The 144,179-nt window shown below is 44.9% G+C and overlaps 1 protein-coding gene across 1 annotated transcript; it reads left to right on the forward strand.

The window, feature by feature from the left end:
• Positions 1-6,771: 6,771 nt before the first annotated feature.
• Positions 6,772-104,673, forward strand: WDR74 (WD repeat domain 74). The gene is made up of 11 exons (XM_044270604.1): positions 6,772-6,883; positions 6,965-7,071; positions 7,532-7,653; positions 12,804-12,867; positions 21,163-21,306; positions 28,167-28,268; positions 28,426-28,526; positions 45,661-45,716; positions 45,794-45,936; positions 68,016-68,072; positions 102,450-104,673. Exons 1-11 carry the CDS (start codon positions 6,826-6,828, stop codon positions 102,636-102,638), a joined length of 1,143 nt encoding a protein of 380 aa, XP_044126539.1. The 5' UTR covers positions 6,772-6,825; the 3' UTR covers positions 102,639-104,673.
• Positions 104,674-144,179: the final 39,506 nt, after the last annotated feature.

A 144,179-nucleotide genomic window follows, 5' to 3' on the forward strand; every position in this document is an offset into this window, starting at 1 on the left:
TTGAGGCCATGAAATCCCCTCTTTCCAGGGAGGCCACTGCGGACCTGAGAGACTCCATCCGGAATCTCTGCAGTCGGAGAAAACGGTTCAGGCGTTTTAGGTCCAAGATCGGACGCACTGAGCCTTCCTTCTTGGGAACCACAAAGAGGTTCGAGTAGAACCCCCTGAACCTTTCCGTCGGAGGCACGGGGGCGACGACACCCTTGTCCATTAGAGAGTGAATGGCCGCGAAGAAGGCGGCCACTCGTACGGGATCTCGCGGAGGACGGGATCGGAAGAAACGGTCTGGCGGAATGGACGCAAATTCGATTTTGTATCCGCAAGATACAATCTCGAGCGCCCATGCGTCTGAGATGTGGGCCCGCCATACGTTCCTGAATAGGAGAAGGCGGCCCCCCACCCGGGTGGGTGGGGGCGCACCTTCAGGCAGAGGGCTGCTGGCCTGTGGGAGCCCGTGCAGGCTGGGACTTGCGCCAGGTAGGTTGCGTCCGAAAAAACGGCTTCTTGCGTCTATCCTGGGCTGGGCCAGAGGAAGAAGAACTGGCCGCGGGTCTAGACCCGGTGGGCTTGCGAAAGGACCGAAAACGGGACGAACCAGCGCGACCACGGGGGGCGCCCATTGGCCTGGACTGGGGGAGGTGAGTACTCTTCCCACCCGTGGCCTCTGATATAAGTTCGTCCAGACGGGTTCCGAACAGGCGGGAACCCGTGAATGGTAGGCCGGCCAAAGAGCGTTTGGAAGCGGCGTCCGCCGCCCAAACCTTCAGCCAGAGTTCCCTCCTGACAGAAACTGCCAGGGCAGAGGAACGGGCAATGAGGGCACCCGCATCAAGGGAGGCCTCACAGACGAATTTTCCGGCCTGAACAATTAGTTGGGCTAAGGAACGGAGGTCCTGAACAGGGACGACCGACCCTAACTCCCGTTCCAGTTGCAAACTCCATTCAGAGACCGCTTTGCCAACCCAGGCGGAGGCAAAGACCGGTCTAAGGGCCGAACCAGAGGCAGTAAATATGGCCTTGGAGAGGGATTCCGTACGACGGTCCTCAACAGACTGGAGGGAAGATCCGTCCTGTACAGGAATAGTAGTGCTTTTGGACAGGCGAGCCACGGGAGGATCAACCTTAGGCGGGATGTCCACGTGGTCACAGAATCCGCTGGAAAGGGATAACAAATGTCCAGCTTTTTGGGTGTAATAAAGCGGACGTTAGGCCGAGTCCAAGCCTTGGATACCACAGAAGAAAAATCAGCGTGTATGGGAAAAACCTTGGAGGCCTGTTTGGGGCGGAGAAAGGACACGCCGGCCTGTTCAGAGCTGGGGGGGTCATCGTGTAGCTGAAAGGTATCACGGATGCTAGTGACAAGATGCCCCACCGCGGACGCCAATTTGGACGGAAGCTCTGAGTCCATGTCCACCTCCGAATCCGCCAGTTCTCCCTCAGAAAGCGTATCCCTTTGAGAGGATAGACTTGACTGAGCTCGCACGCATGGCGGAGAGAGCGAAGCATCTGGAGAAGATGTGCGCTCAACCCTTGAACGTTTCTGAGTATGCCGGGCCCTGGAAGATTCGCTGGGAGGCAGGGAACCAGTGGGGGCGGCAGAAACGGTAGTCCCAGCGGGTGCGACAGGGATTGTGGCAGCCTGCGGGAGAGGCGGTCTATCCACGAGACGGCCCACTACGTGTGTAAGGCTTTCCACCGCCTGAGACAGAGACCTAGCCCAGTCAGGGGGTTCAGAGGCACCGGGGGGCGCAGCGGGAAGCGGGCCCTGCACCGGGGCCTGACATGCAAGGCAATGCGGCTCAGATTGCCCACGCGGAAAAAGTTCCTTACAGGCGGTACAGGCATGGTACCAGGGTTTGGGGGCACCTGTGGGATCTGACATGCTGAAGTGTGGTTGTACTCTAATATAGAGACCACAAAGGGTTATAGCAGCTATGACCAGGAGGGTTAGGAGAGGGTTAACTGTCCTACCAGTGCCTCAGAAGAACGTCAGGAGATGGCCCAGATCAGCAGCAGCAGAGAAGCAATGAACAGCAGTGAGCAGCAGAGAGCAGCAGAGAGCGCCCACAGAAGCCGAGCGATGTACACAGGAGGTTAGAGTCCCCCACCGTGTCCCAGCTTCCTGTCAGGAGTGAGGAAGCGCGGGAAACCTCAGCAGAAAGCGCGGGGAACAAGCTCCGCCCCCTCCAGCGCTTGAAATGTCTCCTGTGAAGGAGAACGTAGCTCCGCCCCCAAAATGACGCGCGCGTAAGCCCCGCCCCCTGCCGGGACCGCTAAGCCCCGCCCCCCGGTCTCGGCGGGAAGGGGGAGAGAGAGAAGAGAAAAAATGGAGTCAGCCCCGAATGAGGGGGGGGGGAGAGAAAGATAGCAGCGTGGGGGGGAACGGCGTGGGGGTGCTGAGGATGCTGCTGTGCTGCATTGTCCTGCAGATGAGCGCTCAGAATGAGCGACCACGGGTGCCCCCCTTACCCAGAGGGGTAGATGCTGCAGATAGGGACGGGGTATGGGCTGGAATAGCCATCTCACCGTCCGACGTCTTCACCCTCAGTCCTTTCCAGCAGGGTCGCCCCTTCAGCCACTGGCACCGCAGTGGCAGGAAGCTGGAAGAGGGGCTTGGCGTGCGGGCGACCCCCTAGCTGGCGGGATGTAGGGGAGCCATTGCTGCCCAGATCCTCCTATTGCTTCTGTGGGGGAGGCAGCAGTGCAGATAAGTTGGCACTGGCGCAGCTCAACCCCGGGAGAGCAGAGAGGTCTAATGCGTCTCTGGTATCCCTAGGAAAAAATAAAATAACAAAATTAGAAGAAAAAGTAAAAATAACAAGGAGAAAACAGCCCTGCAGTAGCAGGGAGTGTCTTGCCTCCTTGGACACTAAGCTAAAACTGGTAGCCTCTATCTCCAGGCTGAGGGTATAGCTGATGGAGGAGGGGCTTAACAGTTTTACTTAGTGTCACGCCTCCTAGGGAGCTGAGCTATACCCAAGGTCTGTGTCCCCCAAGGAAAATGGGCGAGAAATTAAACCTTGAAAAGAACAAAAGACCATCTGGCCTGTCTCGGGTTCAGACGCTTGGCTGACTCCAAGTAGGCCAGATTCTTATGGTCAGTAAACACGGTAATAGGGTGTCTGGCTCCCTCTAGCCAATGGCGCCATTCCTCAAAAGCTAACTTGATGGCCAACAACTCCCTATCTCCCACATCGTAATTTTTCTCTGCGGAGGGGAGTTTCTTCGAGAAAAAGGCACACGGTCGCCATTTGGCAGGAGAGGGACCCTGAGACAAGACCGCACCCACACCCACCTCAGAAGCATCAACCTCTCAACTATGAAGGGTAGAGAAATATCAGGTTGTAGCAAGATGGGAGCGGAAGCAAAACTCTTCTTTATATTAGAAAAGGCCTTACGCCCCTCTACCGACCAGGAGGGAAAATCTACCCCCTTTCTAGTCATATCAGTGAGTGGTTTAACAACAGAGGAATAATTCAAAATAAACTTCCTGTAATAATTGGCAAAACCCAAAAAACGCATCAGCGCCTTCTGATTCTCAGGAAGCTCCCACTCAAGCACAGCGCGGACCTTCTCGAGGGCCAAGCGAAAACCAGAAGCAGAGAGAAGAAACCCCAGAAATTGAATTTCTGGAACCGCAAACACACATTTTTCCAGTTTAGCGTACAATTTATTCTCCCGCAGGATGAGCAAGACCTGACGTAAGTGTTCCTTATGAGTTTTGAAATCAGGAGAAAAAATGTCATCTAGATACACTAATACAAATTTCCCCATTAAATGATAAAAAATGCTGTTCACAAAATGCTGAAAGACGGCTGGAGCATTCATCAAACCAAAAGGCATAACCAAATTCTCAAAATGGCCCTCAGGGGTATTGAAGGCCGTCTTCCATTCGTCTCCTTCTCTGACCCTGACCAGGTTGTATGCCCCTCTTAGATCCAACTTGGAAAAAACTTTAGCCCCAACAATCTGGTTAAACAGGTCCGGGATCAGAGGAAGCGGATAAGGGTCACGAATTGTGATACTGTTCAGCTCCCTGAAATCCAGACATGGTCTTAAAGAACCATCTTTTTTCTTAACAAAGAAAAAACCAGCGGCAACAGGCGACTTCGAGGGCCGTATGTTTCCCTTTCTTAGACTCTCAGAGATATAAGCACGCAGGTTGGGAGAGATTGTATAAACGAGATTTAGGCAACTTGGCGCCTGGGATGAGATTAATAGGGCAATCGTACTCTCTGTGAGGGGGCAATTCCTGAACACCACTCTCAGAAAACACATCCGAAAATTCAGAGATAAAAGATGGTACAGTCTTAGTAGAAACCTCTGAAACAGATGTCGTAAGGCAATTCTCTCGGCAAAAGTCACTCCAACCATTTATTTGCCTCGCTTGCCAATCAATGGTGGGGTTATGTTTAGTGAGCCAGGGTAACCCCAACACTAGAGGAGTAGGCAACCCGCTTAGGACGAAACATGACACATCCTCAACATGAGTATCACTCACAATCAAACGGATATTGTGAACTATGCCCTTTAACGATTTATGAGAAAGTGGAACGGAATCAATAGCAAAAACAGGTATATCCTTTCCCAAAGTGCATACCTGGAAACCATGAGTTATAGCAAATTGATTATCAATGAGATTGACAGCTGCTCCACTATCTACAAAAATCTCACAAAAAATGTTCTTGCTCTCTAGCGCCACCCTGGCAGGTAGGACAAAATGGGAACTACAAGCAAACGGAAAACCTTCAATTTCAGTAACAGATGGAACGTCTTTAGAGGATTTTTTTCTTTTTGTTTCTTTATTACTCTAAAAAAACTGCTCGAATCTCCTAGAGGGACAAACATTTGCCAAATGATTTATACCTCCACAACAGAAACAAACCTTCCTACGAGAGCTGAATCCTCTATTGTCAGAGGCAAGCAAACCCAGCTGCATGGGCTCCTGCTCAGAGGGAATTGAGAGCGACTGAGACCCCTGTGCACTGAATGAGACCGCCGCACTGTCCTTGGACTGAGTATGACAGGAAGGAGTGATTCTCCTCTCTCTCTCTAAGACGCCTGTCAATACGAACGGCCCGAGACATGGCAGAGTCCAAGGAGGTAGGTCTCTCATGAAAGGCAAATGTATCTTTCAATCCCTCTGAAAGACCATGGCAAAATTGACTTCGGAGTGCAGCATCATTCCAACCAGTATCAGCTGCCCATCTCCGAAATTCTGAACAGTATATCTCTGCGGACTGTTTACCCTGGCATAAAAGACGTAGTCTAGACTCAGCCAGAGCAATACGATCTGGGTCATCATATATCTGACCCAGGGCTTAAAAAAGTTCATCCACTGAACAGAGGGGCCGTGCCCCCACCAGCAGCGAAAAGGCCCAGGACTGAGCGTTATCCCTGAGCAGCGAGATGATGATCCCCACCCTCCGTTCCTCATCACCAGAGGAATGGGGAAGAAGGCAAAAATTGAGTTTGCAAGCCTCTCTAAAACTAACAAAATTCTCACTACCCCCAGAGAACGTATCCGGGAGCGAGATCTTAGGCTCAGAACAAACTCCATGAACGCAAGCTGAACCGGTCACCTGAAACTGAGAAACAGTCTTACGGAGATCTGCTACCTCCAATGAAAGACCCTGCATGTGTTCAGTCAAAAGTGAAACCGGATCCATGCTTGAGACGGTTATGGCGGTTTATAATGTCACGGAAGGTGTACAGAAAACTAGAAGACACAAAATGAAGATCCGACTGACTGGATCCAAAACTAAGGAACAAAAGGGAGAGCCCTGAAACAGACCTGGCTCTCTCCCTAACTGATCAGCCTATGCGAAAAAATCTCAATGACAGATGATCGCATATCCTTGTACCTCGACTGTATAACACCTGAACACCACCCTATAATAGTGAGGGGACACGACCACCGGCTCCCTACACTTGATACGGAGGGAGTCAGGGTCACCTGGGATCCAGCAAGCAGAAAAACACAAATGAATGAACAAAACTTATCTGTAGAAGACTCAGTAGTAGCATCAGCATGCATACATCCCAGGAAGTTGTATAAACCGCTAAGTGATGCAGTATGGGAAGAGATGCAATCAGTGCAACTAAATGGCAGCTGAGAAAGGCTAACGAGATGAGAAAATTAAAGCAAAACAAAAGGAACCTCAAGGAGGAGGTTCTGAAGGACGTCTGTCAGAGCTTCTCAGATGTCTGCTGGTGACACTGTAGCGCTGGCCAATCACAGCGCAGAGCTCACAACCTGGGAGGAAAAAAACCTCCCAAGGGATAAGTGCAGTGAGATCCCTGGGCGCCTCTCTCCATGTCAGCATACTTAGTTCACATTGTTTTTACAGGTGAAAGGTCCTCTTTAAGGTGAAAATGAGCCTGGTCCCTAAGGGGTTAAGGGTCCTCTTTTAGGGTTAATGCACATTGATAAAAAGGAGTTGCTTGTTACCTCATAATATTGTTTGGAAAGTGTTAACAGTCCCAAGCTTAACTCTTGCACCAGGGGCCATGAGCCTTTAACTAAGCCCCTGTATATACTACTATTGGATAACCCCTCTAAGCAGTGAACCAGAGTTAATTACAAACTTGTTTGGCCTCGAGTTCAGTGCAATATAAGTTGTTATAATTTATTAATAATATATATATTATGTCAATAAGAAACAGAAAAAAACCTTCAGATTCCTCAAAATACCAATGCAGATTCGCAGTAGATGACCCGTCCTGGACCCCTGGAACAGCACGAACTACATTTCCCATGAGCCTCGTCTGTCAGACAGGAATTGGCTAAGCGGAAGTGTCTTTTCCCGTCGCCGAGTGGTAAACATGGCGACGCCTGCACGGAACCACGTGTGGGTCGGTACCGAAACAGGAATTCTTAAGGGTAAGCAGAAGAGACGAGAGCTTGCGTTACTTACTGAGGTTTATGTGTACGAGGGCTCGTCATGCCGGCTTTCTTTTACAGGTATAAACCTAGTGAAGAAGCAGGCGGCTAACTACACCGAGGTCTCCTCTCTGAACCGGGGCCAGGAGGTCACCGCCATGTGCTTCGGCGACCCCCAGGAATCTGAGGTAACGGGGTCTGTGTACACACTCGCTGTATGTGTTCTGTGGAGACTTCGTGCTGCCTGTCGTCAATTGCTGTACGTTACCAATAAAGTTTGTTGACACGTATGGCGAGTGATCATCAGCCCAGCTTCCACACGATGTACCACCAGTCTTCTGCCGGCAGCAGCACAGTCTCAGGGAATGGCTGAGTGGTGTAAAGTTGGGTGACGGCCTTTATTAGGACTGTTGCTTCCACTATTGGTTGTCATTACCTTTTGGTGACTGTTTGAGGTTTGCTTCACCTCTGAGGGCAGTGGCTCAGTGGTCAGCTCTGGTGCCTTGCAGCATCTGCATGGAGTTTGTGTGGGTGTCCTCCGGGTACTCATACGGTTTCATAGTGACCGGGAGCTTGAATTGTGGACAGTCTGTAAAGCTCTGCAGAATATAGAAGTGCCTAAAATAAATAATAATTATGTCTATTCAGGTGCTGCTGGGGTGCCGGGATGGGACTGTAAGAGTCTTCAACACTGAAAAATCCAAATTTACTGAGTTTCACGAGTGTGGAGGAGGAGAAGGTGTGTTCCGGGGTCTCGGAGTGCTGGACAAGTGAGTGACCTTAACATTAGCCTCGTTACACTCGGTTCTTGCCATTTTTCTTCGTGTTTTGCAACTCCAGATGTTAGCTGAAGGTCTGTGGGAAATAGGTCATGTAAGCATTTTTATTTATTTGCTTGCTCCTGGCGTGTGTGTGTGTGTGTGTGTGTGTGTGTGTTTTTTTTTTTTTTAAATCTTCTTCATTTTACTCTAGGGTTAGCTTTTTCTGGAATTATTTAAGATTTTTTTTAGTGGTTAAAAGAAAAAATAACTGCCAAACTTAAGTGTTAAAGGGGTATTCTGGTAGTTTGAAGTTATCCCCCCTACAGTTGAGACTTCCACCAATAATGAGAATGGGTGCCCCGTCCCCCTGCAGCGCCCCTGAAATGAGTGGAGAGGCTTGTAAGGCATGTGTGCGGCCACTCAGGGGGCAGCAGGAGGTACGTGGCCCCCATTCTTGTGACTGGCGGGATCCCAGAGGAAGGACCCCCACCGATCTAATAGTTATTCCTTATCCTGTAGATGGGGGATAACATCTAACAACCAAAATACCCCTTTGAATTTGTATTCTGGCTCCAAAATTTTAGGTAGCAGGATTTATTTATTTTTTAAATAAAAACACACTTCTCGCCTCTCTGCTCCCCTACAGTGACATGCCTGACTACCCCACGTGATTGCCACAGCCAATCACTGACCTTAGTGGTAACTTGGGGTACTCCTTTAAAATGATCTAACAATCCCAGCTGTTTGATTTAATTTTTTTGGTTCTTTGAAGACTCTATAAAAGAATTGTCCACTCTTTACTATATGGATTGTCAGATCAGCTTTCAGAGTAGTTCTGGAGGTATTATCTTCTGTTTTCTTAGATGGAGGACACACATAGGCCGAATGTACACGGCCGTGTTCCGTGGCAGAGAGCGGTCCGTGGTATGCCGGGCTGGATTCCTGTTCAGAGCAGGAGCGCACGGCGTCATTGGTTGCTGTGACGCCGTGCGGCTTCATGTCGCTGCTGCACTACAGTCATACACTATACGAGTGTATTACTGTAGTGAAGCGGCGGCATGAAGCGCACAGCGTCATAGCAACCAATGACGCCGTGCGCTCCTGCTCTGAACAGGAATCCAGCCCGGCATACCACGGACCGCTCTCTGCCACGGAACACGGCCGTGTGCATTCGGCCTTATCTCCATTCTTTTGGGTTGACTTTTCAGTTATGACACACTATATGATGCAGTAGAATTGTTATCACGTTGCATTATATGTATTTACACTGCAACTCCACTCAGCATTTAGAAATATGAACTATTAAAGGGATTCTGTCACCAGCAACCTCCATATCAAACAGTTTGGATAGACACACAGCTGCAGTTCACCTGATTAACCCCTTCCTATCATCCGCTGTAATAGTATAGCAGATGTCGGGTCTTAAAAGATGGCGTGGAGCAAGCGCCATAGCTGCCAGGTACCTGCTACCCAGGGCCTATGTCTGCAATTGGTGGTAATGTAATCGTGGACGTTTAACCCCTCATATTCCATGGTCAAATGTGACCAAGGCATATGAAAGGCCGGAAGCACATGCTTTTCAGGCAGGAATGCCTCCCACTGGCTGAGATCAGGGAAGACGTTCCATTAAAGGGGTTTTCTGAGATAGAGATATCTCTAATTTTTATTTTTTTAACTGATGAACTAGCCTCTGGATATGTCATCAGTATCTGATTGGTGGGAGTCCAACACCCGGGACCGCCGCCAATCTGCTGTTTGAGAAGGCTGTAGCACTGCGTCCTTCTGTCAGCTTTTACTGGGCCACTGACGACGCGTTCATCGGTTACATGGTCTATGTACTGCTCAACCCATTAGAAATTAATGGGTATGAACAGCTATACCAAGCACAGCCGCTATATAATGTAGAGAAGGCTACTACGCTCACAGGAGTATTAAAACACAAGAAAGATTATACAAATGTGGTATCGCCGTAATCGTACTGACCCAGAGAATAGGTCAGTTTTACCACGCAGTTAAGGCTACTTTCACACTTGCGTTCAGAGCGGATCCGTCTGGTGTCTGCACAGACGGATCCGCACCTATAATGCAAACGCTTAGATCTGTTCAGAACGGATCAGTTTGCATTAACATGAACAAAAAAAAAAAAAACTTTTTTTTTTTTTGTTCATGATAGTGCAAACGGATCCGTTTTGACTTTACATTGAAAGTCAATGGGGGACGGATCCGTTTGAAAATTGAGCCATACTGTGTCAACTTCAAACGGATCCGTCCCCATTGACTTACATTGTAAGTCTGGACGGATCCGTTTGCCTCCGCACGGCCAGGCGGACACCCGAACGCTGCAAGCGAATTTTTTCCAGGTTCCCACTACATCATCTGCAATATTAAATGGTGACATTCTAAAGTACACCTTTTCCCACAAAAAATAAGCCCTCAGCTATGTAAACGGAAAATAAAAAAGTTATGGCTCTGGGAAGGCAGGGAGTAAAAAATGAAAATGCAAAAACAGCAAATCGCCATGTCAGGAAGGGGTTAAAACACACTTTTTCTCTTGTTATGATACGTTTTGCTTAATATGCTAATTAGGCCTTTGGTGCAATGAAGGAGTCACCGTTGCTCTTCTTGCCCCCAAGCTCTACTCCTTTCTGTGACTAGCCCCTCCCTGGCTGCTTTGCCACTGTCTGGCCCTGTCAACCAAAGCAAGCAGCTGAAATAGGGAGATTGCTGCTGACAGATTCCCTTTAAGTAATTAAAAGGAATCGCTGTATACACTGTTTAAATATAAAACTGAAGAGATTTTTTTTAACTTGTACATTATATTGATTTGAATAATGATGTAAACATTAGGACAGCTAAGATCTCCACGGTACCAGGAACACAATTCCCCCATTCTGTTTGGCTGCACATTAAGGCCTCATGCACACGACCGTATTTTGTTTCCGTGTCCATTCTGTTTTTTTTTTGCGGATATGATGCGGACCAATTCATTTCAATGGGTCCGCAAAAAAACGCGGACAGCACACCGTGTGCTGTCCACATCAGTATGTTCGTTCCGTTGCTCCGCAAAAAAAATAGTGCATGTCCTATTTTTTTCTAGTTTGCGGACAAGGATAGGCATTATTACATTATTTCCGTATGGCAAAAAAACGGATGCCATACGGAACGTCATCAGTTTTTTTTTTTTTTTTGCAGATCCGCAAATTTCAGACCGCAAAACACATACGGTCGTGTGCATGTAGCCTAAGTCAGACAGTTGCTATAATCACTTAGTCCACAGGATATGTTATATAGGTATCTGACTCCTGGGAACCCACTGATCACAAGGATGGTGTCCCTGAGTCCCCAGAGTAAATAAAGCGTGGTCACACATGTGCAGTGCTGCTCTCTTCAACTCGTTGGAGCTGCCAAAGGGAAGCAGAGTGCAGCACTTGGTTTTTTTTCTACAATTTCATGGAGATAAATTGAGTGGCAACGTGCATGTGTGACTGTCGCTCCATTCATTCAGAACTTGGAGCCTGTTCTTGTGACTGGTGGTCCTCTCAGTGGGTATACTTATCATCTATCTAGTACAGGGATCAGCAAGCTCTGGCATTCCAGGTGTTCTGGGACTACAACTCCCAGAATGCTCCATTCACTTTTATAGGAATTAGAAGAACAGCTGAGCATGTTTGCATGCTGGGAGTTGTAGCTTCATAGCAGCTGGTGTGCCGAAGTTCTTATGAAACAAATTGTGCTGTGGTTCGGTGCCTCTAACCTACAAAGCTGTTGGTGCTCCCTGTTTCACTGCATGGTGCTGCCATATTGAGTTGGAAGAAGGCTTGAAGTTTCAGTGTTGGATTCATGCAGAGGCTCAGGAGGGCACTGTATTAGGAGTCTACAACTCTGGTCAGTTTTGGTAATGAAGGATGGCAATGGGAACAGTGCCAGCAATAGGTTATATTTAAACAAGAATTAATAAAAAGGATGTTAAAAAACGGCCAAATGGTCTGTTTTTGATGGACATTATTTCACTGATATCTTTCCGAAAATTGGTCCTTCAATTGTATGGGAGCTATTAGGCTTTGAAAAAGGACAAAATATGAAATGTCCTATTTTTTGCCGACTATTATTCATGACCTGTTAAGTATATGGCTGTGTGAATAGAACAATAGTCACACAGCTATTTCAGAGCCATATCAGTCGTCTGTTAAAAAAATAAAAAAAACAGTCATAGCAGTTTTTCACTATTGTGTGCAATTTACTGATGACTAACTTGGGTCATTGCTGATAATTAAAGAAGTATTTTGTCTTCCTTAGGACAGACTGTGAAAGTCAGACCGGTGGCAATCTGTCAGCACCCACATTGATGTTGTTTAATAGCTGTGGTGCTTATGCGATCACTGCAGCCTCTTTAGTGTTTTCCTGCACGTTGTCTATATATTAGTGACAGCACATTATAATTAGTTTTGTTCACTCAAGCAAATGGGAAGAAACTGTAGACAGTGTGCAGGTAAACGTTGAGGCTGCAGACTTTTCAAAGAACGTTATTCTTTTCCGACATTGAGTTCTGTCACAGAGGCTCAATACTGGAGAAAAACGCTTCAATTTTATCCTAATGCATTCTGAATGAAAAGCAACCCGTTCAGTATGCATCAGGATGTCTTCAGTTCAGTCCCTCTTACAGTATCTGGCGGCCAAAATTCTGGAACACTTGCTGGAATGCCGGATCTGATATTAATTTCCATTGAAATGTCTTAATGCCAGATACAGTACTAAGTTTTCCGGCAAAACTGATCCGGCTTCCCGATCTGCGCATGCGGAGACCTTTAAAAATGCGAAAACTAAATGCCGGATGACACCAGAGAGATTGATCCGGTAATTCAATGCATTTGTCAGACTGATCCACATCCGGATCAGTCTACAAATGTTATGTTTGCATACGGATTTCTCACAACTCAAGTGTGAAAGTACCCTTCTATGTATGGCCTATAATGAGGGGAAGCCATCACTATTCTGAAGCCAGAATACCCCTGTAAACCTTTGTTTTAACTGCACTTGCCTACCTACCAAAGTAGCAACAACATATGGCCGATCTACGGAAGCCGTACAAACCTGTTCGATGGTCACTATAGATACTTTGCATTGCTGATCTTATATTTTTTTTTTTTTTTTTTTTTTAGTGCTCTTGTAACTTGTGTGGAGTCGGGGCTTTTGAAGGTGTGGAAAGAAGGCTCAAATGAAAATGTGAGTTGAACGGTGTATAGTATTTAGTACTGTCAGAACTTGGGACACACTTTTTCAAATTTTTATTTTTTTTTCTCAGATTTTCTACATTGTAAATTCACATTAAAAACATAAACAATGAAGGGACACATGCAATTAAGTAGTAAACAAAAAAGTGTTAAACCAAAATATGACTTATATTTTCTTTTTTATATATTCTTCAAAGTAGCCCCCTTTTGCTTGTTAAGGGTCCATTCACACCTCCATAGTGTATTGCGGATCTGTAATACACCCGGCCGACACCCCCATAGAACTGCCTATTCTTGTCTGCAATTGCGGACAAGAATAGACATGTTCTATTTTTCTCGGGAGCAGCGGATCGGAAGGTCGGGGCCTCGCTCTGGAAATGCTGATGTGGGGAGCACACTGTGTGCTGTCTGCGTCTCTTTCGGTCCCATAAAGAATGAATGGGTCCAGATTCGTTCCGCAACATTGCGGAACGTATCCGTACCCATACTACGGATGTGTGAATGGACCCTAAGTCTGCCTTGAATTTTGAAAAATCTGTAGCGTCAACTGCCAAACCTCCCTATTATATCTCCTCCATGCTTCACGGTGAGAACCACACAAGTAGAAACCATCCACTCACCTTTTCTGTATCTCACAATGACATGGCGTTTGGAACCAGAAATCTCAAATTTTGAGTTGTGAACAAAAGTACAGCTGGTGTTTCTTGGCCCAAGCAATTTTCTTCTTGTACCTCAGTAGTGGCTTCTTTGCAGCAGTTCGACCATAAAGTCCTAATTCTCACATTGTTATCTGAACAATTTAAATTTGAAATGTGTCTGGAACTTGATCTCTTTAATGCATTTATGTAGGCTCTAATTTGAGGTGCTGTTAATTGGCCATTTCTGAGACTGATAACTCATTAAATGTATCCTTTGTAGCAGAGGTAAGGCCCCTTTCACACGAGCGAGATTTCCGCACGGGTGCAATGCGTGAGGTGAACGCATTACACCCGCACTGAATCCGGACCCATTCATTTCTATGGGTCTGTGCACGTGAGCGCTGATTTTCACACATCACTTGCGCGTTGTGTGAAAAATCACAGCAGGCTCCTCTTTGTGCATTTTTTACATAACGCAGGCCCCATAGAAATGAATGGGGTTGCGAGAAAATCGCAAGCATCCGCAAGTAAGTGCGGATGCGGTGCGATTTTTCACGCACCGTTGCTAGGTGACTATTGGGATGGAGACCCGATCATTATTATTTTCCCTTATAACATGGTTATAAGGGAAAATAATAGCATTCTGAAAACAGAATGCATAGTACAATAGGGCTGGAGGGGTTAAAAAAAAATTAAAATATTTTAACTCTCCTTAATCCATTTGTTTGCGCAGCCGGCATCTCTTCTGTCTTCTTTCTTCAGGACCTGTGGTGATGTCACTGGGCTCATCACGTGATCCATCACCATGGTGATGGATCATGTGAATGACAATGTGATGAGCGTAGTGACATCATCAGAGGTCCTTTTCCTCACAGATGAAGACGGAAGAGATTCCGGCTGCGCGAACAAGTGGGTTAAGGTGAGTTAAAATATAAATATATATATGTGTGTGTGTGTGTGTGTGTGTATTTATTTTTTTAACCCCCCGAGCCCTATTTTACTATGCATTCTGCATTCAGAATGCTATTATTTTCCCTTATAACCATGTTATAAGGGAAAATAATACAATCTACACAACCTTGAACCCAAACCTGAACTTCTGTGAAACTGACTGTAATTGCGTACCTACTTGCGTGGGTTTGCCGCAATGCACCGTGACGCACCCGGACATGAGACTTGTGCCCTGGCTCCTTTCCAGTCTAAAGGGAAACTGAGAATAGACCTTTATATTTAGTGTTAAAGTGCCATCAAGATCCCTATTTGGCCAAGGAAAGGAATCTACTTAACCACTTGGCGCCGCGCTAACGCCGAAAGGCGTCATTGCGGCGGCTCTCCCAGGCTACGCTAACGCCAATAGGCGTCATCTCGCGTGAGCCGAGATTTTCTGTGAACGCACGCAGGCACGCGCGCTCACAGGAACGGAAGGTAAGCGAGTGGATCTCCAGCCTGCCAGCGGCGATCGCTCGCTGGCAGGCTGGAGATGTGATTTTTTTTAACCCCTAACAGGTATATTAGACGCTGTTTTGATAACAGCGTCTAATATACCTGCTACCTGGTCCTCTGGTGGTCCCTTTTGTTAGGATCGACCACCAGAGGACTCAGGTAGGTCAGTAAAGTAGCACCAAACACCACTACACTACACTACACCCCCCCCCCCCCCCGTCACTTATTAACCCTTTATAAACCACTGATCAGCCCATATAGACTCCCTGATCACCCCCCCTGTCATTGAGCACCCCCCTGTAAGGCTCCATTCAGAGGTCCGTATGATTTTTACGGATCCACGGATACATGGATCGGATCTGCAAAACACATGCGGACGTCTGAATGGAGCCTTACAGGGGGGTGATCAATGACAAGGGGGTGATCACGCATATAGATTTCCTGATCACTTCCCTGTCATTGATCACCCCCCTGTAAGGCTCCATTCAGACGTCCGTATGATTTTTACGGATCCACTGATACATGGATCGGATCCGCAAAACACATGCGGACGTCTGAATGGAGCCTTACAGGGGGGTGATCAATGACAGAGGAGTGATCACCAATATAGACTCCCTGATCACCTCCGTCATTGATCACCCCCCTGTAAGGCTCCATTCAGACGTCCGTATGATTTTTACGGATCCACGGATACATGGATCGGATCAGCAAAACACATACGGACATCTGAATGGAGCCTTACAGGGGGGGAATCAATGACAGGCGGGTGATCACCCATATACACTCCCTGATCACCCCCTGTCATTGATCACCCCACTGTAAGGCTCCATTCAGATGTCCGTATGTGTTTTACGGATCCACGCATCTATGAATCGGATCTGCAAAACACATACGGACATCTGAATGGAGCCTTACAGAGGGGTGATCAGTGACAGGGGGGTGATCACCCCATATAGACTTCCTGATCACCCCCCTGTCATTGATCACCCCCCTGTAAGGCTCCATTCAGACGTCTGCATGTGTTTTACGGATCCACGCATCCATGGATCGGATCCGTAAAACGTATACGGACGTCTGAATGGAGCCTTACAGGGGGGTGATCACCTCATATACACTCCCTGATCACCCCCTGTCATTGATCACCCCCCTGTCATTGATCACCCCCTTGTAAGGCTCCATTCAGACGTCTGCATGTGTTTTACGGATCCACACATCCATGGATCGGATCCGCAAAACGCATACGGACGTCTGAATGTGTTTTACGGATTCACGCATCCATGGATCGGATCCGCAAAACGCATACGGACGTCTGAATGGAGCCTTACAGGGGGGTGATCAATGACAGGGGGGTGATCACCCGATATACACTCCCTGATCACCCCCCTGTCATTGATCACCCCCATGTAAGGCTCCATTCAGACGTCCGTATGTGTTTTGCGGTCCCGATATATGTATCCGTGGATCCGTAAAAAACTTATGGACGTCTGAATGGAGCCTTACAGGGGGGTGATCAATGACAGAGGGGTGATCAGTGACAGGGGGGTGATCACCCCATATACACTCCCTGATCACCCCCCTGTCATTGATCGCCCCCCTGTAAGGCTCCATTCAGACATTTTTTTTTGGCCCAAGTTAGCGGAAATATATATATTTTTTTGTTTGTTTTTTCTTACAAAGTCTCATATTCCACTAACTTGTGTCAAAAAATAAAATCTCACATGAACTCACCATACCCCTCACGGAATCCAAATGCGTAACATTTTTTAGACATTTATATTCCAGACTTCTTCTCACTCTTTAGGGCCCCTAAAAAGCCAGGGCAGTATAAATACCCCACATGTGACCCCATTTCGGAAAGAAGACACCCCAAGGTATTCCGTGAGGGGCATATTGAGTCCATGAAAGATTGACATTTTTGTCCCAAGTTAGCGGAAAGGGAGACTTTGTGAGAAAAAAAAAATATAATAATTTCCGCTAACTTGTGCCCAAAAAAAAAAATTCTATGAACTCGCCATGCCCCTCATTGAATACCTTGGGGTGTCTTCTTTCCAAAATGGGGTCACATGTGGGGTATTTATACTGCCCTGGCATTTTAGGGGCCTGAAACCGTGAGAAGAAGTCTGGGATCCAAATGTCTAAAAAATGCCCCCCTAAAAGGAATTTGGGCCCCTTTGCACATCTAGGCTGCAAAAAAGTGTCACACATCTGGTATCGCCGTACTCAGAAGTTGGGGAATGTGTTTTGGGGTGTCATTTTACATATACCCATGCTGGGTGAGAGAAATATCTTGGTCAAATGCCAACTTTGTATAAAAAAAAAAAGGGAAAAGTTGTCTTTTGCAGAGATATTTCTCTCACCCAGCATGGTTATATGTAAAATGACACCCCAAAACACATTCCCCAACTTCTCCTGAGTACGGCGATACCACATGTGTGACACTTTTTTGCCGCCTAGGTGGGCAAAGGGGCACACATTCCAAAGAGCACCTTTCGGATTTCACAGGTCATTTTTTTACACATTTTGATTTCAAACTACTTCTCACACATTAGGGCCCCTAGAATGCCAGGACAGTATAACTACCCCACAAGTGACCCCATTTTGGAAAGAAGACACCCCATGGTATTCCGTGAGGGGCACGGCGAGTTCCTAGAATTTTTTATTTTTTGTCACAAGTTAGCGGAAAATTATGATTTTTTTTTTTTTTTTTTTTTTTTTCTTACAAAGTCTCATATTCCACTAACTTGTGACAAAAAATTAAAAATTCCAGGAACTGGCCATGCCCCTCACGGAATACCTTGGGGTGTCTTCTTTCCAAAATGGGGTCACTTGTGAGGTAGTTATACTGCCCTGGCAATTTAGGGGCCCAAATGTGTGAGAAGTAGTTTTAAATCAAAATCTGTAAAAAATGGCCGGTGAAATCCTAAAGGTGCATTTTGGAATATGTGCCCCTTTGCCCACCTAGGCTGCAAAAATGTGTGACACATCTGGTATCGCTGTACTCAGGAGAAGTTGGGCAATGTGTTTTGGGGTGTCATTTAACATATACCCATGCTGGGTGAGATAAATATCTTGGTCAAATGCCAACTTTGTATAAAAAAATGGGAAAAGTTGTCTTTTGCCAAGATATTTCTCTCACCCAGCATGGGTATATGTAAAATGACACCCCAAAACACATTCCCCAACTTCTCCTGAGTACGGCGATACCACATGTGTGTCACTTTTTTGCCGCCTAGGTGGGCAAAGGGGCCCACATTCCAAAGTGCACCTTTCGGATTTCACAGGCCATTTTTTACACATTTTGATTGCAAAGTACTTCTCACACATTTGGGCCCCTAAATTGCCAGGGCAGTATAACTTCCCCACAAGTGACCCCATTTTGGAAAGAAGACACCCCAAGGTATTTCGTGATGGGCATGGCGAGTTCATGGAAGTTTTTATTTTTTGTCACAAGTTAGTGGAATATGAGACTTTGTAAGGAAAAAAAATAAAAAAAATCATCATTTTCCGCTAACTTGTGACAAAAAATAAAAAGTTCTATGAACTCACTATGCCCATCAGCGAATACCTTAGGATGTCTACTTTCCGAAATGGGGTCATTTGTGGGGGGTTTCTACTGTCTGGGCATTGTAGAACCTCAGGAAACATGACAGGTGCTCAGAAAGTCAGAGCTGCTTCAAAAAGCGGAAATTCACATTTTTGTACCATAGTTTGTAAACGCTATAACTTTTACCCAAACCATTTTTTTTTTTTTACCCAAACATTTTTTTTTAATCAAAGAGATGTAGAACAATAAATTTTGCGAAAAATTTATATATGGATGTTGTTTTTTTTGCAAAATTTTACAACTGTAAGTGAAAAATGTCATTTTTTTTCAAAAAAATCGTTAAATTTCGATTAATAACAAAAAAAGTAAAAATGTCAGCAGCAATGAAATACCACCAAATGAAAGCTCTATTAGTGAGAAGAAAAGGAGGTCAAATTAATTTGGGTGGTAAGTTGCATGACCGAGCAATAAACCGCTAAAGTTGTGGAGTGCCGATTTGTAAAAAAGGGCCTGGTCACTAGGGGGGTATAAACCTGTGGTCCTTAAGTGGTTAAAGAAACCTGGACGGGAGAGTGTTAACAAGCCTCCTGCTTGGCAGGCGCCTGGACCTCCATGATGCGACCTCCACAGGTTGTCATCAGGGACTTAAATAGGTTTCACCCATTATTATTATTTTTTTCTCTTAACGGTCCGCCTGTCGCCACGTAGCTCCGCCTCATCCTGCTCTTCACGGGGGGACTCATTCCTAGGAAGAGTCACCCCCCCCCCCCATCCATATTATAAGGGAAAATAATAAATATCGGGTCCCCATATCGATTGTCACCTAGCAACCATGCGTGAAAATCGCACCGCATCCGCACTTGCTTGCGGATGCTTGCGATTTTCACACAGCCCCATTCACTTCTATGGGGCCTGCGTTGCGTGAAAAAAAGCACAACAAAACAAGTGATGTGTGAAAATCACTGCACAGCCCCATAGAAATGAATGGGTCCGGATTCAGTGTGAAAGAGGCCTTAGGCTTAGACCACAGTTAAACCTGGTTGGTTGACAGAGGTTCCACACCCACTGATAGCGTTATCGGTTTAACCAAATGCCCGACAGGTGCTCTCTGTGCTTTTCCTTGCTAAGTCAGGTTCATGATGCTGTTCCTTTTTGTCTATTTCGCATAATGTGATATAGTTGTGCTTAGATTATCTTCTCTGTTGGAATTACAGTATTTTTCACCCCCTCCCCAAAAGTGTGGGGGAAATGGCCGTGCGTCTTATAAAGCAGATACTTCGCTGGTCATGCTGTGCAGCATAGCGGCCAGTGAAGTATCTGTGTGGAAGGAGGAGGCGGGGACACTCATGGCAGGGCCCAGTGCAGTGACTCTACTCTAATACACGGCCCCGCATCTGTTAAATACATTCAATCCGATCTATAGCTAAATGTATACCGAACTGTTTGTAATGTAAGTATAGCATTAAGTATAGCATCCCTTGGTCATGCGCCGCCTGCTATACTTGCGGTACTACAGTATACAGACTACATAAGTGTCATCCACAGGGGCTCCCCCCCATAAGTGTCATCCCCCCCTACCAAAATCACACCTTTTTGGTTCAAATTATTTTTTTCTTATTTTCCTCCTCAAAATTCTAGGTGCGTCTTATAAAGCGAAAAATACGGTAGTATTAGTATATTTTTTTTTTTTTTAATGTTAAGGTTAGGGCTTCTACCTTAAAGGGGTTCTGCACCTTCATTTAACTGATGATCTATCCTCTGGATAGATCATCAGCTTCTGATCGGCGGGGGTCCGACACCCGGGACCCCCGCCGATCAGCTGTTTGAGAAGGCAGCGGCGCTCCAGCAGCGCCGCTGCCTTCTCACTGTTTACCGCCGGGCCGCCCGCCCACTGACGTCACGACTTGTATCAACTAGAGTGGGCGCGGCTAAGCTCTGTTCACTTGAGCTTAGCCGCGCCCACTCTAGTTGATACAAGTCGTGACGTCAGTGGGCGGGCGGCCCGGCGGTAAATAGTGAGAAGGCTGCAGCGCTGCTGGAGCACCGCTGCCTTCTCAAACAGCTGATCGGCGGGGGTCCCGGGTGTCGGACCCCCGCCGATCAGAAGCTGATGATCTATCCAGAGGATAGATCATCAGTTAAATAAAAGTGCAGAACCCCTTTAATGAAGCACTCCCATAAAAATGTATTCTATGACTTGTTAAAAAGGTACATGGTGTGAAGGTGAAGGTAATTTTCTTACCAGTGAGTTGTCGTCCTTCTGATCCTCAGCTGTGTCATGTGACCAGCAGTCTGACTTTCCAAATAACACAGCATCTTATGTGCAGACAGGAAGCCATTTTATCTATGCATTTCTGTGGAAGCCTCAGTCTGTCTCATAGGAATGTACCTGACTTTCTGTCCTGTCAGTTGGAAAGTCAAAGTGTTAATCACATGACACAGCTGAGGATCAGAATGGAGGTCATAACTCTTAAACACTGGTAAGAAAATGACCTTCACTAGAGTTAACATCATATACCTTTCTAAAAGGTCAGAGTAAACATTTTGTGGGAGTGCTTCTTCAATAAGTATTCTAAAACCTGGGTTTACAGATATATTTACGGTCCAGTTGCACTTGTCGAAGAGTAAGTGTAATATCTGTGTATTTATGTCTATTTATCAGTTGGAGGTACAAGTTGGTCCGGGAGTAGAAAAAATGCGACTGTGTGAAGCTCAGCGTCATAAAGTGGGAACAGGAGGCAAAGAGAATGACTTAAAAATCTGGGATTTGCAAAAACCAGAGCAACCCATCTTTAGAGCAAAGAATGTAAGTTCTTTTAGACTTTTGGGGCATTTGTGACAAGTTTTGAAAGCAATAATTTGTCAGGAATGGGAAGTTATGGAACAATGTCCCACAAAAATTGGAAATTACAGAAGCAGCTTCAGTATGTCTACTGCTGTGCTTCCAGGTTCATGTTTGCCCTTTGTAGCTGCTTTCATCGGCAACATTGTAACACAATGGGGCAGATGTAGTAATCCTGTTTAAAAGTCTATAGACACCTTCTGGGAGTATATATATTTTTTTTATTGCATTGTACTTTTGAGCTAAAAATCACTTTCAGCCCCTTTCTCTGTGCAGCCTTGAGATTCTGTAGTAGCATGCTGTGTATTTTTGCTGTGTTCCATCAGGCAGCTCAGCTGATGACTCCTTACCTCTGATCTCTGACCTTATAATCGCTCAACATAGCTCAATTCTTATTGTACTGATAAGAATGTGGCTTAAATAAGTGTGTTTCAACTATTAGTACGGTCATTTCGAGAGAGAGAGAGTGTTATTATATGACCGTCAGAAAGGGAATGTAGAAGTCTCACAGCTAAGCAGAAGTTACAGGGGTTGTCTCTCTTCAGCAAGTGACATGTATCATTAAAGAGGACCTTTCACCGATTTTTACACTGTGAACTAAGTATACAGACATGGAGAGCGGCGCCCGGGGATCCCACAGCACTTACTATTATCCCTGGGCGCCGCTCCGTTCTCCTGCTATTCCCTCCGGTATCTCCGCTCACTAAGTTATAGTAGGCAGAGATTTCAGTCCCAAAGTTATGGTAGGCGGAGTCTGCCCTTGTTCTGCTCTAGCGCTGGCCAATCGCAGCGCAGAGCTCACGGCCTGGGAGGTTATTTTCTCCCAGGCTGTGAGCTCTGCAATGCGATTGGCCAGCGCTACAGAAGAACAAGGGCAGACTCCGCCTACCATAACTTTGTGACCGGAGATACCGGAGGGCATAGCGGGAGAATGGAGCGGTGCCCAGGGATAATAGTAAGTGCAGTGAGATCCCCGGCGCCGCTCTCCATGTCTTTATACTTAGTTCACAGTGTCATAATCGGTGAAAGGTCCTCTTTAACCACCTCCGGACCGCCTAACGCAGATGTGCGGTCCGGAGGTGGCAGCCCTGCGCTCAACGACGCATATACGCGTCATCTCGCGAGGGCCGGGATTTCCTGTGAACGCGCGCACACAGGCACGCGCGCTCACAGGAAGGGAAGGTAAGCGAGTGGATCTCCAGCCTGCCAGCGGCGATCGCTCGCTGGCAGGCTGGAGATCCGAATTTTTTAACCCCTAACAGGTATATTAGACGCTGTTTTCATAACAGCGTCTAATATACCTCCTACCTGGTCCTCTGGTGGCCCCTTTTGTTAGGATCGACCACCAGAGGACTCAGGTAGGTCAGTACAGTCGCACCAAACACCACACTACACTACACCCCCCCCCCCCCACACTTATTAACCCCTTAAAAACCCTGATCACCCATGATCACCCCATATAAACTCCCTGATCACCCCCCTGTAAGGCTCCATTCAGACGTCCGCATGATTTTTACGGATCCATGGATACATGGATCGGATCCGCAAAACACATGCGGACGTCTGAATGGAGCCTTACAGGGGGTGATCAATGACAGGCGGGTGATCACCCATATACACTCCCTGATCACCCCCCTGTCATTGATAACCCCCCTGTAAGGCTCCATTCAGACGTCCGCATGCGTTTTGTGGATCCGATCCATGGATCCGTAAAAAATCATGCGGATGTCTGAATGGAGCCTTACAGGGGGGGTGATCAGTGACAGGGGGGTGATCACCCTGATTACCCCCTGTCATTGATAACCCCCCTGTAAGGCTCCATTCAGACGTCCGCATGTGTTTTACAGATCCGATCCATGGATCCGTAAAAATTATACGGACGTCTGAATGGAGCCTTACAGGGGGGTGATCAATGACAGGGGGGTGATCAGGGAGTCTATATGGGTGATCACCCCCCCCCCCTTCCCCTGTCATTGATCACCCCCCCCCCCCCCTGTCATTGATCACCCCCCCCCCTGTCATTGATCACCCCCCCCCCCCCTGTCATTGATCACCCCCCCCCCCCCTGTCATTGATCACCCCCCCCCCCCTGTCATTGATCGCCGCCCCCCCCCCCCCCCCCCCCCCCCCGGTAAGGCTCCATTCAGACATTTTTTTTGGCACAAGTTAGCGGAAATTTTTTGATTTTGATTGCAAGGTACTTCTCACACATTTGGGCCCCTAAATTGCCAGGGCAGTATAACTACGCCACAAGTGACCCCATTTTGGAAAGAAGACACCCCAAGGTATTCCGTGAGGGGCATGGCGAGTTCCTAGAATTTTTTATTTTTTGTCACAAGTTAGCGGAAAATGATGATTTTTCTTTTTTTTTCTTTTTTCCTTACAAAGTCTCATATTCCACTAACTTGCGACAAAAAATAAAAAATTCTAGGAACTCGCCATGCCCCTCACGGAATACCTTGGGGTGTCTTCTTTCCAAAATGGGGTCACTTGTGGCGTAGTTATACTGCCCTGGCAATTTAGGGGCTCAAATGTGTGAGAATAACTTTGCAATCAAAATGTGTAAAAAAATGCCCTGCAAAATCCGAAAGGTGCACTTTGGAATATGTGCCCCTTTGCCCACCTTGGCAGCAAAAAAGTGTGACCCATCTGGTATCGCCGTACTCAGGAGAAGTTGGGCAATGTGTTTTGGGGTGTCATTTTACATATACCTATGCTAGGTGAGAGAAATATCTTGGCAAAAGACAACTTTTCCCATTTTTTTATACAAAGTTGGCATTTGACCAAGATATTTTTCTCACCCAGCATGGGTATATGTAAAATGAGACCCCAAAACACATTCCCCAACTTCTCCTGAGTACGGCGATACCAGATGTGTCACACTTTTTTGCTGCCAAGGTGGGCAAAGGGGCACATATTCCAAAGTGCACCTTTCGGATTTCACCGGTCATTTTTTACACATTTTGATTGCAAAGTTCTTCTCACACATTTGGGCCCCTAAATTGCCAGGGCAGTATAACTACCCCACAAGTGACCCCATTTTGGAAAGAAGACACCCCAAGGTATTCCGTGAGGGGCATGGCAAGTTCCTAGAATTTTTTTATTTTTTGTCGCAAGTTAGTGGAATATGAGACTTTGTAAGAAAAAAATAAAAAAAATAAAATCATCATCATTTTCCGCTAACTTGTGACAAAAAATAAAAAGTTCTATGAACTCACTATGCCCATCAGCGAATACCTTAGGGTGTCTACTTTCCGAAATGGGGTCATTTGTGGGGGTTTTCTACTGTTTGGGCATTGTAGAACCTCAGGAATCATGACAGGCGCTCAGAAAGTCAGAGCTGTTTCAAAAAGCGGAAATTCACATTTTTGTACCATAGTTTGTAAATGCTATAACTTTTACCCAAACCATTTTTTTTTTTTTTTTGCCCAAACATTTTTTTTTTATCAAAGACATGTAGAACAATAAATTTGGTGAAAAATTTATATATGGATGTCGTTTTTTTTTGCAAAATTTTACAGCTGAAAGTGAAAAATGTCATTTTTTTGCAAAAAAAATCGTTACATTTTGATTAATAACAAAAAAAAGTAAAAATGTCAGCAGTAATAAAATACCACCAAATGAAAGCTCTATTAGTGAGAAGAAAAGGAGGTAAAATTCATTTGGGTGGTAAGTTGCATGACCGAGCGATAAACGGTGAAAGGAGTGTAGTGCCGAAGTGTAAAAAGTGCTCTGGTCATGAAGGGGGTTTCACCTAGCGGGGCTGAAGTGGTTAACATTTATCATTGGAGTGAGTTAATACAAGCCACTTACTAATGTATTGTTATTATCCATATTGCTTTGTTTGCTGTTTGGATTCATTTTTTTTTTTTCCATCACATTATACATTACTCGTTTTCATAGTTATAACCAGCCTGCAATCCACCAGTGGTGGTCGTGCTTGTATACTATAGTAAAAAGCGCCAGCCAGGGCAGTTTGAGTCCACATAGGCTAGTGCTTTTGTCTATCAGTGTGATGGAAAAATGAATCAAGCCAACAAAGGAGGCAATATGGAGAATCGCAATACAGTAAGTGCTTTGTATTAACTTCCTCTACGTAATACATGCCATTTGCTGAAGTTAGACAAACCCTTTTAACCCATTATTGCTGAATATTTGTAATAAAGACCAATTGAAAAAATGATCTTAAAGGGACACTGACGGGCCCTATAAACATATTTAGTTATTCCTATGCAGTCATAGATCTATTAAAGTGTATTCCAATGATATAAGAGTACCCCCTGTCTGCATTGTAAACCATGTAAAAAACAACTTTATATTCATGTCAATCACCTTCCTTTATGCCAAAGGGCGTTTTTTCACATTTCTTTATGCCAAAGGGGCGTTTTTCTCATACCTTTGTGCCCAGCCTCGCCTCAACTGTCGATTCCTAGCGCCGCCCAGCTCATTATTATTCACTGCGCAAAGGTATGAGAAAAACGCCCCATGGGCATAAAGAAATGTGATTGACAGATGAATATAAAGTAGTTTTTACATGGTTTACAATGCGGACAGGGGGTACTCTTATGTGATTGGAATACACGTTAATAGATCTATGACTGCATAGGAATAACTAAATATGTTTATATGGCCTGTCAGTGTCCCTTTAAGCCGATGAAGTGCAATCATAGCCTTTAAAGACACTATGTATAGGCATTGTAAACTTAAAGGGGTTATCTAATGTAACTAATGTAAAAAATGAAAATCAGATCATATAGTACATGACTGTCTTTCTAACAAAACTAGAACCCTCCCTGTACCTCACATGGATCCATAGATCTCCCCATTCATTGCTCTGCTAGATTTGTATCAAGTTGACAGTTCAGGAGGCGTGTCCATGCTCCACCTATCACAGCTCAGGAGGCGGTTTTCTGCGCTATTCTGGTGCACTTTAAGCCACAGCTCTTTCTGCGAAGTCACACGCCTTGGTTAAATGAAGCACAAAAAGTGTCTAAAACACCTTTCTCATGAACAATACGGATTGGCTCCGGATGCGTTCAGTGAAACTCAACCATTTTGCAAGCAAGTTCAGTCAGTCTGGTCTGCGATTTTGTTCAGTGTTTTTCACGCGTGATAAAAAAGTGAAGGTATGCAAACAACATCTCTTAGCAACATCATTGAAAAATGCACTTGCTTCCGGATGCAATGCGTTGTTCACTGAAGCCCCATTCACTTATATGGGACCAAGGCAGCGTGATAAACGCAGAATATAACACATGCTTCGTTTTTCACGCAATGCAGAATTGATGTGTGAAAAAAAACAGTCATGTACACAGACCCATTGAAATTAATGGGTCAGGATTCAGTGCGGGTGCTATGCGTTCACGTCGCGCATTGCACCCACACAGAAAACTTGCTCAAGTGAAAGGGGCTTTAATATGGCGACCAGAAGAATTCCTGTTCAATTTGATTGGTAAATTTGCTCCATTGTTGGTAGTGCTGTAATGTACACCCGGATTTTTATACAACCCTTTTAACATTTGACATCCATCTTCAGTCCCTAATGAACGCATAGCACCTGCACTGAATCCTGACTGAATCCTTAAAGGGGTTGTCCGGGATCAGTCTTTTTAACTAACATTAGTATTCACCGTTAAATGTATCTGTAAGGTCCCCCTGAAGGTTCCCATTTTTTTTTTTTTCACTCCTCCGGGTCCCCGAAGCTGCACTCGGTAATGTTTACATTGCAGCGCTCCCTCTGTCATTTCCTGCCGCACTGCCTTATGGGTCCCGCAAGGCAGTGCGACTCTGTAGATTGACGTCTCGATCCCAACCATGGGAGGCGTGTCTACAGGACATGGGAGGCGTGCTTACCGAATTCATGCGGTGTACATGCAGATGAGAGGCATGCACTATGCTAAACAGCAGCGTTCCCTGCCTCCAAATCAACCTCCTTCAGCCCAGAATAACGCCCCTCTGTGCCCGGTGACGTAACAGAGGGGCGTTCTTTAGCAATGCCAGTTCCCTCCTACAAAACAGCCTCCTTGAGCACTCCAGAACGCCTCTCTGTGCCGGTGACGTCACCGGGCTCTCTGCTAATCGGAAGACGAGGCTTAGCACACCAGTAAGGAGTCCGGTACGTCACCAGCTGAACAAAAATAACACTTCCGGTCTGCAAATCCAGTCTGAGGAATGGGGGCATCAGAATAAAGAAATAAAGGTAGAACCCACATATATGTAGGCTGTTAGTGAAAAGCAGCCTATTTACTAATAATCACCGAACCCGGACAACCCCTGTAATTTCAATGGGTCTGTGTACATAAGCGTGTTTTTTTTTTTTTTGTTTTTTTTTTTTTGTTTTTTTTTTCACGCATCAGTTCTGCATTGTGTGAACAACGCAGCATGTTCTACTTTCTGAGTTTTCACGCAGCGCTGTTCCCATAGAAGTGAATGGGGCTTCAGTGAAAAACGCATTGCATCCGCAAGCAGGTGCGTTTTTCACTGATGGTTGCTAAGAGATGTTTGTAAATCTTCACTTTATCACGCTCGTGAAGAAAAGATCAAAACACATTGCACCTTAACGGAAAAAAACTGAATGCAGTCGCAAACAAAACTGACTGAACTTGCTTGCAAAATAGTGCGCGTTTTACTGAACACAGCCTGAATGTATCCGGAGCCAATCCATATTGTTTGTGTGAAAGAGGCCTTAACAGATCACCTGCATGTACCATGCGTATTCAGTTTAGCACTTTTGTAATCTAGATCCTCCGTAAGAATTACTCTTGCGCCTGTGCTGAATTAGCTGGTAATGTGCACATATTTTGTTCATGTCCCTCTTTCTTCAGGTAAGGAATGACTGGCTAGATCTCCGGGTGCCTGTATGGATTCGTGACCTGGACTTTATCCCAGAGTCTGATAAAGTAGTCACATGCACAAGTCATCATCAAGTGAGTAGAAGGTTTTGCTATTAATTTGAAAGTTGTTCACTGCTGGTTAGTACAGAATTATATAAAACCATCTAAAACAATTTTTTCCCTTTAGTGTTATTTCAAAATATATGTATTTTGGAACTGTTAGGTCACACATAACTTCACTCTATGACAGGTTAGAATTTATGATCCCTGCTCCCCACAAAGACGACCAGTTCTGGAGGTTCTGTTTGGTGAGGATCCATTGACAGCTTTAAGCATCACTCCAGATGGCAGGTAATTTATTTTTATTTTAAAGGGGTTTATGGGTATTCAACATTGATGACCTATCCTCAGGATAGGTTGTCAACACCTGATTGGTGGGGGTGCGACTCCCAGCGCTGATAGCAGCTGGTCTTGGTATTGCAGCTCAGTCCCATTTACTTGAATGGGACTGAGATCTGCCCAGGCCATGTGACCGATGAACGTGATGTCACTGGCCTAGGAATAGGCCCAGTGATCCTCTTGCTGATTGGACCCCCACAGATCAGGTGTTGATGGGCCAGGGAGTGTGTTTTTGTAATACACTTTATTAGGGAAATATGACAATTTTTATTAGAAAACTGTATGTAAAGTCTCGCCTTAGCAACATTCCCAGGGCTGCCAAGGAGAATCCATGTTCAAGTTCTACTGAACTCTGAAGAGGCTAGATAATATAATTCAGATGCTTCTCTGCCTCATTATTCCAGCGATGCCTCTCTAAATGTGCAATATTGCTTACTAAAAATGATATGCAATGTTTTCCTGTAGACAGTTAATTGATTGCTATCACTGGCAGCACCACTTCCCTTTACCTTCCCAGTGCCATCTGGTTTGTGCTGGGAAGGTAGTGATAGGAGCAGGGCTGCAGCGTTCAACATCGGCAGTTGGTATATAAGAACTTTGTAGACTTAAAGAGGCACAGCATTCATGAGGCACATTGAGCCTCAGGCAGCGCTGTGCTAGGCCTGAATGGGCGGCAATTTAGCCTTCAGCTTTGCACCCCTGCACAACTCTGCATGCATGTATGTCTTTGAAAATAATTGTACACACTGTTATCCCTACGTCCTATGACAGCACCAGGGGAGAGAGTATCCGCCTCCCAGGACAGGAAACCCACAAGTATAAATTAAAAGGAGCCTCTCCCTCATTCAGTGGTTTCCTGTTCTGGGAGGACAACCTGCATTAAGCTGCATGGGGAGTAGTTTCTCCCTGGGATTAAGGCTGGCTGGGCAGAGGTGTGCGCCAGGTGAGTTCCCCGCTACACACACCTTGAAGACGGAACACTGACACTGCGCAGCAGCTCCCAGCTTCACTTCATGGCGTTTGGTGTCTGACCTCTCCAGATGTCGGGCAAGTAAAGGGAGAAGGGTGCAGCGGTACTCGATGGAGGCGTATCAGATATGCGGTGGATGCCTTGCTTCAGCGGGTGCAATCCTGGCTTCGCCTCGTAGTGTTCAGTGTCCGGCCTCCCCAGCTGACAGGCAAGTAAGGGGGGAGGTGGAGCCTGGAGGAGCGTTTTTTTTTTTTTTTTTTTAACCGCAGGAACGGAACTGCTTGTGTATATAAAGAAGGGGGGCTAATGATGTGATCCTGACATCCCATGCTTCATTCAAGTATCTCTTCAGCCCAGTTCAAGCCTGCCTTAGGATCTTTTCAGGGTTTTTCCGGATCCAAGGCTGCAAGAGGTTTCCCAGCATGGAGAGCTCAGGGGAAAACCCAAGGGACCCAGTTACCCCTGCACCTATGGTATGGATGAGGGTATGGGTCTATTGTCAATGTAAATAGACTTTTTGGATTGTTATTTTATCCTGGCCTTATGTTTTTCTTTTAGGGAATGATCCCTCATTCAGATAAACCTAAAATGACGACTGTTAAAACGCACCATAAAGAATGTGGCCTCTGTAAAAACAAAACTAGATCCCACTTATACTGAACTGTTATGTAGAGCATACATCGAAAATACCATTGCTGACGAATGCTCGGTTATGGTTAGATGCATGACGGAATGATTAGGGAAAAGATCAATAGTACCTTACTATCTTAAAAAGTCATCATAGGCAGAGAAGTTCTAGAGAAAAGTCTGCATTAACCTTGTGAGATTCTGATTTGTTCAGTTCTGAAGAATTCCTAGAAAGTGGGGAAGCGGATACAGCTTCATCATCCTTGGATGACTAAGTTAGCGGTAGACCATTTTTTTCCCATTCAGGATGTAGATTAGCTTGTTAAAGTGGTTAGAGCAACCATGAATTTTAAAGATGCTAAAGAAGTCTGATCTATTCAGGACATTAGGTTTGAAGGGCTACACATTTAAAAAAAAAAGAGCTTTTTTTTTTATCCATAAAAATATCAAGGCCATGATTAGCAGGGAATGGAAAAATCAAGATAAACGCAGTTTCATCCATTCGTCAGTTAAGAGAAAATATCCCTTTGAAGAAGGGGATTGTTCTTTATGGGATAAAGCCCCTAAAATCGATGTCCCCATAGCCAAAGTATCTCGGAGATCCTCACTACCTTTTGATGATCTGAGTCAACTCAAGGAGCCAATGGATAGGAAGGCAGATAGTGTTTTTTTTTTTTAAGAACTTGGGAGTTCTTTGGGGTAGCATTTAAGCCCAATGTCGCTTCTACCTGTACAGCGAGAGCACACATTTTGTGGATTAAACAACTGGAGGCTCAGATAAGGGATGAAACCCCCAGAGATAAATTATTAGAATCCGTTCAGGCCATTTCTAAAGCAGCAGATTTATTGGCTGACGCATTAGCCGATTGCAGTTAGGCTATCTGCCAGGGCTTCATCTTTGGCTAATTCTGCTCGTCAAGCATTATGGCTAAAAAACTGGTCGGGTGATGTGGCCTCTAAAAGTCACCTTTGTAGGATCCCGTGTGAGGGTAAATACCTTTTTGGCTCAACTTTAGACGATATCTTAGAGAAAGCATGAGATAGAAAAAAGGGTTTCCTTCCTTTCCTCATTCCTTTCGTAGACAAATTTTTTTCATTTCAAAAAGGCATATGGGTTAAGGATAGCGAAATAAGCCCGGGGAAAAAGAACGATAAGTGGAAATTTTCCAGATCAAGGTTTTTTTTTTTTTTTTGCTTAGGAATTAGCCCTCAGATCCCGCCAGAAAAGATGATCCACAATGATGCCAGGGTTGGGAGGAAGATTAAAACATTTCCTCCCAGCCTGGTCAAAAATAACAGTGCCTGGATCCTTTGCTCGCTGGTAGAAGGTTTTAGGATAGATTTAAAGTGTTCCCCTCCAGGAATGTTCAGAATAACCCAAGTAGGACGCTGAGTTCAGTCCTCCTTAGAAAAAGAGGTTTTAAAGGGATTCTGTCACCAGAATTAACACACTGGCGATATTTATATGTGCCCATCAGTCTCCTTGCTGTGTTTAAAATGATCCCACGGTTACTGCTCCTGTGTGTTAGATTCTTATAAAAACCAATCTTTATGTAAATTACCTTGGCCAGGAACCAAAGGGGTTGTCCCACATCTGTTGGAGCCCAGCCGCGCCCATCGATCCGGAGCCCAGCACCGCCTACCACTTAATTTTTTCACTCCACTTGCCCTGACGTAATTTCTTCTCAGTGCCGTAGTCTCGCACAGGTGCAGTGGACACTGTAATCTGCGCCTGTGCGGACTGCTGGCACCGGCTTCGAGTCAACTGCGCATGCGCCGGCTCACTTTTCCGGTGCCAGCGTGGTGCGTAGGGAACCGGCGCATGCGCTGTTCACTCGTTGAAGATGGTGCCAGTAGTCCGCACGGGTGCAGAATACAGTGTCCACTGCGCCTGTGCAAGTCTATGGCACTGAGAAGAAATTACATCAGGGCAAGTGGAGTGAATAAATTAAGTGGTAGGCGGTGCTGGGCTCCAGATCGATGGGCGCGGTGATCTGCAGATTTGCGGCTCCAACAGATGTGGGACAACCCCTTGGGTTCCTGACCAAGGTAATTTGCCGTATTTTTTGCCCTATAAGATGCACTGGCCCATAAGACGCAGTTTTTTTAGGAGGAAAATAAGGAAAAAAAATATTAACCAAAAGGTGTGCTTTTGGTGGGTTTTGAACTAATGGTGGTCTGTGCATGACACTACTATGGGGGATCTGTGGGTGGCACTGCTATGGGGGGGGGGGGTGATCTGTGGGTGGCACTGCTATGGGGGGGGGGTGATCTGTGGGTGGCACTGCTATGGAGGGGGTGATCTGTGGGTGGCACTGCTATGGGGGGGGTGATATCTGTGGGTGGCACTGCTATGGGGGGGGTGATATCTGTGGGTGGCACTGCTATGGGGGGGGGGTGATATCTGTGGGTGGCACTGCTATGGGGGGGGGGGGTGATATCTGTGGGTGGCACTGCTATGGGGGGGGGGGTGATATCTGTGGGTGGCACTGCTATGGGGGGGGGGGGTGATATCTGTGGGTGGCACTGCTATGGGGGGGGGGGGTGATATCTGTGGGTGGCACTGCTATGGGGGGGGGGGGTGATATCTGTGGGTGGCACTGCTATGGGGGGGGGGGGTGATATCTGTGGGTGGCACTGCTATGGGGGGGGGGGTGATATCTGTGGGTGGCACTGCTATGGGGGGGGGTGATATCTGTGGGTGGCACTGCTATGGGGGGGGGTGATATCTGTGGGTGGCACTGCTATGGGGGGGGGTGATATCTGTGGGTGGCACTGCTATGGGGGGGGGGTGATATCTGTGGGTGGCACTGCTATGGGGGGGGGTGATATCTGTGGGTGGCACTGCTATGGGGGGGGTGATATCTGTGGGTGGCACTGCTATGGGGGGGGTGATATCTGTGGGTGGCACTGCTATGGGGGGGGGGGTGATATCTGTGGGTGGCACTGCTATGGGGGGGGGGGTGATATCTGTGGGTGGCACTGCTATGGGGGGGGGGTGATATCTGTGGGTGGCACTGCTATGGGGGGGGGGGTGATATCTGTGGGTGGCACTGCTATGGGGGGGGGGTGATATCTGTGGGTGGCACTGCTATGGGGGGGGGTGATATCTGTGGGTGGCACTGCTATGGGGGGGGGTGATATCTGTGGGTGGCACTGCTATGGGGGGGGGTGATATCTGTGGGTGGCACTGCTATGGGGGGGGGGGTGATATCTGTGGGTGGCACTGCTATGGGGGGGGGGGTGATATCTGTGGGTGGCACTGCTATGGGGGGGGGGTGATATCTGTGGGTGGCACTGCTATGGGGGGGGGGTGATATCTGTGGGTGGCACTGCTATGGGGGGGGGTGATATCTGTGGGTGGCACTGTCATGGGGGGGGGGGGTGTTCTGTGGGTGGCACTGTCACCAACAGACCCCCCCCCCCCCATAATAGTGGCATCCACAGATGCCCTAATATACCGCAGCTACGGTAAACCTGTGGGAGGGGCCGGTGCGGTCACTGTACTCCGGCCCCAGTGCTCACTCACTTCCTTATTGCCTAAACATTTTATAATAATAGCTTTCATTGAAGTTCCGATCCCCAGCCCCATCTGTACTGCTTACTAAATGTCCTGTAGCAGGCAGGGCGGGCGGTCGGCCTTTATGAATGAAGTAGGCGGCGCAGGCACGTGATGTCAGTGGGTTACGGCCACCCGCCATGCTCTGCCTGCTACAGGACATTTAGTAAGTAGTACAGATGGGGCTGGGGATCGGATCGGAACTTTAATGAAGGCTATTAAAAAATGTTTAGGCATTAAGGAAGTGAGTGAGCGGTGGGGCCGTGTACAGTGACCACACCGGCCCCGCCGCATTTGCATGACACCGGCAGTCTGCGATGCAAAATGGCAGCATTCGCCCCATGAGACGCAGGGGAATTTTTCCCCCACTTTTGGGGCGGAAAAAGTGTCTTATAGGGCGAAAAATACGGTACATTTCAATAAGATCGGTTTTTATAAGCATCTAACACACGCAGAACGGTAACAGTGGGATCATTTCAAACACAGCAAGGAGACTCATGGGCACATATAAATATTGCTATAGCGTTAATCCTAGTGACAGAATCCCTTTAAAGGGCTTCTGTCACCCCACTAAAGTGATTTTTTCTTTTTTTTTTCTTTGGGCTAGTGAAATTAGTTATATTGCGATATATGACAATATAATTGTGTTACTTACTTTGATCCAGCAGTTTCTGCAAAAACCGAAGTTTTATAATATGTAAATTCGGTCTCTACCAGCAAGTAGGGCGGCTACTTGCTGGTAGCTGCTGCAGAAATCCGCCCCCTCGTCGTGTTGATTGACAGGGCCAGCCGGGATCTCCTCCTCCGGCTGGCCCTGTCGGCATTTCAAAAATCGCGCGCCTGTGTTGATTCGGCGCAGGCGCTCTGAGATGGGGAGGCTCGTCTCCTCAGAACTCCCTCAGTGCGCCTGCGCCGATGACATCACCGAAATAGAAGAAGTCATCGGCGCAGGCGCACTGAGGGAGTGCTGAGGAGAAGAGCCTCCTCATCTCAGAGCGCCTGGGCCGAATCAACACAGGCGCGCGATTTTTGAAATGCCGACAGGGCTGGCCGGAGGAGGAGATCCCGGCTGGCCCTGTCAATCAACACGACGAGGGGGCGGATTTCTGCAGCAGCTACCAGCAAGTAGCCGCCCTACTTGCTGGTAGAGACTGAATTTACATATTATAAGACTTCGTTTTTTGCAGAAACTGCTGGATCAAAGTAAGTAACACAATTATATTGTCATATATCGCAATATAACTAATTTCACTAGCCCAAAAAAAAAAGATCACTTTAGTGGGGTGACAGAAGCCCTTTAAGTCTTATTCAGAAGGGATCGCTTATTCCATGTCCAGAAAGAGAAGAAGGCACGGGATACTATGCCACTCTTTTTGGGCAAAAAGCCAAATGGAGACTACCAAACAATTATAAACCTAAAGTCTCTAAACAAACATCTACAATACAGGTTCAAGATGGAGACAATAAAATCAGTAGTGGAGCTCCTCTACAAGGACTGCTTTATGGTGGTGTTGGACATCAGAGATGCCTATTGCCATCTTTCAATTTTTCTGGAACACCAGAAATGCCTCTGAGTGGTGCTGAGATTTCAGGGGAGATTGAGAAATTTTCAATTCCAGGTGTTACCCTTTGGGATTTCAATGGCACCGAGAATATTCACTAAACTGGTCTGAGATGGCAGCCCATATAAGGGAAACAGACATCCTATTTGTATTGTATCTAGACGACTTCCTGATTATAGCCCCAGCAGGTGACTCAGATCATGTCCACCTTCGGGTGGATCGCAAACTAGGAGAAGTCGAGGCTAGTTCCAGAAAGAAAGCATCAGTTCCTGGGAATAATGCTGAACTTGGTGATTCAGAGATCCTTTTTAACGCCAGAAAAAAAAACAGAAGGTAAGGTCAGTGGTTTACTCCCTGATAGACAACCCTCGAGTTTCTATAAGTAAAGGGATGTCAGTGTTGGGAATCCTGACCGCCTGTATCCCGTCTGTGCAATGGGCCCAGGTACATTGCAGAGCGCTGCAGTGGGAGATTTTAGGGGCTTGGTCAGGCAAGACAACCGACCTAGAGAAGATTTTAATTTCTGCTTAGACATGCGAGGCCCTAGATTGGTGGCTTTCTCTGGACAATCTAATCCAGGGCCAGCCCGCGGGGATGGGGGGCGCATGTGAGAGAGACTTTACTCCAGGGATTATGGGATTGCCCGATCTCAGACATTTCTTCAAATCTGAAAGAGCTCATGGCCGTCCTTCGGTACCTACAAGAAGTTCTTCCCCTGATCAAAGACTGACATGTGAAGATATTATCCGACAATGGTTCCGTTGTAGCATATCTGAACCATCTAGGCGGAACGCGGTCCGAGTCTCTGGGAACTCTGGCGGTTCATATTTTTTCTCTAGTAGAAGGGAGAGCCTTGTCCTTGTCAGCTCTTCACAGAAGCGGTGTGGACAATTGGAAGGTGGATTATTTGAGTAGTCGGGCTCTGGATTAGAGAGAATGGTCCCTCAATCATTAAATTTTTTCCAGGATAGTCAGACTCTGGGGATTACCACTAATAGATTCGTTTGCCACCAGAGCAAACAGGAAGGTGAAGTTTTTCTTCCCATCACCAGCAGACCTTCCGAACACAGTGGACGCTTTGCTTCAGCCTTGGAGCCAGGGTCTATTATTTGCGTTTCCTCCTCTTCAGATTATCCCCAGGGTTCTAGAGGACTAGGCAAAGATAATACTCTTTGGCCCCGGCGAGCATGGTTTTTCTGGCTAAGGATCATGTCTATAGCCGATCCCTGGGTCCCAATTGTTCATCCCCCAGTGAAGGGACTCCATTTGACGGCATAGCTTTTGAGCAGGGCTTGTTGTTAGTCAAGGGGTTATCAGTCTCTGTTGTTGCCACCATGTTTCTAAGTAGGAAACTGGTAACCACCAAAATTTATGCCAGAACTTGGGTGTTTTTTAAGTTCTTAGGTGTTTCTCCCTCTACTTCCTGTCATCTCCAGCTCACTAAGGTTCTGGATTTTCTCCAGGGAGGTGTAGAAAAGGGTTTGGCATTAAGCAAGGCGAGCTTCAGGCCCTCTCTATAAATCCTCCATATACTATCATTCAGGAAGATAGAATTTGTCTTAGACCTGATCCAGCTATTCTCACAAAAGTAGTATCGGACTTCCCCAGAGCCCAAAAATCTGAGAGAGGTGAAGTTTCACTGTCTGGATGTTGGGAAATGTGTTTTAGAATATATGGAGGCTACTAAAGACTGGAGAAAATAGTCTTCATTATTTGTTTTGTATTCTGGTCAGAACAAAGGGAAATCGGCTAGTAAGTATCTAGATGGATTAAACAGGCAATTTCTCTAGCTTATCTTTCTATGCAGAAACCTGTTCCTTCCGGATGGTCGGTGTATTCTACCAGAACAGTTTTTACCTTTTATAGGCAGAAAAAGCAGAAGCTTCAATACAGGACATATGCAAAGCAGCAACTTGGTCTTCTGCTTCTACATTCTACAGGCACTATAGATTAAATCTCTCTGCGGTGTCTGATCTTTCCTTTGGGCATAAGGTCCTTCAAGCTGTGGTTCCCCCCCTCCCCCCTAAATTTCACACTCCGGGATATCTCCTGGTGCGGTCATAGGACGTAGGGATAAATGATAATTACTTACCGGTAATTTAGTTTTCCGAAGTCCATGACGGCACCCTTCTATTCCCCCCCCCACCCTTCTTTTTTACCTTCCTTGCTTGTTCCTAAAGTATTGGTGATGGATTGAGTTTCTATTTTCTTAAGGTGTGCATAAAAAAATAAAATTTACGCTAAAGATGGGATTGGCCCAAGCTGAGTGAATGGATCAAAAGTGGTCTCTGATCTCTGGAAACTTTTTTGAATGAGGGAGAGGCTCTTTTTAATTTGTACCTGTGGGTTTCCTGTCCTGGGAGGCGGATCCCCTCTCCCCTCGTGCTGTCATGGACTTGGGAAAATGAAATTACCGGTAGGTAATTATCATTTTTTTCGCTGTGATTTGCTGTAAAAACTGGATTAAAACCGTGATATACATAGTAACATAGTCTATAAGGACAAAAAAATACATGTGTCCATCCAGTTCAGCCTGTTATCCTGCCAGTTGATCCAGAGGAAGGCAAAAAAAAATGAGATGTAAGCTAATTTTCCTTACTTTATGGGGAACAATTCCTTCCCGACTCCAGCAATCAGAATAACTCCCTGGATCAACGACCCCTCTCTAGTAGCTATAGCCTGTAATTACACTCCAGAAATTCATCCAAGCCCCTCTTGAATTTTATTGTACTCATCACCACCTCAGGCAGAGAGAGTTCCATAGTCTCACTGCTCTTACCATAAAGAATCCTTTTCTATGTTTGCATACAAACCTTCTTCTTCAGATTTCTGTACTGACCCCTGATATACTTATACATAGTAATCAGATCTTCCCTAAGTTGTCTTTTTTTCTAAAGTGAATGACCCTAATGTTGATAATCTTTCTGGGTACTGTAGTTGCCCCATTCCAATTATTACTTTAGTTGATCTCTGAACCCCCTCCAGCTCTGCCATGTCTGCCTTGTTCACAGGAGACCACAACTGTACACAGTACTCCATGTGTGGTCTGACTAATGATTTATAAAGTGGTAGGATTATGTTCTCATCATGGGTATCATGGGTATCTATACCCCTTTTGATGCTAACCATTATCTTATTGGCCTTGGCAGCAGCTGCCTGACACTGGTTTTTACTGCTTAGTTTGCTGTTTATTAAAATTTCTAGCTCCTTTCCCATGTCATTGTTACCCAGTGTTTTACCATTTAGGCCCCATGCACACGGCCGTGTTTCACAGCCGTGTGCGGGCCGTGGAACCGCGGCCTGGATCCCTCCTGAGAGCAGGAGCGCACGGCGTCACTGGTTGCTATGACGCCGTGCGCTCCCTGCTGCCGGCACAGTACAGTAATACACTGGTATAGATCATACCAGTGTATTACTGTATTGCGGCGGCAGCAGGGAGCGCACGGCGTCATAGCAACCAGTGACGCCGTGCGCTCCTGCTCTCAGGAGGGATCCAGGCCGCGGTTCCACGGCCCGCACACGGCTGTGAAACACGGCCGTGTGCATGGGGCCTTAGTATGTACGGGTGACTTGCATTATTCCTTTTGTCAGTGTTAAACCTCATCTGCCACTTCTCTGCCCAAGCCTCCAATCTATCCAGATCCCTCTGTAGTAGTATACTGTCCTCTTCAGTGTTAAAGGGAACCTGTCACCTCTACTATGCTACCCTCACTGAGCGTTTCTAAAGGTTCATTGTGTTACCCTAAACATATAAATTACACACTTTTAATTTAATTTGCAGACGAATTCCATAAGTATTATGTGTTTTTGTACTTCCCGCCTTATATGCAAATTAACATAAGTCATATCTTGTATGACCAGAGAAGAGTCATATTTTCAAACTCTCATACATCAGACAAGATGTGCACTGGGCTGCGCTGTCAATTATGGAACACATACTAATGGGGATTACACAATAAAAGCGAAAAATACTATATAATGCAGTAATAAGAAACTGATTTACTGCAGTCCCCCACTGAAGTCCCTGAATCTGAAGTCTATTAATCTAAATTCTCAATAATTTCTACACGTGTGCAGGAATGGTAAGGGACCTTTTGGAGGTTATGTGCAGGTCACATGATCGATCATCTGAAAGGTCCTTGATCACCTAAAAGACTTCACAGACTGATGTATTTTTATTTGTGTATGTATACTGCACGTCACCATCCCTCTTGTCCTGTACACTAGCTGTAATTTCCACTATCTGCTCTTCTGTAAATATGGTGTAATTACTAGGTGTAATTTTCAGTGTATATGAACACTGCACAGTACTCTTGTTCTGTATACTTGGTGTAGTTCTCAGTGTCGTCTCTTGTTCTTTATATATACACTGCACAGTGCCACTTCTCCTGTTCTGTATACTTGGTGTAATTCTCAGTTACTACTCTTATTTTGTATATTTGAACACGGCACAGTACTACTCCTGTCCTGTATACTGGGTGTAATCCTCAGTATCTGCTCTTATTCTGTATATGTAGACAATGCACAGTATCACTTCTCAGTATCACTTCTCTAGTGGGTGTAATTCTCAGTATTTGACACTGCTCAGTACCATTACTTTTGTCCTGTATACTTAGTGTAATTCTCAGTTTCTGCTCTTATTCTGTATATTGGGATACTGCAAAGTACTACTTCTTATTCTGTGTACTGGGTGTAATCATCAGTATCTTAAAGGGGTTATCAAATCCTAAAAAAAGCCGCCCCCATATGCCAGGCCTCCACGCTGAATATACTTACCTGGGTCCCCTGTCCCCGCACCACCGCTGCTTCTTCCCATGCACAGATAAAAACATCCAGTGTTTGGGGGGGGGGGGGGTGATGAGTCAAAGGCAGACGGGGAGAAGCAGCAGCGGTGCGGGAACCAGGATCGCCACAGGGAGTGGGGACCAGGCTAAGTATATTTAGGAGATTGGATAACCCCTTTAATCTCTATATGTGGACTTTGTCTTGTAAATGTCGATAACATTTTTGTAACTACTGAAAACCCTCTGGATCTTTACTGAATGCGGGACCCCCGACAATCGGCTGTTTGAGAAGGCATCAAGTCTAAAAGTAGCGCTGTGGCCTTCTCACAGCTTTCCCTAGCCGATGTGACGTCACATTCATTGGTCACATGGCCTTGGCACAACTCAGTCCCATTGAAGTAAATGGGGCTGTGTGTAATACCAAGCACAGCTCCAATGTCTTCTCAAACAGCTGATCAGCGGGGGTCGTAGGTGTTGGACCCCCACCAGTCAGATACTAATGAACTATCCTGAGGATAGGTCGTCGGTATCAAAATTCGGGAAAAAAACATTTAAACAGTTGCAGAGATCTGCTTTGGATCAGGTTTGGCCTTTACATTCAGCAATAGTTCTTGAACTCGATGTGGGGAGTATTATGTATGAGTATCAGGAAAGAAGTAAAATTCATTCTAGATCTTTGTCATAGCATAATACACTACTTACAGCCTAGCAAGTACAGCATTACTTGTATCAGATCGTTTTGCCACACACACAGATTTTAAATTCTGTTAACTTAAATGAGGGTGAAATAAAAATGAATTGAAGAAAAATGTCTCTTTTGGGATTTGAACATGACACCCTTTACATAGAAGGCAGAACACCTCCAGCTCAGCACTACCTCTCTGTGTGCACCCAACCCATCAAAGACCTTGGGAATAGCTGCTGCTGCTAGGAGGCGGACACTAAGCAAAACGTGTTAACTCCTCCTATCAGCTATACCCCTCCTGCAGGCACTTAGCTAATAGGTTTTAGTGTCATAGAAGGCTCTGCAGGTCTTGCTTTATAGACTAACATGAGCCAAGGGTGGAATTATCCCCTGGTTACCCACCTGGCAGCAAAGTGGGATGCTCTCTACCCTCTCCAGTAGCCAGGACAGAACAAAAGGTGGCGTGGAGGACCACCAAATCCTCTGCTGCCCAGCCTTGGGCCTTCTCTACTTTTGGCACTGATCCTCCCCAACCAAAGGGAGTGACTTGGGAGATGGACTGACCCTGCTGGAGCCAAGGCTAGACATACCCTCATCATTCAGGGAGTGGAATGTCAGGTAAGTATACGAGCACACTTCAAGCTGCCTTCTGCAGCTAGCTCAGAAGGCACTGAACTCAGCTAGCCCTGGGACGAGACCAGAAAGGAGGTGCTGTGTTTTAACTTTCCAGAGGTTCCCAGGCCTCCCATCACACGTGCCCTCCAATTTCACCATCTTGCATCTGCATTCCCCAACGCTGACCGCAGCCTGTGGCTCCGGTCGGCACACCGAATGCTTCCACAGAACCCCTTACTTCCGGTTGACCTGTAACGTTACTACAGGCCCCGGCTTAGTTCCCTGCTAGGCTGAGATGATCTCTCTAGCGTTTTGGCGCCTTATAGGCTTGTCTCCCACTTGAAAACTCCATCACTGCGACCCGTTCTGACCGCAAGGCCCCGCCCTGCACTAAGTCCTGGCTGTGTCTCCCGGGCTTGAAATTCTCGTGCCGATACTCTCCCCTCCTCCAGGAGCCCGCTAACTTTCACCCCCACACCTCAGACTATCTAGTCCCCTTATATGCAGCTTAACCTCCCCTATGTTTAACCCTTCCACTTAACTTAAGGAGGCAGGGACCTAGAGTTTAAATAAAAGATTAACTCTTGGAGCCATCATGTTCCTGACAAACTCCCTGCTGCCAACCTTCTCTGTCGTGAGTGCCAGGTACTGCCAGCAAGAAACATACTGGCAGAGCTCTACCCTCTCTCCTTTCTCATAAAGTGCGTTTGAGCATAGGTGGAGTATTTGGAGGGAGCAATTGCACTACCTGGTGCTGAATGCGGTATCTATTATACCTTCACCCCCATCAACAGGCCCCCTTCTGCACTGGATACTGTACATCCTGTAGCATTACCGTCCTTCAGGCAGAGTAATTGCACTACTATTGGATTTCGTATGTCCTGTCACATCACCTATGGAAGGGGGTAGAGCAATTGCCCTACCACTGGTTACCGTACATCCTGTCTTACCCTCCTTCCACATGTGGAGTACTTGCACTTCCACTGGATACGGTACATCCTATTACATTATCCCCCTTCCACAGGCGGAGTAACTGCACTTCCACTGTATACCGTACTTCCTGTCGCATTACCCATTTTCACAGTTGGCGTATTTGCACTACCACTGGACACAGTACATCCTATTACAGTACCCCTTCCACAGGTGCAGTAATGCTACCTTGGGTTTCCATATATCCAGTCACATTACCCACCTTCTGCTGGTGGAGCGATTGCCCTACCATTGGTGGCTTTCCATCCTGACACCTTATCCCCCTTCCACATGTGGAGTATTTGCACTACTACTGGGTACTCTACATCCGGTTGCATTACCCCTCCCCCTCTTTCCAACTATGGGATTACTAGTACTACCACTGGATATGGTATATTCTATGGTACCTTCTCTGCGTGGATTAATTGCACTAAGGCTACTTTCACACCTGGCGTTTCTGGGTCCGCTTGTGAGATCCGTTTCAGGGCTCTCACAAGTGGCCCAAAATGATCAGTTCAGCCCCAATGCATTCTGAATGGATAAGGATCCTTTCAGAATGCATCGGTTTGGCTGCGTTTGGTCTCCGTTCCGCTTCTGGAGCCAAACTGATCCGTCCTGACTTACAATGTAAGTCAATGGGGACAGATCAGTTTTCACTGACACAATATGGTGCAATTGAAAACTGATCCGTCCCCCATTAACTTTCAATGTAAGTCATGATCCGTTTTGACTTAGACTTTTTTTTTTTTTAAGAATAATGCAAACTGTTCTGTTCTGAACGTATACAAGCGTTTGCATTATCTGTGCGGAACAGTCTGTGTAGATACAAGACGGATCCGCACCGAACACAGCTCTGTAAAAGTAGCCTAACGTTGTCTGCTGTGACTTCTCCCTCACTACTACTTTGTTGCTTCACTCCCCTTTCCACGGGTGGACTACTTGCAAGGGATGTTGTCTACTATTGCTTTTACCCCTTAACAGGTGGCATATGGACACTACCACCAGATACTGTGACTACTATCGTACTGTCCCCTTTGTCAGATTGTCCCTTTGTGTTTTGGTGTTGAGCACCTCTGCCTTCCCAGGGCGTGACCCCACAACATAATTTTCCTTGTGCCTTGAGTCCTTGTGAGGCAAACACTATGTTGGTCATGGTCATTGTCACCTTCCTAAGGTGGAGCAGCTGTCCTCATTTTTAAGTAGAATATTGATTTTGTGCTGTCTCTAGATATACAGTGGCTACTAGAAACATAGAATGTTTCGGCAGATAAGAACCATTTGGCCCATCTAGTCTGCCCAATATACTAAATACTATGGATAGCCCCTGGCCCTATCTTATATGAAGGATGGCCTTATGCCTATCCCATGCATGCTTAAACTTCTCCACTGTATTTGCAGCTACCACTTCTGCAGGAAGGCTATTCCATGCATCCACTACTCTCTCAGTAAAGTAATACTTCCTGATATTACTTTTAAACCTTTGCCCCTCTAATTTAAAACTATGTCCTCTTGTAGCAGTTTTTCTTCTTTTAAATATTCTATACTAGTGCTCTGTAGAGCGGCATGAGCACCTCCCTCTTTCTGCTGGTAATTCCTCTTGCTATACACCCAAGCATTCTGCTAGCATTTCCTGCTGCTCTGTGACATTGTCTGCCTACCTTTAAGTCTTCTGAAATAATGACCCCTAAATTCCTTTCCTCAGATACTGAGGTTAGGACTGTATCACTGATTTTATATTCTGCTCTTGGGTTTTTACGCCCGAGGTGCATTATCTAGCACTTATCAACATTAAATTTTAGTTGCCAGATTTTTGACTATTCCGCTAGTTTTCCTAAATCCTTTTCCATTTGGTGTATTCCTCCAGGAACATCAACCCTGTTACAAATCTTTGTATCATCAGCAAAAAGACACACCTTACCATTGAGGCCTTCTGCAATTTCGCTGATAAAGATATTAAACAATATGGGTCCCAGAATAGATCCCTGAGGTACCCCACTGGTAACAAGACCATGAATATACTCCATTGACTACAACCCTCTGTTGCCTGTCCCTCAGCCACTGCCTAATCCATTCAACAATATGGGAGTCCAAGCCCAATGACTGCACTTTATTGATAAGCCTTCTATGTGGGACAGTATCAAAAGCCTTACTAAAGTCTAGATAAGCGATGTATACAGCACCTCCTCCATCTATTATTTTAGTCACCCAGTCAAAAAAAATCAATAAGATTAGTTTGACATGATCTCCCTGAAGTAAACCCATGCTGTTTTTCATCTTTCAATCCATGGGATTTTAGATGGTCCACAATCCTCTCCTTAAGTATGGTTTCCATTCATTTCCTCACTATTGATGTCAGGCTTACTGGCCTATAGTTGCCTGATTCCTCCCTACTACCTTTCCTGTGAATGGGCACAACATTTGCTCATTTCCAATCTTCTGGGACGACTCCTGTTGCCAGTGATTGGTTAAATAAATCTGTTAATGGTTTTGCTAGTTCACCGCTGAGCTCTTTTTTAATAGCTTTGGGTGTATCCCATCAGGCCCCTGAGACTTATTTGTATTAATTTTAGACAATTGACTTAGAACCTCTTCCTCTGTAAAGACAAATGCCTCAAAAGATTCATTAGTCTTCTTTCCTAACTGAGGTCCTTCTCCTTCGTTTTCCTTTGTAAAAACTGAACAGAAGTATTTATTGAGGCAGTCAGCTAGTTCTTTATCTTCTTCCATGTACCTTCCTTCTTTAGTTTTTAATTTGGTAATTCCTTGTTTTAGTTTCCTTTTTTCATTTATGTAACTGAAGTATCTGACTACTGTATGACTTCCCTCTCAGGTGCAGTATTTGCGCTAGCTCTAGATACCGTGATTGCCATGGTATCTCGGCTACTACTTTGTATTTATGCTGGCTCTCGAAATGGGTGCTGAGAAGTTGAAAATACTTCTGATGGCCCTGATCAACCGCAATATTTCCCTCACCAGTACATATATTTGCAATAACTTGGGATGCTGTAGCGGATGAGGCGGCTTTCTTCCGGTATGCACTGGTACTGATTTCTTTAGCTTACATAACCTACTCGTTTCTGTGTCTACTGCCTTGTCTATCCCACTGTTCCCTGGGCCATGCTGTGACTGCATCGACATTAGTCCTTATTAGGAGATTGGGTAATTGCATATGTAGTTCTCACATGTGAGTCATCTGCCTTGCACCCTGCACCACTGCCTTATAAAGTGAAGAATACATTAAATTTGAAATTCCCTATTCATTTCTGTGGGATGAAGCCTTTTAACATCCATGTTTTTTTTTTTTTTTGTGTACAGGTCTGTAGTGGTTGGAAGCTCTCGCGGTAACATGGGTGTGATTGATCTAAGGAAAGGTAAGTGCTAACTTTAGTGTAACCTGCTGAATCCTGTATGTTTTATTTTTACATATTACAATATCTTTTGTTTCCAGGTCGTCTTTTGTGTGCCCTTAAGGGTAATGCAGGTTCCTTGCGCTCCATTCAGTGTCACAAATCTTTGCCTGTTGTGGCATCCTGTGGCTTAGACAGATTCATGAGACTTCATAGCTTAAATGACAAGAAACTTTTGCATAAGGTGTGTATTATTTTTCTTAAATCCAAACTAAACTATATATAATATAAAGTATGATGTTTTACAATACAAAACAGTATGATAATCTTCAGTAAAAATAGGTATGCAGACCTTTCAAATGTATGTTCAGTAAAACTGATAGCCTGTTAAAGAAGCACTCCAATAATTGCCAGTCTGTTATTTCAGATAAATGGTCAAAATAATCTGTGCTGTGTGTACATAAGGCATAACATGCTTTATGTTGGATGATAAAGTTGATGCCTGACGAGAGCTAACTTTATATGAACTATTGATTTTGCTTAGAGACAAAATGTTATGCCAGAATTGTGGTGCAATTTAGGGTAAAATGTCACTTGAGGCCACACCCATTTTTGTGAGCCTTGTGGGTAAGGAGCAAATAACTTTAAACCTAGATGTGCTAAATTATACTACATTTTGACATAGTTTATGCCAAAATCTAGGTGTGCCTTAACATTAGTAAATGTGGGCCACTCACTGACAGTTATGATTTCTTCTTTTTTTTTTTTTTTTTTTTTCTTCTTTTTATTTGGCAGTACCCTTCTGCACACTCCAGCAAATTCTCAGCTCTCCCTGAGCTAGTGGGTGGAGATTTGCTGCTTCCATGTTCCTTATATACTGCACCTGGAGAAAACAGGCGATAATGCACCTTAAAGTGGTTGTCTGTGTTGTGTGTTTTCTATATACACACACATATATACAGTATAACCTATCCTCAGGATAGGCAATCGATTTCAGATCAGCGGTGGTCAGAATCCCATCACCAATTCATTGTTTATTGCTTTCTATTTAGGTGAATGGGACGGCCTAGTTGTAATTACATCTGCTCACGGCTGCAGTTGTAATGACGAGTAGGTAAACAGTGAAGAGAAGGCAGCGCTTGTACATGCTCTGCTTTCTCTTCAAACAGCTGATCAGCTGAGGTGTCAGGAGTCCGACCCACGCCAATCTGATATTGATGACATATCCTGAGGATAACTCATTAAAGGGAACCTTTTACCTGGATTTTGGGAATAGAGCTGAGGACATGGGCTGCTAGATCGCTGCTAGCACATCCGCAATATCCATTCCCCATAGCTGTGCTTTTATTGTGTAAAAAAAATGATTTCTCAGGTTAATTTGCATATCAATGAAGAGTCCAGCGTGAAGGATCCTAATCTCCTCCTTGCTCCCAGACGTCACAAAGCTAGAGCGCTGTAATCTCGCGATGCACAGAGAGCTATGGGGACTGGGTATTGCGGATGTGCTAGCAGTGATCTAGCAGCCCATGTCCTCAGCTCTATTCCCAAAATCCAGGTGACGGGTTCCCTTTAATATACAAAAAGCGGACAATACCATTTACTCAGAAGCAGGAACAGTTCCATACAGGACATTATTGAGAAGTACTGAACAGTATTTGAAAAGCACTTGGGGAGAGATTTTACAATAACACGTTTAGCTGCTGCAGCCTCTTCCGATCTCCTCCTTCCCCTGTCACTCTCCATGGAGTTCTATGAGTGGCATGTAACTTAATCCTTCAGTGACATGACAGTCTGTCTTAGGGCTCATGCACACGAGTGTGTGGCCCGTGCCCGTGCTGCATCCTGCAAATAGCTGTCCGCAATGCACAGGCACCATCTGCGTCCATGCCATTTGCAGATGTGGACCCATTGACTTCAATTGGCCAGCGATACACAAGAAACAGACCGTGCTGCTGTACATGCCAGTGCTGTGTCCCTGCTTGTTTTTTTTCCCCCCACTTATACTTTCACCAGACAGGAGCCCCAATTATTATGTGGAAAAAAAGAAAAAGTACCCCCTGGTAGAGAGTCAAGTGTCTCTGCAGCTAATCATTGTAGAGACTATTATCCCCTTTAAGTCTGAACTGATGAGGCCATAATTGAAATTGCTGGAGGGGTCATACAACCCCTTTCTTAAGAGGCGAGAGTAAAACTATGATTGGTGTGTTTACAACAAATGAGAAATATCTTACGGCATGATTAGGACTCATCCTTATAACCTGTTAGGGCATATTGACAGGGTGGACTTTGTGAGACAACTCCTTACTATATTGCCTTCTCTTGAAGCAATTGTTCTAGATTGAGGTTTACAGTCTAAGACTACTTTCACACTGGCGTTTTGGTTTCTGTTTGTGAGATCCGTTCAGGGATCTCACAAGCGGTCCAAAACGGATCAGTTTTGCCCTTAATGCATTCTGAATGGATAAGGATCCGTTCAGAATGCATCAGTTTGGCTCCGTTCCGCCTCCATTCCGCTTTGAGGCCGACACCAAAACGCTGCTTGGGTATCCCAGCGTTGGTAACAATCTTCTCTATAAAAATGCCCCATGACCCAACCCCCAAGATTAACACGGTCCAGAAATAAACGGTGCAAAAAAAATTATTTTTTGGTCACCTTACATAACAAAAAGTGTAATAGCAAGCGATCAAAAAGTCATAGCCCCCAAAATAGTGCCAATAAAACTAGCCCCACAAAAGATAATCGGTTTTAAAAAAAAAATGACTTGGAGATACAAATAGACTTATTAGGTATTGCCTGTCCCTAAGGGCCGCTTCACACGAGCGGATGCCGTGCGTGGCATCCGCTCCGTGAAAGAGTGCCAAGACCCGCTGCAGACTGCAGAGGCACGCAGCAGTAACATGACTGTTAATGCTCCGTGCCTCTCTGTGATCTCTTTACTACGAAATCACAGTTGTCACTGTGATTTCGTAGTAAAGAGATCACAGAGAGGCACGGAGCATTAACAGTCATGTTACTGCTCCGTGCCTCTGCAGTCTGCAGCGGGTCTTGGCACTCTTTCACGGAGCGGATGCCACGCACGGCATCCGCTCGTGTGAAGCGGCCCTAAGAATCTCCTCTATAAAAATACCCCATGGCCTAACCCCCCAGATTAAGGCTACTTTCACACCTGCGTTCAGGTGTCCGCTCGTGAGCTCCGTTTGAAGGGGCTCACAAGCGGCCCTGAACGCAGCCGTCTGGCCCTAATGCATTCTCAGTGGAGGCGGATCCGCTCAGAATGCATCCGTCTGCCAGCGCTCAGCCTCCGCTCCGCTCAGTGAGTGTGGGTGTCCGCCTGGCCGTGCGGAGGTGAGCGGATCCGTCCAGACTTATAATGGAAGTCAATGGGGACGGATCCCCTTTAAGATTACACCATATGGCTCAATCTTCAAGCGGATCCGCCCCCCATTGACTTTCAATGTAAAGTCTGAACGGATCCGCTCAGGCTACTTTCACACTTAGAAATTTTTCTAAGTTATAATGCAGACGGATCCGTTCTGAACGGATGCAAACGTCTGCATTATAGGAGCGGATCCGTCAGATGAAACATCAGACGGACCCACTCCGAACGCTAGTGTGAAAGTAGCCTTACACGGTCAAAAAAAAGGTTCCAAAATCTGCTCTTTTTGGCACTTTTCCATTTCAATCCGTTTTTTCCGATAACAAAGCAAGGGTTAACAACCAAACAAAAGTTAATATTTATTACCCTGATACTGCAGTTTACAGAAACGCCACATTTGTGGTTGTAAACTGCTGTATCAGTAAAAGGGAGGCCGCAAAAGGAAAGGACCGACATGGTTTCTGTTTTTGGTATTTTTTTATGCTAAAAATTTTTACTTTTTGGACCTAATTTTAGCAGTGTCGGGAAGTACAATATGTGACGAAAAAACAATCTCAGAACGGTCTGGGTAGGTAAAAACGTTTTAAAGTGATCAGCACAAAAATGGCCTGGTCCTTAAGGTGAAATAAGGCTGTGTCCCTAAGGGGTTAAAAACAAAAGGACTTTTTTTTTTTTTTTCTTCTCTTGCAGTGCTTACACAACTTATTCCTCTTCCAAACTCCGTGGGTTCATTATTCTCAGGTGTTTGGTTCTGCCTACATCTGCTCGTTGCCTTTGATAAAATGCAACAAAGTTTAATGGTCCTAATAAATTTTAAATATTGCCCACAGCATGCATTGGACTGAACAAGTTATAAGAAGGTACAGGAATAATCGTGGATGATGGGTACATGTCACTGAGGTTCCTGGCCCCTGAGTAAGAGCCGTTTTTTGTGTGTCAGCAGCAGTTGCTGTTTGACACCTTAATACTTAGTATGGCTCCGTGACGGCTCTTACTGGGAGTAGTCAAAGTTCTGGGTGGGTCTTGCCAGGCATAAAAACCACCCAGCACTGCCAGGTGAGGAGGATTACCTCCGTCTGACAGTGGAGCTCAGGTTGTCTGTGTGCTGTGATCTAAGGGCTGTGTTGGGATCCACGGCTTGAGCCGAGCAGGAGGGCTCAGACCCTAACACCGCCTAACGCCTCCTTGTGGACTTGACAAGGCAGAACTTCCAACAGGGTGTGAAGGACAATAGAGGGGTGTGGGGGTATTGGTGGTCCTCTGTTTTCGATACCTCCTGGCGCAATATTGCGACCTCAAGTGGTTGGAGACAATTTTATTTGCATATACGTGACAACGTGTGTTGCAGTAGAATAACGCTCTTTTTTTTCAATTCTAAAAAGTAATAATAAGATTGATGCTGGTAAGGACGGTATTATGTAAAAGGAACAAAGACATATGATAATAGTAATGATGGGGATAATGAAAATGTATAGTTTGTGGATTGGAGGTAAAATAATGTGACTAAAATATGTCATGGATGTGCTCACTAGAGATAGTAATTGATATATGTATATATTAAAATGATAGCAGATTGTAGTAGCAGTTTATCACGAACGGTAAAGAACAATAAAAATTGCTGATAAATGACTCACCCAATTTCATAGACAGGGTGATAAATCACGTAACATAGAAATATAAATGAATAAATTTACATATACGTATAAATATAGAAAATAAATTTAGAATAATACATCTGCAATAACCACCCCTGGACCAATAAGATAATGTACAAATGGTACATCGATCTATTGTTCATTTGGACTGGAAATGAGAAAGAAGCAATGGAGTTCACCTCATACCTCAACAATATGTACAATCTCACATTACGGCCAATCACTCCGCCACAGCCATTGAATACCTTGATTTAATTCTATTCTCCGAAGACAAAATGGTCAAATCAAAACCTTTTTTTAAAAAGTTGACGGCAACAGCTACCTATATTACCAAAGTTCCCATCACAAGAAATGGAACAACAATTTACAGTTTAAATTGAAAAAAAAAAAAATAAATGGAAAAAGGGATCCGCTCACCTCTGATCTCTCAGGATAGGTACTCCAAACCAAAAATTGACACCCCTCAAAGTTGGATGAGTTTGTCGATGTATGGAATGGGCACTCATATATGGAAATATAGGACACTATTTATTCATAAAACATATAATACAGTAAAATTGCAATATTATAAAACAATCTGTCAAAACATAATATGCTTATTCTCACTATTTGAGAAAATATATATTTTCGTTAAAAAAAACAAAACTGGGCTGGGGCTGGTAGTTCCAAATTCTCTCTGATATTTTCCAATGTGGGCCCGATAGGTCCTGGGTATTGGATGTATACTATTAAATTTGGAGAGAAAATGGCGTAGACAGCCTCCGCTTACTTGGGTAGTAATCCTCCTAAAAACTTCATGAAATAATGACATACACCAATCCTATAAAAAATCGCACCAATTATAAAATGACATAGATCAATCCTATATTGTATATAATAATTGCACTGTTATGCTGATGAATCACTGAGCATTAGTGGAGTCCTATGTCAGTGAAAATTGTGTCCAGGGATAAGTGTTCAGAGAGCGCTCCACATATTTGATACTTTTTACGCACTCGATACCTTTTGTGAACAGTATCTAGTTCCCATTGTGCCAGCTGTATACTGTTTTTTAATTTGTTGTAATTCAATTGCTGAAGAGAAAAGTCCTTAATGAATGACTATTACAGTTTGTTCACTTCACCTTCTCGTATCTTGATACAATGCCCCATAGTATTTTACCCACAAGTGTGGGCTTACCTCCGCCTGTGCTGTTGGTCTAATGGGACTTGCTGGTAAGTCTTTCCTCTGTTCTATGAGCCGGCGTCCCGGCTGCGGAGTTACTCGAGTCACACGTGTCTCTCACAGCTGATCCTAAGGTCTTAGTCCAATGTGAGGATCACGGACTTCAGTTCCCAGGCGCTGGTAGATGACGTGTTGAGGTCTTTTGTTACAGGGTGAAGAGATTCCTTTTTCTTCCTTATAGTGCTCTAAATTCCATAGAAAAGCTGGGGAAGGGGAAAGAGTCTCCCTGAAACGCGTTTGGCGTGAATTTTGGATGAACACCCCGCTTTTCTATGGAAGCTTGAAGAAGGCTCACGTTTAGAGCCGAAACGTTGCACCAGTTGGGTGAATAAAAGGTTCACTTTTATCCATTGGAGTGCCGCTCTTTTTTCTGGATCCGTTTATTGGGGTAAGGAGCCTATTCCCCTTGGGACGTGCACCCAAACTTTGTTTTTTGAGCCAGTGCCGCCATTTTCCTTCAACTAGATAGATAGATATATCTATCTAACACACACTGTCTCCACCATCTGATTACACACTCACACCATCAAATTAATATATTTTAATCTATCATCTATTCAATTCATCATGTGCAATATCGGTCATCATTCCTCCCCCTTACCATGCTCTCCCATATGCTGCTACATGCTCTAACATGCTCTCCTATATGCTCTTTTACGCTCCTCTTTTGTTTCCAGATGCTACATGCTCTCCTTCCCAAAGTCCTCAGCCATACCAAGCTCCCCCGTTTGCTCTTACATGTTCCTCTTATCCACCTCTAGATGCTCTCCATAACCAACCACTGCCCACACCTATCATTCCCTTCTATTCTTAATACAACCTGTACATCCCGCCAACCTCACTCCTAATACCCAAACAAATACTAATGTAATCGCCTATATACTAATATCATCCATCACTCAGTTATACAATTAATAATGTGCAAAACTAACTAGTGCCAATACAATATAAATCAGTCCTAATATCAGCAATCTGACATATCCTCAGGAAAGCACAGAATTCACCCTGTTCATCACTTCCGCGCTCGCCGGCTCTCACTTTGCACACAGCCCCATCCCCCGAACTCTGTCGCCTCCTCCTGCATATAGGGCACCTTTTTTCCTTACTCCGGCTGTAAGACGCACTGTGTGCATGTGGATTTACAGTCTCAGGTAAGCACATGGACGACCTCTATCCCACCCGATCTCCAAATATTAACACCATACAGTAGCATAGTTTACATCCTCTCACATGCGCCCCCCTTATATTTAGCACATTGCCAGCATCCACAACCATGGTCACTTTTAACCATGTAACTGCCAATCCTGACAATTATCACTGCTCCTCCATATACAATTCTTGGTTCGTTTGCAAGCATTTGTGCACATACTCGCGTGTGTTTTTGAACATATGAGTGTGCACCTCTGTAAATGTATGTGTGCGCATGCATGTGCACACACACAACTATATACATGTATATGTTCATGCCCATGGACATTCTCGTGCACACATGTAGTTCTTGATTTTCATTTTATTTTTTTCATCAATAGATTTTTATTGGTTTTAAAGGGAAGCAGAGACTAAATACAACTGGTATTGTACAAGTCAGCTCATTCACATAGCCACATTGGCAGCACTGACCTAGATTGTCATACAGCAGAGTAGACAGAAATAGAAAAATAATCCAAAATAGAAAACAAAAGAATAAAACAAAGGGTGTACACCTCACGAGGGATATGACCTATAAGCAAAACAATTATTACAAGTATATCCTAATCAAGGAATTGCGCAGCCAGTCTAGTCTTTGCCCAGGAGTTCCACACCTCCGTAAACTTTGAGAAGGAATGGCCAGCTATGTCTAGGGCCTTTTTGTGTATACAGTCGTGGCCTGTACACTGGTAAAATGGAGTTAAAAAAAAAAAAAAACATTTTTATTTATAAAAAAAATGGCAAATTTACCAGAAATTTGGAAAAAATTTAAATTTCTCAACTTCTATAATGGATAGTAATACCTCTAAATGTCCCCATATGTCTACTTCATGTTTGGATAACTTTAGAAACCACGCAAAAATTACCCCATTTTACAAACTACACCCCTCCAAGGTATTCAAACTGATTTTGCAAACTTTGTTAACCCTTTAGGTGTTCCACAAGAATTAATGGAAAATAGAGAGAACATTTAAAAATTTAACTTTTTGGGCAGATTTTCCATTTAAATCCATTTTTCCAGTTACAAAGCAAGGGTTGACAGCCAACCAAACAAATATTTATGGCCCTGATTCTGTTTACAGAAATGCCCCATATGTGGTCGTAAACTGCTGTACAGGCACACGGCAGGGCGCAGAAGAAAAGGAATGCTATATGGGTTTGAAAGGCAGATTTTGCTGGACTGGTTTTTTTTACACCATGTCCCATTTGAAGCCCCCCGATGCACCCCTAGAGTAGAAACTCCCAAAAAGTGACCCTATTTTGGAAACTGCAGAATAGGGTTGCAGTTTTGTTGGTACTATTTTAGGGTACATATGATTTTTGGTTGCTCTATATTACACTTTTTTTGTGAGGCAAGGTAACGAAGAGCTGTTTTAGCACAGTTTTTATTTATAACATTCCTAATTCAGACAGGTTAGATCATGTCGTATTTTTATAGAGCAGGTTGTCACGGATGCGACAATACCAAATATGACTACTTTTTTGTGTTATTTTGTTTCAGTTTTACATAACAAAGCAAAAAAAAAAAAAAGATTCTTTAGTGTCTCCCTTTCGAAAGCCATAGTTTTATTTATTTTTTGGGCGACTGTCTTGTGTAGGGGCTAATTTTTTTTTCGGGATGAGATGACCGTTTGGCACTATTTTGGGGTGCGTATGACTTTTTGATCGCTTGCTATTGCACTTTTTGTGATTTAAGGTGACCAAAATAATTTTTTAAACAGTTTTTTATTTTTTTTACGGTGTTCACCTGAGGGGTTAGGTCATGTGATATTTTTATAGAGCAGGTTCTTACGGAGTAGGCGATACCTAATATGTATACTTTTTTATTTACTTAAGTTTTACACAATACCAGCATTTCTGAAACAAAAAAAAAAAGTTTGTCTCCATATTCTGAACCATAGTTTATTTTTTGAGTGATTGGCTTAGGTAGGGGCTCATTTTTTGCGGGATGAGGTGACTATTAGATTGGTACTATTTTTATTTTTTTTTTACTTTTATTATTTTATAAACTTTTTTTTTTTTTTCTTTGCTTTATTTCTGATCACTTGTGGGGGTCTGATCCCATCTGCAATGCATTACAATAGCACACAAACAGGTTGCCTAGGAGACCCAGCCTGACGCTGGATCTTCTCAGCTCCCGATGCCGTGCAAGGCATTGGGCAGTCTCTGCACGGCATCGGGCTGCCTTCTGAGACATCGAGTCACCGCCTCAGCAGCGCGGGGACTCGATGGGCTCCCTCAAAGACCAAGCTGCGGCATAGAAGGAGTTAATCCGCTGTGATCGGAAATACACAGGGCGTACAGGTACGCCCTATGTCCTTAAGTACCGGGGCACCAGGGCGTACCTGTATTTCCACCAGGGCCCCCTTGAACAATCGTTGGTGTGCAGTGGTATACCAGGGTGTCGGCACATTGCTGACACCCTGGTATAAACGGCTGACATCGGTGATGTGATGTCAGCCGTTTAACCCATTCCATACCGCGGTCCGTACGTACCGCTGTATGGAAAAAGTTAACAGTAAGAGGGTGCTCCCTCCCTCTCCCATCGGGGGGGGGGGCTGCTGTGCCTTTGCAGCCCCCCGATGGAGAGGGAGAGAGCCCCCAGACAGCCCCCGTCCTTAACCTTCCCCGTCTGAGAAGTTGTGGCCACAACTGAGCAGACAGGGAAGGTTCCCATGGCAACAGGACGCCTTCTCAGGCATCCTGCTGTCCATGGTGCTGAACAGATCTGTGCTAAAGGCATAGATCTGTTCAGACAGTGTGAATGAAATACAGTGCAGTACACTATATAGTTTACTGTATGATACAGACATCAGACCCACTGGATCTTCAAGAACCAAGTGGGTCTGGGTCAAAAAATGTAAAAATCAAAAAACACATTTTATCACTGATTAAAAATGCCGCGTCCGTAACGTCCTGATCTATAAAACGGTCATGTTACTTTCCCCGCACGGTGAACGCCATAAAAAAAAAACTATGAGGAAATTGAAATTTTGCCCACGTTACTTCCCCACAAAGGTAATAAAAGTGATCAAAAAGGTTGCATGTACGCCAAAATAGTACCAATCAAACCGTCATCTCATCCCGCAAAAATCATACCCTACCCAAGATAATCGCCCAAAAACTGAAAAAAAAAACTATGGCTCTTAGACTATGGAAACACTAAAACATGATTTATTTTGTTTCAAAAATGAAATCATTGTGTAAAACTTGAATAAATAAAGAAAATATATACATATTGGGTATCGCTGCGTCCGTATCGACCGGCTCTATAAAAATATCACATGACCTAACCCCTCAGGTGACTACCGTTAAAAATAAAAAAAGGTGTAAAAAAAAAAGCGCCATTTTTTGTCATCTTACGTCACAAAGTGTAATAGCAAGCGATCAAAGTCATATGCACCCCAAAATAGTGCCAATCAAACAGTCATCTCATCCCGCAAAAAAATGAGACCCTACGCCCAAAAACTGAAAAAACTATGGCTCTTAGACTATGGAGACATTAAAACATTTTTTTGGTTTTAAAAATGAAGTCATTGTATAAAACTTTAAATAAAAAAAATTGTATACATATTAGGTATCACCGCGTCCGTGACAACCTGCTCTAAAAAATTACCACATGATCTAACCTGAATGTTGTAAATAAAAAAATTTAAGTGCCAAAAAAGCTATTTTCTTTTTACCTTGCCGCACAAAAAGTGTAATATAGAGCAGCCAAAAATCATATGTACCCTAAACTAGTACCGACAAAACTGCCACCCTATCCCGTAGTTTCTAAAATTGGGTAACTTTTTTTGGAATTTCTACTCTAGGGGTGCATCAGGGGGGCTTCAAATGGGACATGGTGTCAAAAAAACAGTCCAGCAAAATCTGGCTTCCAAAAACCATACGGCACACCTTTCCCTCTACGCCCTACTGTGTGCCCGTATAGTAGTTTACGGCTACATATGGGGTGTTTCTGTAAACAGCAGAGTCAGGACAATAGATAGTCTTGTTTGGCTGTTAACCCTTGCTTTGTTAGTGAATACCTTGAGAGGTGTAGTTTATAGAATGGGGTCATTTTTGGGCAGTTTCTATTATGTAAGCCTCGCAAAGTGACTTCAGACCTATAGTGGTCCCTAAAAATTGGGTTTTTGAAAATTTCTGAAAAATTTCAAGATTTGCTTCTAAACTTCTAAGCCTTGTAACATCCCCAAAAAATAAAATATCATTCCTGAAATAATTCAAACATGAAGTAGACATATGGGGAATGTAAAGTCATCACAATTTTTGGGGTTATTACAATGTATTACAGAAGTAGAGAAACAAACTTTGAAATTTGCAAATTTTTCCAAATTTTTGGTAAGTTTGGTATTTTTTTATGCAAAAAATTTTTTTTTTTTACTTCATTTTACCAGTGCCATGAAGTACAATATGTGACGAAAAAACAATCTCAGAACGGCCTGGATAAGTCAAAGTGTTTTAAAGTTATGAGCACTTAAAGTGACACTGGTCAGATTTGTAAAAAATGGCCAAGTCCTTAAGGTGAAATAGCCCTTAAGGGGTTAAGGAATGGGATTTTAGACTTGAAGGATCTAGCTTTTAGTCTGTGGGCCAGCAGTTTTCCTGCTTTATTATTTTGTGAATAATAGGAAGCATTAAGGGTCTTTAAGTGTTTTTTGTGCAGGTATAACAGGCAATCTTTTAATTGGAGTCTCAAAGCCTGAAGTTGTTCTGCATATTGCACTGAGGGGTTGGCTTTATTTAATGTCTCTAATGATTGAAGTTGGCGCAGTAGTTCCAAAGAAGACAAAATTGTAGGTAATCTCATACCAGCAACACCAGTCTTCATATATAAAAGGGCAACCAACATAGGCAGTAAGATTGCTTCAACTAGTAAAGGAGCAGGAATATTGGGTAAAAAGATCAATATTAAAGGAAATCTCCCACAAGGCTTCTTTCCCTGTAAAAGATGTGCCCCATGCAGAAGTACAGCAAAAAATACAGCTAAAATACAGCACATAAAAAAACCATGAGGGCAGCTTTGAACAAAAGATAAGGGGACATATCTCCTGTAATACAGAAGGGGTAATTTATGCCATCAAATGCCCCTGTGATAAACTTTACATTGGACGTACTAAGAGAAATTTAAAAAAACGTATTAGTGAACATATGAACAATATAAAGAAAAAATCTATAGGACATCCCTTATCTAGGCATTTTACGGAGGTACATAGAGGACAATTAGAAGGTATGTCTTTTATGGGTATAGAAAAGGTGGAAATGGATGCTCGGGGTGGAGACTATATAAAGAAGCAATCAAAAAAAGAGACAGAATGGATATTTAATCTAGACACAATGTTGCCAAAGGGCTTAAACTCAGAAATTGAATTATTTGGTTTTGAATAGTAATTACGGAGACACGGGAGGGAGAGATAGTTCTTGTCATTTATAGTCCATGCTGTCTAACGCAGTGAGTGTAACATTCCCTGATTAAGAGTACAGTTTGTACTCGAAACGCGTAGGAAGTTTGATCCCTACTGCTATCCGTAGCTCACCTGCGGTGACGTCACCCACTCAGACGTGAGCGTCAGCATAACAGGTAACGGGTATATTCTGCCACCGGCCGGGGCGAATTCCCAATACTTTAATATTACTATACAGCCTATGCTACAGCCACCCTCCCTGGATCTGTTCCCCCTGCTCTGTACCATATACAGAAAAGACACGTGGACCGTCGCAGAACACTGTATCGCAACAGACACACCTGAGTTAAGGTAGGACCTGGACACAGAGATATGTTTGTAGCGTTTCTGTGCAATTGCGTGATAAGGAGGAAGGCGTTCTTTCAATTTTTTTTTTATTGAAAGTAAAACAAGCATAGTGTCGCATCAAGGTATAAGTTCCATTTGTATGAACAACACTGACCGCCGGCATAGGCGGTGAACATACATAAAATATACATACAGTCCACACGCGACTTGAGACATAAAACATCCCATAACAGTACAGTACACATTAATCAAGGTACATACATCATCTTAAATATAGAAGCCGTGCAACACGTGCCTCAGAGACCAACGTAAATAGGGGAAGGAAGGTAGGGAGGGAGGATAGACGCTGATGGTAAAAGGTCCAAGGTTGTGACTATTTACATCACTAAAGCTCGTCAGGCGTATGCAATATAACTGCAGACTCTAGAGAACATGAATACATTGCACTAACCCACCGGAGAGAATTGGGTCTTATACTGTTTCCAAGGAGCCCAGAACTTCAGAAATCCCTGGTGTTTCCGCAATTCCCAACTCACTAGTTCCTCTAATCTGTAGATTTGGTCTACCTTGTCAATCCACATGTCTAACGTCGGGGGGTTAGTGTCTAACCACTTAAGAGGAATGAGTAGTCTAGCTGCTTGAATCAGCTGCGTCGCAAGGTCCCTCTTGCCCGGGCACCAGGATTCATTGGGGGAGCCAGAGCAAGATGGACTCAGGAGACAACAGCAATCGTTTGCCCGTGATCTCTTCAATCTCCACAGCTACTTTACGCCAAAACTCAGCAATTCTAGGACAGGACCAGAAGATGTGGCTCAACGTGCCTGGGTCTTCACCACATCGCCAGCAGTTCCCAGTCGGTGCAAGACCAATTGAATACAAATATTGCGGGGTTCTGTACCAGCGTGTTAGAACCTTATAAGAATGCTCCTGGATTCTGACACAACGGGAGAACCCATGTGAACACGAATGCATCCGTATTATATCTCTCTGTAAATGATCTACCTAATTCCTTTGACCATTGCGCTATGTATGCAGGTGTACCCTTACTTTGCCCTGTTAAAAAAGAGTTGTAAAGGAATGAGACCAACTTCTTGGGCAAGTCAGGTTTGTCCAAGATTTTCTCAAACCAAGTCAAATCCCCAGCCCTCACATTTTTAGAATGCAGGATCCTACAAGCTGATAGCAGTTCTGCCCTATCTAAAAAAAATTGACGAGAGCCTGTCCACATCTGGTGGCTGAGGCACCCCCTCCTTATGAACCAAGTCTGCATAAAAACTAGCCCAAGTCTGTCCACTGAACTTACTCCAGATCTGAGGCACAGCTAGGGATAGTGGTCTTAACAGGAACGGGATCAGTGAGGCTGGCATTAAAGGTGAGGGGGAACCTAAGACATCCCTATCCTTAGCCACTGATCTTACCATAGCTATTATTCCCTGAAGTATCGGGTTAGTGAAGGGAGGTATAGTCATCTGCAGACCCCAAAGACCTGCCAATTGAGGAGGAGTAACAGAAACAAGATCCATATCCACTCCGTAAATGTGCTGAGTTTTGGAGTGAAGTTGGAGCCACCATCTCATAATTATTGCCTTGTAATACACATATGGGTCTGGAAGCCCGAATCCGCCGTGCTCCTTCCTCATCGACAATGTAGCATAGGGTAATCTTGCTCTTTTCTTATTCCATAGGAACTTCGAAAAGGAGGACTTAATTTGCTGAAAGAAACTCTTGGGAATAAAAATAGGGAGCATCTGTAAGACTTATAATAGTTGGGGCATGATAAAGGTCTTAAGAAGGTTCTTACGACCCATCCAGGAGATATTTGGGACCGCCAGGGATGCCAGCTGACTTTGAAGCTTAGTTACCATAGGGGGAAAGTTAATCTTGTAAGTATTACCAAGTTCCCGGGGAATTTTGACTCCCAGATAAGTAAGGTATGACGGTTGCCACTTAAAGGGGGTAAGACCCTGAAGTTTGGTAACAACTGAAGAATGAGCCGAAACATTCATGGCTTCGGATTTAGTGCAGTTCACTTTAAAATTAGAGAGCACACCAAACTTATCAAATACGTCTAACAGATGCGGGAATGCTTCCAAAGGATTGGTGACGAAGATCAACAGATCGTCCGCAAAGGCAGCAGTGTGCTGTTGGGGCAGTGGGTCTGGCAACTTCAATCCCTGAATATTAGGATGTTCCCTAATCGCCTGGATTAACGTCTCCATCACCAATATGAAGAGCGAAGGCGACAACGGACACCCCTGGCGGGTTCCATTAGTAATGGAGAACGCAGCTGAAAGAGAGCCGTTCACCCTCACTCTGGCTCCGGGTGAAGAATATAGTGACATGATCGCCTGAATAAATGCTGTAGGAATGCCAAAGCGGCCGAGGGCTCTCTGCATAAACATCCAGTCCACCCGGTCAAATGCTTTTTCAGCGTCAACACTAAGGAATACTAAGGGCTGAGAACACTTTTTAGCATAAGCCATGGCTGATAAGATTCTACATGAGTTGTGGTTGCCTTCACGCCCCGAAACAAAGCCAGCCTGTTCAGGATGTATTAATTCGGGCAGGAGTCGGCTCAATCTGGAAGCTAGAACTTTTGCCCATACCTTGACGTCCACATTCAGTAAGGATATCGGCCTATAGCTCCCACATTGCTCCAAGTCCTTACCTTCTTTCGGCAGTATGGTTATAATAGCTTCAAGGGACTGGGAATGCAGAGAGCCCCCGGCAAGCAATGAGCCACACCATTTAGTCATATGAGGAAGGAGCACAGGGAGGAACTTCTTATAGTAGCCTATAGGAAATCCGTCTGGACCCGGACTTTTTCTTAATGGCATGGAATTTATAATTACCCTGAGTTCCTTTTCCGTGATAGGCTGAAGGAGTGAAGCACAATCCCCAGCCTTAATAGTTGGGAGATGTAGCGAGTTTAAAAAGTCATCCATCATCTTAAGCCTCCCTTCCCCCGTTGCCAATTCACTACCCCTTAAATTATAAAGCTGGGCATAAAAATCTTTAAAGGCTGCCGCTATCTCCACCGTTTTAGTCACCCTGTCACCAGCCGAATTCTTTATCCCCTGTATATACGCGGCATCTGTACGTTGTTTAATGAGGCGGGACATATATTTCGAGCCCCTATCTCCGTGAGCATACATTTTCACCTTAGCGTACTGATACGCCTTTGCAGACTGCACATTAAGCAAGTCTTTTAACTGACCCCTCAAGAGCGTGAGGTCCTCCTGGACCCGCAAGGTCTGAGCCCGCTTACGAAGGGATTCTAAGCTAGTGATCTGGGACAATAAGGATTGCAGTTGTTTTTGCCTATCACGTTTGATCTTACAGCCTAGAGAAATGAGCTCGCCCCGGATTACAGCTTTGTGCGTCTCCCAGACTGTCATCATGGAGGTGTCCTCCGGGGAATTCTCCTGAAAAAACAAAGTGAGTTTCTGAAGTAATGACTTACAATCGGCGTCCGTATCTAGAAGGGTTTCGTTTAAGCGCCAGTAAGGCCAGTAAGGCATATAGAAACCGACACCGGTGCATGATCAGAAACAGTCACTGGGCCTATATTAGCTGAATGTACTAGCTCTAGGTGCTGTTCAGAAACAAACATGTAATCAAGCCTCTGAAAGGTGCCATGCACGGCCGAGAAGAACGTGAAATCTTTAGCCGTGGGGTGAAATAGCCTCCAAACATCCACTAGGCCAGTTCTCTTCAGCGTACCATAGACACCTCCCAGAGAGCGTTGAGAATGACTGGACAAACCAGACGAAGTATCTAGCGCTGGCGACAGGGCTAAGTTAATGTCCCCTCCCACAATTCTGACCCCTTCAGCAAAGGTATCAAGTTTAGATAGCGTCTTCTTGAGCCAAAGCCCTTGACCTCTATTGGGGGCATATAGATTCACTAGGGTAACAATATCTGACCCTATCTTGCCCTTCACAAACAGGAATCGCCCCTCCGGGTCCGCCTGCGTCAAAATATGCGAAAATGGTATGGTATTAGCAATAGCAATGCTCACTCCTCTGGATGACTTTTCAAAGCTGCTATGAAACCACATTTTAAAGTGAAGTCTCGTCATGCAGGGAATACGGCCCACCTTAAAATGAGTTTCCTGCAAAAAGCATACGTCCGTTTTAGACTGACGCAACAATCTGCAAACCTGTGAGCGCTTCTGTGGTGTATTCATGCCTCTAACATTAAAAGAAGTACAGATTACTTGAGTCATAGTGTTAGGTTTCTAGAGCCCAACCCGGCGATACACAACCCTGTGCTGCGTTGAGAGTGGGGGGAGGGAAAAGGGGGGGTAAGGAGAGAGGGGACGGAAAAGCCAAGGAGACAAGGACAAGAGGGGGGGGTACAAAACACACAAAAACATAAGATCCACATCAGTGAACTACCAAAACTGAATGGCAGTATGGAGTGTTGGCAAACTGACAAGGGGCAATAGAAGCAAGCCCACAAATAGAAATACACTCCTATACCTAGGCCTCGTCTGGGAGTGGGGGTAATCAGACGAAGCAAAACGGAGAACAACATATGGGCCTGGAGGAGGTCCATCAGGCCTGTGCCTCACAGGCACATTCAAACCGTAAATCAGAGAACACATGGCAAGTAGATAATAACATATGTAGGCAATGTAACATATATATCATACCCGATATGGAAGCACAGGGTGGTGTGATGGAGCCATTGCTCATACCCTACTGCCTGCCCTGTGAATCCACTCTCGGTTAAAGCAAACTCACATGATGGGTCAGAACTCCCCATCACATTATTGCATCAATCAAACAGGTAAGACCCGCTACAAGTAAACACTCTCGTCGCAGAAACAAGCGACTACCAACTGGGGGCCACATAAAGCGCCATACCAGCACCTATAGTGCTAGTCTATGCTGAGACCTCTCACGTGTTAGCAATGTCCCGGCTGGAGGATTTCTTCTTTTTCGGCTGCGACCAGGATCCCGGGTCAGGTAAGTCCGGCAGCAACTCTTCCGAAGTATCGATCTGGAGCCAAGATGGTATCTCAATAGCCGCGATCTGGAGGATGAGCCAAGCAGCTGGCAAGTCGGACGGGTTCTTGATTATGCACCTCCGGCCATTACTGGAAAAAGCCAGGCCAAACGGAAACAGCCACCTGTACATGATGTTGTTGGCCTTCAGGTGGTCTGTTAGAGGACGTAGCAATCTCCTCTTGTTGAGGGTAGCTGGCGAGATATCCTGGAATAGCTGGATCCGTTCACCGCCATGTTGCAAATCAGAGCGGCTCCTTGCCTCTTTAAGCAAAGCCACAGTGTCCAGGTAATTTAACAAACCGCATACAATGTCCCTGGGGGGGGTTGTTCGGTTTAGGCACCGGTCTCAGGGCCCTGTGGGCTCTCTCGACTACTATCTTAGCCGCTCTGTCCTCTCCCAGGAGATCCGAGAAAATGGAGGAAACTGCAGCCAAAATCTGGTCAGGTAAGACAGCTTCAGTGACTCCTCGGATCCTAACATTCCTCCTCCGGCTGCGGTTCTCTTGGTCTTCCAAGAGGGTAAAGGCCGTGTTTAATAGATTCGGCCTGTAAGGCAGTTCGTTTCTCCAGGTGAGAGCTGAAGGCAACCATGTCGGCTTGATTGTGTTCCAAGACCTCGACCCTGTGCCCCATCTGTTTCAGGTCGCCTTTTATATCTGCCAGTTCTTTCATCACTGGGGTTATAGCATGGGATAGCGCTTGCTTGAGAAAGCGCTTTGTGATACGGTCTTGTGCCCCATTACCGCTAGCCACCGCAGGGTCAGAGACACTGCCTGCATCCGATTCAAGAGACTGGTCTCTCCGGCGCTCAGGCGCCATCTTGCGCGCGCGGTCTCCCGCCGAGGCGGCTGCTTTACTGAGAAACTTCTCCATGTCAGCGCTCTTCAACTCTGGTTTCGCGGGTTCTCTCAGGTCTTTGGCTTTATCCTTGCCGGATTTGACCATCCTGGTAGCAGTTACAGCCAAGGTATGAGCTATGCACGGGCCTAGTGTGGTGGAGCGAGCTAACACACGTCCACCATGCTCTCAGTCCAGGCTCCGCCCCCGGAGGAAGGCGTTCTGTGTAGTTTTTGGCTGTCTATTTATTTGTACTATAGCGCGCAGTGTTGCATTTTTTCATATAGTCATCTATTTTGATAAATATTCCTCTTATGAACGCTTTATGTGCATTCCATAAAGAGAAGGGGGTTAGATACTGAGCCATAGTTTTCTCAGAAATATTCCGCTAACGTGTCAGTGCTATTTTATATTTAGAATATTCAAGTAGGTAAGGTATTGCGCCAAGGGGTATAAGGCAGTGCAAAAGCGGACTCCTTAATAGGCAGAGCAACAGGAGCATTCCTCATGAGTTCAATTGAGAATTGGGAGGCTTTGCAGTGGTTTCCTAGCAGATATTCTACCATGAAGGCCTGATTCACACAGTCTCCTCTTAACAGTTGTTCTAGAGGTGTCTGCTGCTAGAACTCTGTGTGGCATTGACCTGGTCTCTAATCTGAGCTGCTGTTAACCTGCGATTTCTGAGGCTGGTGACTCGGATGAACTTATCCTCCGCAGCAGAGGTGACTCTTAGGGTCCATTCACACGTCTGTTTCTTTCCTGATCTGTTCAGTTTTTTGTGGAACAGATCTGGACCCATTCATTTTCATATGGGTCCTAAAAAAAATCGGGCAGCACAATGTCAGATTTTTTTTCCCTTTTTTTTTTTTTTAAGGACCCATTGAAAATAAATGGGTCCAGATCTGTTCCGAAAAAAAACTGAACAGATCAGGAAAGAAACAACGGATGTGTGAATGGACCCTTAGTCTTCCTTTCCTGGGGCGGTCCGCATGTGAGCCAGTTTCTTTGTAGCGCTTGATGGTTTTTGTGAATGCACTTGGGGACACTTTCAAAGTTTTCCCAATTTTTCAGACTGACTGACCTTCATTTCTTAAAGTAATGATGGCCACTCGTTTTTCTTTCCTTAGCGGCTTTTTCTTGCCATAATACAAATTCTAACAGTCTATTCAGTAGGACTATCAGCTGTGCATACACCTGACTTCTCCACAACGCAACTGATGGTCCCAACCCCATTTATAAGGCAAGAAATCCCACTTATTAAACCTGACAGGGCACACCTGTGAAGTGAAAATCATTTAAGGTGACTACCTCTTGAAGCTCATCAAGAGAATGCCAAGAGTGTGCAAAGCAGTAATCAAAGCAAAAGGTGGCTACTTTGAAGAACCTAGAATATGACATATTTTCAGTTGTTTCACACTTGTTTGTTATGTATATAATTCCACATGTGTTAATTCATAGTTTTGATGCCTTCAGTGTGAATCTACAATTTTCATAGTCATGAAAATAAAGAAAACTCTTTGAGAAGGTGTCCAAACTTTTGGTCTGTACTATGTGTGTGTGTGTGTATATGTATGTACATATATATATATATATATATATATATATATATATATATATATATATATATATATATATATTTCTTTTTTTATTGTGCTAAAGTAGTAGAACGTGAAAACTATATTTAAGGTGAAAAATGCCGCAAAAACTTCTTTCCCATCACGCCCCAAAAAGTTAATAAAAACTACAACCTGTCCTGCACAAAAAAATGCCATCATTCATCTACATGGACAGAAAAATAAAAAAAATTGTAGCTCCTTGAATGACTATAATTGAAGGACTATAAAAAAAAAAAAATGGCTTGGTCAATAAGGCCCAAAATAGACTGGGCACTAAGGGATTACCAAATTTTTCGCTTTATAAGAAGCACCTAGGTTTTTGAGGAGGAAAATAGGAAAGCAAAAATTTTGAACCAAAAGGTGTGCATTTGGTGGGTTTTGAACTAATGGTAGTCTATGGATGACACTTGGGGGGGGGGGATCTGTGGCTGATGCACTGTAATGGGGGGGGTGTGCGATCTGTGGATGACCCATATATAGCATCTTATGCTATATATGTGTCATCCACAGATATCCCTTCCCCCCACACACAATAACAGTGTCCCTGTGTAAATAGTGACCCCAATACAGGTTATGGAGGCCCGCAACTGCTGTTGGAATCGTGGTGGGGCCCGGTACTCTTACACCGGGCCCCGCTCACAGCAGTCTTTGCATGTAAAGTGTAGTCATGGGAGCTTTGTTAAAGTGTCACAATCCTCTGTAGTACTCAGAATACATCAAACTGCCGTAGCAGGTAGGCCGGCAGCATACCGGCACTCACTGTCACACGCCTGCTCCTCCCACTTTATTAATGAAGCAAGCGCGTGAGGGAGTGACTGACTTTACTCAGCCAGCCTGCTTGCTATGGTAGTTTGATAATGAGTACTACAGAGGATTGCGCTACTGTAGAGGTTTGCTATACTTTAACAACGCTCCCATGACTACACTTTACATATAAAGACTGCTGTGAGCCCGGTGTAAGGGTACTTTCACACTAGTGGCAGGACTGATCCGACAGGCAGTTCACCCTGTCGGATCTGTCCTGCCGCTATTTCGGCGACTAAAAAGTTGGACATGCAGTACTTTTAGTCCGGCGGCCTTTCACCGTGCACTGCTGTGCTGCGCCGGAGCTCTGCCCCATCCCCATTATAGTCAATGGGGACGGTCCGGTGGCAGGACGGATCAGACAGGGTGAACAGCCTGTTGGATCAGACAGGGTGAACAGCCTGTTGGATCAGTCCTGCTGCTAGTGTGAAAGTAGCCTAATAGAGTACAGTGACTGCATCGGGACCCGCCGCGATTCCAACACTAGTTTCTGGCCTCCTCCCTCCCCGCTGATACATCGCAGGCTTCGCTGTGCAGCATAGGGGCCTGCGATTTATCGGCGCCACCAGAGTAAAAATGGCAGCATTCTCTTTATAAAGCGCACTGTTATTTTCCCCCACTTTTGTATTATAAAGCGAATAATACTGTAATATATTTCTGCTTTCTTTTATTGTACACTTTTTTTATGCTACAGATAATGGGAGCTTGACTTAACATTAGCAGTTTTGTTTACTCAAATTGTGAAAAGACAATGACCTTTTGAATTTATTGAAATGTTTAAAATAAAACCTACAGCTTGGATGTATTTTTAATTTCTCAAAACTTACAGCACTTTTTTCTTTTTATTTTATTAGGTATATTTAAAGTCGAGGCTAAACTGTCTACTGTTAACGTCACAAGAAAAGTGGGAGGTGAGCGTTTTAGTTCGCGCATATTGAGTGAATTAATAAAGGGAGACTGTTTTTTGATTTTACATAGAGCCGTACATTTCTTGTGTACAGGACATGCATTGTAACATACATAGTAACACAGGGTGAAAAAAAACCACATCCATCCAGTTCAGCCTGTTATCCTGCAATGTTGATCCAGAGGAAGGCAAAAATGCCATGTTTCCTCATTTTAGGAGGAAAAGATTCCTTCCTGACTCCAATCGGGCAGTCAACTCCCTGGATCCACAACCCTTCTCCAGAAATCTAGTAACTATAGCCTCTAATATTACACTTCATAAATACATCCAGGCCCCTCTTGAACTCTTTTAGTGAATTCACCATTGCCACCTACTCAAGCAGAGAGTTCCATAGTCTCACTGCTTTCACTTCAATGCATTCTTCTCAGGGCCGGTGCAAGGATTTTTGCCAACACAAGCAAAGCTCCATTTTGTCACCCCACCCCCCAGAACTCCCCCCTAACATGGTGTTAGGGGGTATAGTGTATATATGGGGGGGTGTATGTATATGTGTGTGTGTATATATGTGTGTGTATGTATATATATATATATATATATATATATATATATATATATATATATTTATTCTGTTGTTGATTTACTTCTATGCTTTGGGTCGTTGTCCTGTTGCAACACCCATCTTCTGTTCAGCTTCAGTTGGTGGACAGATGGCCTTAAGTTCTCCTGCAAAATGTCTTGATAAACCTGGGAATTCATGTTTCCTTCGATGATGGCAATCCGTCCATGCCCTGACGCAGCAAAGAAGCCCTAAACCATGATGCCCCCACCACCATACTTCACAGTTGGGATGAGGTTTTGATGTTGGTGTGAAATGTTTCTTCTAAACAACTCGGCTTTGGTTTTATCTGTGTGGAATATTTTGCCAGTACTACTGTGGAACATCCAGGTGCTCTTGTGCAAACTGTAAACGTACAGTAATGTTTTTTTTGGACAGCAGTGGCTTCCTCTGTGGTAACCTCCCATGAAATCCATTCTTGTTTAGTGTTTTACGTATCGTAGATTTGCTAACAGGGATGTTACTATATGCCAGAGACTTTTGTAAGTCTTTTGCTGACTCTCTAGGATTCTTCTTCACCTCATTGAGCAGTCTGCGCTGTGCTCCTGCAGTCATCTTTACAGGACGGCCACTCCTAGGGAGAGTAGCAGCAGTGCTGAACTTTCTCCATTTATAGACAATTTGTCTTACCATGGACTGATGAACAGCAAGGCTTTTGGAGATAGTTTTATAACCCTTTCCAGCTTTATGCAAGTCAACAATTCTTAATTGTAGGTCTTCTGAGAGCTCTTTTTTGTGCGAGGCATCATTCACATCAGGCAATGCTTCTCGTGAAATGCAAACACAGAACTGGTGTGTGTTTTTTATAGGGCAGCTGTAACCAACACCTCCAATCTCATCTCATTGATTGGACTCCAGTTGGCTGACACCTCACTCCAATTAGCTCTTGGAGATGTCATTAGTCCAGGGGTTCACATACTTTTTCCAACTGTACTGTGAATGTTTACATGGTGTGTTCAATAAAAGCATGGTAGCATTTAATAATTTGTGTTATTAGTTTAAGCAGATGACTTAGATAAAGATAAGATTGCATTTTATGACCAATTTGTGCAGAAATCCATATCATTCCAAAGGGTTCACATAATTGTTCTTGCAATAGAGTGTGTGTGTGTGTGTGTGTATATATATATATATATATATATATATATGTGTGTGTGTGTATATATATATATATCTCTCTCAGTTAGTGTAAGTTTAGGTTTTTGCATGAACGCACCAATCAGTAGCGTCCAGCAAAGACTTTTTTTTTTGTGCAGAAATAATATATATTTTTTTTTTTACAACCATTTTTCTAAATTTAATTTCAAATTTATTACAAGCCCCTTTACGTGTGAAAACACTACATACACACCCCTCACACTAAAGGTTTACACATTTCACACGTCACACCCCAATAAAATAAAAATGGCCCGTCCATCCCAACGAGTATACTCAGCTGAAGAGGCCTACGCCATGCTTGCCTCCGATACTGAGTCTGCTAGTGAGGGAGAATAGGATGCCACTTTCCTCTACTTCTCTACCCCCTCATAATCATCCGCTGATGAAGGACCCTCTAGAAGGTGCCCAGGGTAGCAGAGGAGGCGGCCCCCCAGAGCGAGCCCACATGGACCCCACCCCCTGACTAGGGTTGGGTGATATACCGGTATCACGATATACCGCGGTATTAAAAAAAACGGCGATATCGCAGTTTCCTAAATACCGCAGTATTTTGTGACATCATCAGAGGTCAGCGCACATTGTGCGCTGACCTCTTCTAAACATTACTTCCTCTCGCTCCTGGCCTGCCTCCTCCTTGCTCCGCCTCCCTTAGTCAAGTCTCCACCCACCATCTGACATCACCTTCGTCGCCCACCAGTGCCGGGCGCCGGCTCTATTGTATATCTGGCGATCCCCTGTGTGACTACTGTCTCTGGAGAGACTTTTCCTGCGGCTGCCTCCTTGTGGCTGCCCCCATTTTTTAATTCTTCTCTGAAGATTTTGTAAATTTAATGGTAGCCCAAACCAATTTATACACCCAACAATTTATTGATCAGAACTTTATATCGTGGGAGGCATGGACTGACCAGGCATGTAGGCAGACGCACGGTGTGAAGCTCCTGAAAAATCAGTTTGCCCACTGCATAGCTGAACACCTTGGAGGCAGCTTGTGTGGAGCCGATTTCCTCCACTGTCTAGCACCCTTTGACGTCCCTATGACACGCCAGAAAGCTAAGGAGAAGGAGGTGAAGGAGTGCGATCTTAAGAAACATGGCGCCTCGCACGCAGCTAAAATGTCTGAGGTGTATGCGCAGCTGGAAAAGTTTGCCATCCACAAGACTCCCAGCAATGGATACTGAACAAGCGACTGGTCCGAAGTGGAGCCGCAGGACACACTCTGGAGAGCTCTTTAAGAGCTGTGTAGACGTAGGTCAGTGCCATACTGGAGCTGGGAGCCAGCTCTGATATAGAACCAACCATTAAGGTTGTGTAGAAAGCGGTAGCACAGTATGGGGTGGCACTAGCCTCACTAAATACGCATATGGGGGGGGGGGGGGTACTGAAGGAGAATATTTCTCTTGGAAGACAAGATATGAGGCAAGTCAAAGAGATAGTTGGTGAGTTAGAGGGTCTTCTGAGTGCAGTGGAAGACCAGCTACCGCCAGTAAAATGTGATCTGCAACGTGTAATACATTATGTCTCACTGCTCATTTCTAAGTCTGTGACCTTGAAAACCGTCTGAGACGTAATAATGCCCGAATAACTGGTGTGCCCGAGCATGCTGAAGGAACTGATGCTGTTGCATTTTTGGAAAAATGGCTTGCTGATAAAATTGGAAGAGAGAAACTGTCTCCACTTGCTATTGAAAGGGCACATCGTGTGCCATTCCGCCCTCCATCTTCAGGTGCGCCACCGAGGCCCCTCTTGATCAAAGTGCTACATTTCAGAGATCGGGATGCCATCCTGAAAGGTGCAAGAGATTGTGCAGACCTAAGTGTAAACGGGAATCAAGTATCCTTATTTCCGGATTTCTCTGCGGAAGTCCAAAAACTGAGAGCGCATTTCCTGGTTGTCAAAAAAGCGGTTGAGAGCTTTATAACTGCCTTATTCAATTATATATCCCGCTAAACTGCGAGTGGTGGCGGGCAGCACAGCACACCTGTTTGAAAACCCTGTGGAAGCGTGTCAATGGCTGGATGGTACATAATAGAGCTACGTGGCAACAGCTGAAGACACAGTGAACTCTGTATTTAAGCAGCATCCAACATTTTACCAGTTAAGCCAATTATATGTTAGCTCTTTACTGAACTACTAGATGATTAACTGCCATGTTGCGGAGGAGAACTTTCTTTTCTTTTGGTTTTCAGTTTCTGAAATGTAGTGGGCATTATGAACGCGCCAGGCCCTAGCGCTGACACAGCACTGTCAAGACAGATGTTTTTGTTAACCGTAGCAGTCTCTGCCTGTATTTACGGATCAGTGTAGGGGGTTATGTCTGCTTTGTTAGGCTCCTTTCACACCTGCGTTCAGGTGTCCGCTCGTGAGCTCCGTTTGAAGGGGCTCACGAGCGGCCCTGAACGCAGCCGTCTGGCCCTAATGCATTCTCAGTGGAGGCGGATCCACTGAGAATGCATCCGCCTGCCAGCGCTCAGCCTCCGCTCCGCTCAGTGAGCGGACACCTGAATGCTGCAAGCAGCGTTCGGGTGTCCGCCTGGCCGTGCAGAGGCAAGCGGATCCGTTCCGACTTTTATAATGTAAGTCAATGGGGACGGATCCGCTTGAAGATGACACCATATGGCTCAATCTTCAAGCGGATCAGTCCCCCATTGACTTTCAATGTAAAGTCGGAACGGATCCGCTCAGGCTACTTTCAGACTTAGAAAATTTTTCTAAGTTCTAATGCAGACGGATCCGTTCTGAACGGAGCCACGGTCTGCATTAATATGAGCGGATCCGTTCAGAACGGATCCGATCGAACGCAGGTGTGAAAGTAGCCTTAATGGGAATGTTGGGGAGGGACTGAGTGGGAAATGAGACACAATGTATGTCTACTGTTGAGATATGTGGTGGCTCCCTCGGGGCAGGCGGCACTGGGTCAGCTTTTTTTTGGAGATTGTATTATGATGGACACTCTTAAAATTATTGCCTGGAATGTAAGGGGATTGGGCCACGCCACCAAACGGCATGCTGTCTTCCATATCAGCCTTTGTCTTTCTGAAACACATCTAATCCATAGGGTGTGGATGGCGCATGAGTTTCACTCTACCCATTCCACACATGCACGAGGAGTTAGTATCTTAGTACACAGAACCCTTCCCTGTGCAGCTAGGGACACATGCATTGATAGTGAAGGATGGTTGTTATGTATTTGTCACGACCACCCCTGTTTAAATCAGACTTATGACCGCCAGTGGGGAGAAAAGCCCATGCCAGGACCGTGCCAGGGTGGTGGATACAGAATTATCCAAACAGTCATTCCTGGACCCCCCTTATTTTTTGCTGCCACCACGTTCCTGAGTGAACGACTCTATAATTGTAGGGCTAGGAGTTTGTACCACTCACAGATCAGCCCCGGTACCACGCTACAAGCTAACGCAATTCGAGTCATAAACCGGTTATGTCTCTAATATCAGTCGACTATAAAATGGTTAGGTCTCGAAGGCATACTTTTGTTGTAGTGGGCCTTAGAGCAATAAGAGACAATTTAAAATATATGAAAATATCTTTTACGTTAAGTAACACAGAAGTGAAACAAACAATGCATACAAAAATTTACAGAAAAAGATTACAATAGCAAGCTGGAAAGCATGTGTAAAATAAACGGGATAAAAAGAGAAATTACTATCTTGGATTTTGGCTATGCAAAATCCAGGCACAAAACTTGCGTTCCAACGGACAGCATATCCTGGTACAACCTACCATTCTCTCTGAAGACCTTGTGCGTAGCCCCCTCCGCAGGGTGGCTCTCAGCAGCACTTCAGCGTTGTACCAGGCTGGGGTTGCTCCGCAGCGCCTGTTCAAAGCGGTTCCCCAGGAGTCGGACAACTGTCCCGTGGCAAACGTGGATAGAGGTCGGGGGCCTGCAGCTGCCAGGTCTGTGGGGTCAGAACAGGCCGGAGCAATGGCTGCCACCTGCTCCGACCCGGATGGCCGGACAGCTGTTGCTTTCGAAGGGCTGCGGGTGACCGTCAGAACTGACCCATCATTACATACGACATTTGCATTGGGTTCACCATTAACATTACCCACAGATACATTGCAAGTATTGCCACATTAAGTGTCCTGGTTCCCTGAATCAATAAATACTATCCCAATTACCTGTGGGCCCGCTGCTGCAAAGATTTCCTCCCACACAAGTCAACCTCCCCGCCTGTACATTCCCCCAGGATATCTGACCCCCCCCCCACTCACATCTCGGCTAGGTAACCTGGAATGTCTCGGAAGTCCAGAGGATTCCTGTGTGGGGTAGAAGGTGGCACATGGCATGCCTGCATTCTGCCCAGATCAGTTCAGAGCAGGACATTCGTGGGTATGTCGGCCATGACACCCACCTCCCTCATTCCACTCAGACACCCCTGTCCAAATAAACATGAGTGAGGGGTACCTTGGGGAGCAGCCCTCCAACGCCAGTGATCGAGAGGGTTCTCCCTGAAATGAGGTCCTTTTCGTCCACCATCTCTTGACGAACTAAAGTTACCTGGGCTCCCGAGTCCAACAGTCCAGTGGTGCATCGGTTACCCACAGTAACGACTTGCATATTGTCCACTGGGCGCTGGATTTCCTGCCCGACCAACTCCGGGCGGCTTGTGGACAGTTGTGCTGGTTGGGTTGCTGGTGGGCCTTCCAGTTGATTGTGGACTTCCCTTTTGCTCTGGGCACTTGCGGCTTAGGTGACCCGGCTTGTGGCATCGGTAGCAGGTCCGGATCTCCGCTGATGCTGGCTTGGCTCAGTCAGGTCGCTGGGCAGGCTTCTGGAAGGGTCGCTTGGCTTGGGCAGACAAAGCCGGCTGTGAGGAGGAAACAGGGGAAGGGTTACCCCTCAGATGTGACAGTGTCCCTGGAGGCCCGAGTGCTGGGCATAGCGAGGAATTAATCGGCTAACTGTGCCGCCTCCCGTGCACTCTTTGGCTTGTGCTCACAGACATACTTTTGCACATCAGGGGACCAATTGGCGACAAACTGTTCCCGGACCATCAGATCAGCCAGGGACTGCTTGGTGTCCTGGGTGAGGGTATCAGACCACTGTTTGAAGATGGTCTGCAATTTGCTACGATAGTTTATAAATGTATCCTCGGGCCCTCTCCTCAGGGCATGAGGTCTCAAAAGCATGCAGGAAGATGCCAATGTCGCAGTTCTCCGAATCCATCACAGGCAGTTTTGGCTTGACCACCAGGGATGGTCCTGTGGAAGTAGCAGCCCGGTCCGGCCTTTGAAGCTGTAATTGGGCCATTGCCAGTTCATGATGTTGGTCAGCCTCATGTTCTGCCTGACACGCCTCCAGCAGCTGAAGATACAAGTCGGGGTTAGTGTGTAGTAGCTGGTCCATAACACTTGGGGTGGCATAGAAACAGAGCTATGCTCAGCTGGAGAACTGCAAGGCTCAGCAGGATGTCAGTTTCCCAGTTCATAATCCTCAGTCTGGGGAGGGGTTATCCAACTCGGTGGCATCTGAGTTTTCCCCATTCAATAAATCTTGGGCCTTCAGCATACCTTGGGTATGAGGGCCCTGTGGTACACTCATTGTTGCCAAATAAAAGAAAAAAGAGGGGTTGGGGTACACTTCCAGCTGCTATGTTATGTATGTATAAACAAAAAATGCACCGTGTCTCTTTCTTAAAAACAATGGTTAGGTTTTTTCAGTGTGAGGCTAATCGCTTAACCCACACACTGACACTCTAAGCAAGCTGCAATCCCACTTAGCTGCCACCAACTCTGTCACGACCACCCCCATTTAAACCAGACTTATGACCGCCAGAACACCCCAGCGGGGAGAAAAGCCCAACCAGGGGTGGACCGTGACACGGGGGGATACAGAATTACCCAAACAGTCAATCCTGGACCCCTTTTATTTTCTTCTGCCACCACATTTGTGAGTGAACGACTATAATTGTAGGGATAGGGGTTCAGACCACTCACAGATCAGCCTCAGTACCATGCTACAAGCTAACACCAATCGAGTTATAAAACAGGTAGGTCTCCAAGGCGTACAAGTACTTTGTTGCAGTGGGGCTTCGAGCGATAAGAGAGAGACAATTTAAAAGATATGAAAATATCGTTAAGTAACACAGAAGAGAAACAAACAATGCATACACAAATTTACAGAAAGATTACAATAGCAAGCTGGGAAGCATGTGTAAAATGGGGATAAAAAGAGAAATTAATATCTTGGATTTTGCCTATGCAAAATCCAGGCACAAAACTTGCGTTCCAACCGACAGCCTATTGGCGATGTGACCACAGGGCAAAAAGCTCTCCTCTACCATTGCGCACTGACTTTTATGCCCCATTTTGTGGGAGAGTAAGGGGGGTTGGCCGAGCCAATTTCTGGCCGAGGGCTGCACGGTGGGTGTTCCTGAAGGAGTGTTTGGGAGGGTTTGTTCGCCCCTCCCTGCTGCTGGCCAAGCCAGTTTTCCCTAATTTTACAAAAAATGTAATAAATATGAAAATTCGGGTGCTTGTGCTGGGTCCCCCATGAATTTATCGACTATTCCATGGGTGACGCCACACCTCTCTCCTCTCTAGGTGACTAGTAACCTGTTTCCCAGTCTGGGAAGACCCCTGAGCTGCCAAGTTTGGTGCATTTTGAGTATACCTACATTTTTGTGTCATAATTCCATATAGCCCAAATATGCTTTTTGGGGTTCTCAGAGCATGGTTCACATGTCTTTCCTTATGCGCTCCCCCCTCCCAGCTCTCTGCTTCTGATGTGTAAATTGACCAGGCTGCAAGGAAGGGGCAATTAGCAAGCATGTGTTTAACCTTCATGGTTTCAAAGTGTCCAGGAGACTCATGGTCTGGTTTGTCCTTTGAAGCTATCCGAGGTGTGAGGTGATCTCAGCAGGGGGTGATTAGAGTCTGTGGTCTACAAAGGGCTACAGGAATGGCCATATATGGACGTCCTGTTCCCTGGCTAGAAGCTGTTCATTTTTTTTTAAACTGACCGTCAACCGGATTCTACTCCTAAAACATTTTTTTATGAATAAGATCCGGACGTGACATCGCGTCACAGTATTGACTGCTCCGTGTATCATTTTAGATTGATACTGGTCGCAGTATATATCCCCCCCCACCATATTAGAGTGAAATTCTGAAAAGAATCCTAACATTTGCTGCCAAATTCCCCAGTACCCCCACTTTGATTGGAGATTTCAATATGTACTTAGACGGAGCCCTCTAAGTTTCATGCAGATGCCGCAGAAACAAATAGTTCCCCAACTTCCATGGCTAGATTGTTCTTGGAGGTCAACCTATGTGATCTCTGGAGGACCCAGCATCCAGGAGAGCGGCAATACTCTTGCTGCTCCTCCTCATACAACTCATTGTCCAGGATAGATTTGACGATTGGGTCTCAGTCTTTACTGGCTGTGACTTAGGAGGTCTCCTATCTCCCCCGGAGTATTTTTGACCATTCCCCACTTTTGGTACAGCTGAAATTGGGGAATGTAGCACATACGTCAAGGCCTATATACCGTCTTAACCCGTTCTGGCTTAATCTAGTGGATACAGGTACTGTGATTTACGGGGCAATAGAAGACTTCTTTGATCATAATGTGGGATCTGCTTCGTCGGCCATGGTATAGGACGCAATGAAGGCTTATGTTAGAGGACTTTAAATTAAAAACATTAATGTGCAAAAAGTAGGGCTATGACTAAAGAACTATCAGATACCGTTTTGTATACAGAATCTAAATATATTGAAAACCCATCACCAGAAAACTCAGCTAATTGGAAGGAAGCCCAAGGATTGTTGGACCATCTACAAGTTAGGGCTGGGGATAAGCAGTTTTTTAGAACCCAAAAGTTCTTTACAGAGGGGGAAAGCGCAGGCCATTTAATGGCCACTATCAAGGCACAGGCTGTTCCTGCTTGTGTGACCTCTATGAGGGATGTGCATTGAAACTTGGTTACGAGAGATGAAGATCTTTTAGGGGCATTTAAGCTCATTTTAAAGATGTATATCCATTCTAGGATGACTGTTACTGAGATATAGAACCAACTTACAGGACCTTCTAAAAAAAATTGCATATTGTGATAAAGTTCATTATTTTCTGTAATGTACTGATAAACATTAGACTTTCATATATTTTAGATTCATTACACACCAACTGAAGTAGTTCAAGCCTTTTATTGTTTTAATATTGATGATTTTGGCATACAGCTCATGAAAACCCAAATTTCCTATCTAAAAAAAATAGCATATTTCATCCGACCAATAAAGTGTTTTTAATACAAAAAAAGTCAACCTTCAAATAATTATGTTCAGTTATGCACTCAATACTTGGTCGGGAATCCTTTTGCAGAAATGACTGCTTCAATCGGCGTGGCATGGAGGCAATCAGCCTGTGGCACTGCCGAGGTGTTATGGAGGCCCAGGATGCTTCGATAGCGGCCTTAAGCTCATCCAGAGTGTTGGGTCTTGCGTCTCTACTTTCTCTTCCCAATATACCACAGATTTTCTATGGGGTTCAGGTCAGGAGAGTTGGCAGGCCAATTAAGCACAGTAATACCATGGTCAGTAAACCATTTACCAGTGGTTTTGGCACTGTGAGCAGGTGCCAGGTCGTGCTGAAAAATGAAATCTTCATCGCCATAAAGCTTTTCAGCAGATGGAAGCATGAAGTGCTCCAAAATCTCCTGATGGCTAGCTGCATTGACCCTTCCCTTGATAAAACACAGTGGACCAACACCAGCAGCTGACATGGCACCCCAGACAATCACTGACTGTGGGTACTTTACACTGGACTTCAGGCATTTTGGCATTTCCCTCTCCCCAGTCTTCCTCCAGACTCTGGCACCTTGATTTCCGAATGACATGCAACAGTCCAGTGCTGCTTCTCTGTAGCCCAGGTCAGGCGCTTCTGCCGCTGTTTCTGGTTCAAAAGTGGCTTGACCTGGGGAATGCGGCACCTGTAGCCCATTTCCTGCACACGCCTGTACACAGTGGCTCTGGTTGTTTCTACTCCAGACTCAGTCCACTGCTTCCGCAGGTCCCCCAAGGTCTGGAATCGGTCCTTCTCCACAATCTTCCTCAGGGTCCGGTCACCTCTTCTCGTTGTGCAGCGTTTTCTGCCACACTTTTTCCTTCCCACAGACTTCCCACTGAGGTGCCTTGATACAGCACTCTGGGAACAGCCTATTCGTTCAGAAATTTCTTTCTGTGTCTTACCCTCTTGCTTGAGGGTGTCAATGATGGCCTTCTGGACAGCAGTCAGGTCGGCAGTCTTACCCATGATTGCAGTTTTGAGTAATGAATCAGGCTGGGAGTTTTTAAAAGCCTCAGGAATCTTTTGCAGGTGTTAAGAGTTAATTAGTTCATTCAGATGATTAGGTTAATAGCTCGTTTAGAGAACCTTTTCATGATATGCTAATTTTTTGAGATAGGAATTTTTGGGTTTTCATGAGCTGTATGCCAAAATCATCAATATTAAAACAATAAAAGGCTTGAACTACTTCAGTTGGTGTGTAATGAATCTAAAATATATGAAAGTCTAATGTTTATCAGTACATTACAGAAAATAATGAACTTTATCACAATATGCTAATTTTTTTTAGAAGGACCTGTACTAGACATATCAATGCCTACCCTTTCCATGGAACATAGCTACTCGATGAGGCAATCTCATTAGAAGAACTAGAAATGACGTTGAAATCCTTCCCTAACGAGGGAATTTTATAAGACACATCAGGAAATTTAACTCCCACACCTCCTTAATGTCTTTAACGATGCTCTGCAGGCTGGTACTCTTCCCAGCTCAATGAGGGAGGCAATAGTGGTACTAATCCCAAAACCGGGCAAGAACCCGACACAAGTAGATTCCTATCGGCCCATCTATTTGTTAACCGTGGATTTAAAAATCCTGGACAAAGTTCTTGCTATCTGTTAAAGGTAATTCATACTGTTATTCATGAAAAGCAGTCTGGCTTTATGCCTGGCAAGTCCACATCTCTAAATCTCAGGCGCCTATTTCTTAACATTCAGTTAGGAGGGGTTGGGGAGCATGGGTGTGGTGGTGTGCTCTCGCTTGACGCTGCCAAAGCTTTTGACAGTGTCGAGTGGGAATACTTGTGGGTGGTCATGACTAAGATAGGGTTTGGCCCGGGGTTCTTGGGATGGGTGAAATTGCTGTACAATGGGCCTAGGTCTAAAATGGAGGACTGTCCACGGCAATAGCCTTGGAGAGAGGGACGAGACAAGGGTCTCCTCTCCTTTTTGCTCTGTCTATAGAGCCCCTGGCATGCTTGTTAAGAACCATGGCGCTCATACAGGGGTTCAGAAGAGGTGAGGTGGAGGAACAAATCTCATTGTACGCAGACGATATGTTGTATGTGGGTGATCTAGCCTCATCAATTGACCCTATTATATCCATAATTTCTGAATTTGGTAGGCAATCTGGGTTGCTTATCAACTGGGACAAATCGGTGATGCTTCCGCTGTCCCCGCTTCTACAGAGTCTGTCTAAGGTGCACTAATTTAAAGGTTGTATCTTCCTTTAAGTACTTGGGAGTTGAGGTATCCACTGACTTATACAAGTTCATACAAGATCTAGTACCATTGCTAGCTAGGTTCAAGCTTAAAGGGGTTCTGCACTTTCAATTAACTGATGGTCTATCCTCTGGATAGATCATCGGCTTCTGATCGGCGGGGGTCCGACACCCGGGACCCCCCGCCGATCAGCTGTTTGAGAAGGCAGCGGCGCTCCAGCAGCACTGCGGCCTTCTCACTGTTTACCGCCAGGCCCCCGCCCACTGACGTCACGACTTGTATCAACTAGAGTGCGCGCGGCTAAGCTCCATTCAAGTGAACAGAGCTTAGCCGCGCCCACTCTAGTTGATACAAGTCGTGACGTCAGTGGGCGGGCGGCCCGGCGGTAAACAGTGAGAAGGCCGCAACGCTGCTGGAGCGCCGCTGCCTTCTCAAACAGCTGATCGGCGGGGGTCCCGGGTGTCGGACCCCCGCCGATCAGAAGCTGATCTATCCAGAGGATAGATCATCAGTTAATTGAAAGTGCAGAACCCCTTTAAAGCTACCTCCTGGCATAAATTGCCACGGTCTCTAGTAGGCAGGGGCAATCTTCTTAAAATGGTGCTAATGCCACAGCTCTTGTATATACTGCATAATTCACCAATATGGATTCCTATGCACTACTTTTATAAGACACAACAATTTTTTTTCGCTTTTTATTATGGAAGAATAACAAGTGCAGAATTGGGTATGAGACGCTGCAAAGGGACAAGGACTCAGGATGCCTAGCACTGCCTAATCCTCTAAAATATTTTATATCTGCTCAGCTCCAACATTTTAAGGGATGGAGTGTGGCTGGGAGGACAGGAAGAAAGTGGCAGACTGGTGAAGTGGGTGCCGCAACGCCCCCTGTCTTTAGCGGCAATGGAGGGGTAGGTGGACTCGAGATTAAAATCCGTCCCAGCTTTGGAACTAATGAGGAAATTATGAAATAAAGCCAAAACACTTCTAGTGGTCTCAGGACTTTTAGATATATCTCCCATATGGCTCAATCCCGCTTTGCCAGAACTTTCCCGACTGACAGAATTTTCCCGATGGAAAAATTTTATTCTCAGGGTCTCCTCAAACAATTTCAACCATTGTGTTCTGAGTTTAGCGTGCCCTCTACTCATTTTTAGAAGTACTTGCAAGTAAGACGTGCCTTAGAGGCCCAGTCTAAAATATCACAATTGCAATATTTTCCAACCAGACAGTTGTAATTGCTGTGGCGGCTGGATCTGCATCTCGAATATATCGATCGCTACATGGGGAATTTTTGAAAATCCCTTCAAATAAGGACGCAATGGGAAAGGGATGTTGGGACCATTATTGATACCCAATGGGAGGAAACGTTGGCGTTTACCCTAAATCTATCCCTTAGGCTGAGTTCACATCAGCGTTCACCCTTTCCATTCTCCTGCTCAGTTATAGGAGCAGGAGAACGGAAAGGACGGATTGGGCACATAACTGAGGCGAACACAGCCTACGGACCCCATAGACTATAATGTGGTCCGTTAGGTTTACGCTCAGAAGATGATTTTGGAGAGGAGACAAAAGTCCTGCATGTACTACTTTCGTCTCCGCTCCAAAATCATCTTCTGAGCGTAAACCTAACGGACCCCATTATAGTCTATGGGGTCTGTAGGCTCCGCTCGGCTCAGTTATATGCCCAATCCGTCCTTTCTGTTCTCCTGCTCCTATAACGGAGCAGGAGAACGGAAAGGCTGAACACTGGTGTGACCGAAGCCTTAGTGAAGCTACCAGGTTGTCCCAATTGTCTTTAATCCACAGGGTGTACGAAACTCAGATATTCTTATTTAAAATTGGTTATAGGAAAAATTCCAACTGTCCGAGATGTTATGAGCCAGAAACTGAACTGTTCCATATTCTATGAAACTAAGGCATTGACATACTGGAGAGAAATAATGCAACTCCTTCATAAGGTGTATTGTGCAAATTTCTCTCCTGACCCGAAGATATGGTTACTAGGTATCTATGATTCTGAGCATATACAGACACCTATAAATACTGGAATCAATAGGATGTTATATCAAGCATGTAAAACATTGGCAGCGAAATGGATTCATCCTTCCCCTCCTATTATTACTGAGTATGTAGCTAAATTAAATAGTTGTTAGATTGGAAAGAGGAGTCTACCTAAGGCTACTATCACACCTACGTTAGGTGCGGGTCCGTCTGGTATCTGCACAGACGGATCCGCACCTATAATCAACACGCTTGTATCCGTTCAGAACGGATCTGGTTGCATTACCATGAACAAAAAAAGAGGCCTTGGTTTGAAAATTAGGGCCTTGATAACCACCTCTTGGAACTGAAGGAAAGTTCCTCTGTGGCCTGCAGAATGAAATGGCACGTACGCATTGCACTCCGTACAATGTGTATGGCCAGCTTTTTGTACTACACATTTGCTTTTAGTGTGGCACTGTACTTCAGGAAGTTACGGTGCCAATGTTGTACCAGGACAATATTTTCCATTCCCCAGACAGCAAGCAAGGGAAGGACCCAAAAAAGAGGCAGGGTGTGTTCCAAAAGGGGGATAAGGAAACACGCCATTTATCACTGAAAAACCTGGCCTGTGCATGCAGGAGTGTTTCAGAATCTTCCACACATCCATGGAGTATTAATTTAATTTCATCCTTTATATGCTCCCTGTAATATTTCCACTTTATAGCTCTAATTTAGTCTACCTCGCTTGCATATCCACTTTCCAACAACCACTACATATTCTTTTCTGCGAGACAACTGTTAGGTCAAAAGTGCCCTTTAAAATGTTCATACGGGGGTGCTCTTTATGAAATGGGGTCTCTTGTTGGGGTTTTTCATTTCTGAGGACCTCAGGCATTTATGTAGTGCGACCATGGCAGCTAAAATCCATGTCTGTTTATTCAGGCTTGCAAAAACCATATTTTGCACTTTGCCTCTACAGCCCTGCTGTGCGCCTGTACCACAGGCTACAAGCACATATGCGGTGTTTGCAAAAAGGGGAAAAAATGGGGTACATATACTGGGGTGCATTTTCTCCTTTAATTCCTTGTGAAAGTTAAAAATTGGGGTCTGCTACAATTTTTAATTTTTACAAATGTGTGCTTTGAAATGCTTTCACAAGTGTTTGTCTGCTGTGAGACACCTGTTTGCTGAAAAGTACCATTTCTACCACTTAAAATGTTAGTACGGGGTCGTTCTTCCCGCAGTGGGGTCACTTGTTGGGGTTTTACATTTTTTGGGGACTTCAGGAATTTATTTAATGCAACATGGCAGCTAAAAATCCATGTCTGCCAATTCAGGCCTGTCAGCACAATTCATATTTTGCAATTTGTGTGCCCATACAGCAGGCTACAAGCACATATGGGGTGTTTCCTAACTGGGGTGCATTTTCTCCTTTATAAAAATTGGGGTCTGCTAGTAATTATTTTTTCACTAATGTATGCTTTGAAATGCTTTCACAAGTGTTTGTCTTTTGTGAGACACTTGTTTGCTGAAAAGTACTTTTTCTACCACTTAAAATGTTTGTACGGGGGTGCTCTTTCTGAAATTGGGTCACTTGTTGGGTTTTTCATTTCTGGGAACCTCAGGAAATTATTTAATGCGACATGGCACCTAAAATACATGTACAGACGTGGACAAAATTGTTGGTACCCTTTGGTCAATGAAAGAAAAAGTCACAATGGTCACAGAAATAACTTTAATCTGACAAAAGTAATAATAAATTAAAATTCTATAAATGTTAACCAATGAAAGTCAGACATTGTTTTTCAACCATGCTTCAACAGAATTATGTAAAAAAATAAACTCATGAAACAGGCATGGACAAAAATGATGGTACCCCTAGAAAACACAGAACATAATGTGACCAAAGGGACATGTTAATTCAAGGTGTGTCCACTAATTAGCATCACAGGTGTCTACAACCTTGTAATCAGCCATTGGGCCTATATATATGGCTCCAGGTAATCACTGTGTTGTTTGGTGATATGGTGTGTACCACACTCGACATGGACCAGAGGAAGCAAAGGAAAGAGCTGTCTCAAGAGATCAGAAAGAAAATTATAGACAAGCATGTTAAAGGTAAAGGCTATAAGACCATCTCCAAGCAACTAGATGTTCCTGTGAGTACAGTTGCACATATTATTCATAAGTTTAAGATCCATGGGACTGTAGCCAACCTCCCTGGACGTGGCCGCAGGAGGAAAATTGATGACAAATCTAAGAGACGGATAATCCGAATGGTAACAAAAGAGCCTAGAAAGACTTCTAAAGAGATTCAAGGTGAACTTCATGCTCAAGGAACATCAGTGTCAGATCGCACCATCCGTCGTTGTTTGAGCCAAAGTGGACTACATGGGAGACGACCAAGGAGGACACCATTGTTGAAAACGAATCATAAAAAAGCAAGACTGGAATATGCCAAACTACATGTTGACAAGCCACAAAGCTTCTGGGAGAATGTCCTGTGGACAGATGAGACAAAAATCGAAGTTTTTGCCAAGGCACATCAGCTGTATGTTCACAGACGAAAAAATGAAGCATATCAAGAAAAGAACACTGTCCCTACTGTGAAACATGGAGGAGGCTCTGTTATGTTCTGGGGCTGCTTTGCTGCGTCTGGCACAGGGTGTCTTGAATCTGTGCAGGGTACAATGAAATCTCAAGACTATCAAGGAATTCTAGAGAGAAATGTACTAGCCAGTGTCAGAAAGCTTGGTCTCAGTCGCAGGTCATGGGTCTTGCAACAGGACAATGACCCAAAACACACCGCTAAAAACACCCAAGAATGGCTAAGAGGAAAAAATTGGACTATTCTAAAGTGGCCTTCTATGAGCCCTGACCTCAATCCTATTGAGCATCTTTGGAAGGAGCTGAAACATGCAGTCTGGAAAAGGCACCCTTCAAACCGGACACAACTGGAGCAGTTTGCTCATGAGGAGTGGGCCAAAATACCTGCTGAGAGGTGCAGATGTCTCATTGACAGTTACAGGAAGCGTTTGATTGCAGTGATTGCCTCAAAAGGTTGCGCAACAAAATATTAAGTTAGGGGTACCATCATTTTTGTCCATGCCTGTTTCATGAGTTTATTTTTTTACATAATTCTGTTGAAGCATGGTTGAAAAACAATGTCTGACTTTCATTGGTTAACATTTATAGAATTTTAATTTATTATTACTTTTGTCAGATTAAAGTTATTTCTGTGACCATTGTGACTTTTTCTTTCATTGACCAAAGGGTACCAACAATTTTGTCCACGTCTGTATGCCAATTCAGGTCAACAAAATCCATATTTAGCTGTTAGACTCTGCCATGCGCCCATACATAATTTTTTGAGCACATATGGGGTGTTGGCGTATTTGGGGGGGGGGGGGATGGGGAACAAATCTTGGAGTGCATTTTGTACTGTTACCCTTTTTGAAAGTAAAAAAATGTGTGTGTAAAGCAACTTTTTCTGGAAAAATGTTTTCATTTTCACAGCCAAGCGTTTCCTAATTCTGTGAAAAGCCTGATGGGTCAAAGTGCTGTTGTTTCCGCAATGGGGTCAGTTTTTTGGGGTTTCCACTTTAGGGATACCTCCAAGGTGTGTTCAATTGCAAGATGGCAAAAAGAATACTTTGTTCCTCGGTACGTTGCTTGTAGTACTGGCACTGCAAATCCAAAGCATGAAGTGGGTAAAATTCACGTACCGGTCATCCGTCTTCCTCCTGCACTCTTCTCAGGCTTGGGGCTTATCATACTGTTATTATATGTGTGTGTGTGTATATATGTATGTATGTATGTATATGTATATATATATATATATTCTGCTAGCCTGATTGGGGTTATTTTCCCCTCCTAGGTCCCTAAGGAGGCACAGAAGTAAGTTAGGAAGCCTGCTAAATGCATATCTTGTTATAAGCGGCCTCCAGACGATTACCGCAAGAGATTGTGTAAGGATTGCACCTCTAGCGTTATACGGGAAGAACATTCTTCTTTAATTGAGGAACTTAGATCCATGATACATGAGGAAGTAAAATCCTCTATCTCAGCTTTCCTCCTTACCCAGGGATCTACCTCCATCTAAAAGACAGAGAATAGCGTCCCTTTCTTCCTCTGATTCGGAATAGATTGCGGAGGACGCTTCATCCTCCAAACCCTGGGATTTCTGATAGAAGATTTTGTTTCTCCTCGGAAGAAATGCCAGACTTGCTGAGGGCAGTCAGAGCCACTATTGGGGTGAAAGAAGCCCCAAAAACTCACTCTGTGCAGGATGAGATGTTCGGGAGACTTTGTGTTAAGAAAACCTGTGTATTTCTGATTAATGAGAATATACGCGATATGGTTCTCGATGAGTGGTCAAATCCAGAGAAACGTGTGGGAGTGTCCAAGTCCTTTAAGAATCGACTGCTGTTCGATCCAAATGAATGTAAAATTTTCAATGAAACACCTAAAATTGATGTACAGGTGGCAAAAGTTAATAAAAAGACTGCCCTACCCTTTGAGGACGCCTCCCAGTTACGCGACCCCATGGACAGGAAGGTGGATAGTCTGTTGAAAAAATCGTGGGAAGCCACTATGTACAGCCTAAAATCTAATCTAGCCGCCACCACTGTGGCAAGGTCCATGGGATTGTGGTTGAACGACTTGGAGTCTCATATTCGGTACAACACCCCTAGAGAAGAGATCTTGATGTCCCTTCCCTTGCTAAAATCCGCCATGGCATTTATGGCGGATGCTTCGGCAAAATCTGTTAGATTCGCCGCCAAAGACGCCGGCCTCAATGCGGCCCGCCGGGCTCTGTGGATGAAATGCTGGTCGGGGGATAACGCCTCAAAGCTGAAGCTGTGCTCCATCCCATTCTTGGGGGAGTACATCTTCGGCCCTGTGTTAGACCATATTTTAGAAAAAGCAGCAGACAAGAAAAAGGGTTTACCAGAGGAACGACCCTATAAAAGGAGATATCCCTTACATGCCCCCACTAGACAGAGTAGGCCCTACAAGGAAATAGGAAATTCGCCCCAAAGCGTCCGCCATAAATGCTGTGGCGGATTTTAGCAAGGGAGCTACCCTAAAGGAGGCAGGGGAAGAGGTACCCCTCCCTCTTCCCAGAACAAATCTTCTGACAATGACGCCAGGGTCGGGGGGAGATTGAAGAATTTTCTAGCTCCTTGGGAGTCCATTACTCCGAATCCTGGAGATCATGAAATCCGGCTACCAGGTGGTTTTCTTCATCTCCCCTAGACCGCTTCATTGTAACCAATCCGAGCTCTTTCAATGTACGCAAGAATATCCTGCAGGGGGTTCAGAACCTTCTAGACATGGACGTGGTAACCCAAGTACTATAAACACAGCTAGGACAGGGGTTCTATTCTAATCTCTCTTCTTGGTGCAAAAGAAAGAAGGTTCATTTCGCACCATCATAAACCTAAAGACCCTAAACAGGTTTATAGTATATCGGAAATTCAGGATGAAGTCCCTAAAATCCCTGATACCACTAATAGGGAGGAACGCTCTGATGTGTACAGTAGACCTAAGGGATGCTTACTATCACATCCCGATCCATCTGGATTTTCAGAAGTTTCTCAGATTCGCCATTCAAGATCACAAGGGTATAACCCTTCACTTCCAGTTTACGGCTCTTCCCTTTAGGATATCATCTGCTCCCAGTCTTAAATGAAACTAGTGGTAGAGATGGTGGCCTCCCTGAGACACAAGGGCTTGGTGATCGTACCATACCTGGACGACTTCCTCCTGATTGGAAATTCAGAAAGCCAGCTAAAAACAGACCTAGTAACCTTCTGGTCACTCATTTGGGATCTAGGATGGTTAGTAAACCTGAAGAAATCAAATTTTCTACCATCCAGTTCAATCCAGTTTCTGGGGGTCATACTAAATTCCCAGGTTCAACATACATTCCTCCCATCGGACAAGATCAGGAACCTTCAATTTAAGATCCGACTGTTTCAGGGCAGGAGGTCTTGCCCTATAAGGGAAGCCATGAGCCTTCTAGGGCTCCTCTCATCTTGCATTCCTTCTGTCCCCTGGAGCCAGTCACACTCTCGAACCCGACTTGGATTCTCAAAGTCTGGAACAGACAGCAGGCTTCCTTAACCCCTTAAGGACTTAGGGCGTACCGGTACGTCCTAAGTTTAAATCGCGGCGCCACGGGGGTTAATCCGAACAGGATGCCGGCTGAAATCACAACGCCTGTAACGGCTATCATATTCCGTGCATTTGGAGAGGCGGTGCTGGACCTAGTGCTGAATGCTGCTGTCCAGGGTGCTGATTGGTGCAGGGGAGAGGGGCGCGAGATTCAAACTTCCTGCGCTCCTCTCTCCCCTCCTCTTCCTGTTCTGCACCTGCACCCTGCAGCATCGTTCAGAACCAGCTCCTGAGATCCCCCCAATCGGCACCCATCACCCTCCAGGTAGGTTAGAGTCAGTGAGGGAGAGGCACCGTTAGGCAGGGATAGAAGGGAAAAGTTAGGGGGGGGGGATGCACTTTTATCATAACTTTTTTGTTTTGTTTCAGCTTTGAGACCCTAGATCCCCCCCTGCCACTTGTCCCCCAATCCACCAGCAATGCAGCATGTCCCCCCCCCCCCCCCCCCCCCCGGCCGGTCATTGATCACTTTGGGGCCATATTTGCGCAGGCCTATGTACCTGGAAGGGAGGTCGCGGTTGATGAGTTGCGTTCAAGGGGAGACTCAGTTTTTGCCAATACATTCCCACTAAGCGGGCGAGGTATGGCGTGAAGCTATACAAAATTTGTGAGAGTACCTCAGGGTACACTTACAAATTTCATGTGTACGAGGGGCAAGATTCCCGTATTCAACCCCTCGAATGTCCCCCCACTCTGGGTGTTAGCGGGAAACTTGTGTGGGACCTTATGTACCCACTACTAGATAAGGTTTACCACTTGTACGTGGATAACTTTTTCATACTAGCATTCCCTTGTTCAGATCCCTTGCCGCCAGATCCACGTTCGCTTGTGGGACCGTGTGGAAAAATCAACACTGCCTCCCCCCTCCAGGTACCTATCCCCAGGGGTGAGACCCGTGCCCCTACCAGTGGAAACCTGTTGCTGGTCAGGTATAAGGACAAGAGGGATGTACTTATACTGTCCACGGTAACGGCATCACCCCTGTCCCTGTGCGAGGTACCGCGGCAACGGTCCTCAAGCCCGATTGTATCGTCGACTGCAATCAGTATATGGGAGGAGTTGATCTCTGATCAAGTCCTCAAGCCATATAATGCCATGCGCAAAACCCGGGCATGGTACAAAAAAGTTGCGGTCTACTTGGTGCAGGTTGCCATGTACAACTCAGGGATATTCCTCCAATTCTATGAGGCAGTCCTCAAGGACCTGTTCTTTTCGGACCGGGAAAGAGCAGGTCGGAGTACCTTGGAAATTGGAGGCGCCCGGATCGTCCCTGGCCAACATTTTCCAGGTGTGGTCCCCCATACTGGAAAGAAGGGGCGAACCCCAAAAAAGTGCAGTGTGTCTCGCAGGAGGGAGATAGGAAGGACCCCACCACTCAGTGCCACAAGTGCCCAGATCATCCAGGCCTCTGCGTTATCAATTGCTTCAGGGAGTATCACACTTCCATGGAGTACTACATTTTTATAAACCCCAACCTAGAAAACATTAAAAAACTATGGCTCTGACTTTGGAGACACGGGGGGAAAAAAAAAATTTCCCCAAAAAATATTAGTTTTAGTGCAGGCATCCTCAAACTGCAGCCCTCCAGATGTTGTAAAACTATAACTCCCAGCATGGCCAGACAACCTACAGCCATCAGCAGGGCATGGTGGGAATTGTAGTTTTACGACATCTGGAGGGCCGCAGTTTTAGGATGCCTGCTTAGTGTCTCCAAAGTCTGAGAGCCATACATATTGGGCATCGCCGCGTCTGCAAAAATCATTCCCCAATAAAAATCTAAATTTGAACTCCTTTTGCAAAGTTTCCAGTGAATCCACACATGTTTTGTTTGGGAATGGAACCAATTGTTTTTCTGCTAACAGGTTTTGAGTTGTGGGGAGATGGCAGAAGTTTTCCTCCTTCACTTGTTTTTTGAGGAGGCCTAATTTTACTTCAAATGCTTTCACATGTGATTGCATATCACAGATGAGCTTCCTTTTTCCTTGAAGTTGCAGATTGAAACTGTTGAGTAGCTCTGTTAAATCTGTCAGAAAGGCAAGGTGCCATTTCCATTCTGCATCATTGAGCTCTGGTACTTTGTTTTTTGAAAGTAGAAAAGCTGTAATGTGTGGAAGTAAGTCATAGAAACGTCTCAACTCTCCCTCGACTCAACCAACGGACTTGTGTGGTACAGAACATCTTCATGGGCAACATTTAGCTCAGACAGAAATTCCTGAAATCGTCTGTGGTTTAGTGCATGAACTCTAATGAAGTTAACACAAGATACCACAATTTTCATAAGAGTCCCACTTCAGTGATTTACAACACAGCGCTTGTTGGTGGATGAGGCAGTGTATGGTAATTGGATGAGGATGGTTATGTTTGTCCATCTCTTGTTTAATGTGAGCAATTACTCCTTTCTTAGACCCCACCATGCTAGGAGCACCATCAGTTGTCACACTGGCTAGTTTAGCCCAATCCAGCTCCAAACCATTCAGTTTGGCAAAGCTTTTCATATATATCCGCTCCTGTGGTTGTACCTTTAATGCTTTGCAGTGCAGCAAGCTCTTCTGTGACTTCAAAATAGTAATTTGTCCCACGAATGAAAATGAGAAGTTGGGCAGAATCCTGAACATCATTGCTTTCGTCGAGTGCCAAGGAAAAATAGCAATTTTTTTTGCAGTGGTTTGCAAATGCTGATGCAAATTGTCTCCCATTTCTTCAATCCTTCATGTCACTGTAGGTCCTGAAATACTCGCTGTACTAAATAAATCGGACTTCTCTGGACACATCTCTTTGGCAACAGAAATAAGGCATTCTTTAACAAATTCTCCCACGCTATTAGCTTGGCAACTTGAAAACTTGCTCGCAGTGATGAAATAGTTAGCTGCTTCTGCTTCACAAAAGTATTTTGCTGAGTTGTCAATGTATGTTTCAGTTTTAATATTTTATCTTTTCTCACTTCTCCGACCAAACAATCATATTTATCTTTATGTTGAGTTTGATAGTGGCGACGCAAATTGTATTCTTTGAACACAGCAACTATATTCTGGCATATCAGACTCACAGCTTTTTCTTTATACCGCATGAAAAAGTAATCGTAAGTCCACTGTTCTTTTGAATATCCTACACTCAGAGTGCAATTTTTCTTTTTCTTGACATCATTGTTTCCTAGGGATTCAAACTTGCTATTAGTAAAATACCAATATATATGTGTGTGTGTATATATGTGTGTATGTGTGTGTGTATATGTATGTATGTATATATGTGTGTATATATAATACGCACACCCAGTGTATAAACCCCAACTTGCAGGTCTGTGCCCCCGATGTGGACAGTTACCTCTTGCAGGCTTTTCTATGCAGACTAGCAGACCAGCTCAGTCCCTGATGGGGTTCTGTTATATCTCCCTATATAACGGGCCAAATTGATACGTTCTAAATCCGAACACTGAAAAGGAAACGCATATCAAATCTTAGTTTTTCTATCAAGGAGACCCATTTAATCAGTAATCTATTTTACACTTCAGTCGATGTTCTGGTTTGGAATGGCTATATAAGCAGGAAGATCCTTTCCATGGGACAACCATGACACTAAAATAGGATCTTCCTGCTTATATAGCCATTCCAAACCAGAACCCCCACTTACAGGTCTCTGCCCCCTGACGTGGACACTTATCTCTTGCAGGCTTTTCTATGCAGACCAGATCAGTCCCTGACGGGGTTCTCCCTATATAACGGGCCTGAAAGGAAATGCGTATATAAGTAGGATGCTATTTTATTATCATGGTTGCCCCATGGAAAGAAAACTGGCAGTTGGCTGGATTGGCATGCTCTCAATTGTTTCCCAAAGAGACTTGGATAATGAAATATCAGGCTGCAAGTCTGCATTTTAATAGGTTAGATTCTGACCTATTGAAATGCAGACGGTCGCCCTGATATTTCATTATCCAAGTGTCACTCTGACTGACCTGTTGACAGGCAGACTGGCATTTCGTTATCCAAGTCTCTGAGTATGAAATGAGAGCATGCCAACCCAGCTAACTGCCCGTTTTTTTTTTTCCCACTGTCACAGTGGCCACCATTTTCATGTCCCCCGCATCAGCCCCGCCACCCCCCCCCCCCCTTGTAAAAAAATGCCCACCACACACTGTCTCCCCATTGTTAATATTAAAATGTTAAGTGCCACACTGACGCACCCACAGTTGTCCAGGCTGTCCCTGAGCCTGAGGCTTCTTCTTTCTGCCCCGGGGGCGGTGATATGAGAAGCGGGCAGTGATATGAGAAGCGGGCGGGCGGCGGCGCTAACTCACTCACTCACTGTAGGTCACCCGCCGGAGCAGAGCTGACATCGGAGGGAGGGAGCCAGGGCGAAGGAGGAGGAGAGCAGAGTTGCGCAGGCCCTAAGGTTAACTGTTAAAAAGACCCGGTGGGCCGGATCAGAGTCCTCGGCGGGCAGCATGTGGCCTGCGGGCTGTAGTTTGACGACCCCTGATTTACACCATGTCCCATTAGAAGCCCTCTGATGTAGCCTAGACTAGAAACTCCAAAAATAGTGACCTCATCTAAGAAACTACACCCCTCAAGGTATTTAAAAGTTACTTTACAAACATTGTTAATCCTTTAGGTGTTCCACAAAACTAAATGTAGAAACAATTTTAGAATTTACATTTTTGGTTACTTTGCCTCAAAAAAGTGTAATATAGAACAACCAAAAATCATATTTACCCCAAAAATAGTCCCAAAACAACCACCACCTTATCTCGTAGTTTCCTAGATGGGGTCACTTTTATGCAGTTTCTACTCTAGGGGGGCATCAGGGGGCTTCAAATGGGACATGGTATAAACAAAACCAGTCCTGCAAAATCTGCCTTACAAAAACCATATGGCGTTCCCCTCCTATGTCCTTTGGCCAAACAGTAGTTTACAACCACATATGGGGTGTTTCTGCAAAATTCAGAATCAGGGCAACCCATATTGAGTTTTGTTTGGCAGTTAACCCTTTCTTTCTTCCTGTAAAAAATTTATTTATATTGGAAAATTTTCCCAAAAATCGAAATTCTTACATTTTATGTCCATTTGCCATGAAGTTTTGTGGAAGACCTAAAGAGTTAACGACGTTTGTAAAATCGATTTTGAAAATCTTCAGGGGTGTAGTTTCTAGAATAGGGTCATTTTTGGATGGTTTCTATTGCGCAAGCCTCAAAAAGTGACTTCAAACCTGAACTGGTCCATAAAAAGTGGGATTTGGAAAATTTCAGAGAAATTTCGAAATTTGCTTCTAAACTTCTAAGCAATGTAACATCCCCCAAAAATAAAATATTCCCAAAATGATCCAAACATGAAGTAGACATATGGGGAATGTAAAGTCATCACAATTTTGGGGGGTATTACTATGTATTACAGAAGTAGAGAAACTGAAACTTTGAAATTTGCAAATTTTTCCAAATTTTTGGTAAATTTTATATTTTTTTTATGCAAACATTTTTTATTTTTTGACCCAATTTTAGCAGTTTCATGAAGTACAATCTCGGAACGGCCTGGGTAAGTAAAAGCGTTTTAAAGTTATCAGCACTTAACGTGACACTGGTCAGATTTGCAAAAAATAGCCAAGTCCTTAAAGGGTTAAATCACAAAGCGTTTATCCCTCTAACAGTAAAGGCCTCTCTAGACTGGTGGGCGAGCGCAAACAACCTCTCCTTAGGAGTTCCTTGGGAGAAAACGCCTTACATCCAAGTCCTAACAGATGCAAGCGAAAAAGGTATGGGAGTCAAAGTGGGAGATAATTATTTTCAGGGTTCCTGGCCGCAAACTACTCGCTCTCAATCCTCCAACTTCAGAGAGCTGAAAGCGGTTTGGGAAACATTAAAGGCAGCAGAAGATCTGCTTGAGGGCCTACATGTGAAGGTCCTTTCCGACAACACAACAGCAGTAGCCCATCCTTTCTCGCCAAGGAGGGACAAGATCAGGGAAGCTGATGTTCATGGCAGGAAAAATCTTAAATTGGGCGGACTTCCACGTAAGATCCATCTCCGCGATTCATCTAAAAGGGGCACAAAACGTAGAAGCAGACTACTTCAGTCGACAGCTAATAGACCACACCGAATGGTCACTGAACCAGGACGTGTTTCAGATGCTGATACAGATGGGGCACCCCTCAAATAGATCTGTTCACCTCAAAGAAGAACGCGAAGGTACCAAAGTTCTGCTCCCGAAATCCACAGCACAATCTCTGGGCGCTGGATGCGCTCAAGATACGGTGGAATTGAAACCTCTGTTGTGCATTTCCACCTCTGCCTCTACTTCCCAAAATGGTCCAGAAGCTCAACCAAGAAGATACAACTCTAATATTAATAGCCCCTTATTGGCTGAAGAGAAGCTGGTTCCCTTCCCTAAATAACCTATCGGTAAAGACCCCGTGGCCTCTCCCATTCAGGAGGGACCTGCTTCATCAGGGACCAATCCTACAGCACAACCCAATCTTCCTAAAATTATCAGCCTGGATCCTCAGGTCCAGCTGCTAATATCACAAGGTCTCTCCGATCGGGTAATTTCTACCCTGAAAGCAAGTAGAAAGAGTCACCTATTCGATCTATCTGAAAATTTGGAAGAGGTTTTGCTCCTGGATCGGTAACCCTGCCCCGAACTCTGGACCTCCGAACTCCAGCAAGGTCTTGAGCTAGGTCTTAGACCTTCCACCCTGAAGGTACAGATCTCAGCCCTAGATTGTTTCTTCGATCAAGATCTAGTAGTTCAGACCAGGCGGTGTGTGTCGTCCGTCCGTCCGTGCCCCCCAATTTATAATTTTTTATATCTCCTTGTGGGCCGTCGTGGTGATGAAAGCCGTAATTAGACTTACCGGTAATTCAGTTTCCACAAAATCACCACAACGGCACATATATTCCATACCCTAGATTTTGGTCTTAATCTTGGAGGTTATGAAGTAATATCCTCTTTGACTTATTTTTTTATTTTCTCTCACCACCTTTATTTATGTCTCTAATTTTGGACACACTTGTGCTGGTGGTGGGAGGGGGTGGGGGGGCATTTAAACCCTCTCTCTGTTCCTGCCCCTACAGAGGTCAGGGGTAAATCTCCTTGTGGGCCGTCATGGTGATTTCATGGAAACGGAATTACTGGTAAGTCTAATTCCGGCTTTCATAGCCATGCTTTCAAATTTGACCCTTGGTGCCAGTGCTCCACTATTGGTGCGATTCTTTGATGTTCCGCAGTATTGTCCGAACAAGAAAAGTGGATATCTGTGATGACCGATGTTTTCCTATACCCGCACAGGCCAACCTACAAGTAATTGCAAGATTCCAGTGAAAGATGCTTTCTAGAAACAATTTGGTTCTCCTTTCCTTCTGACCCCCATGGTACACCCTTATAGCAATATACAAGCACATATGGGGTATTGCTGTAATCAGGAGAAAATGGGCAATAAATTAGGGGGTGCATTTTCTCCAGTCCCCCCTCCCCCCTCGCAAAAGTGAAAAATATGAGCCTAAAGTCCATTTTTCAGAAAAAAATGTAATTTTTCATTGTCACAGCCAATTACATGAATCACCTTTGAGGACAAAGTTCTCACTACATATCTTGAAATATTCCTTGAGGGTGTAGTTTCCAGAGTGGGGTCACTTTTTGGGGGTTTCTACTCTAGGGGTACCTCAGGGTGTCTTCATATGTAACATGGCTCCCAAAAGCCAATCCTGTAAATCTGTCCTCCAAAAGCCCTACTTCCCTTTTGAACCCTGCTATGCACCCATACATCACTTTTTGAGCACATATGGGGTATTGGCGTATTCGTGGGGGAAATGGAGAACAAAATGTGGGGTGCATCTTGTCCTGTTTCCCCTTGTGGAAGTGAAAAACGTAGGTGTAAAGCAATTTTTTCTGGAAAAAATTTTAATTTTTCATAGCCAAGCGTTTCCTAATTCAGTGAAATGCGTGATGGGTCAAAGTGCTCACTACACACCCTGAAATATTCCTTCAGGAGGGTGTAGTTTCCGGAATAGGATCACTTTTTGAGGGTTTCCACTGTAGGGCCAACTCAGGGTGTCTTCATATGCGACATGGCTCCCATTTGCCATTCCAGCTAAATCCGCTCTCCAAAAGCCATATGGTGCTCCTTCCACTCTGAAGCCTGCTGTGCGCCCATACATCAGTTTTTGAGCACACATGGGGTGCTTCTGTAAACTCCAGATTCAAGATAATAGATTTTGAGTTTTGTTTGGCTGTTAACCCTTGATGTGTTGCAGGAAAAAAAGATTCAAATAGAAAATTCCCATTTTCATTTAATTCTCGTGGGGCAACTAAAGGGTTAACAAAGTTTTATAAAAATCAGTTTTGAATAGATTGAGGGGTGTAGTTTCTAAAATTGGGTGATTTATGGGTGGTTTCTAATATGTAAGCCCCAGAAAGTGACTTCATAACTAAACTGGTCCTGAAAAAATTGGAGTTTGAAAATGTTCTTAAAAATTTTAAGATTTGCGTCTAAACTTCTAAGCCTTTAGTCCCAAAAAAATTTAAATGTCATTTTCAAAATGATCCAAACATGACGTAGACGTATGGGGAATGTAAAGTAATAACGATTTTTGGAGGTATTACAATCTATTATAGAAGTAGAGGAATCAAAATTTGATAATTTTTCCATTTTTTTTTTGTAAATTTGCCATTTGTTTTATAAATAAAAAAATCATAATTTTGATAAAATTTTACCACTGTCATGAAGTAAAAAAAAAAAAAACAATCTCAGAATGGCCTGGATAAGTAAAAGCATTTTAACGTTGTTGCCACATAAATTGACACGTCAGATTTGCTAAAAATGGCCTGGGCAGAAAGGTGAAAAATGGCCTTAAGGGGTTAAGTTTTGTTCATCACCCCCTCCTCTCCCAATTTTACATGTAAAAATATATTAGCAATTAACCCCTTAAGGACACAGCCCTATTTCACCTTAAGGACCAGGCCATTTTTTGCAAATCTGACCAGAGTCACTTTAAGTGCTGATAACTTTAAAACGCTTTGACTTATCCAGGCCATTCTGAGATTGTTTTTTCGTCACATATTGTACTTCATGACACTGGTAAAATGAAGTAAAAAAAAATATTTTTTTTTTGCACCAAAAAATACCAAATTTAACAAATTTGGAAAAATTAGCAAATTTCAAAGTTCCAGTTTCTCTACTTCTGTAATACATAGTAATACCCCCAAAAATTTGGATGACTTTACATTCCCCATATGTCTACTTCATGTTTGAATTATTTTGGGAATGATATTTTATTTTTTGGGGATGTTATAAGGCTTAGAAGTTTAGAAGCAAATCTTGAAATTTTTCAGAAATTTACAAAAACTCAATTTTTAGGGACCAGTTCAGGTCTCAAGTCACTTTGCGAGGCTTACATAATAGAAACCACCCAAAAATGACCCCATCTAAGAAACTACACCCCTCAAGGTATTCAAAACTGATTTTGAATACGTTGTTAACCCTTTAGGTGTTGCACAAGAGTTATTGGCAAATGGGGTGGAAATTTGAGAATTTTATTTTTTTGTCTAATTTTTCATTTTAACCCATTTTTTCCACTAACAAAGCAAGGGTTAACAGCCAAACAAGACGGTATCTTTATTGCCCTGACTCTGCCGTTTACAGAAACACCCAATATGTGGCCGTAAACTACTGTACGGCCACACAGCGGGGCGTAGAGTGAAAGGTGCGCCGTTTGGTTTTTGGAAGGCTGATTTTTATGGACTGGTTTATTTACACCATGTCCCATTTGAAGCCCCCTGATGCACCCCTAGAGGAGAAACTCCCTAAAAGTGACCCCATCTAAGAAACTACACCCCTCAAGGTATTCAAAACTGATTTTACATACGTCGTTAACCCTTTAGGTGTTGCACAAGAGTTATTGGCAAATGGCGATGAAATTTGAGAATTTCATTTTTTTTGCCTAATTTTCCATTTTAACCCATTTTTTCCACTAACAAAGCAAGGGTTAACAGCCAAACAAGACTGTATCTTTATTGCCCTGACTCTGCTGTTTACAGAAACACCCCATATGTGGCCGTAAACTACTGTACGGCCACACAGCGGGGCGTAGAGGGAAAGGTGCGCCGTTTGGTTTTTGGAAGGCTGATTTTTATGGACCGGTTTTTTGACACCAAGTCCCATTTGAAGCCCCCCTGAGGCACCCCCAGATTATAAACTCCATAAAAGTGACCCCATCTAAGAAACTCCACCCCTCAAGGTATTCAAAACGGATTTTACAAACTTTGTTAACCCTTTAGGTGTTGCACAAGATTTAATGGAAAATAGAGATACAATTTCAAAATTTCACTTTTTTGGCAGATTTTCCATTTTAATTTTTTTTTTTCCAGTTACAAAGCAAGGGTTAACAGCCAAACAAAACTCATTATTTATGGCCCTGACTCTGTAGTTTACAGAAACACCCCATATGTGGTCGTAAACCGCTGTACGGGCACACGGCAGGGCGCAGAAGGAAAGGAATGCCATACGGTTTTTGGAAGGCAGGTTTTGCTGGACAGTTTTTTTTTTACACCATGTCCCATTTGAAGCCCCCCTGATGCACCCCTAGAGTAGAAACTCCAAAAAAGTGACCCCATTTTAGAAACTACGGGATAGGGTGGCAGTTTTGTTGGTACTAGTTTAGGGTACATATGATTTTTGGTTGCTCTATATTACACTTTTTGTGCGGCAAGGTAACAAGAAATAGCTTTTTTGGCAGCGTTTTTTTATTTTTTATTTACAACATTCATCTGACAGGTTAGATCATGTGGTAATTTTATAGAGCAGGTTGTCGCGGACGCGGCGATACCTAATATGTATACAATTTTTTTTATTTATGTACGTTTTACACAATGATTTCATTTTTAAAACAAAAAAAATGTTTTAGTGTCTCCATAGTCTAAGAGCCATTGTTTTTTCAGTTTTTGGGTGATTATCTTAAGTAGGGTCTCATTTTTTGCGGGATGAGATGACGGTTTGATTGGCAATATTTTGGGGTGCATATGACTTTTTGATCGCTTGCTATTACACTTTTTGTGACGTAAGATGACAAAAAATGGCTTTTTTTACACCGTTTTTATTTTTATTTTTTTACGGTGGTCACCTGAGGGGTTAGGTAATGTGATATTTTTATAGAGCCGGTCGATACGGACGCGGCGATACCTAATATGTATACTTTTTTTTTATTTATGTAAGTTTTACACAATGATTTCATTTTTGAAACAAAAAAAATGATGTTTTAGTGTTTCCATAGTCTAAGAGCCATAGTTTTTCAGTTTTTGGGCGATTATCTTAAGTAGGGTCTCATTTTTTGCGGGATGAGATGACGGTTTGATTGTTACAATTTTGGCGTACATGCGACTTTTTTGATCACTTTTATTACCTTTTTTTGGGAAGTAAGGTGGACAAAATTTCAATTTCATCATAGTTTTTTATTTTTTATTTTTATGGCGTTCACCGTTCGGGTAAAGTAACATGACCGTTTTATAGATCAGGTCGTTACGGACGCGGCGATACCAAACATGTGTAGGGAATTTTTTTTTTTAATTTTTAATCAGTGATAAATGTGTTTTTTGATTTTTACCTTTTTTTCACTTTTTTTTTTGACCCAGACCCACTTGGTTCTTGAAGATCCAGTGGGTCTGATGTCTGTATAATACAGTACTGTACTCTATATAGGGTACTGCACTGTATTTTACTTACACTGAACAGATCTATGCTTTCAGCACAGATCTGTTCAGCACCATGGACAGCAGGACGCCTGAGCAGGCGTCCTGTTGCCATGGGAACCTTCCCCGTCTGCTCAGTTATGGTCAGAACTGCGCAGACGGGGAAGGGTAAGGACGGGGCTCTGGGGGGCTGTCTGGGGGCTCTCTCCATCGGGGGGCTTCAAAGGCACTGCAGCCCCCCGATCGGAGAGGGAGGGAGCTCCCTCTTACTGTTAACTTTTTCCATACAGCGGTCCGTACGGACCGCTGTATGGAAAGGGTTAAACGGCTGACATCGCATCACCGATGTCAGCCGTTTATACCAGGGTGTCAGCAATGTGCTGGCACCCTGGTATACCCACTGTACACCAACGATTACGCAATAGGAGGCGGGCGGGGGATCGCGATCCCGCCTGCCGCCCGCCTCCCGCAACGCCCCCACCGCCCGCAACACCCCCCCTGCACCTCCCACCGGGCTAAAATCATTCAGAGGTGCAGGGGGGGTGATAAATATATATTTTCGCCACACTAAAGTTTCTGATCGCCGCGGTCAGGGACCGCAGCGATCAGAAACTGCAGAAAGCGCAACAAACCGCAGGTCTGAATTGACCTGCGGTTTGTTGCGATCGCGGACATGGGGGGGTCACGGGACCCCCCCGCGCATTTAGCCGAGGTGCCTGCTCAATGATTTGAGCAGGCACCTTGTTCCGATCACAGCCGGCCGCACGGCAGTGATCGGAACAACACATGACGTACCGGTACGTCATGTGTCCTTAAGGACTCGGGAAACATGCCGTACCGATACGTCATGTGTCCTTAAGGGGTTAAATAGTAGTATCGCCACATCTGAATGTTTGAACTATAAAATATATTTTTAGAAAAATTCCTGTGCGGTGAACGCAATAATGGGAAAAAAACTGACAACTACTTTTTATTAAAAAAATTATTTAACCCCACAAAAATGGTTTTTTCCCGTTTTCTAGTAACAGACATAGTAAATTAAATGGCACCCTTAAAAAATACAACTTATCTATTGGGTATTGGAATGTGGGGAGGAAAAAACTAAAAAGTCTTAAAGGTCAGACCCCTAGACTAAACAAACAGGTGGACGTTTAGTATACCCTTTTGTCCAGAAACTGGCATAAAAAGTTTGGTGTACACCATACCTGCAGATAATGTTAAATGTAATGCTACTTTTCCAAGAAGCGGCGGCATAGGGCTGGCTAGTTTATTTATGCCAGAAAACTAGCATAGATTATAGCCGAAATCTACACTTACTCTCTTGTTGATGTAGATTTCTGTTTTGGTCCGCTGACCTGCCTGTGCACCCCTTAAAGGGAACCGGTCGGCGGCAAAAGCCATCCTAAACCACCAGCAGTACCTTCAAGTAGCCGGCAGGGAGTTTCTAATGATGATTTTCTTACTGCATTCAGATGAGGCAGAAGTAGAAGTATGAAAAACGTTCTTTTATCCTCCGTCCGTGCCATTTTCCAGTCAGGCTTGAAGTCAAGGGTGCAGCGGCCTCCTTGCTTCAAGTCAAGGTAACCGCGCCCCCTTCGCTGTGACTGACCGGGTTGTTTTAATTTCTTTTTACTTTCCAGGATCATGACAAATGCAGAAACAGAGCTGTACAGTAGGCATATTATAAACACGCACAGATTTGCATTATGCGTACTATACACACAGCTCAGCAGTACTCACATTATACATACACACAAACATTTATATACACGTGGCTTTGCTGCATATACAGCTGACATATATCCACACTATTCTCTACAATTACATCCACTCTTTTCTGGTATGGCTTCTCCCACTTGTGACATCATCGGCTTTCCAAGCTGCGGGTAGTCAGTCAGAGCTTTAATCTCCTTCCTTGCAGCTTGGGGACCTTCAGGATGGAGAGGGTCCCCGTGCGGAGGCGAGCGGATCCGTTCAGATTTACAATGTAAGTCAATGGGAACGGATCCGCTTGAAGATGACACCATATGGCTCAATCTTCAAGCGGATCCGTCCCCCATTGACTTTACATTGAAAGTCTGAACGGATCCGCTCAGGCTGTTTTCACACTTAGAATTTTTTCTAAGTTATCAATGCAGACGGATCCGTACTGAACGGAGCCTCCGTCTGCATTAATATGATCGGATCCGTTCAGAACAGATCCGATCAAGCGCAAGTGTGAAAGTAGCCTAACATGTCGCTCTTGTATTTCAGGAGGAAGAATTGACATCCGTTGCAGCAGAAGATGGGAAAGAGGAAGAGGATGATGAAGTCTGGAATAAAATGGAAACGGTGATAGACAAAACTATTTCTAAAAAAAGAAAAGAAGCACAGGAGACCAATGTGGAGGATTTATCAATGGAAAATACATTAAAGAAGAAGAAAAAGAAGAAAGCAGTTTAATTTTTAGATATTTTTATACTTTGTTGATCAGGTTTTTCCATTGTTGTTGTAGACAAAATATTACCTAATCTATCAATTCATTAGCATCATCATAACAAAAGAAGCTGAATCTTGTAAAAGCAGGTTAACAACTAAGCTTGCAGCTTGGCGTCATATTGTCCACCATATGACATTTTATGTAAAGAGCAACAGTTTGTAAGGCTCAAAAAAGAAATCAGTCCATCCAGTTCAGCCTATCATGCTGCAAAGTTGATACTGAGGAAGGAAAAAAGACAATTTTCTTCGTCCGGGGAAGGGAGGGAGAGAATCCTACCCGGCTATGATCAGGCAATCAGAATAACTCCCTAGATCAACAACCCATCTCTAGTTACCATAATCTGTAATACTATTACACTCCAGAAATACATCCAGGCCTTGAACTTTTAGCCAATTCGCCACCTCCACCGGCAGTGTGTCCCATAGTCTCATTGCTCTTGCCACTTGAGGTAGAGGATGTCCCCTAGTCATGGTCACAGTCTTGGGGTATAAATAGATTATGGAAGAGATCTCTATATTTGCCTATTGGTCTTTTTTTTTTCTTCTTATATATATATATATAAAAAATATATATGTCACTGAACTGTCACACAGAATAGAGAATGGTGTAAATAACACATTTCTAACCTGAAAAAAAAAAGCTGTAAGGTCATGGCCACTATGGGTCTCACTTCCACCTAATTTGCAGTACACACAAGTAAAATTTGTCCTCAGTAACACAGACAGCAGAGAGGAAGTGGGGGGCATGTCGGAGCTAGCTGAAATCCTGAGCCTGATACCAGAACTGCTTCTGAATTCACAGGAGCCTCCTGGCTTTCTTCCCTCATTATCTGTTCTGTGAGCTTTGGAGCTGAAAATAAACATAGTGGGAATCAAATGAAATGTATCTAACTGTGCAGCTGAAATAGGGAATAATAAGAACATTCCTTTGCTATGTCAGTTTTACACAATGTTAGTATGTACTGGTGACATGTATTTATTAGTGTTAAGCCTCACCTGCCACGTCTCTGCCCAAGCCTCCAATCTATCCAAAACCATCTGTAGCAGTATACTGTCCCTTTTTTTTGTGTTCATTACTAGTGTTGAGCGACGCGAGCTTTGGATGTTTCATCCGAAGTCTTTGTTAAAAATTTCGGAATAATACTGTACGGAGATCCGTCTCTGTACAGTATTAGAATGTATGGGCTCCGATCAGCCGAAGTAAGTGATTCACAAAGTTGCGTCTGACTTTGTTGAATAACTTCATAGTTTATTTTTAAAGTGGAAAACCACTTTAAAACTCGAAACCAGACTCTGCTACTCAGTACTAGTCGGAACCACTTTAAAAATCAACTACTAAAGTTATTCAACAAAGTCACATGCGACTTCGCATAACTTACTTCGGCTCATCGGAGCCCATACATTCTAATAATAGTGCACGGAGACGGACAGTATTATTCCCAAGTTTTGAACGAAGTGACCTTGGATGATGCATCCAAAGCTCGCCTCAATCAACACTATTACTTACAAAGTTTAGTATTGTTTGCAAACATGAAAATGTTACTGTGTAATCACTCTACATAATCATTGATTAATGTATTGAACAGAGTAGGCCCCAATCCTGACCCCTAAATCTATAATGACCAGGTATTGATTTTTATAGCATTCTCTGATTTATATTTGGCGCTTTTGCACATAGCAGCGACCAGTGCATGGAGAAGGACCATAAAGTCAGTGGATACCAATGAAGCATACTTGCAGGCTCATATATTAATATCACAGTTGAATGTGGTAGTAGTGTAGATCCTTACATTATAAGTACCTGTTGATAAATGAGGCTCAGTCTTTGTAAAACCATAGTAGTCTAAATAAAGTGGCTGATATTGAGTGACTGGTAACTGGGGTTCTCTCAGGCCATGCTTATGTTTTTCATAAGGTGATTATTAGTATCTATATCCCATGTTAAGATGTGAGTTCAGCTCTAGTATCATGGTAATATTGAACATGTCATTATGAAACATCTGGTGCTTATGAGTTGATCTTGAGAAAAGCTCCTAGACCTACCTAAACTTCTGCTGACCACACACCAGCTGAGGGATAGCATCCTTGCCAGTGAAGAGACACGTGTAGGTCACTGGGCAAGGCATGCACATTTGTGACTTGGGATGGTTACTATAAAGGTAGATGGATTATACGGATTAACCAATAAGTAGTGATTTAAGAGATAAAAATATAATCGCCATGCTAAATGTAGAGGAGCAGGAGTGAACAGATCCTACATATTCCTAGATCTCACAAGCTTTCTAGCTTTGATATAATTCTGTGCACTATAACATAAAAATCTTTGAGTACAGTTAATAAACAATTAAAAAGAGGTAACAAGCAATGCACACAAGCGTGTTAAATAGGCTGCCTCTTTATTTCCAGTTTATACAGGTGAATGGTAATGTGCATTATATATTTCATGTTTGGGGCCATTTTCTGAATTATTGAAGCGACTCTTGCAATCCCCTCTTCCCCTACAGATTGAGTGGACATGTGAATAAACTAAACAGATTTGCAAATCTAATTTATACAAAATTGGCCTTTTTAGGTATATGATTAAATTAAAGGGCTGGTTAAATTTAACCCCTTTGATGGGCAAACAAGGCGCCTGCTCACACATGTAACAGGCGTCATGGCTGGCAGGTCTCCGTTGTTTCAAACAGCAGAGACCCGCGGCTAATTACTGAGTCCGACAATAAGGCCGATCGCAGAAATTAAAGCCTTTAGCTGCCTCTTGGCTCAAGGAAAGAACAATGAAAATCCAAAAACAAAAAACCTATGGTATCCTAAGGGCTGTTTCACACGAGCGGATGCCATGTGAGTGCCAAGACCCGATGCAGACTGTAGAGGCTTGGAGCATTAACATGACTGATAATGCTCCGTGCCTCTCTGTGATCTCTTTACTACAAAATCACAGTTATCACCGCTTGTGTGAAACAGCCCTAAGGGTTGAGAGATCTTGTAAGTCCTGTGTTCATAATGGAATCATGTCAGTTACGTGAAGAAGCTTACTCCGCAGTGGAGTCTTCCGGTATAAGCAAAAATGACATACAGTTCCTCAAATAGGACAATAGAAGCATAAAAAAATAAAATGATGTGGCGTCCCCCAATCCCCTCTTATCACAACGTTTCCCGCACAAAAAATGAAACACTGAGATAAACAATGTTATGCGTTTTGAACTGAGTGCATATGAGATGGCAATGCAGTGACTGGGGAAGAGCACCAAGATCCCCATATCTTCTCGAATTTCTGGGGGGCACTTCCTGTTTCCATACATTATTTTTTCATAGGGCAAAATCTGATTTACTAATGCTTTCCACTGACCTATGGTCGGCGGTCTGTCCGCCATCCAACGGAGAGCTATAGCTTTCCTAGCTAGAAATAGGGTCTCCCTCAAAAATGTACAAACATACAAAGTACGGTTATCACTATCCACTATCCCCAAAAGGCAAATCTTAGGGCAGCAGGGTATTCCCTCTAATCAAAGTGGACAGAATATCCACTACCTTTTCCCAGGGTTGTACGTACCAGAAATCTCCATTATTGTGAGCGCATCTATGGCATCTCGTGTGGTCTATCCTGCCCATTTTGTGTAACCTGGTGGGTGTTAAATAGCTCCTGTGAAGTATAAATAGTTGAATTAGCCTGTTGTTAAGAGAGGGCGATACACTAGATGGAGCAGTCAGAGCCTCAGACCATTCCTCATCAGTGATTTGTGGCAACCTCTCCTTCCACCTGGTCTCCACCAACAGAGGTTTAGAGCGTATTTTGAGATCAAGAAGATGCGTATATAAAGTTGAGATCATGCCCTTTAGCCCCTGTGTTTTAAGTATGCCTATCAATGGGTATTTGGAGATGACTCGTGTGTCCCCATGAAACTGAGATTGAAGGGCATGTCTTAGCTGTAGAAATCTGTAGAAATGAGACTGCAGAACCCCCAACTTCTCCTGAAGCTGAGTAAATGAGTATAGAACACCTTTCTCATACAAATCCCTCAAAGTGAGCACTCCATAGTTTTCCCAGACAGCTCTACCTTCACAGTGCATCAAGTGTGGGAACATAGGATTATCCCATAGTGCAACATAATCAGGAAGGTCCTGGTATTGGTGGAGCTTTAGCAGCTCTTCAAACCTGATGAGCTAACCTGTGTATGGGTAATATTCGGCCATCTATAGCCTGTAAGTTCTCTAGAACCGGCCATAAGGTCGAGAGTCCCAAATGACATTTCAAATAGAATTTAGAAGTCTGTGTAACCCAAGTGGTCAGAAAGCTAAGCTGTCCTGCTAGGAAGTATAGAAATAGATCGGGCATAGCCTCTCCTCCCTGCTGCCAACCCCTCTGCAAATTATCCAAAGCCAGCTTCCTCTCTTTCCCCCTCGCGATGGCAGAATGCAGCCGTGCAAAGAAACTCCTCGGAACTGGGGTGCAGGCATGTTCTAGTAAGTACAGTGCTTTGGGTAGGAGGCTCATCTTGACAAGATTCAAGCTGCCCATTATGGATAAAGGCAAAGTGGTCCAAGATTTGAATTTGTCTATAGCATAAGTTTCAATAGGGACAATGTTAAGCTGGTGAGACATTGCTGGGTCCTTGGTAATGATGACACCTAGATATTTAAAATGATCCACCACCATAAGATTATGATATACAGGGGGCCAGCTTGGGGACCATAAGGGCTGACTTGGACCAATTAATGCGTAGGCCTGAGATACAGGTCCTTCTAAAAAAAATTAGCATATTGTGATAAAGTTCATTATTTTCTGTAATGTACTGATAAACATTAGACTTTCATATATTTTAGATTTATTACACACCAACTGAAGTAGTTCAAGCCTTTTATTGTTTTACTATTGATGATTTTGGCATAAAGCTCATGAAAACCCAAATTTCCTATCTAAATAAAATAGCATATTTCATCTGACCAATAAAAGTAAAGTGTTTTTAATACAAAAAAAAAGTCAACCTTCAAATAATTATGTTCAGTTATGCACTCAATACTTGGCCGGGAATCCTTTTGCAGAAATGACTGCTTCAATGCGGCGTGGCATGGAGGCAATCAGCCTGTGGCACTGCTGAGGTGTTATGGAGGCCCAGGATGCTTCGATAGCGGCCTTAAGCTCATCCAGAGTGTTGGGTCTTGCGTCTCAACTTTCTCTTCCCAATATCCCACAGATTCTCTATGGGGTTCAGGTCAGGAGAGTTGGCAGGCCAATTGAGCACAGTAATACCATGGTCAGTAAACCATTTACCACTGGTTTTGGCACTGTGAGCAGGTGCCAGGTCGTGCTGAAAAATGAAATCTTCATCTCCATAAAGCTTTTCAGCAGATGGAAGCATGAAGTGCTCCAAAATCTCCTGATAGCTAGCTGCATTGACCCTGCCCTTGATAAAACACAATGGACCAGCAGCTGACATGGCACCCCAGACCATCACTGACTGTGGGTACTTGACACTGGACTTCAGGCATTTTGGCATTTCCCTCTCCCCAGTCTTCCTCCAGACTCTGGCACCTTGATTTCCGAATGACATGCAAAATTTGCTTTCATCTGAAAAAAGTACTTTGGACCACTGAGCAACAGTCCAGTGCTGCTTCTCTGTAGCCCAGGTCAGGCGCTTCTGCCGCTGTTTCTGGTTCAAAAGTGGCTTGACCTGGGGAATGCGGCACCTGTAGCCCATTTCCTGCACACGGTGGCTCTGAATGTTTCTACTCCAGACTCAGTCCACTGCTTCCGCAGGTCCCCCAAGGTCTGGAATCGGTCCTTCTCCACAATCTTCCTCAGGGTCTGGTCATCTCTTCTCGTTGTGCAGCGTTTTCTGCCACACTTTTTCCTTCCCACAGACTTCCCACTGAGGTGCCTTGATACAGCCTATTCGTTCAGAAATTTCTTTCTGTGTCTTACCCTCTTGCTTGAGGGTGTCAATGATGGCCTTCTGGACAGCAGTCAGGTCGGCAGTCTTACCCATGATTGCGGTTTTGAGTAATGAACCAGGCTGAGAGTTTTTAAAAGCCTCAGGAATCTTTTGCAGGTGTTTAGAGTTAATTAGTTGATTCAGATGATTAGGTTAATAGCTCGTTGAGAGAACCTTTTCATGATATGCTAATTTTTTGAGATAGGAATTTGGGGTTTTCATGAGCTGTATGCCAAAATCATCAATATTAAAACAATAAAAGGCTTGAACTACTTCAGTTGGTGTGTAATGAATCTAAAATATATGAAAGTCTAATGTTTATCAGTACATTACAGAAAATAATGAACTTTATCACAATATGCTAATTTTTTTAGGACCTGTATTACCAAATCGATCAACCAACTCAATTGCCCTCGGTAAGGATACGTCTACTGAGTCCATAAACAGAATAAGGTTGTCTGCATACAACCCCAGTCTGTCCTCCCTGCCTCCCACAGACACCCCTTTAAAGATGTTATCCTGGCTTATTCTAATGGCTAGATGTTCAATTGCCACTGCGAACAGCAACGGTTTAGAGGGAAGGTAGGGGACAAAGAGCCGTTGATCATAATATTAGCAGTAGGGCGGTGATAAAGGACTTTAATCCAGTCGACAAAAGTGGGACCAAAGCCAAAACACTCCAGGACGTGCAGCAGAAATGACCACTCAATTGAATCAAATGCCTTGGCCGTATCTAGGGAAGCCAAGGCCCACTGTCTGCCGTCCGCATATACCACCTACGCCACTTGGGCTCTCCTGATATTGCTAGAGGTAGAGCGACCTGGTATGAAGTCAGATTGATCCTCATGAACAATAGAGGTAATCACCCTATTAAACCTATTCGCTAAGATCTTGGTCAGGATTTTATAGTCTAGGTTCAATAATGATATTGGGCGATAGTATCCACATTCTAAGGGAGTTTTGTCTGGCTTAAGGAGAACTACAATAGAGGCATCATATAGTGAATCTGGTAAATGACCCCTTTCCAAAGAGGCAGCATACATCTTGCGCAACTGAGGTCCTAAAATATCTTCATATTTAGAATAAACCTCCAGAGGGATGCCGTCTGGGCCTGGGGACTTCCCTAGATTCAAACCTTTGATCGCAGCAACTATTTCTTCCACCATGATCTTATCAAGAAGCCCCCATGGCCAAGGGGGATAATTGAGGATGAGCCACCTCATCTAGGTATGTTCGAAGTTCAGATGAGGTATGTTGAGTTCTTGAGGTATATTGTTCACTATAGAATTCTGTAAATCTATTTAATATCCCGCCAGGGTCCTCCACTACAGTTCCATCCTCATTCTGGATGCGAATAATCGAGGGAGCCATAGTGTTACGTCTGACAACCTGGGCCAGGACCTTCCCCGTTTTGCTGCCTTGCTCAAATGCTTGTTGTCTGAGGAAGAAGAGCTTGTGGTCACTCTTCTTTTGTAAGCACAATATATACTGTCTACCTCTCTGCATCCAATCTTATCTATTCCCCTCAGAAGGATTAGAAACATATGCACTCTCAGCTGTTTTACAAAGTGCACATAGCTCCTCCTCCTTAAGCCTTGCGGTCTTTTTAATGTAAGATATGGACGATTTGCCACAACCTCTCACAAAAGCTTTCAGGGTATCCCATAATATAAGAACATCACTGTCCCCCTCTATGTTTAAATCTAAAAACACTCTTAATTGATCGAGTATATGGTCATTTATGGTCATCAGGGACAGCCAAAACGGATGAATGCGAAGACTGTGGCCACGTGTCTCCCCATCAGACGGGATAAACCTCCCCACAATAGGCGCATGATCAGACTGTCCCTGAGGCACATACTTAACTTCAGAGATTGTGGGATAAGCCTGCGCATCACATAACAGATAATCAATGCGGGATAGCGCCCCCTTGGAGGGTGTGAAACAAGAGAACTCCTTATTAGAAGGATTCCTTTCCCTCCACACGTCCAGCCACCCCAGCTCCGAGATAAAGCGCCTAAGCCGTGAATCACCTGCACGCCTGCTATCTGCACGAGGGTTGGCTTGAAATCTATCCAGTGTCTCATCTCCCACTAAGTTAAAGTCCCCCATGCACAATTCCTTAGAAAATGGGAATTGAGCCGCAAAGCCCGCTGCAGCCTGTAAGACAGAGAGGTTGGCAGGGGGAGGTATATATACATTGAGTATAACATAGGGTACACCATTCAAATGTGCAAACACGAAAACATACTTGCCCTCAGGATCAGTCATTTCCTGATGTACCTCCCACCTAACCGAGCGATGAACCAGTATGGACACACCCCCTAGAGTATGATGTGCCATATGCACTTCTTGCCCATTGCACCCATGGTTTATGCAATCTGCCCTCTGTTTCGGCTGTTATATGGGTTTCCTGGAGACATAATATGTGTGGATTGTACATACGGACTTGTGCGAACACCGCCATACGCTTCCTGGGGCCACCCAGACCGCGCACATTCCAGGACATACATGTTACAGGCGCAATGCGTACAGGAGGAATATTAATGAACAGATTGGTCCAGTGAACCCATACTCACACGCTATAGGGCAGCCACCGCAATATATACCACAGCAATAAATGATGCACCAGTTGACATACATACAGTTAAACAGATAACTAAACAACAGTTCCCAGCGTACCGGGTAATAAACATGCTTGAAACATGGAACAGTTGTGACCATGATAGTAGGGAACCTGCACAGTGTAGAGATGGATCAAACAAGTGCAGGTGAGAAAGCTGGCTCCCAAAATTAATTGTAAACATGGCCAATAACTTACTGCATATTAAACAGAACCTGAGATATATTTCAGTCATACCCACGGGTCTCTCACACCCGTTTGTTGACAAGTGTAATGTTCACATGGAAGTCCAATAGAACCCCCTTTGCCAAAAATAGAAAAAACAGGATGAGCAAGTCCCGGACCAAGAAAATATGTACCTGCCCCTAAAGAAGTAACACCTCATCTCTGGGGCGCATTCCGGGGCCTCACTAGGAGCCAGTCCTCGGCCTCCCTGGGGTTGTTGAAAAAGTGCAATTTCCCGCCATCCAGGACTCTCAAACGGGCCAGGTAGGCCATAGAATATTGCAAGTTGAGATCTCGCAAACGTTTCTTTATAGATGTAAACGTAGCACTCTTCTTCTGAAGCTCTGCCGAAAAATCCGGGTATAAGGAGATGTTATTAGATCTGAGGGTGATGGTTTGTTTTACGCTTGCCTTAGGTAGAATGAGGTCGCGATCCCGCCAATTGAGCATGCAGGCAAGAAGCAGTCGTGAAGGGGCCACAAATGGGGGCATCCGAGCTGGAACCCGGTGAGCCCTCTCCACCGCAAAGGCCATCGAGAAGGACGCATCCGGGAACGTTGATTTGAACCATCCCTCTAAGAATGTAGCGGGGTCGGATCCCTCGGTCCTCTCATGCATTCCCAGTATGTGTATTTTGTTTCTCCTTGAGCGGTTTTCCAAGTCGTCACATTTCTGACGCCACATCTCAACCGCTCCCTCCACAGCAGACACTCTAGCCGCCAAGGGTCTGGTTGAGTCCTCTAGCTCAGACACTCTTTCCTCTGTGAGCCGGACCCTCTCCCTCAGTTGCTGAACAACGTGGCGCAGGAGGCCTAGGTCCACTCTGACCTCCTCTATCTTGCCTGTGAGAGACGACTGGCATCCCATGATAGCTGCCATCAACTGGCTGTGGGAGGCTTGCAGGGTAAGCTCTGGTTCCCCCGCCGTCGCTGGGGCCTGTCCAGCTTGTCCTCTGGTTAGCGGTGCACTAGGAGAGGAAGTAGCGGCGCCATGTTGCGACTCCTGGCGAACAAACTCCTTCAGGCGATCCGCCACCTGTTGCGCCTTACTGGGACCCATGACCAGGATGTACGGTCTCTGGGGGTTCTTGGGCTCAGGTTTGGGTGAAAAATCTGTGTTATCAGCGGCAGGATTAGTCACGATGGAGTTATGGAGCCGGAGCAGCTCTCAGACACGCCCGGCTATGTCAGCAGTTAGCCACGCCCCTATGATGGCAGTTTTACCACAAATCCCAGTGAACGTGTAACGGGCAATGGGTGTGGATCCACTGTGCCAACTAACTAGTTTGATTTTGTGCTAATCCTAAGGGCGTTTTACTGGTGTTCCGTGGTATTTAGCCTATATCCGCTGTACAGGGATCTGACTTTGCTACAGGGAACTGACCAGGCACCTACCTCCTGGAGTAGTCCTTGTGTAGTCTGCTGCTGACCCACGGAGGTTAGCGCCACAAGTGCGAAGCACCAAGGGACCGGGAAAAAAAAAAGTCTAAATGCAGTCCAAGGTCTGAGCAAGCTGAGTACAGTGATCCCTCAAGCTACAATGGTCTCAGGATACAAATATTTTCAACTTAAAATGGTCTTTCCTAGGCCATTGTATGTTGAAACTAGACTCAACATACAGTGCCTCAGACTGAGATCCAGCCAGTCAATGTGGCCATTTTACTGGTGGAACACATGTATTGGCTGCCTAGTAGCTTCTCTGCAGTGCTACATGTTCTGTACAGCCCTCTGTCTGTGCCAGAATAAGCATCTCCTTTAGGCCTCATGCACACGACTGTTGTTTGGGTCCGCATCCGAGCTGCCGTTTTTGCGGCTTGGATGCGGACCCATTCACTTCAATGGGACCGCAAAAGATGCGGGCAGCACTCCGTGTGCTGTCTGCATCCATTGCTTCTTTCCGTGGCTCCCCAAAAAAAAAATATATACATGTCCTATTCTTGTCTGTTTTGCGGACAAGAATAGGCATTTCTGCAATGTGACGCTCGTTCTGTTCCGCGAATTGCGGAAGGCACATAGGTGGCTTCCGTTTTTTGCAGATTCGCGGTTTCTGGACCGCAAAAAAACAGAACGGTCGTGGGCATGAGACCTTAGTCACTAGGTGATCAGCAGCTTCATTTTATTTTCCCCCTCACCTATGACGGCACCCATGCGACTAGGACCGCCCATTCAGCACATGAAACCTGATGAGATAAAAAGGTTTACACCCCCACCACACCTCAGTTCAGGTTTCCTGTCCTCCAGATAGGATGTACCTAGGGACTGGGAGCTCTTGCTTCTAGCCTTGGCTTCACACCCTGGAGCTGGGGAAGGTTTGGGTCTACAAACCGTGAAGGGACCTTTCCCAGATGGCCTTAGTCTCCTTTGGGAGTGGCTGGCTAAGTCTGCCTTTTCTCTTGCCTCATGGGGGGCCGATGTGGCCGTGTTCAGATGGCCCCCAGTCCAGCCGATTGGGTGAGGCGCTCGCTCCCTTCTCAAACATGGCCGCTGGGGCAGTTGCGCTTTCTGAGCTTTCGCGTGGGGGCGGGTGACAATATGCGGCTTCCTGTGTTCTGACGCCACTTCCTGTGATGCTGCAGGAAGCATAGGCCTCTGACTGTCTGGATTAGGAGTATTCTACGTAATAAAGGAGGCCAAGGCGGGTTATAAGTGGCAGCAGGAGGAGGCAGTCAGCTCTCATCCGGTCCACACAGTGCTGTGCTGGACCCGGTGTCTGGAACCATGTCAGAAACGGGAGATTCCGTACGCGCTGACCCCTTGGAATCCTCAAGGCCTTCAAGCACGGTACTAGTCCTGAGGAGTGGGGAAGTCTACATCTGCATATGGTGAGATCCATTCTAATTACTCTGGGTTGTTGTTTGCTTATTGTTGTTTTAGGTAGCAAAAACACCTAAGAAAGTTTCTAGCAAGACTAAGCATAAAGAATGTAGCTGGAGCAGGGTACGTTTTCCTGCTTCTTACCCGCCTAGGCCCAGGGCTGGTGCAAGGATTTTTGCCACCCTAGGGAAAAGCTAATTTTGCCGCCCCCTTGACTCCACCCCTTTACCCGCCCCTTTTTCAGCCACCTATTGCATGTAACATTTAACTATGGTCGTGTACCCTGTGCCAGTCTGACTATGGTCATGCATATATAATATCTGCCACCTAGTACCTTCCCAGTGATGCCAATCATTCTGAGCTGTTGGCACACCAGCAGGTTGGCACACCAAACACAAGCAGTGCCTCCTATTCACTGCCAGGCGCCATTTAGCCACTGTCTGAAATCCTGTGCCACCAGGGCAACATAAAACAGTATGCTGCCTTGTCTGGCACTGCCAGTCTGGCACTGTCCTACACCCTGTACCATTAATAGCCCTTTAGACAGTCTGTGCCACCTATTAGGCTCCATGTGCCACTGCTGGGCATCCTGTGCCCCTAGTCAAGCAGCAGGTGTGCCACCCTGACCCCTATACACAAATGTGTGCCACCCTGCTGCCAGTCACTGTTCGGCAGGTTGTCAGAGTGCGGTTGCCCGGGGTGCTCACCAGGTTCTCTCTGTGCTCCAGGTCCACATTGCCACGGTGGCCGGGAGCTACTGCTTGGGATTCGGACTCCTGCCGGCGCCCCCAGGCAGAGTGTGCTCTACGCGGTGGCCTACTCTGCTTATGGGTGGCGCCGGCCCTGCCTAGGCCTCTATGTCAGGGGTGTGGTGGATAAATTGGTGTTAGAAGCATCAGTCTTTATCCCAAAAAATGTAAGGCTTTGGTGAGATCTGAAGTCAGATCCTCTCTTAAATCACTGCAGCGGAATCGGCCTCGGTCCCCAGAAAGGGTCAGTTACAGTAAAGATACAGATTTAGAAATCTCTGACTGGGAAGATTATGATGTTTCCAGCCAGAATATATCCGATTTAATTTTCTTCTTCTGAAGAGGACATGGTAGGGAGGGCCATATTACCAGCAGAAGATACTGAACTTTTGTTAAAGGCAATCAAAGCCACTATGCAGTTAGAAGACATTAAACCATAACTGTTTTTGTTTGTTTGTTTGTTCTTTTATGTGTAGGGGCAGTTCTACTGACCATTTTTGTAATATACTTTACTGAAATCGTACATTTCTATTAGAAAGATAGCTGTAAAGTGGCCCATTTTGAGCCTTAGCAATGCTCCTTTGTCTTCTGTTGATATAACTGTGGAGACTTGCTTAACACTGGCTGTGTTATATAAAAAGAAGACAGAGGAGCATTGCTAAGGCTCAAAATGTTCCACTTTACAGCTATTTTTCTAATAGAAATGTACGATTTCAGTAATTAAAGTATATTACAAAAATGGTCAGTGTCACTGCCCCTACACATAAAAGAACAAACAAACAAAAAAAACAGTTATGGTTTAATGTCTTCTAACTGCATAGTGGCTTTGATTGCCTTTAACAAAAGTTCAGTATCTTCTGCTGGTAATGGCCCCTCCCCCTTATCCAAAATCAATTATCCCTCCACACCTTATTGGGATGCAATCAGATTAATATACTACCATCTGACACACGGCTGACAACCACTGAGTAGCAATCGCCATAAAATTATTTATACACACTATCGAACATGCCTTCCAATCCATATCAGTCCACACACCCCCAATATACACGTATCTAATTGAACACTACCTCATGTTTAGACCGTGCGTGTGTCTTCTAGTATTTTTTCTATATGTATATTTATTTTTATCTTTATATAGGTTCCATATTTTATCTATTTCATATATAATCTTAGACTCTAATTTTAGAAGTGCAAATTATATCGCACTCCTACTCTATTGCCATCTTTTACTAGTATGGTTATTTTATATTTTATATTGAATACAAGTGTGGATACTTACAGATATATATATATTTACTAGCGATTTGCTTTATGAAATTGTTCACATCTATTGGCGACACACTTTGTGATACAATTTTTATTCAGGCATACCCAGCCATTGTTTTTTAGGCACATTTAGCCATTCTTTAATAAATAATCTTTGAATAAGCCTATCCTCCATACATCACTTATGTTTTGAGTGCCATCCCTCTACTTTCATTAACTGACTTTGTTTGGTTTTCTGCTAGGACAGCGGCTATATCTAATGCAGCCAGGCGTGCAGTTTGGCTGAGATCTTGAAAGGGAGATCAGGGTTCTAAAGCTAGACTTTGTGCAATCCTTTGTGTAGGTTCTAGGGTGTTTGGTCCCTCTTTAGACAATATTACTGGAAGGGCTTCTGATAAAAAGAAGGGGTTCCCAGTTCCACAGAAGGCCTACTTTTTTTGTTTTCGTAAGGCCCAGTCTAATTTCAGGAGGCAGAAGGGCAGACAGAGTGATAAAAGAGAGAGGTTGCCAACAGGTGCATCAACCCAACCCTCATCTTACAGGAATAGATGGCGCTGGATTATCTTTTCGATTCTTTGGGGAGTTGACTCTGAGGGAAGTCCTGATGTGGTAAGGTGTGGCGTGGCAATGAACGTTTAGTTGGACATCCTTTCCATCAAAGACATAGGTTGATCCGTGGTATATCTGGGAGCTGCGATGAGGATGTGATTATCTGCACGTGACTGGGCGATCCGATCGATCAAACAGCAGGAGCATCTCACCAGGATATATAGGATTATATCCCTCATTTGTAATAGCCCTAGTTCTGCACTGAAGTACAGTGATCTTATCCATATGGGCCTGGACTTTATCACTGGTATCTGCAGTCCTCTCCTATAAACTCACAGAACCCCCACTTAAGAAGCTAAAAGATAATCCAGCCCCATCTATTCCTGTAAGATGAGGGTTGGGTTGATGCACCTGTTGGCAAAGGAAACAAGAGCGAAATATCATCATAATCAATGTTTAAATTCTTAATCAGTTTTGCCACATATTCCTCTTGTATCTGCTGCAAGTCTCTAGGCATCAGAATTAATGGACTCATTGTCCATGGGGTTGGGAAAGGTCTCCCCATCCAAATACTACTGCTCCCTTTGACCATATACACACACACGGCCTTAGATGGAGGAAAACATACAGTGATCCAGTATATATATATATATATCTATATATATATATATATATGTTGGGATCAATGGTTGGGTTGAAAAGGATTTTTCATAAATCTTACTTTTAATACATCACAGATTAAACATAGATTATACAAGCCTCATCTCTTGTGGAATGCAGTACCTCGAATTAGCACATCTCACATCCTTTGCCAGTTGCTGGACACAATAGCAGCCTCCCTTAACAAAAGGCTATTTAACGTCTCACCTCACATACAATGACAGCAACCTATGATAAGTCATTTAACTTATTAGCATGTAGATAAACCTGTTGAATATGTAAAATAACCCTTTTCATGTATTGTATATAGCAGATACCAGTATTGTTTAACAAAGTTTCAGCTGTATCTAGACAAACATGTTTCCCAGGGCCTCTTAAGAAACACCTGGATTGTACCAATTGGATCTTGAGAGACAATATGATGCACCCACCCCCAAAAAGCCCTATAAGTATGTGCTGGGAAATAAAGATTTTAGATATTTAGCAACCTAAGTTAAGTCTGTGCTCATATTTATCTCCTGATCAGAAGCAAATCGGATATTCGTTGCACAGGGAAATATTCACGGGTTGGAGGTCTGATGCCTCATCATATAACCATTATAAACCTGCCTGAGGAAAACCGCTAACAGTTCCCTACAAAATCTAGCGGTTTCTTGTTCAAACTGCGGGAAAATAAGTCTAAAGACAAGCAGCAATAACGCCAGAAGTCAGGTGTGGGGGGAAGGTTAGCTCAGTTTCTTTCAGCCTGGATGTCCATTACCTAAAACAGATGGATGCTAGAGGTGATAAGTGAGGTTATCGGATAGAATTCCTTTCTCGGCCACCAGACTTTTTTATCCAAACAAAGCTACCCATAGATGTAAAAAGAGAAGCTCTGGAGTCAGAAATTCTGTCCTTATTGAGCAAGGGAGTATTTTGCCCGGTTCCCAAGAAAGAGATGGGGAAGGGTTTCTATTCCCCTCTTTTTATGGTAAAGAAAACAAACTGATCATTCAGAGTGATTCTGAATCGAAAGAATTTGAACAAATCCGTGGCTACTCAAAAACGACAGGTCTATTCTTCCAAAACTGTTGGATGGCAAGTATAGATCTGGAAGATGCTTACTACCATGTGCCGCTTCACAGCTCTCAACAGAAAATTTAAGGACAGTAGTTTGGATAAAAGGGAGATGGCTACATCTTCAGTACAGGTCTCTTCCTTTCGGAATTTCACAGGCTTCAAGGTCATTTACCAAAGTAGTGGTGGAGATTGCGGCCTTTGTAAAACTAAAAGGAGTCACTACAGTATCATATTTAGACAACTTTTTGTTAATTTCTCAGTCAAGGGAGGGATTGTTAGAGGACATAAATTTGCCTTGCTCCACTTTAAAAGATCTAGGTTGAAAAATAAATTTGAACAAGTCAAGTCTTGTTCCCTCTCAGATATGTGTGTTTTTGGGAATCCAATTGGACTCCCGTCAGCAGAAGAGTTTTCTTCCCATAAAGAAAAGGGATTTGATTATACAACAGACTCGTTTAATGTTTCTCTCCTACCTGTGTTCTTTCAGAGAGGCTATGGTGCTTTTGGATCTGATGACATCCACTATTCCAGCAGTAGCTTATGCTCAAATTCATTCCAGATATCTGCAGGCAGACATTCTGAGGTCCTGGGATAGCTGCCCCCTTTTTCTAGACATTTCTTCAAAGGCCAGACTTTTCCTTTTTATGGTGGATAAATCTGGGGAATTTGTCTGCAGGGGTTACATGGTCCTTTCAGGATCAGTAGGTAATCACCACAGATGCCAGTTCCTGGGGTTCTGGAGCTCACTCCCAGAACAGGTCCTGAAATGGAGGCCATTTTGGCACCAAAAAATGACGGAAATTAAAGCGGGCCCAGCATGCATGTGGAACCTACACTTGCTGAATTATATGATAGCCGTCATGGCACATAACAGATAGAATTTAGTGTTAGGAACCCGTCTAACTAGAGATCGCCTTGACGTGCGGCAGACAGGCTCAAATAATTTTGTACAAAATGATTTGCCAAGCATCTCTAACTTATTAGTATAGCATTTGCAATTGTGACGCAATTTTGTACTTTATTTGGTTTGCAGTGAGCTGTTGCATTGTATGTCTAGTTTAACAGTCTTGTTCTCAGCCATAGCAACGTGCTCCTGCGCTTTGGGATGTGCTGACTGACCCCCTTTTTCCTTTGCAGAAACCCTTTAATGTTAGATAAAGAAAAAAAAAGATTTGTTTGACAATGGATATATTTAGGGCAGGTCCTATGTACCTTTACCTAATAACCTTTTTTCTCTTAGATAGGGATATAATTTACCGTAGTGGTTCCCTTTAAGTTTTTTTCTCTTTTTTGGTGGTAGACACACCTCAGGAGGTTTTGCCATTAGAATCACTGAGGTGTGGTGGGGTTGTGAACCTTTTTATCTCATCAGGTTTCCTGTCCTGGATGGGAGGTCCTAGTCTCATGGGTGCTGTCATGGGTTTCAAGGAAAACAATTACCGGTAAGCAATCTTTGTTTTCTGGTATATTTGAGTACTATACTAACCCCGAAGATGCTCATGTCCTCACCATAGAAGGTGATTTTCAGCTTCCAGTATCTATTCCTGACCATTTTATGTAAGGGCTTTCTTTATCTGTCTCTGCTTATGTTTCTCATTTTTTTTCTTATTTGGGAGTGTCATTTTTGGGGCTTTGGAACCAATTACTGGTTTTCCATTGAGTTATAGACTCAAGTTAGGCTGGGCTGACATCACCATCTGCGCTGTGAACTCCGGCAGAGGAACAAACTGGCAGAGCTCACTGTATCTGGCATAGCCGGATACCACCTTGCACCCCCCATTTACTGTAATGGGATCTGGCGGTAATCTGCCTGGACCAAAAAAATGTTGCATGTAGCATTTTTTTATTTTATTTTTTGTCTGGCTAAAAGCAGGATAAAGTGACTGGATTATAGTGCGGGAGTTCACAATGCAGATATTAACCTGGCCTTAGCTTTCATTTCTTCTGATCTGTCAGAAAAACAGAAAAAAACAACAACAAAAAATGATCCTTAATTTTGAGCATCAGTTTGCACTTAAAGTAACTGATCAGTCTTTCTTGGAGTATCAGTTTGTGTCACTTCTGTCAGAGATTAGTTATTTTTGATAGGAGAAAAAATACTGCTTGCAGTACTCTTATGCAAGTGACTCAACCAGATGCTGAAACTGATCTTAACTGATGCTCAAAATAATGGATTTGTTTTTCTCTTTATTTTTGTATTCTTCTGATTGATCAAAGAACAGAAAGCTAAACAGTCCTGTGAACTCGCATTTACAATGGTTTCAATATACAATAATAATCACCAAACCAATTAATATTGTAACTTGAGGAACCACGGTATGTGCAAATTCCAGAAAACAATTCAAAGCTCGGGCCACGCTCAATATGTGTGTAATCCAGATGGATATTCCAAGTTCGGGGCAGGAGGCAAGAACCTGAAACTGAAGACAGACAAGATACGGTACATGGGTAGTCAAACAGGAAATCACTCCTTTGCTGTTTACTAGACAATAGAAAGCTCAGGCATGGAGATGGATCTACAGCCCAGCTAAATAGGGAGGCTGATCAGATCCTTAATCAGCATAGGGGAGCAAAAGGGAAGGATTAACTTTGTCAGTGCTCTAAGGAAGTTCACCGAACACTAGTCCCAATACACAGGGAGAGTGAATCAATGCCTGCACCTGCCCAGGACAGCGTTGGATACTGGTCTCCACCCTAACAGAACTCTGGATCCCATTATAAACTGTGCAAAGTAGCATGTCTAGCCATCTGGTTGTGCAAAGAGATTGCAGCTAAATGATCATATCCCCTACTCATATGAGATGGGAAAACCGAATAAAACAAACTGTCAACCCCTGCAGTAATAATTGAATATATTCCAAAATGTATAATAAAGCGTCATTACAGTATTTGTAACTTTCAAATATCTTGTTTCAATACTTTCTGATGTACAAACACCATACAAACCTAATATGTCCCACATTTACTAATGTGAGTGCACCGATATTTGGACGTTTTTTGTGACATCAAGGTATGAGATTTTCTGTGTCTAGTTCAACTGATGAATCAAAATACTTTGACCCCAAAAGTGACCCAGGGTTACTCTAGAGTGCTGTGTTCAATAGGCTATCCAATCCCTGTTTTAGGTCATTTTCCTTTTATTTAAAACACATTTATTATTCACTTTAAGACCTTTTTAAATTGCCCCCAAAAAAGGAATAAAAAATTTAAAGTGACCATGTGAATCTTTTCTTTTTACTATGAATTATTTTCATGCATTTGAGACTTCACCAGGGATATTTACTTCATATTCCCTTGGAGATATTTATTAGTCAGCTAGCAACTTTGTTGCAATTAGTGATTGTGCGATAGGTAACTAGAGATGTCGCGAACATCTGCAAATGTTCGCGAACGGGCGAACCGCCATTGACTTCAATAGGCAGGCGAATTTTAAAACCCACAGGGACTCTTTCTAGCCACAGTAGTGATGGAAAAGTTGTTTCAAGGGGACTAACACCTGGATTGTGGCATGCCGGAGGGGGATCCATGGCAAAACTGTCATGGAAAATTACATAGTTGACGCAGAGTTGGATTTTAATCCATAAAGGGCATAAATCACCTAACAATCCTAAATTTTTTCGAACAATGTGGTTTAAAACATCCAATGTGTGTATACGATCAGGTATGATGTTGTATCCATCAGGTAGTGTAAGGGTTACGCCCGCTTCACAGACATTGACAGACCAAACTCCCCTTTTAATGCACGCAAACAACCGCAAACAGTCCATTTGCCCAACAGCAAACTTCCTATTTGCACAAGGTTGGATACCAAGCTAGCCATGTCCCGTTGATGTCATTAAAGGTTTCTTCCTCAACCCAGCCACGTACAACACCAAGGGTCCCCAAAAGATGAATTGAATAGATTTTTCGAATGGGGAGATGGTTTAAAAAACGATGGTTTAAAAAACGCTGGCCACGGTCACTGCGTCTGCACTGTGCAATTTATTGTCACACCTGATATGAGTGGTATTTTCTGTAGTACTATTCTCATCAGTTTAATCCCTGTTACGTGACATCCCCAATCTGGGGTCCATTTATTAAATAGATTTTTCGAACGGAGAGATGGTTAAAAAAACGCTGGTTCCCTCCCCTTTGTTTGAATCCACACCACGGTCACTGCGTCTGCACCGTGCAATTTACTGTCACACCCGATATGAGTGATATTTTCTGTAGTACCATTCTCATCAGTTTGATCCCTGTTATGTAAGTCCCCAATCTGGGGTCCATTTATTAAATTGATTCGACGGGTGTCGAATTGATTAATCATTGTCGAATTAACGACATCCTAAAATAATTTTGTTCTGAGCTCGGTACTTGCTTTGTATTGAGGTAATCAACACTTTTTTGACCGAGGCGACTTCTTTTGTCAGTGACAATGCCTCCTGCTGCACTGAAGGTCCTTTCTGACAGGACACTTGAAGCGGGGCAGGCCAGAAGTTCTATCGCAAACTGGGATAGTTCAGGCCACAGGTCAAGCCTGCACACCCAGTAGTCAAGGGGTTCATCACTCCTCAGAGTGTCGATATCTGCAGTTAAGGCGAGGTAGTCTGCTACCTGTCGGTCGAGTCGTTCTCTAAGGCTGGATCCCGAAGGGCTGTGGCGATGTGTAGGACTGAAAAAGCTCTGCATGTCCTCCATCAACAACACATCTGTAAAGCGTCCTGTCCTTGCCGCCGTGGTCCTGGTAGGAGGAGGATTACTTTCCCCTCTTCCCCTGTTTGATTCCCGTTGTGGTGTGACATCCCCCTTATAAGCTGTGTAAAGCATATTTTTTAGTTTGGTTTTGAACTGCTGCATCCTTTCTGACTTCCGGTAATTTGGTAACATTTCCACCACTTTCTGCTTATACCGGGGGTCTAGTAGCGTGGCCACCAAGTACAGGCTGTTCTCCTTCATCCTTTTTATACGAGGGGCCCTCAACAGACATGACAGCATGAAAGACCCCATTTGCACAAGGTTGGATGCCGAACTACTCATTTCCCATTCCTCCTCCTCACTGATGTAATTGACGGTCTGTTCTTCCCCCCCAGCCACGTACAACACCACGGGTCCCAGATAGGTGACAACAACGAGCACCCTGGGATGCCTGCTGTGGTTGGTCTTCCTCCTCCTCAAAGCCACATTCCTCCTCTGACTCCTCTTCCTCATACTCCTCTTGCAGCGTTGCCGCAGGTCCGGAAAGCGGTGATAAGGCTGTTTCTGGTGGTGATGGTGACCACAACTCTTCCTCTTCACGCTCAACTACAGCCTGATCCAGCACTCTTCGCAGGGCACGCTCCAGGAAGAAAACAAATGGGATGAGGTCGCTGATGGTGCCTTCGGTGCCTCCTCAAAAGGACGCATGAGCCTACAGGCATTGTACATGAGCGTCCAGTAACATGGCAAAAAAATTCCCAGCTCCGCAGAGGCTGTCCAAGCACCCCGGTCATACAAATACTCGTTGACGGCTTTTTCTTGTTGGAGCAGGCGGTCGAACATTAGGAGTGTTGAATTCCAACGTGTCGGGCTGTCGCAAATCAAGCGCCTCACTGGCATGTTGTTTCGGCGCTGAATGTCTGAAAAGTGCGCCATGGCCGCGTAGGAACGTCTGAAATGGCCACACACCTTCCTGGCCTGCTTGAAGACGTCCTGTAAGCCTGGGTGCTTAGACACAAAGCATTGTACGATGAGATTCAACACATGTGCCATGCACGGCACATGTGACAACTTGCCCAAATTCAATGCCGCCAACAAATTGCTTCCATTGTCACACACCACTTTGCTGATCTGCAGTTGGTGCGGGGTCAGCCACTGATCCACCTGTGCGTTCAGGGCGGACAGGAGTGCTGGTCCGGTGTGGCTCTCTGCTTTCAGGCAAGTCAACCTCAAGACAGCGTGACACTGTCGTATCCGGGATGTGGAATAGCCCCTGGGGAGCTGGGGGGATTCAGTTGATGTGCAGCCAGACGCCGCAGCAGAAGAGGACTCAGCCGAGGAGGTTATGGAAGAGGATGGAGTAGGAGGTGGCAGTAGGCCTGCCTGCAAGTCGTGGCGGTGTCACCAACTCCGCTGCAGAGCCACGCATTCCATGCTTGGCAGCCGTCAGCAGGTTGACCCAATGCGCAGTGTAGGTGATATACCTGCTCTGACCGTGCTTTGCAGACCAGGTATCAGTGGTCAGATGGACTCTTGCCCCAACACTATATGCCAGAAATGCAATGACTTCCTTTTCAATCACTGAGTAGAGATTTGGGATTGCCTTATTTGAGAAAAAAAAATTGTCTGGGTACCTTCCACTGTGGTGTCCCAATAGCGACAATTTTTTTGAAGGCCTCAGACTCCACCAGCTGGTATGGTAAAAGCTGGCGGGCTAAGAGTTCCGTCAAGCCAGCTGTCAGACGCCGGGCAAGGGGGTGACTCTGTGACATTGGCTTCTTACGCTCAAACATTTGCTTTACAGACACCTGACTGTGGGCAGATGAGATGGAACTGCTGAAGGTGAGAGGCGGAGTGGCGGGTGGTTGAGAGGGGGCAATGAGGACAGCAGTGGTTGACGTGGCTGAAGATGCTGGACCAGGAGGAGGATGGTGGCTTTGAGCTTGTGTGCTGCTTCTACTCGTCATCATGTGTTGATCCCATAGGCATTTGTGATGTGTGATCATGTGCCTTCGCAAAGCAGTTGTACCTAGGTGGGTGTTGGATTTCCCACGACTCAGTTTCTTTTGGCACAGGTTGCAAATGGCATCGCTGTTGTCAGAGGCAGACACACAAAAAATATGCCACACTGCTGAGCTTTGCAATGACAGCATTCTGGTGGTGGCAACAGCATGCGTTGATTGGCGTGCTGTCTGGCTGACCCCGGGTGCCGATACATGCTGTCTGACTGTGCCACTAGCTCCTTGCGACGACCTACCTCTGCTTCCAACTCGTCTCCTCCTTCTCTCTGTCTCATCATCATCATCACACTGTACGTCCATGTGTGTAATGCTGCTTGACTGAGACATATCCCTGTTATCTACATCCCCTGGCAATAATGGTTGCGCATCACTAATTTCATACAACTTATGTGTAACTAACTCCTCTGAGGGATCAAGTGAAGCGGCTGTGGTGGTAGTGGTGGTGGTGGCGGCGGGCGGGAGAGTGGTAACTTGAGAGCAGGTGACCAAAGCTGAGCTGGAGGAGGATGGTGCATCAAGGTTCTTAGCGGAAGCTGTTAAAGATTGGGTGTCCTGTGTAAGCCAGTCAACTATTTTCTCTGAATCTTTTGGGTTCAGGGTACGTGGCCTCTGAACACTGGGCATTATTCCAGGGCCAGTGGAAATCACAGCACCAAGACCACGACGGCCCCTGCGTGGTGGCCTGCCTCTGCCTGTCATTTTTTTTTAAATGTGAAGTGGTACTATGCGTGCAAGGTACTGTGCCAACCTATATAAGTGGTGGGCAGTGGGCACAGTACAGTCTGTGTTGGCCTGACACACACGGGCTTGCAAATGTGATTATATCACAGAAACATTTTAAATAGATTTTTTTTTTATCTGCAAGGTATTTGAGTGAATGACACCCTGTAACGGTATGAGTGGAGGCCTAGCAACTATACAGTATGTGTGGGCCTGACACACACGGGCTTGCAAATGTGATTATATCACAGAAAAAAAATTGAAATATAATTTTTTTTATCTGCAAGGTATTTGAGTGAATGACACCCTGTAACGGTATGAGTGGAGGCCTAGCCACTAGCCAGTATACAGTATGTGTGGGCCTGACACACACGGGCTTGCAAATGTGATTATATCACAGAAACATTTTAAATAGAATTTTTTTATCTGCAAAGTATTTGAGTGAATGACACCCTATAACGGTATGAGTGGAGGCCTAGCCACTAGCCAGTATACAGTCTGTGTGGGCCTGACACACATGGGCTTGCAAATGTGATTACATCACAGAAAGATTTTAAATATAATTTTTTTATCTGCAAGGTATTTTCTGTCACACCCTGTATGAATGGTGTGCAGTGCACACAGTGCTGTCTGTGACTGAGCCTGCAGCCTCTCACACAGTGAAGTAAGCCCTTACATTAGTAAGATTGTCAACAAACACTGGCCGATTCTGAGTACAGAACACAGAAACATTCCAGAATTTTCTACACGACCAATTATGTCTTACAAGAGAGTCCGTAATCTAAAAGATAAGCTTGTAAAAAATGACATAGGCCCACAAAAGAGCACACGTCAATTATTTTTGGCTCCTAAAAAAACTGGCAGTTACCCGTGCCTTCACTGTGTAAATTGTAAATACATGGTGAAGGGGCGTGACTTCACTCATCCCCGCACAGGGGTTATTTATCCCATCAAATTCTATTTGACCTGTGACTCAAGTTTTATAATTTATGTTTTGTGGTGCCCATGTAAGTTATTGTATGTGGGTGAAACCACTTGTGATTTCAAGTCCCGTTTTAATCAACACCGCTTTTAAATACGCAAGAAACGAAAGGATCTACCTGTCTCGCATCACTTTGCGGATATGGGTCATGTTGAAAGTGATCTAAAATTTATGATCCTTGATCATGTCCCATTACCACGAACTGGCGGAAACCGCATCAAAATGCTAAAAAAGCGTGAATCCGAATGGATTTTTAAACTACAAACGGTTAAACCGGGGGGCTTGAATGTCGAATATAAACCCTGTTTATTCATATGATTTCCGACTGTCCTGTCCTTATTGACCCATATATTGAAGAATTTGTTTTTTGTTATTAAATACATTTGGATAATGTATTTTTTTATTCTCTATCACTTATAGGACCTACGGAGGACAGGGTTCGCTCAACAGGAGGGTGGATACTCTAGAAAATGTACGACTCTTCCCGTGACAGCTGCATACTTATTAGACTCTGTTAGTTTTTTTTGAAAACATATGTTTGCAAGCGTTATTTTTATGGCAATACAGGATAATTTTCACCTGATAGGGTTATCACATAATGAGAGAGATGGGAAGATAGCGGCTGTCGCTGCTCTCCCCCTTCTCTTTTCATAACTTTCGGGTGACAGTGCATCGCAAGATAGCATGTCACCCGATATTTTACCCGGGGTGTTATATCCTGAATAAATAAGCCTATACTCCTTATCTATACTGATTTAACACGCCTGCTTCTACATTAGATGATTTACTGCAATAGACTGTTATGCGACCTGTCGGATGACGTCTCCGTAGGTGATCATGTGATGTCTTTGCACGAGGTCATGTGATTGCTCTGGGGATGACCTCACGGACATGCGCAGATACAGTCTTATCCTTTCGCAAGGAGTTCATGTGATCATTCCGGAAGTGAGATCATGGACATGCGCAGCTTTAGTTCCGGGACGCCGTATCCATGCGGTAAAGCCGCAATAGTGTATCCGCCAGCCATTGAGCCCACCTGATTCCTCGTCGGCCCTGCCCACACTTATACTTTCACAGGTGATGAGTATAACTCTTGTTAATTATCATTTGTAAATTATGTCATGTTTTCTGATAAATCACAATACTGGATGTGTTTTATATGGATATCTGGATTGACCATACGGTTTTCTAGACACAATATATTTTTCTCATTTATATATGAGATATTTTGCTGTATATTCATACATGTTGTTAATCACCACTTATGTATATGAATTTGATTTGATCACATAAATACCCACACTTTTGTATGATGCATTGCTTGAAAATAGTCCCAGTAAGAGGACTGAAACGTCGCATGGGTGAATAAAGATCCACAATTTTCACCTACGGATGTGCTGCGGTGTCTTTCCTTGTTTTATATCATACACCCTGGTAAGGTGTTTTCACCGCTGGCACCCATCGGTTTGTTACTAGGTGTGCTGCCCTGATTCTACACAGTCTATATATATATATATATATATATATAAAAGCACACTGATGTACCAGCCCTGAAAAGGCTTTTTGGGGTGCTGTCAGGACGCTGTCCTTACAGCAGATGAGTCTGTGGACACAGAACAATGCCCTAGCTAACGCTTTCCCTATTGAATCAGCAGCAGCAACACTCTCCCTCCTCTCAATGTGAATGCAGCTTCCGAATGAATCTAAAATGGATGCTGTCCAGGAGGTGGGAGGGTCTGCTGCTGATTGGCTGGAATGTGTCTGCTGACTGTGAGGTAAAGGGGGGTAATGATGATGTAAAGGGGGCGGACCGAACATCACATATGTTCGCCCGCAGTGGCGAACGTGAACAAGCTATGTTCGCCGGAAACTATTCGCCGGCGAATAGTTCGGGACATCACTATTGGTAACAACTGAGTAACATTCTCAATTATCGATGGGTAAATTACTGATATCTAATAGTGCTGGTATTACTAATTCTGAGCATATATTACTAAGCCTAAACTTGTAGTGTTATCACTTTTTATCCCTCATCACCAATGTCTCCCTTGCAATTGGATATTAGTCTGAGCTAACAAGGTGCCTGCAGCTAGTGATGGACAAACACCGTCCAGGACGTTTCGCAAATGCGCGCTCGCGATCAAATGTTCGCGAACCGTGCATTTGCGGCAAACCCTAGTCACTTTAATGGCAGGCGAACCTGAAAAACCTTCAGGTCATATTTGCAGCCACCAAATACTTACTAGAAGTGCACAAATAGTCCCACAACATGGCCAGCGACATACCAGAGGGGGATCAATGGCAAAAATTCCCACAAAAAATATGTATTCGGGAGCAATTTTTATGTGTCTTAAAGGAAAACAAAAAAATGTGCCCTGCTGGAGCCTAGAACAATTTTATTTTAGGCTTCGGGAGTACGGGCCCCAAAAATTAGGCATTCATCGGACAGAAAAGAACAAGTAAGGGGGCGGAGCTTGACCGTGGACTGGATGGCAGCTTGAGAGAGCTCTCTCCTGCCACGTACTTGCACTAGCATTGAAATACCCCATCAAATCGCCTAAATTATGGGCAAAATAGGGAGATATCAGCCGAGAGAAGGTGAAGGAATCGCCAGATCAAAGATGAACCAAGCAGCGGTAACGAAACTCTTTGCAAAGAGACATACGCATTCTCCCGCCTCACAAGCTAAGATGGCGCCGGAACCCACTGAACAAAGAGAATCGGAGGAGGAACATCACTCCAGCAGTGAGGACGATCAGTCTCCAGATGAAACGCTCACCGCGGCGGTGCTAAAGAGGACCCTAGCCCAGGCACTGAGACCGGTAAGGGACGACCTAGCCGACATTAAGACGGACTTACATGCCCTTAGCTTCCGAACGGAGGCCCTTGAGACGACGTGCTCGGAGCTCACTGCCCATGCCTCAGGTCTGGCAGCTAGAACGGAGCAGTTGGAAGCTCATATAAACATGGCATACTCATTAATAGAAGACCAGGAGATCAGAAGCCGTCGCAAAAATATTAGAATCAAAGGGCTACCTGAATCTTGGGCCGCTGAGGCGCTCCCTAAAGTGGCAAAATAAATATTTACTGAGCTCTTGGGACCAGATTGAGCTTTGGAGGTGGTGATAGAGCGTATACACAGGGCCTTTGGCTCGAAACCAAAACCCAGCGAGCCACTGCGCGACATAATATGCGGTCTGCTATCATTTGTGGACACAGCAGCGATCCTAAAGTCGGCTAGGGAAAAGAGTTCTATCTCCTATGAAGGAACAGAGATTTCTCTTTACCAGGACATTGCTCCCTCTACTCTCCAGAAACAGCGTATGCTACGACCGCTGCTAGAAAAGTTACGAGCGAAAAACCTCCAATATGCCTGGCTGTTTCCATTTGGGATCTCTATACTGAAAAATGATAAACGGGTCAACATAAAAACCCCAGCTGATCTAGAAACCGCGTGGTCTATTCTGGGTATAGAGCCCGTAGAGGTCCCGTCCTGGTCGCCGGCAGCGGACTTAGTACGACTACCTCCTTTACCTCAGCTAGAGGACTGACATACTTTTTCTCGTCCGAAACCCCAGAGAACCAAGCGTTCATCATCATCTTATACCAAGTCACCACCTCGCTGATCTCAGGAACTCACTATGCTGTGTCTATCCTGAATTGGATTCGGTCGAGTTGCAGGCAGCTTAATCGTAGCTGGTGACGTTCCGGTTTTCATCCACCGCGAGTGGGACTGTTCACACTGTTTAGAGGAAGATCTTCTCAGGCAAATTTCCAGATTGCCATTTGTTTGCTTATACTGGATTTGTGTTACCCCTTTCTCCTGTTTCTCTACTACCCCCCCCCCCCCCCTTAATCTCTCCTTTTGTGTTCTTCTCCAGGCTACAAGCAGGATGTTGCTGACTTCACTATATAGGAGCTCACATGAGCAGGACTTTGAACCAGATTGAGAAATGTTAGCACATCAGTATAAAGATATCCCTCATTATTAGGTTAAAGCAGAGTATTTGGATGCAAAGGGGTTTCGTCTGCCCCATCCCCCCCCCTTCCCCCTTGTTTGCTTAGTACCATTGAGAGTCAGTTGCAAGGTATATGGTCATAGCTGGTAGATATGAGATGGTTGGCTTGAGGACCACGATTATAATTCCCCTTGGATGGTGCAGACGAAATGTCATGATCATATCACGCTTAAATGGGAAATACTGTCTTTTTTTCTGTCTCAGATAGAGCCCAATAATATGGGAATATCATAAGGCTTTTGTTAGGGGCATATTTATCTCCTGGGGATCTAAATTAAAAAAGGAAAGACAAAAAGTCACAGATGATTTGCTAGAACAGATATCGATCCTAGAGAAAGAACATAAAAGTTCTTGCTCACGTGATACGCAAGAGAGACTGAGGGTTCTGAGAGAAAAGCTCCTCACTCATTTACAAAATAAATCTGCCAAGGCTTATCTACATTTTAGGCATAAGATATATGCACATGGAAACAAAGGTGGGAAGCTTATGTCGGCCTTGCTTAAGAAGGAGAAAGCTAAGCAACATATTCATAAAATCAGAGATCACATGGGTAGGACAACTTCGTCTCTCCCAGAGATGGCAGAAGCGTTCCATAAGTATTATTCAGCACTATATAATATAGATAAAGCTGACACTGTGCACAGTAAAAATCAGAGGAAAATTTTAACAGATAACTTCCTACAAGACATCTCTTTGCCAAAATTAGACCAAGCAATGATCAACTCCCTTCTCACTCCTATCACACGAAAGGAAGTATCTATGGTCCTCGCCTCCTTCTCCCCGGGCAAAAGCCCAGGACCGGATGGGCTCCCATTGCTTTATTACAAAAAATTCCAAGATGTGCTCATGCCTCACCTTTTAGATCTCTGCTCCTCATTGTTTAGAGGTGATCCATTGCCTAAGCAGTCCCAAGAGGCTCATATCACCCTTATAGCAAAGGAAGGGAAGAATCCAGAAGAATGTGGGAGTTATAGATTTGAAAATTTGGGCTAAGCTTCTGTCCCTAAGAATAAAGAAACTCCTGCCTCACCTGATAGGTGAAGAACAATCGGGTTTTGTCCCGGGGAGGGAGGGGAGGACCAATACAATTAAACTTCTCACCGCGATACATCAAGCACATGCAGAAACGAAATCATTGGTCCTTCTCGGAGTAGATGCCGAGAAGGCCTTTGATAGAGTTAATTGGTTATTTATGCACTCTACCCTCATGAAGTTTGGCTTCCCAAATGCCTTCATAGAAGCGATATTTTCACTATACTCTCGACCTCCCTTCGAGATAGCGAACGGTACCAGGCAGGGCTGTCCTCTCTCCCCCACTTTATTCGTACTGGTAATGGAGACTTTACTTCAAAGAGTGAGACAACACTCGCGCTTTAAGAGCTTTCCTACTCCTGAAGGGGAACTAAAAGCTTTAGCTTTTGCAGACGACTTATTGTTTCTGCTGCCTGAGCCAGAGGTGGGACTGCCCTGTCTGGTAGACCTGTTTGAAGCTTTCGGGGAGGTGTCAAATTTCAAAGTGAATGTCACGAAATCGGAGTTACTAAATATTTCCCTCACCAAACAGAATCTTAGGAGAGTCAAAGACATCTCGCCTTTTGTGTGGGCCTCTTCTTCCCTCAAATACCTAGGTGTACATGTCCCCTTGTCTATACACAAACTATACAATATGAACTTTCGGCCGCTCCTTACGGAAATCCAAAAAGTCCTCTCAGACTATGATATTCCTCTGATCTCATGGTTTGGCAGGAAAAATGTCATTCAAACATATATCCTTCCCAGGATCTTATATAAGATGCAAATGTTACCGATTGCTTTGCCACAAATATTCTTTGCCTAATTAAGATCACTGTTCTCGAGTTATATATGGAAGCAGAAGCGTCCTCGATTGGCACATGAACTCCTAGTTAGACTTCCGAGGAAAGGAGGGAAAGGTCTGCCAGATGTGCAAACACTATGTAAAGCGATTCAATTGAGAAGATGGATCAATTTGACTGGCTTCTCTGAACCACAGAACATTTCTAAGTGGTCTGCGAAAGCTTACAAAGGAGATTTATTACGAGACTTGTGGACTCCCTCCAAAACACGTAAGAAGTTTAACCCACTTGATAATAACCTTCTCTTCAAAGGTGCATCTGATGTCTGGACATCTTTATCACCCTCTCTAGCTCCTAAGATCTCGCCATTATTGCCTTCCAGCTTGATACCTGTGGTCGTTGGTAGGGACTCTTTGACCTTCAAACACATGTGGGACCAACTAGCTCATGTAACAGTCACAAAACTATTCCCGAGCGGAGGTACTCCCAGCTGCACAGAACTACAAGAATTGCTTCCAAACTTCACTCTCACATTCCTGCATGTTTCCCACTTTAACAGATGTTGCGCGGACTTCCTACAAACCAACTATCCCTTTAGAGAACTCACTGACTTTGAATCAGAACTGTCGTCTACGGTTTCCAGGTTTGGTAAGCTTTCTAAAGTGGTATCGGTAGTGAGAGAGGTAAAAAGCCTGAGCAGCCCTGGGTTCATTTCGGCCTGGGAAAAGGAATTGGGTCTATCTTTCACGGAGATGGAAAGAAATCAAATTCTTCAGAATTACCATGGTTACTCTAGATGTGTACGCTTGCAAGAAACACATTACAAGATTTTAGCTCGCTGGTAAGTTTCTTTGAGCACATGGCCTATCTCCCACAAATCAGTGTTGGAGGTGTAACTCTCAGGTTGGTACACATACCCATATATGGTGGGACTGCATGATCATACGCTCCTTTTGGTCTGAAATTGAACATATAATAAAATAAATTTTGGGTACACAACTAACGTTGACTCCGGCCCTGGTTTTACTTGGGTCTCCTCTGTCGGATGCACGCCCACACCCATCAGCCTTGATTAATCATTTTTTGGCAGCTGCTAAATCTTTAATCCCCTTGAAATGGCTAAATACTGTTCCCCCTTACACCAACGAATGGCTCGAAAAAGTACATAAAATATGTAGGTTTGAAGAGATGTCCAGTAGATCATGTCGCACTCATCATAAGTTTCTCAAAACTTGGGATGCTTGGTTGAAATCATCATACTGTGGTGAAACACGAACAAATCTTCCCTCCTAGTACCTGAAGAGTTAGGTTCCTGAAGTATACTTACTACCCCCCCCCCCCCTTTTTTCTCATTATATGATGTTATCAGGATATGTATCTCAGTATGCTGTAATACTAGTCATATACTGTATCTTTAATGTGTCATGTTATTCATTGTTATTCATGGCCCCGAATGGGGTTTGTTTGTATCTTGTCATGACAATGTTGGATAACTTCTTTTAGCTATCCAAAACAATAAAAACACAGATGACAAAAAAAGAAAAGAGCAAGTAATTATGTGGCTGGAGGTCAAGCCTGCACACCCAGTAGTCGCTTCTCAGAGCGTCCACATCAGCCGTTAACCAGATGTAGTTGGACACCTGTCGGTCTAGGCGTTCCCTGAGGCTAGATATGGAGGGCGGCTGTCGATGGGTTGGCTGCAAGAATGATCTCCTATCTGAAGTGACCAACACATCTTCAAGGCGGTCCTAGGCGGAGGAATCTTCTGGCAGCAAGCGCTCCCATCACAAGTTTCTTCTCCCTGTTAGCTCTTTTTAGCTGCTGAGTGGAAAAGGTATATTATCTTTTCCACTCAGCAGCCGAATAGAGCTAACATGTAGAAGAAACTTGTGATAGGAGCGTTTGCTGCCAGAAGATTCCTCCGCCTTTGCGCAGGGAGAGTCTTTTCCAGTCTGGTGCCAGTAGTCCACACGGGCACAGACAACAGTGTCCACTACAGTGAATAAATTAAGTAGCAAGCGGTGCTGGGCTCTGGATCGATGGGCGCAGCCGGGGTCCAAGAGATCGTGGAACAACCCCTTGGGCTCCTGACAGAGGTGATTGACATATGAATAAGATCGATTTTTATAAGAATATAAGGCACACAGAGCATAAACAGTGGGCACATATAAATATCTACATATTGTTAATCCTGGTGACAGAATCCCTTTAATCATAACCATGGAGCGCCGGGAGTGTGGTCATGATTAAGGATCAGCATTAGGGGGATCCGAAACGCGTTGACATGAACTGTCTGTATGGATTTTAATGCACTACTTTGATTAATAAAGCTGCCACGTTTGAGATGAAGCTGGATTATCCTTCCTTTGTTCCATATTGAAAAAGTCTCAGTCCGGTTCCTGCTGGAAATCTTTGCTTCCATGACTATACACTGGCAGGTGAGTGCACCCAACCCCTTTCTACTTGGGTTAGCCACTGATCGGCATTTGACCGCAGAGCTGAAAGCAGTGCAGGACCCGTGTTGCTCTCAGCTTCCAGGCACAACAGCTGCAGCACAGCATGGCAGCGTCTCACCTGGCACGTCGAATAGGTTCTGGGGAGCTTGGGGGGTGCAGCGGAAGAGTTGATAGCAGTGGAAAATGAGGAGTCAGCCGAGGAGGAGATGAAGAGGCAGGCCTGCATGCAATCCGTGGCAGTAACATCAGATCCACACAGATGCCACCGGGTACATGCTTGACGGCCGTCAGAAGGTTCACCCAGTGGGCAGTAAAAGTTATATACCTTCCCTTCCCATGTTTGCTAGTCAGATGTATCTTGGCCCCGACACTGTGTGCAAGAGATATATTCACTTGCCACTGAACATAACCATATAGCTCTGGGATGCCATTTCTGGGAGAAATATTTCCTTCTGGGGACCTTCTATTGCTGTGTGCCAATGGCCACAAATTTTCTAAAGCCCTCCGAGTCTACCAGTTTATATGGCAGTAGTTGGTGGGCTAGTTCCGACAAGCCAGCAGTCAGCCATTGGGCAAGAGGGTTATCCGGTGTCATCAACTTTTTAGGCTCGAACATTTGGGCCACAGAAGCCTGCCTTCTGCCAGGTAAGCGTGATCAGTATTTTGTGGAAGCAGGTATATAGAACCCCTCAATCAGTTTTTGGGGGGGTAACAGGTATATCAGACCCGTTGCAAATATTTGTTCCAATAACGCTTGTCCCTCTATATACTTGCGGTATTGCAGCAGAACTGCACACAACTGCTGCACAATACAAATGCATTATAATCTACTTTCTATGTTAGAAAGTATATTATAAGTATATCACACCCCTCAGTATATCACACCTATCGATAGCACACCTATACCAGTCCTTTTGTGGCCCTATTAGCTAGCATTTGGTGTCCCTAACAGTCTGTCCCTGCTCCACAAAGCAACCTCTCCCTATACTGGCAAAACACAGAATGTAAAATGGCTGCCAGATTGGGTTCTGTGATAGGGTGGGGGTGTCTGTCTGAAACATCTCAATTGGCTGTCCTGTCCCACCTGATGGATGTGTCATGGGTCAAAGTTTGGCGCAATGCAAAAGAATATCGCCATATGTTCGCATGTTCGAATCGCGGACGAGCAAAGTTCGCCGCGAAAGGACCACTGGGCGAACCGCAAGGTCATCTCTACTTCAAATATTCACATAGTCACTTTACATTAAAAACAGTGTGAACATAGCTCCCCCAACATGTTTCACTGCTGAACGCGGCATCCTCAGGGGTAACTGAGCCACTGCCAACAAGATCGCTCTCACTGAATTTACTTTTTAACATGAAAGGTGGGTTTGCCTTTCATGTTGGCCAATGTGTGAATGCTATTCCTAAAAGGGCCAATAGGGTTAACTAACTTTGTAAATGATGCCTCCGATAGGTGCTTTAAATCGGTTGCCTAATGCACATGAATTCGATAATAGATGTAATCGTCCCCTCCTTCCTGTAATGCGCACACTCCGGGACTTTTACTTTCCCTCACTATGTGCGTCCTCTCAGCGCTTGCGCCTATACTTAAACTATTTCCATTGCCTTTTCCTATTCTGTCTAGACTTAGATTCATTCTCTCTAGTTAGTCATCAGAGCGCATGTTGCGGTACTTCAGCTAACATATGGGGGGGGGGGGAACATAAAGGTAACCAAGTAAATATGGATTTATTATAATTATACCCCTGATAATTACAGTGGACTAGAATGACAGTGACCATATTTATAGTGAGTTAATTGTACCCTACATGAATTAATAGGCATAATTACATATTTATATATGAGTTAATAGTCATGAACTACACAATCATAGATCAATAGTTACAAATTACATTTAATTTTTATTCATACTTGTAATTTGACATTTCTTTATGATTATTTAAAAGAATGGTAGTAAATTATCCATAATAACTGCTACCTACACTTACTCCAATCCCATAGATTGATGCTAAATTCATTTTTATTTTTATTATTTTTTGTTTTTTAATATTATATACTCAACAAAAATATAAACGCAACACTTTCGGTTTTGCTCCCATTTATCATGAGCTGAACTCAAAGATCTAAAACATTTTATACATACACAAAAGATCCGTTACTCTCAAATATTGTTCACAAATCTGTCTAAATCTGTGTTAGTGAGCACTTCTCCTTTGCCGAGATAATCCATCCCACCTCACAGGTGTGGCATATCAAGGTGCTGATTAGATAGCATCAATATTGCACAGGTGTGCCTTAGACTGCCCACAATAAAAGACCACTCTGAAATAGGCACAGTCAGTATCTGGTGTGGCCACCATTTGCCTCACGCAGTGCAACACATCTCCGTTGCATAGAGTTGATCAGGTTGTTGATTGTGGCCTGTGGAATGTTGGTCCACTCCTCTTCAATAGCTGTGTGAAGTTGCAGAATATTGGCAAGAACTGGAACACGCTGTCGTATACGTCGATCCAGAGCATCCCAAACATGCTCAATGGGTGACCTGTCGGGTGAGTATGCTGGCCATGCAAGAACTGGGATGTTTTCTGCTTCCAGGTATTGCGTACAGAACCTTGCAATACGGGGCCGTGCATTATCATGCTGCAACATGAGGTGATGGTCGTGGATGAATGGCACAACAATAGGCCTCAGGATCTCGTCACGGTATCTCTGTGCATTCAAAATGCCATCAATAAAATGCACCTGTTTTAGTTGTAAATAACATATGCCTGCCCATACCATAACCCCACCGCCACTATGGGCCACTCGATCCATAACGTTGACGTCAGCAAACCGCTCACCTACACAATGCCACACACACTGCCATCTGCCCTAAACAGTGAAAACCGGGACATCCGTGAACATAACGGCTCTCCAACGTGCCAGACACCAATGAATGTGAGCATTTGCCCACTCAAGTCGGTTATGACGACGAACTGCAGTCCGGTCCAGACTCTGATGAGGACGACGAGCATGCAGATGAGCTTCCCTGAGACGGTTTCTGACAGTTTGTGCAGAAATTCTTTGGTTATGCAAACCGATTATTGCTGCAGCTGTCCGGGTGGCTGGTCTCAGACGATCATGGAGGTGAACATGCTGGATGTGGAGGTCCTGGGCTGGTGTGGTTACACGTAGTCTGCGGTTGTGAGACCGGTTGGATGTACTGTTAAATTCTCTGAAACGCCTTTGGAGACGGCTTATGGTAGAGAAATGAACATTCATTGCATGGGCAACAGCTCTGGTAGACATTCCTGCAGTCAGTATGCCAATTGCACGCTCCCTCAATTGCGACATCTGTGGCATTGTGCTGTGTGATCAAACTGCACATTTCAGAGTGTCCTTTTATAGTGGGCAGTCTAAGGCACACCTGTGCAATATTCATGCTGTCTAATCAGCACCTTGATATGCCACACCTGTGAGATGGGATGGATTATCCTGGCAAAGGAGAAGTGCTCACTAACACAGATTTAGACAGATCTGTGAACAATATTTGAGAGTAATGGGTCTTCTGTGTATGTAGTGTGTGTGTGTATATATATATATATATATATATATATATATATATAACCATTATAGTTTCTATTTAACCATTTATTTGTTACCTTCATTTTCTATATTTTCATTATCATTTTAACAATCTCCCCTTTCCCCATAAGCTTATTAGTATTAAGGCTGGTTACAGCCTGCATTTGTGGGAGGGGCTGCTGACTATATATTCCCCACGCATCCTCACCTTGAGGACGGTTGCTTCATGCTGGCTCCTCCGTTCCGCTTCGTCACTTCCGGTTTGCGGCCTCGTCACTTCCGGGTAAGCCTCGGCTCGCTCGGCTGCCTCGTGCGTGCGGCAGCATCCGTCCACCGCCCGGTCGGTCTCCCTCTTCTCTCCAGCGCCAGGGGACCTCCTCTCCACAGGTCTGTTCTCCCCAGCAGGGTTCGGCGATACCGGCGTCGGCGGCTCTTCAGGCCCACGGATGCCTTTTTCCCCGTAGCTCTGCCACTTGCGTTCCAATGAGCGGAAGTGGGCGGAGATCTGGGGGTGACGTCACTCCTCGGCCGGCGGTCAACATACGTGCGTAAGTAGAACCTGCCGGCTGTCAAGCTTGCGTCCTTCAGCATACAATCACGACTGAAAGCATCAGTCATACAAGGTGTCTTACATTTTCCATGTCCCGTGGATCAGAGTGCTTACGGCCCCTTGGTCCCTAGTTTCAGTCCTCACTTCCGGTTTGCGTTCCATGTTGGAACGCATGGACCCACGCGGACCGGAAGTGACGTTTCAACACCGTCTTCTGGCGCCATTTTCGGTTTTAAATTAACCAGCTAGCCATAACTGTACATGCCCCAAAAAAAAAAAAAAAAAAAAGAAGAAAAGTCTCCTGCACCTGTGCATCCGCCGCATGTCTACCGCCCCCTGTGCATTTGTGTATGGCGCAGCGGCGTGGTGCCGCCCTCCTGTGCACACGTGTTGGCGGCTGTGTCTGCCGCCCCCCTGGGCGCTGCGTGTGGCACCGCTGTAGTGCCGCCCTCCCATGCTCAGGGTTGGCGCGAACTGTCACATGTTTTTGTCTGTTTTTCCATGCTTCTTATCTTGCTCTCCCCCATCCCTAAAGCGATGTTAAGATTAATGACAACATTAAATCTAAGTGGTCGTGCATCTACCCAGGATAACACGCGATACACATGATAGATACGTTCTATCCACCGCTTTTCGGATTCCACCCTTGTTCCGTGCTCGTGCATCTCACCATATGTCTTCCGCCCCCAACATCAGACAATGCTCTGCACTGTTTTTCATAGGTTTTACAATGTTTGCTTCCACAATGTCCTCTGAGAGGGGTGTTTTTTGTTTTTTTTTTCTCTTAAGCAGGTGGCCCCGGTGCGTTTGTTTATGGCGCAGCGGCGTTGGACCGCCGTCCTGTGCACACGTGTCTGGCGGCCGTGTCTGCCGCCCTCCTGGGCGCATGCGTCTGGCTCCATTGTAGCGCCGTCCTCGCATGCTCAGGTTTGGCACAGCTGTCCCGTGCGGCCCTCCTGGGCACATGCGTGTGGCACCGCCGTGTTACACCTAGGTGCTGATTTATTGCTTGTTGTCTATACTTGGGTCTGTTTTCCGGGCTTCTTATCTCGCTCGCACACATCATCCGTAGTCTTCCTGGATCACCCAGGCTCGTTCCTGTCTCTGTCATCTTGGACCGCCCAGGCTCGTTCCGCCTCTGTCATCCTGGTTCGCCCAGGCTCGTTCCGCCTCTGTCATCCTGGATCGCCCAGGCCCACACTGCCTCTGTCATCCTTCCTTGCTCCCCGCCCGGTCCTCCGGTCCCGCATCCTCTTTCTCTTCCCTGCTCTCCTAAAGCGATGTTTAAGAACAACGATAATATTAAAGCCAATTGGTGTAAGTTCTTCTCTAGTACACCGGACCTGGGGGTATCTACAACTGTAATCAGGTATAATTGCATGTATTGTTTCATAATCGCTTGTATTGTTTCTATTTCTCATTTATTTTGCAGTACATTCCAGCCGAGAAGCCGTGGTTAGCGGGCACGGGGCTGGCCGGTCTGTTTCTCCATTTCGATAAAAAAGAAAAAAAAAAAAAAAAAAGAGAAAAGAAGCTTCAGGAACGCAGCGGAGAGGCCAGACGCCGGTGTGATCATTAAGGTGCTGCCTTGCGGACGCTGCTGCAGGGGTCTGGAACTGCGATTCTGGTTCCCATCGTCTAGGCTACCGCTGGCCCAGGTTAAGTAAGTTCGAACCTCCAGTGGACCCCTATTCCCACAAATGCCTTTTAATCGCTGCACAAGCGCTCTCTGCCTCCTCGACTGGAACCAGAAACTGCTCCTTCCACTGCTGCTACCAGAGGTGACACAGGTTATCCCCTCCGGGGTAGCTAACTCCATGGATGTCGTTTTAGTCGTGGGGTTTTGTCACTGTGCCTTTTTCCGGTTTCCTAATGTACCATTTTGGGCAATCTTTTCCAACAAGCAGGGCTGCGGTGCTGTCGTTTATTCAGCCCTCCCGATCAGAACTAGCGGCTCATCAGCTTCCCGAATTCTTCAGGTATCAGGTATACGCCTTTTGTTTGTCTTCCCTGTCGTCCTGGATCACCCAGGCTCTCTCTGCTCCTGTCATCCTGGTTCGCCCAGGTCCTCTCTGCTCCTGTCGTCCTGGATCACCCAGGCTCGCCCTGCTCCTATCGTCCTGGATCGCCCAGGCTCGCTCTGCTCCTGTCGTCCTGGTTCGCCCAGGCTCGCCCTGCTCCTGTCGTCCTGGATCGCCCACGCTCGCTCTGCTCTTGACGCCCTGGATCGCCAGGCTCGCTCTGCTCTTGTCGTCCGGGATCGCCCAGGCTCGCTCTGCTCCTGTCGTCCTGGATCGCCCAGGCTCGCCCTGCTCCTGTCGTCCTGGATCGCCCAGGCTCGCCCTGCTCCTGTCGTCCTGGATCGCCCAGGCTCGCCCTGCTCCTGTCGTCCTGGATCACCCAGGCTCGCTCTGCTCCTGTCGTCCTGGATCGCCCAGGCTCGCTCTGCTCCTGTCGTCCTGGATCGCCCAGGCTCGCTCTGCTCCTGTCGTCCTGGATCGCCCAGGCTCGCTTTGCTCCTGTCGTCCTGGATCGCCCAGGCCCGCTCTGCTCCTGTCGTCCTGGATCGCCCAGGCCCGCTCTGCTCCTGTCATCCTGGATCGCCCAGGCTCGCTCTGCTCCTGTCGTCCTGGATCGCCCAGGCTCGCTCTGCTCCTGTCGTCCTGGATCGCCCAGGCCCTCTCTGCTCCTGTCATCCTGGATCGCCCAGGCCCGCTCTGCTCCTGTCATCCTGGATCGCCCAGGCTCGCTCTGCTCCTGTCATCCTGGATCTCCAGTCTCCCTGGATCGCCCAGGCTCGCTCTACTCCTGTCGTCCTGGATCGCCCAGGCTCGCTCTACTCCTGTCGTCCTGGATCGCCCAGGCTCGCTCTGCTCCTGTCGTCCTGGATCGCCCAGGCTCGCTCCGCTCCTGTCGTCCTGGATCGCCCAGGCTCGCTCTGCTCCTGCCGTCCTGGATCTCCAGTCTCCCTGGATCGCCCAGGCTCGCTCTGCTCCTGCCATCCTGGATCTCCAGTCTCCCTGGATCGCCCAGGCTCGCTCTGCTCCTGTCTCCCTGGATCGCCCAGGCTCGCTCTGCTCCCCCTACCCCGGTCATGCTGGATCGCCCAGGCTCGCTCTGTCTCTGTCATTCTGGATCACCTCTCTCATCCTGGGTCGCCCAGGGCCATGTGGCCTCTCACATCCCGGATCGCCCAGCTTGCTCTTCCGCCGTCACCTGGACCGTCACGTCACTAACTACCCACTGCCTTCCCGGTTCGCTCAGGTCATTTAACAGCCCAGCTCCGGCCTGAATCACTCGTGCCCTTGTTACCTCCCGTGTCGGTCGGTTCAATTAACTATTTCCCTCCTACAGCGTGGGTAGTCTTCTTGCCCACTTATCCAGGCCTACCCCGCACTGGCTCCAGGCACAGTTCAGCCAGACTGATCTTGGAGGGTGATAGGCATTCCTCCCGACTCCACGCCAATGTACACCTCAGCCCCTACCACAAGTATTAAGGCTGGTTACAGCCTGCATTTGTGGGAGGGGCTGCTGACTATATATTCCCCACGCATCCTCACCTTGAGGACGGTTGCTTCATGCCCCACCCTCCCGACCCTTCTTTCTTTCATTCCTCTCTCTTGGGTGGCCCACTTATCCAGGCCTACCCCGCACTGGCTCCAGGCACAGTTCAGCCAGACTGATCTTGGAGGGTGATAGGCATTCCTCCCGACTCCACGCCAATGTACACCTCAGCCCCTACCACAAGTAATGTATATTAGTCTGATGTATTTATTAGTAGTGATGAACGGCTGGGCAATATTCGAATTTGTGATATTTCGCAAATATTTGGGAGAATATTCGGCATATATTTGAGAATTCGTTATATCCAGTCATTATTTTCTTGATTGCGGAAACGGCAATTGAAAAATATGCAATAAAAATTAGCATTACGAAAATTTGCAATCAACACTACTCCTAAAGTCACAGATATTTCAGCCTTCTCATTGGCCCACAAGCTAGAAGCAGGGAGGGATCATCAGTACTGATTTAAAAAAAAAAAGGTCAAATATTCGAAATTATGAATATATCTCATTATATTCAAAAAATTAGCAAATCCTCGAAGTGCTGATATTCGCGATAAAAATTTGTAATTCTAATATTAGTGATCAACACTATTTATTAGCTACCCATCCATGATTTCTTCTGCATGGCCCATAAGCCCCCTCTTGAGCTAGGATTCATATTGGATTTCTGCATATAATGATAATTAGGTTGGTTAGAGAATTATCACAGAGATAACTTTTGTATATCCCTGACCCCTATTTTTAAATAAATGCCGTAAATGACAATCCCTCATTTAGTCTATCTGGGCTCATTGTGTTAAGCCTATAAATCCAGCGAGCTTCACATTGTAACAGTCTCCTGTCCAAATTGCCACCTCTAGGTCCTAATTTCATCTTTTTCTATTCCCCAAAAACGTAATAAGCTTGTATGTTTTCCATGTACATATCTCATATGTCTTGAAATAGACGTATCCTTCTCTGTCTCTGTCTCTACCGTACTTAGGTGACCTGAGATACGACATCTCAATTCTTGTGTAGTCTTTCCGACATACAACTTTGGACATTACTTTAACACAATAATAGCAGTTTTCAAGCAAAAAAACAAAAAACAAACCTATTTTAGAGAAATTTTTTATTTATTTTTTTGACCGATTGTCTTAGGCTACTTTCACACTGGCGTTTTGGCTTTCCGTTTGTGAGATCTGTTCAGGGCTCTCACAAGCGGTCCAAAACGGATCAGTTTTGCCCTAATGCATTCTGAATGGAAAAGGATCCA

The sequence above is a fragment of the Bufo gargarizans genome, chromosome 10, assembly GCF_014858855.1.
Source record: "Bufo gargarizans isolate SCDJY-AF-19 chromosome 10, ASM1485885v1, whole genome shotgun sequence".
Classification (NCBI taxonomy): domain Eukaryota; kingdom Metazoa; phylum Chordata; class Amphibia; order Anura; family Bufonidae; genus Bufo; species Bufo gargarizans.

Excerpts from the sequence above, each read along its gene's own strand:
- WDR74 (XM_044270604.1), top strand. The coding sequence starts at position 6,826 with ATGGCGACGCCTGCACGGAACCACGTGTGGGTCGGTACCGAAACAGGA. Across the intron at positions 28,269-28,425 it reads CATGCACAAGTCATCATCAA|GTTAGAATTTATGATCCCTG; the intron begins GTGAGTAGAAGG and ends ACTCTATGACAG. Across the intron at positions 68,073-102,449 it reads CGTCACAAGAAAAGTGGGAG|GAGGAAGAATTGACATCCGT; the intron begins GTGAGCGTTTTA and ends CTTGTATTTCAG.